Source organism: Hyla sarda, chromosome 5 (assembly GCF_029499605.1).
Source record: "Hyla sarda isolate aHylSar1 chromosome 5, aHylSar1.hap1, whole genome shotgun sequence".
Taxonomy (NCBI): Eukaryota; Metazoa; Chordata; class Amphibia; order Anura; family Hylidae; genus Hyla; species Hyla sarda.
The window spans coordinates 6,267,534-6,411,712 of NC_079193.1; the positions used below are offsets into that span (position 1 = coordinate 6,267,534).

At 47.2% G+C, this 144,179-nt stretch overlaps 3 protein-coding genes across 3 annotated transcripts in view; 1 reads left to right on the plus strand and 2 right to left on the minus strand.

Moving 5' to 3' along the window:
* Nucleotides 1-3,294: 3,294 nt before the first annotated feature.
* Nucleotides 3,295-76,423, minus strand: PTPN23 (protein tyrosine phosphatase non-receptor type 23). Its single transcript, XM_056518767.1, has 25 exons — nt 76,187-76,423; nt 64,704-64,778; nt 64,077-64,204; nt 55,117-55,193; nt 54,127-54,176; nt 51,832-51,963; nt 51,666-51,746; nt 51,443-51,574; nt 42,935-42,982; nt 41,880-41,936; nt 41,718-41,776; nt 38,743-38,822; nt 37,227-37,341; nt 32,018-32,083; nt 29,599-29,744; nt 28,971-29,279; nt 27,257-27,411; nt 26,981-27,132; nt 22,983-23,162; nt 19,007-21,710; nt 7,418-7,602; nt 7,071-7,175; nt 6,817-6,955; nt 6,613-6,726; nt 3,295-5,321 (listed from the first exon to the last, which is right to left on the minus strand). The coding sequence occupies exons 1-25, from the start codon at nt 76,268-76,270 to the stop codon at nt 4,773-4,775; spliced, it is 5,922 nt and encodes a 1,973-aa protein (XP_056374742.1). The 5' UTR covers nt 76,271-76,423; the 3' UTR covers nt 3,295-4,772.
* A 15,776-nt stretch (nt 76,424-92,199) lies between these two features.
* On the plus strand, nt 92,200-96,852 carry LOC130272829 (cyclin-dependent kinase 5 activator 1-like). Its single transcript, XM_056518768.1, has one exon. It carries the CDS (start codon nt 93,279-93,281, stop codon nt 94,161-94,163), a length of 885 nt encoding a protein of 294 aa, XP_056374743.1. The 5' UTR covers nt 92,200-93,278; the 3' UTR covers nt 94,164-96,852.
* Nucleotides 96,853-104,070: 7,218 nt separating this feature from the next.
* MYO1G (myosin IG) overlaps nt 104,071-144,179 on the minus strand; it is a gene marked incomplete in the record, with an annotated part of 144,313 nt that continues 104,204 nt past the window's right edge. Inside the window, 1 exon segment of the mRNA XM_056518769.1 lies at nt 104,071-105,049. Coding sequence (XP_056374744.1) covers nt 104,881-105,049 — 169 coding nt within the window.

The window sequence follows — 144,179 nt, forward strand, 5'->3', positions numbered from 1 at the left end:
TGTAATAGAGGAGACCCCCGGACCCCTCCCTCACCTGACTGTAATAGGGGAGACCCCCCCCGGACCCCTCCTCACCTCACTGTAAATAGAGGAGACCCCCCCCCCGGACCCCTCCTCACCTCACTGTAAATAGAGGAGACCCCCCCCCCGGACCCCTCCTCATCTGACTGTAATAGAGGAGACCCCCCCCCGGACCCCTCCTCACCTCACCTCATATATTATATAATGCAGAGATAACAGGCTTATGGTTCATGTGACATCACCAGGTCCCGTATATTACAGGGTATTGCGTCATGCAGCGTGGTTATGACGTCACACGGGCGGAGATAATGGCGGCGCGGAAAGTTACCTGTGAGCGAGAAGAGGGACCTGCGGATAATCCTCCGGTGGAACCGAATCCAGAGAGCGGGGAAGGAGCGCTGGTATCCGGCACCCACGACTCCGCGCCCGCCCTGCAACCCCCGACCCTTCCCCTCTCACCCGGCAACGCCCGCCCCGTCCGCCTGTCACGGACAAAACCGCTGAACCACAGCGGCGCCCGGCGGCCGGAGGGGGAAGTCAAGGCGGCTATAGGCACCTGCTAGGGAAATAACTAATCAACAGCGACACCTAGCGGCCAATGGGGGAACTGACCCGCACATCACAGGAATACAGTAACGATGCGCTCCATATAAACAGTACAGAGGGATATACGGCTCTACATACTGTATACACCATGTCTCCTCTAGTGACCCCTGGTGGTGAAGCGGTGCACTCCTGTAGTTATTGCTGGTCACCCTTCTTTAGTGACATCTAGTGGTGAAGCAGTGTATACCTGTATTTATTACTGGTCATCTTTCTCTAGCGACCCCTAGTGGTGAAGCAGTGTACACCTGTATTTATTACTTGTCATCTTTCTCTAGCGACCCCTAGTGGTGAAGCAGTATATACCTGTATTTATTACTGGTCACCTTTCTCTAGTGACCCCTAGTGGTGAAGCAGTGAACACCTGTATTTATTACTGGTCATCCCTCTCTAGCGACCCCTAGTGGTGAAGCAGTGTACACCTGTATTTATTACTTGTCATCTTTCTCTAGCGACCCCTAGTGGTGAAGCAGTGTACACCTGTATTTATTACTGGTCATCTATCTCTAGCGACCCCTAGTGGTGAAGCAGTGTATATCTACATTTATTGCTGTCATCCCTCTCTAGTGACATCTAGTGGTGAAGTTGGTGTATACCTGTATTTATTTCTGTCACCTATCTGCTCTAGTGACATCTAGTGGTGAATTTGGTGTATACCTGTAATTATTTCTGGTCATCTTTCTCTAGTGACCCCTAGTGGTGAAGCAGTGTACACCTATATTTATTACTGGTCATCTTTCTCTAGTGACCCCTAGTGGTGAAGCAGTGTCCCTCTCTACTGACATCTAGTGGTGAAGTTGGTGTATACCTGTAATTATTTCTGGTCATCTTTCTCTAGTGACCCCTAGTGGTGAAGCAGTGTACACTTGTATTTATTACTGGTCATCTTTCTCTAGTGACCCCTAGTGGTGAAGCAGTGTACACTTGTATTTATTACTGGTCATCTTTCTCTAGTGACCCCTAGTGGTGAAGCAGTGTATACCTGTAATTATTTCTGGTCATCTTTCTCTAGTGACCCCTAGTGGTGAAGCAGTGTACACCTGTATTTATTGCTGTTATCGCTCTCTAGTGACATCTAGTGGTGAAGCAGTGTACACCTGTATTTATTACTGGTCATCCCTCTCTAGTGACCCCTATGGTGAAGCAGTGTATACCTGTAATTATTTCTGGTCATCTTTCTCTAGTGACCCCTAGTGGTGAAGCAGTGAACACCTGTATTTATTACTGGTCATCCCTCTCTAGCGACCCCTAGTGGTGAAGCAGTGTACACCTGTATTTATTACTTGTCATCTTTCTCTAGCGACCCCTAGTGGTGAAGCAGTGTACACCTGTATTTATTACTGGTCATCTATCTCTAGCGACCCCTAGTGGTGAAGCAGTGTATATCTATATTTATTGCTGTCATCCCTCTCTAGTGACATCTAGTGGTGAAGTTGGTGTACACCTGTATTTATTTCTGTCACCTATCTGCTCTAGTGACATCTAGTGGTGAATTTGGTGTATACCTGTAATTATTTCTGGTCATCTTTCTCTAGTGACCCCTAGAGGTGAAGCAGTGTACACCTATATTTATTACTGGTCATCTTTCTCTAGTGACCTCTAGTGGTGAAGCAGGGTCCCTCTCTACTGACATCTAGTGGTGAAGTTGGTGTATACCTGTAATTCTTTCTGGTCATCTTTCTCTAGTGACCCCTAGTGGTGAAGCAGTGTACACCTGTATTTATTGCTGTTATCGCTCTCTAGTGACATCTAGTGGTGAAACAGTGTATACCTGTATTTATTACTGGTCATCCCTCTCTAGTGACCCCTATGGTGAAGCAGTGTATACTAGTGTTGCTCGCGAATATTCGCAATTCGAATATTATTCGCGAATATAGCATATTTGCGAATTCGCGAATTTCGCGAATATAGCGCTATATATTCGTAATTACGAATATTCGTTTGTTTTTTTTTTTTTTTTTCTTCACAGTACACATCACAGTGATCACCCCTCTCTGCTTCCAACTTCCGTGGTGTAAAGAAGGCTCTAATACTACTGTGTGAGACTGGCGTGCACAAATTCGCATATGCGAAAATTAGCATATGCTAATTTTCGCATATGCGAATTTTCACGTATGTTACTTTTGTATATGCAAATTTTAACATGTTAATTTTCGCATATGCGAAAATAAAACGAGAATGTAACGAATATGCGAATATTCGCGAATATATGACGAATATTCGTCCATATATTCGCGAATATTCGCGAATTCGAATATGGCCTATGCCGCTCAACACTAGTGTATACCTGTAATTATTTCTGGTCATCTTTCTCTAGTGACCCCTAGTGGTGAAGCAGTGTATACCTGTATTTATTACTGGTCATCTTTCTCTAGCGACCCCTAGTGGTGAAGCAGTGTACACCTATATTTATTACTGGTCATCTTTCTCTAGTGACCCCTAGTGGTGAAGCAGTATATACCTGTATTTATTACTGGTCATCTTTCTCTAGTGACCCCTAGTGGTGAAGCAGCATACACCTGTATTTATTGCAGGTCACAAGTCTCATCTAGCGATATCTAGTGGTAAAAATGGGCACTGCAGGCCTTTGAACATTTGCACTTTTCCACCGGATGTCTATAGCTGAAGTGAAGAAAAGTGAAGAAGGTCCCAACAGCAGACAACTTTTTTTTTCAGGATTTATTTCATAATTTAAAATAGGATTATTCATACTGTACACATCGGCCGATCATGACGGTTATAAAATACACATTGGAGATTACACGTTATAATATTCACAGAGTATAATGCGGCTGAACAGGTATAAAGTTATCGTTCGTTTTCACACCCAGGTTCAGTAAAGTCTGTTTCAGTCTTTTAAAAGCAGCGCGGCCCCTTTAAGTCCAGGCAGAGCGATCCCTCAGGACGAGAGAATACGAGGTGGTGACTACAGGCGAGGCCCAGAGATGTACAGAAAGCCAGAGGTCATGGGAATGTTGGTGCCTAAAATACAGGGGGAGGGGGGGCTGTGATATCTGCTGCTCCGAACATGCACAGCAAACACTAGGGGGGCGCCCGAGTGTTACCATTAAAGGGGTACCCCGCCCCTAGACATCTCTTTCCAAAGGATAGTGGATGTCTGATTGCAGGGGTCCCACCGCTGAGGACCCCCGTGATCTCCCTGCTGCTCCTCGCGTTCATTTAGAGCGTTGGGTGCAGCTCTGGAGGCTCGAGACATTACAGCAACACCCCCTCAATGCAAGTCTATGGGAGGGGGCGTGGCTACAGTCACGCCCCCTCCCTTTGACTTGCATTGAGGGGGTGTGGCCATGATGTCACAAGCGGGGCATGACGTCACAAGCCTCTGCCCCGCATCGCCAGTCATCAGACACTGAGTGAAGTTCGCTCCGTGCACCAGATGTCTGGGGTGCCGCAGCTGAGATCACAGGGGTCCCCAATAGTGGGACCCCCGCGATCAGACATCTTATGCCCTATCCTTTGGATAGGAGAAATGTTGTCTAGGGGCGGAGTACCCCTTTAAGCTCAATTGGTGCAGAGGGCGCATGCTGCACGAGACAACCGCAACCATACTACAATGTAATGGGATAAACCGAAGGCAGCGCAAGGTGAACAACAACTGTCAGGGCCCCCGGACACCTCAGCAAGCAATGGCCACAGACCTGATCCCTACAGATCCTTCCGGCCCATAAGCCTTTGCTTCCCCCCAAACATAGAACATCCACATGGGCAACTAATATGTGACTATACACAGACGATCTGGTCTATGCTGCTTGTACCATATCCTATACGTCACCCGCTCACGTCCTAGACGTCCCCTCGGAGCCGTCCACAGCAGACAGGACAGGTCAGCGACTAAAAGTTTGATTCCTCCCTGGAGAAGTCGTCCAGTTTACAATACGGGGTCCACAGCTTCTCCTATCAAGTGTTATTCCTGGAGCCGGACAAGAATCTGATCATGGTAAGAAGTCCCCGAGTTCTGCCGTCTCCGGTTAGTGTCACATTAAGGCTGTAGGGAGTGTTATACAGAGGTTAGTGGGGTGCGGGGTATCTACAGGGTCATGTGACTCCTCTTCTCACCCCCAGGATTGTGGCAGATCTTAGAAGACCCCTCACCAGTTACAGTAAAGTCCGATTTCCTGATCCCAGTCTTAGGTTTTGTTCAGAGTCCACAGCGGGTCCAGCATATTAAGGGGGTCGTCTCCGGATTTGCCGCCCCGTGCCAGGCCGCTCCCGTTCTGGGGCTGCAGGAAGCTCTGCTTGTTCATCTTCTGCTTCCCTCGTTGCGAACTGTCCAGGTTGAAGGTCTCGGGGGTCAGGGAGGCCAGGAGGTTGAGGGACGAAGACGATGGCGCGGAGGAGGGAGGCTCGGGGGCTGGCGCGGGGTCGTGGCTGTTGGTCGTTTCTGCAGGGGCTTCGCTGGTACCGTTGGTCGCGGTGGGGACCGGGGGGGTCTGCGGCTCCGAGATCAGCGCAGATGTCAGATCCTGCTGCGAGGAGCTTGGGGGGAACAAGGCCTGGACTGTGTCATGTGGTGCCTGCTCAATGGTGTCCGGCAGAGGAGGCGGCTGATAATGATTGGCACTCTCTGTGCCGCCGGCGCTGGGTTTAATGCTCAGCTTAGCGATGGTGGCCTGGATGGAGCTGATGGGCATGTCCCCCCCGAGGACCAGGTCCTGAGGATCCTGCAGATTGTAGATCTGAGAGAACATAAGAAAACAAGAATTATTCCATAACAGATATCAGCTGCAGCGTAAAGCAAAGAGAAGACTGATCTCTGATCGTTTCGGACTCCCTTAGACCAGTGTTTCCCAACGAGCGTGTCTCCAGCTGTTACAAAACTATAGCTTCAAGTATTTCGGACTCCCCTAGACCAGCATTTTCCCACCAGTGTGTCTCCAGCTGTTGCAAAACTATAACTCCCAGCATGCCCGGACAGCCAACGGCTGGGAGTTGTAATTTTGCAACAGCTGGAGACACACTGTTTGGGGAACACTGCCTTAGACAATGCAGCTGAGGTCACCAATTATAGCTGTGTATCAATGGAGCAGAGTTGCAGTGTAAAGCAGAGAAGACAGATTTCTAATCATTAAAAACTCCCTTAGATCAGTGTTTCCCAACCAGTGTGTCTCCAGCTGTTGCAAAACTACAACTCTGAGCATGCCCGGACAGCCAACGGCTGTCCGGGCATGCTGGGAGTTGTAGTTTTGCAACAGCTGGAGACACACTGTTGGAAACATGCTGGTCTAGGGGAGTCCAAAATACTTGGAGCTGTAGTTTTGTAACAGCTGGAGACACACTGGTTGGGAAACACTGCCTTAGACAATGCAGCTGAGGTCTAATCATTAAAAACTCCCTTAGACCAGTGTTTCCCAACCAGTGTGTCTCCAGCTGTTGCAAAACTATAACTCCCAGCATGCCCAGACAGCCAACGGCTAGGAGTTGTAATTTTGCAACAGCTGGAGACACACTGGTTGGGGAACACTGCCTTAGACAATGCAGCTGAGGTCACCAATTATAGCGGTGTATCAATGGAGCAGAGTTGCAGTGTAAAGCAGAGAAGACAGATTTCTGATCATTTCGGACTCCCTTAGACCAGTGTTTCCCAACCAGTGTGTCTCCAGCTGTTGCAAAACTACAGCTCCAAGCATTTCGGACTCCCCTAGACCAGCATTTTTCCACCAGTGTGTCTCCAGCTGTAGCAAAACTACAACTCCCAGCATTTCGGACTCCCCTAGACCAGTGTTTCCTAACCAGTGTGTCTCCAGCTGTTGCAAAACTACAACTCCCAGCATGCCCGGACAATCAACGTCTTGGGGTTGTAATTTTGCAACAGCTGGAGACACACTGGTTGGGGAACACTGCCTTAGACAATGCAGCCGAGCCGACGTAACTAATTATAGGTCGGTCTCAATGGAGCAGAGCTGCAGTGTAAAGTATGGGGGCAGCAGTCACTGATTACAGATGAAGTACATGAAGAGGAATCCTCACCTTTTGCGCGGCGCTGGGCTGGGGCTTGCTGGCGGAGGGGGTGTAGAAGCCGTGTCTCTGCAGAACCTGCTCCGCGTGCTTCAGAACCGCCTCGTAGCAGAACTTCAGATGTATCTAAGGCAAATAAGAGTCCAGGGTTAGAGAGAGAGAAAAAAAAAAGACGCAGCGACGGCTCCGAGTTCACAGACCGTCCGCGCCTCTTACCTTCTCGTGCAGCATGTGCTTCCTCTGCTGCCTCATCTTCTTCACCAGCTCCGCCAGCTCCGGGATCCCATTGCCGGCCTCCACTTCCTGCACGGCGGCGTACAGCAGGGAGAACGCTCCGCTCCGGCCCACACCGGAACTACGGCAGATCACACAAAGGGTTAAAAATCTACAAAGACCACTGAGGAAAAACCGCAGGACGAGAAGATGGGGGAGGACATTCAGTGGTGCGCGGCTGATCATAGTCTACTCACCTGCAGTGCACCACGATGGGCATGTGCAGAGGGCGCTGGTGCAGGTAGTGTTTGTGGACGTCCTGGATGAACCGCAGTAAGTTCCCCTTACTGTCAGGAAGACCCCTGTAATAAATCGGCCCTTATTAGTCACAGGTAAAGGCCCCACTCACAGCATTGCAAATAGTTTTGTGTACACAGGTCCTATGCAGAGATCTGTATCTCCATGACAACACATTCAATGGTGCGGTCATCCGTCTACATCTAAGTAGAATCTGCAGAAGGTGTCCTGGGAGTTGTAGTCCACCCACAGTTAGCGGAGCCTTTGGTTGCAGGGACTATATGTCCTATTTATCCCGAATACTCACAGCTCCGGCCAGGATGTGAACTGCAGGTGGATGATGGAGCGTTTCAAGCTTTGGTCCTTGTACTGCAGGGAGATGACGCGTTCCACGTGTGTGTCGGCCACCTTCAGGCTGGTCAGCGTCAGCGTGATGAGTCCGTGAAGAACCGGCTGCCCGCGCTCCGTAGGGAAGTAACGCACAACTTTTTGCTGCGAGAATAAAATGAAATGATCATGAGGATAATGGGGGACGATAACCAATCTGTACATATACTGCCCGGGGGCACATACATCTGTACATATACTGCCCGGGGGCACATACATCCGTACATATACTGCCCGGGGGCACATACATCCGTACATATACTGCCCGGGGGCACATACATCCGTACATATACTGCCCGGGGGCACATACATCCGTACATATACTGCCCGGGGGCACTTACATCTGTACATATACTGCCCGGGGGCACATACATCTGTACATCACATACTGCCCGGGGGCACATACATCCGTACATCACATACTGCCGGGGGGCACATACATCTGTACATCACATACTGCCCGGGGGCACTTACATCCGTACATCACATACTGCCGGGGGCACTTACATCTGTACATATACTGCCCGGGGGCACATACATCTGTACATATACTGCCCGGGGGCACATACATCTGTACATATACTGCCCGGGGGCACATACATCTGTACATATACTGCCCGGGGGCACATACATCTGTACATATACTGCCCGGGGGCACATACATCCGTACATATACTGCCCGGGGGCACATACATCTGTACATATACTGCCCGGGGGCACATACATCCGTACATATACTGCACGGGGGCACATACATCCGTACATATACTGCCCGGGGGCACATACATCTGTACATATACTGCCCGGGGGAACATACATCCGTACATCACATACTGCCCGGGGGCACATACATCCGTACATATACTGCCCGGGGGCACATACATCCGTACATCACATACTGCCCGGGGGCACATACATCTGTACATCACATACTGCCCGGGGGCACATACATCCGTACATCATATACTGCCCGGGGGCACATACATCCGTACATCACATACTGCCCGGGGGCACATACATCTGTACATCATATACTGCCCGGGGGCACATACATCTGTACATATACTGCCCGGGGGCACATACATCTGTACATATACTGCCCGGGGGCACTTACATCTGTACATATACTGCCCGGGGGCACATACATCTGTACATATACTGCCCGGGGGCACATACATCTGTACATATACTGCCCGGGGGCACTTACATCCGTACATATACTGCCCGGGGGCACTTACATCCATACATATACTGCCCGGGGGCACTTACATCCGTACATATACTGCCCGGGGGCACTTACATCCGTACATATACTGCCCGGGGGCACTTACATCCGTACATATACTGCCCGGGGGCACATCTGTACATATACTGCCCGGGGGCACATCTGTACATATACTGCCCGGGGGCACATACATCTGTACATCACATACTGCCCGGGGGCACATACATCCGTACATCACATACTGCCCGGGGGCACATACATCTGTACATATACTGCCCGGGGGCACATACATCTGTACATCATATACTGCCCGGGGGCACTTACATCTGTACATCATATACTGCCCGGGGGCACATTCATCTGTACATATACTGCCCGGGGGCACATACATCTGTACATATACTGCCCGGGGGCACTTACATCCGTACATATACTGCCCGGGGGCACTTACATCCATACATATACTGCCCGGGGGCACTTACATCCGTACATATACTGCCCGGGGGCACTTACATCCATACATATACTGCCCGGGGGCACTTACATCCGTACATATACTGCCCGGGGGCACTTACATCCGTACATATACTGCCCGGGGGCACTTACATCCGTACATATACTGCCCGGGGGCACATCTGTACATATACTGCCCGGGGGCACATACATCCGTACATCACATACTGCCCGGGGGCACATACATCCGTACATATACTGCCCAGGGGCACTTACATCCGTACATCATATACTGCCCGGGGGCACTTACATCTGTACATCACATACTGCCCGGGGGCACTTACATCTGTACATCATATACTGCCCGGGGGCACATACATCTGTACATATACTGCCCGGGGGCACATACATCTGTACATATACTGCCCGGGGGCACATACATCCGTACATATACTGCCCGGGGGCACTTACATCCGTACATATACTGCCCGGGGGCACTTACATCCGTACATATACTGCCCGGGGGCACTTACATCCGTACATATACTGCCCGGGGGCACTTACATCTGTACATATACTGCCCGGGGGCACTTACATCCGTACATATACTGCCCGGGGGCACTTACATCCGTACATATACTGCCCGGGGGCACTTACATCCGTACATATACTGCCCGGGGGCACATCTGTACATATACTGCCCGGGGGCACTTACATCCGTACATATACTGCCCGGGGGCACATACATCTGTACATATACTGCCCGGGGGCACTTACATCCGTACATATACTGCCCGGGGGCACTTACATCCGTACATATACTGCCCCGGGGGCACTTACATCCGTACATATACTGCCCGGGGGCACTTACATCCGTACATATACTGCCCGGGGGCACATACATCCGTACATATACTGCCCGGGGGCACATACATCTGTACATATACTGCCCGGGGGCACATACATCTGTACATATACTGCCCGGGGGCACATACATCCGTACATATACTGCCCGGGGGCACATACATCTGTACATATACTGCCCGGGGGCACATACATCCGTACATCACATACTGCCCGGGGGCACATACATCCGTACATCATATACTGCCCGGGGGCACATACATCCGTACATCACATACTGCCCGGGGGCACATACATCCGTATATCACATACTGCCCGGGGGCACATACATCTGTACATCACATACTGCCCGGGGGCACATACATCCGTATATCACATACTGCCCGGGGGCACATACATCTGTACATCACATACTGCCGGGGGCACATACATCTGTACATCACATACTGCCCGGGGGCACATACATCTGTACATCACATACTGCCCGGGGGCACATACATCTGTACATCACATACTGCCCGGGGGCACATACATCCGTACATCATATACTGCCCGGGGGCACATACATCTGTACATCACATACTGCCCGGGGGCACTTACATCTGTACATATACTGCCCGGAGGCACATACATCTGTACATATACTGCCCGGGGGCACATACATCTGTACATATACTGCCCGGGGGCACTTACATCTGTACATATACTGCCCGGGGGCACATACATCTGTACATATACTGCCCGGGGGCACATACATCTGTACATCACATACTGCCCGGGGGCACATACATCTGTACATATACTGCCGGGGGCACATACATCTGTACATCACATACTGCCCGGGGGCACATACATCCGTACATCACATACTGCCCGGGGGCACATACATCTGTACATATACTGCCCGGGGGCACTTACATCTGTACATATACTGCCCGGGGGCACATACATCTGTACATATACTGCCCGGGGGCACATACATCTGTACATCACATACTGCCCGGGGGCACATACATCTGTACATCATATACTGCCCGGGGGCACATACATCTGTACATATACTGCCCGGGGGCACATACATCTGTACATCACATACTGCCCGGGGGCACATACATCTGTACATCACATACTGCCCGGGGGCACATACATCTGTACATCACATACTGCCCGGGGGCACATACATCTGTACATCACATACTGCCCGGGGGGCACATACATCTGTACATATACTGCCCGGGGGCACATACATCTGTACATCACATACTGCCCGGGGGCACATACATCTGTACATAATATACTGCCCGGGGGCACTTACATCCGTATATCACATACTGCCCGGGGGCACATACATCCGTACATCACATACTGCCCGGGGGCACATACATCTGTACATCACATACTGCCCGGGGGCACATACATCTGTACATCACATACTGCCCGGGGGCACATACATCTGTACATAATATACTGCCCGGGGGCACTTACATCCGTACATCACATACTGCCCGGGGGCACATACATCCGTACATCACATACTGCCCGGGGGCACATACATCTGTACATATACTGCCCGGGGGCACATACATCCGTACATCACATACTGCCGGGGGCACATACATCTGTACATCATATACTGCCCGGGGGCACATACATCTGTACATCATATACTGCCCGGGGGCACATACATCCGTACATCACATACTGCCCGGGGGCACATACATCCGTACATCATATACTGCCCGGGGGCACATACATCCGTACATATACTGCCCGGGGGCACATACATCTGTACATCACATACTGCCCGGGGGCACATACATCCGTACATCACATACTGCCCGGGGGCACATACATCCGTACATATACTGCCCGGGGGCACATACATCTGTACATCATATACTGCCCGGGGGCACATACATCTGTACATATACTGCCCGGGGGCACATACATCTGTACATCACATACTGCCCGGGGGCACATACATCTGTACATCACATACTGCCCGGGGGCACATACATCTGTACATCACATACTGCCCGGGGGCACATACATCTGTACATCACATACTGCCCGGGGGGCACATACATCTGTACATATACTGCCCGGGGGCACATACATCTGTACATCACATACTGCCCGGGGGCACATACATCTGTACATCACATACTGCCCGGGGGCACATACATCTGTACATAATATACTGCCCGGGGGCACTTACATCCGTATATCACATACTGCCCGGGGGCACATACATCCGTACATCACATACTGCCCGGGGGCACATACATCTGTACATCACATACTGCCCGGGGGCACATACATCTGTACATCACATACTGCCCGGGGGCACATACATCCGTACATCACATACTGCCCGGGGGCACATACATCTGTACATATACTGCCCGGGGGCACATACATCCGTACATCACATACTGCCCGGGGGCACATACATCTGTACATATACTGCCCGGGGGCACATACATCTGTACATCATATACTGCCCGGGGGCACATACATCTGTACATCACATACTGCCCGGGGGCACATACATCTGTACATCATATACTGCCCGGGGGCACATACATCCGTACATCATATACTGCCCGGGGGCACATACATCCGTACATCACATACTGCACGGGGGCACATACATCTGTACATAATATACTGCCCGGGGGCACTTACATCCATACATCACATACTGCCCGGGGGCACATACATCCGTACATCACATACTGCCCGGGGGCACTTACATCCGTACATCACATACTGCCGGGGGCACATACATCTGTACATCACATACTGCCCGGGGGCACATACATCTGTACATATACTGCCCGGGGGCACATACATCCGTACATCACATACTGCCCGGGGGCACATACATCTGTACATCATATACTGCCCGGGGGCACATACATCCGTACATCATATACTGCCCGGGGGCACATACATCTGTACATATACTGCCCGGGGGCACATACATCCGTACATCACATACTGCCCGGGGGCACATACATCCGTATATCACATACTGCCCGGGGGCACATACATCTGTACATCACATACTGCCCGGGGGCACATACATCTGTACATCACATACTGCCGGGGGCACATACATCTGTACATCACATACTGCCCGGGGGCACATACATCTGTACATCACATACTGCCCGGGGGCACATACATCTGTACATATACTGCCCGGGGGCACATACATCCGTACATCACATACTGCCCGGGGGCACATACATCCGTACATCATATACTGCCCGGGGGCACATACATCTGTACATCACATACTGCCCGGGGGCACTTACATCTGTACATATACTGCCCGGGGGCACATACATCTGTACATATACTGCCCGGGGGCACATACATCTGTACATATACTGCCCGGGGGCACTTACATCTGTACATATACTGCCCGGGGGCACATACATCTGTACATATACTGCCCGGGGGCACATACATCTGTACATCACATACTGCCCGGGGGCACATACATCTGTACATCACATACTGCCCGGGGGCACATACATCCGTACATCACATACTGCCCGGGGGCACATACATCTGTACATATACTGCCCGGGGGCACATACATCTGTACATCACATACTGCCCGGGGGCACATACATCTGTACATCACATACTGCCGGGGGCACATACATCTGTACATCACATACTGCCCGGGGGCACATACATCTGTACATCACATACTGCCCGGGGGCACATACATCTGTACATATACTGCCCGGGGGCACATACATCCGTACATCACATACTGCCCGGGGGCACATACATCCGTACATCATATACTGCCCGGGGGCACATACATCTGTACATCACATACTGCCCGGGGGCACTTACATCTGTACATATACTGCCCGGGGGCACATACATCTGTACATATACTGCCCGGGGGCACATACATCTGTACATATACTGCCCGGGGGCACTTACATCTGTACATATACTGCCCGGGGGCACATACATCTGTACATATACTGCCCGGGGGCACATACATCTGTACATCACATACTGCCCGGGGGCACATACATCTGTACATCACATACTGCCCGGGGGCACATACATCCGTACATCACATACTGCCCGGGGGCACATACATCTGTACATATACTGCCCGGGGGCACATACATCTGTACATCACATACTGCCCGGGGGCACATACATCTGTACATCATATACTGCCCGGGGGCACATACATCTGTACATATACTGCCCGGGGGCACATACATCTGTACATCACATACTGCCCGGGGGCACATACATCTGTACATCACATACTGCCCGGGGGCACATACATCTGTACATCATATACTGCCCGGGGGGCACATACATCTGTACATATACTGCCCGGGGGCACATACATCTGTACATCACATACTGCCCGGGGGCACATACATCTGTACATCACATACTGCCCGGGGGCACATACATCTGTACATAATATACTGCCCGGGGGCACTTACATCTGTACATATACTGCCCGGGGGCACATACATCCGTACATCACATACTGCCCGGGGGCACATACATCTGTACATCACATACTGCCCGGGGGCACATACATCTGTACATCACATACTGCCCGGGGGCACATACATCTGTACATAATATACTGCCCGGGGGCACTTACATCCGTACATCACATACTGCCCGGGGGCACATACATCCGTACATCACATACTGCCCGGGGGCACTTACATCCGTACATCACATACTGCCGGGGGCACATACATCTGTACATCACATACTGCCCGGGGGCACATACATCTGTACATATACTGCCCGGGGGCACATACATCTGTACATCATATACTGCCCGGGGGCACATACATCCGTACATCATATACTGCCCGGGGGCACATACATCCGTACATCACATACTGCACGGGGGCACATACATCTGTACATAATATACTGCCCGGGGGCACTTACATCCATACATCACATACTGCCCGGGGGCACATACATCCGTACATCACATACTGCCCGGGGGCACTTACATCCGTACATCACATACTGCCGGGGGCACATACATCTGTACATCACATACTGCCCGGGGGCACATACATCTGTACATATACTGCCCGGGGGCACATACATCCGTACATCACATACTGCCCGGGGGCACATACATCCGTACATCATATACTGCCCGGGGGCACATACATCCGTACATCACATACTGCCCGGGGGCACATACATCCGTATATCACATACTGCCCGGGGGCACATACATCTGTACATCACATACTGCCCGGGGGCACATACATCCGTATATCACATACTGCCCGGGGGCACATACATCTGTACATCACATACTGCCGGGGGCACATACATCTGTACATCACATACTGCCCGGGGGCACATACATCTGTACATCACATACTGCCCGGGGGCACATACATCTGTACATATACTGCCCGGGGGCACATACATCCGTACATCACATACTGCCCGGGGGCACATACATCCGTACATCATATACTGCCCGGGGGCACATACATCTGTACATCACATACTGCCCGGGGGCACTTACATCTGTACATATACTGCCCGGGGGCACATACATCTGTACATATACTGCCCGGGGGCACATACATCTGTACATATACTGCCCGGGGGCACTTACATCTGTACATATACTGCCCGGGGGCACATACATCTGTACATATACTGCCCGGGGGCACATACATCTGTACATCACATACTGCCCGGGGGCACATACATCTGTACATCACATACTGCCCGGGGGCACATACATCCGTACATCACATACTGCCCGGGGGCACATACATCTGTACATATACTGCCCGGGGGCACATACATCTGTACATCACATACTGCCCGGGGGCACATACATCTGTACATCATATACTGCCCGGGGGCACATACATCTGTACATATACTGCCCGGGGGCACTTACATCTGTACATATACTGCCCGGGGGCACATACATCTGTACATATACTGCCCGGGGGCACATACATCTGTACATCACATACTGCCCGGGGGCACATACATCTGTACATCACATACTGCCCGGGGGCACATACATCCGTACATCACATACTGCCCGGGGGCACATACATCTGTACATATACTGCCCGGGGGCACATACATCTGTACATCACATACTGCCCGGGGGCACATACATCTGTACATCACATACTGCCCGGGGGCACATACATCTGTACATAATATACTGCCCGGGGGCACTTACATCTGTACATATACTGCCCGGGGGCACATACATCCGTACATCACATACTGCCCGGGGGCACATACATCTGTACATCACATACTGCCCGGGGGCACATACATCTGTACATCACATACTGCCCGGGGGCACATACATCTGTACATAATATACTGCCCGGGGGCACTTACATCCGTACATCACATACTGCCCGGGGGCACATACATCCGTACATCACATACTGCCCGGGGGCACTTACATCCGTACATCACATACTGCCCGGGGGCACATACATCCGTACATCACATACTGCCCGGGGGCACTTACATCCGTACATCACATACTGCCGGGGGCACATACATCTGTACATCACATACTGCCCGGGGGCACATACATCTGTACATATACTGCCCGGGGGCACATACATCTGTACATCACATACTGCCCGGGGGCACATACATCTGTACATCATATACTGCCCGGGGGCACATACATCTGTACATCATATACTGCCCGGGGGCACATACATCTGTACATCACATACTGCCGGGGGCACATACATCCGTACATCACATACTGCCCGGGGGCACATCTGTACATATACTGCCCGGGGGCACATACATCCGTACATCACATACTGCCCGGGGGCACATACATCTGTACATCATATACTGCCCGGGGGCACATACATCTGTACATCATATACTGCCCGGGGGCACATACATCCGTACATCACATACTGCCCGGGGGCACATACATCTGTACATCACATACTGCACGGGGGCACATACATCCGTACATCACATACTGCACGGGGGCACTTACATCCGTACATCACATACTGCCCGGGGGCACATACATCTGTACATCACATACTGCCGGGGGCACTTACATCCGTATATCACATACTGCCCGGGGGCACATACATCCGTACATCACATACTGCCCGGGGGCACATACATCTGTACATCACATACTGCCCGGGGGCACATACATCTGTACATCACATACTGCCCGGGGGCACATACATCTGTACATAATATACTGCCCGGGGGCACTTACATCCGTACATCACATACTGCCCGGGGGCACTTACATCCGTACATCACATACTGCCGGGGGCACATACATCTGTACATCACATACTGCCGGGGGCACATACATCTGTACATCACATACTGCCCGGGGGCACATACATCTGTACATCATATACTGCCCGGGGGCACATACATCTGTACATCACATACTGCCCGGGGGCACATACATCTGTACATCATATACTGCCCGGGGGCACATACATCTGTACATCATATACTGCCCGGGGGCACATACATCTGTACATCACATACTGCCGGGGGCACATACATCCGTACATCACATACTGCCCAGGGGCACATCTGTACATATACTGCCCGGGGGCACATACATCCGTACATCACATACTGCCCGGGGGCACATACATCTGTACATCATATACTGCCCGGGGGCACATACATCCGTACATCACATACTGCCCGGGGGCACATACATCCGTACATCACATACTGCACGGGGGCACATACATCCGTACATCACATACTGCACGGGGGCACTTACATCCGTACATCACATACTGCCCGGGGGCACATACATCTGTACATCACATACTGCCGGGGGCACTTACATCCGTATATCACATACTGCCCGGGGGCACATACATCCGTACATCACATACTGCCCGGGGGCACATACATCTGTACATCACATACTGCCCGGGGGCACATACATCTGTACATCACATACTGCCGGGGGCACATACATCTGTACATCACATACTGCCCGGGGGCACATACATCCGTACATATACTGCCCGGGGGCACATACATCTGTACATCACATACTGCCCGGGGGCACATACATCTGTACATCACATACTGCCCGGGGGCACATACATCTGTACATATACTGCCCGGGGGCACTTACATCCGTACATCACATACTGCCCGGGGGCACATACATCTGTACATATACTGCCCGGGGGCACTTACATCCGTACATCATATACTGCCCGGGGGCACTTACATCCGTATATCACATACTGCCCGGGGGCACATACATCTGTACATATACTGCCCGGGGGAACATACATCCGTACATCACATACTGCCCGGGGGCACATACATCTGTACATCATATACTGCCCGGGGGCACATACATCCGTACATCACATACTGCCCGGGGGCACATACATCTGTACATCACATACTGCCCGGGGGCACTTACATCTGTACATCACATACTGCCCGGGGGCACATACATCTGTACATCATATACTGCCCGGGGGCACATACATCTGTACATCATATACTGCCCGGGGGCACATACATCTGTACATCACATACTGCCCGGGGGCACTTACATCTGTACATCACATACTGCCCGGGGGCACATACATCTGTACATCACATACTGCCCGGGGGCACATACATCTGTACATCATATACTGCCCGGGGGCACATACATCTGTACATCACATACTGCCCGGGGGCACATACATCTGTACATCATATACTGCCCGGGGGCACATACATCTGTACATCATATACTGCCCGGGGGCACATACATCTGTACATCACATACTGCCCGGGGGCACATACATCTGTACATCACATACTGCACGGGGGCACTTACATCCGTACATCACATACCGCCCGGGGGCACATCACCCAGTTAACCCCATGCTCAGTACTCACCTTCTCAATCTCCGGTTCAGACACCAACATAACAATCAATGAGACTTTCTGCTCGTAAATCATCAGCCAGAAATCTGCGGCGGTGCCCACCAGCGGAGCCTGGGTTGCGATGATGGTCGGGCAGTATGGGGAGAGGTCCTCGATCTTACTGGCATTAATGTAATCGTCCTTCCCAGACTGTAAGACAATGCGGTTCTTGTCATAGGGCATGATGTCCTGGTGGCGATTCTTCATGGTATAACAGCGGGCTATGGCAATGGACAGGTTCCTGGCCTCCTTCTCTTGGGCGTCTTGGAAATCTTTCCACATGGAGTCCAGCTGGGTGGCTGCACCAGGCACCGGTTTGTCCAGAGCCGCCACCACCAGCCTGAAGCGTTCGAGCTCCGACAGCAGCCGCATGATGTGCTCCGGTTTCTCATACGGGTCGTTCTCGATCAGCTGGATGCCCTTTGGTTTGAGTCCATCTTTAGAATCCGCCTTGGTGGGTTGCAGGAGTCCCACTGAGGTCTTGGAGCCTCCATGTTGGCTCTCGGGACTAGAGGACAGGAGATCGTCTGTGGTGGAGCTCTGCCGGTGAAAGACTGGTTCAGTAGACGTTTGACTTAAAGGGGCCGATCCAGGCGTCAATGAAGGCGGTGGTCTGGGAGGCATCGGTGTGGAGGTAGATGCTGTGGAGGAAAGAACCGCTGAAGGCTGCACCACCAGAGATGGCTGCGGAGAAGGTGCCGGAGAGGGAATGGCTGCAGCTCCAGAAACAATGGCACCACCTGGAATCTGGCTGAGCGCTGGGCTGCCAGGAGGCTGTACATGGTGGGTGAGGCCCGGGGTCGGAGGTGCAACCATTGGCATCTGTGGTCCAGGAGGAACTGCATTTACTATAGTGTTGGATGGAGGAATGGGGTGTCTTGCAGGGGGGCCAAACGGCATGGGTGACACCACCTGGTGGGCAGACCCAGGAGCAGCAGAATGGGAGAGAATCTGAGATGGTTGACTAATGGGTAGGGGTACAGTATGAACCGGCTGTGGAGACGCTCTGCTGATGGCACCAGGAAAAGTCGGGTGAAGAGGTGGCTGAGCTTGGTTATCCTGATGAGCAAGTGGATACCGCTGCGTCATTATGTGGTGAGGGGGCTGCACAGCCTGATGTGGGGGCTGGACCCCAGGGTGCTGAGGCTGGACACCCTGATGTGGGGGCTGGACCCCAGGGTGCTGAGGCTGGACACCCTGATGTGGGGGCTGGACCCCAGGGTGCTGAGGCTGGATCCCTTGATGTGGGGGCTGGACCCCAGGGTGCTGAGGCTGGATCCCTTGATGTGGGGGTTGGATCCCCTGATGTGGGGGCTGGACCCCAGGGTGCTGATGCTGGACACCCTGATGTGGGGGCTGGACAGACAGGTGCTGAGGCTGGACCCCTTGATGTGGGGGTTGGCCCCCTGGGTGCTGAGGCTGCACCCCATATTGGTGATATTGCTGTTGAGGCAGCACAGGGTTCACAAGAGGCACATGAGCGGGCTGTCCCTGTGGGTACATTGGGGGTCTCATCTGGGGGTTGTACTGATGCTGCACAGGAGTTGCATATGGCGATTGTCCCGGAAGGGGCTGGGGCGGCATGCCCATTCTAGGCTGGGGCTGCCCAGGAATATGAAACATTTGGTTTTGCTGAGCGGGTGGTACATGTGTAGGTGTCTGAACATAATTCGGCATCCCACCTTGAGAATATGGGAAGGGTTGGCTCTGACCCATTGCTGGATGCACATGGGCTCCCATATATCCACCTTGAGGATGGTTGGACTGCAGGGCTGGAGTAGGCCCCTGAGCGGGCATCCTGGGTGCAGCATAGCTTGAGATGGGCCCTTGTATACTGTCCACTGTAGTGGTCGCTGGGCGAATACCCTGTGTGACTGGAGGCCGGTTGGTACTTGCCAGTGGGGCGTTTGGGTTCATAGGGCCGGATACGGCAGATGGTGCTGGTCCCATACCAAAGCCAACAGCGGTTCCCGGCTTATACTGACCAGCCAAGTGAGCTGCACCAGGGACAGACCCTGGCATGTGCTGAGGTGACGTTCTCTGTGCTGTCATGCCCGCACCCATGTAGCCTGGTGCCATCGGTGTAGACGTGTGATGTGGCTGAACAGGCGGTCCTCCTGCTGAATACACTCCTGAAGTCCGGGACTGAGAAGATGGCGGCACCTGGCACGTTCTGCTGGGCTGACTAACAGACGGATGCATCAGCTGCGGAGGGAGGGCAGTGCCAGAGCTGACAGGAGGAAGATTACCATAAGAATTGGGTGAGAAGATGTGACTGGGAGCAGCACCCGCAGCCATCCGTGGCATCTGTCCAGGCAGAGCATTGAATGGAGCCTGGGTGAAGGGCACAGATTGTGGGTCAGGCAGAGGGGCAGAAGCCTTTCTCCCAGCTCTGTAGGCATCTGTGCCAGGCATTCTGATCCCACCATATGCAGCTACTGGATCCACTGGGAATCCCCCCATGTTTTCTGCAGACAACTGGTCTAAATGTGCCAGGAGGGCGTCTGGGGGTAAACTCCTCAGCTCCTCTGGGAGATCGGACAGGAAGAGGGAGGAGAACTGCTGAATGTCGGTCAGATCAGCGGCAGGAAGGTTCTCCAGGTCCATGTCCGACACCTTCTTCTCCAGGGACGGCTTAGGCGCTGTTGGACGCGGAGGCGGCTTCTTCTTCATTTCCCTATTAAAAGAGGATACAGAAATATTTAAAGAAGCACTCTGGGAATGTTTTATTTCCTTACATAGGGCAGTATAGGTTACTAGATAAAGGTTCTTGTGTATGCCTTGTGATTACCTGTTTTAGCTGGCGTGGCAGGTATGAGTTGTCAGCCATGCAGATTCATATTCCTTCACTAAAATGATTTCCCTTTGCTGCCTACATTTTCCATGACTCCCCTGGCTTTGCAGAGAGAGGAAACTACGGTGGTGGTGGTGGGGGGGGGGGGGGGGGTGTTGGAGAATTGAAAGTGAAAGTAAAGTGATCTCTACTGTGGCAACAACTAGGAAGGCCAAACTGCAACTCCCAGCATGCCCAGACAGCCAAAGGCTGTCTGGGCATGCTGGGAGTTGTAGTTTTGCAACATCTGGAGGGTCACAGTTTGGAGACCACTGTTAGTGGTGCCCAAACGGGAGCCCTCCAGATGTTGCCAATCTACAACTCTCAGCATGCCTGGACTGCCCAGGCATGCTGGGAGTTGTAGTTCTGTAACATCTGTCCCTTCAGATTTAGCAATTTTCATGAATTTTTCGACTACTTTGAAGCCCTCTAATTTTTTCAAAAAGCATTTTATGATGCCAACATAAAGTAGTCATATTGTATTTGTGAATAAAAATTAAATGTATTAGGAATATCCATTTTCCTTACAAGTAGAGAGCTTCAAAGTTAGAAAAATGCAACATTTTCAAAATTTTCATGAAATTTGGGGATTTTTCACCAAAAAAGGATGCAAGTAAGGCCGAAAATTTACCACCAAAATAAAGTAGAATATGTCACGAAAAAACAATCTCAGAATCAGAATATTCGGTAAAAGCGTTTTCGAGTTATTAATTCGTAAAGAGACGGTGGTCAGAATTGCGAAAAAAAGGGCTCGGTCCTTAAGGTGAAAAAGGGCTGCGTCCTTAAGGGGTTAAACACTGATTTTCAGTGGGTCAGATTAGGGATCACATGACCCAGTTGCAGTAATGAAACACATGGAAACAGATGGCGCTATAGGACTAATGAAGGTGAATGTACAAACAAACCTGGAGGCTTATTCAAAGGAGATCTCATCAGTGTCACCTGCACAGTACAGTCAGTACAGACAGGTAAGTGCAGGTGACACTGATGGCTACCATACTTACCTGGTCCTGTTCCATGCTCCCGCTATCTTCCTCCGTATCTTGTCATTTAGATTTCCTTTAAGGGTATATATTCTATAATGTCACATAATAAAGCCCAGCCCTGTATCCTTACCGGTCCAGGACCTGCAGGCGGACGGCTTGGGAGGCCTCATATGCTGCCCGAGCTTTCTCCAGGAGTTTGCCCACTTTGCTTTCTAAGTCTGCATAGAAGTCCCTCCCCTCCTGGCACTTCTTCATTAGGTCCTCATAGGCCTCGTAGGAGGAGATCAGGGTCTGCACAGTGTGGTTCCACCTGAAAGAAAGATGAAAAAGTCAGCACTACATAGATATGGGAGGGAAGAGGCGTGCAGTGTAAAGTACGGAGTATATATTCAGGATACTTATAAGGCAGGATTTCCCAACCAGGGTGCCTACAGCTGTTGAAAAACAACAACTCCCAGCATACCCAGACAGCCGTTGGCTGTCCGGGCATGCTGGGAATTGTGGTTTTGCAACAGCTTGAGACAATCTGGTTGGGAAACACTGGTCTAAGGGAGTCTGAAATGCTGGGAGTTGTAGTTTTGCAACAGCTGGAGTCACGCTGGTTGGAAAATACCGGTCTAAGGGAGTCTAAAATGATCAGAAATCTGTCTTTTCTGCTTTACACTGCAACTCTGCTCCATTGATACACAGCTATAATTGGTGACCTCAGCTGCATTGTCTAAGGCAGTGTTCCCCAGCCGTTGGCTGTCCGGGCATGCTGGGAGTTGTAGTTTTGCAACAGCTGGAGACACACTGGTGGAAAAATGCTGGTCTAGCGGAGTCCGAAATACTTGGAGCTGTAGTTTTGTAACAGCTGGAGACACACTGTTTGGGAAACACTGGTCTAAGGGAGTCCGAAACGATCAGAAATCAGTCTTCTCTTTGCTTTACACTGCAGCTCTGTTCTAATAATACAGGGCAATTATTAGTGACTTCAGCTCAGCTGTGTTGTCTAAGGCAACACAAACAGTGTGTCTCCAGCTGTTGCAAAACTACAACCCCCAGCATGCCTGGACAGCCAATGATGGTGCGAGCATGCTGGGAGTTGTAGTTTTGCACTAACAGAGCTATAGTAAGTGACGTCAGCTCAACTGCATTGACTAAGGCAGTGGTTCTCATCCTGGGGTACAAGTACTTAGCAGTTCTCCAGGGGGTACTTGAGAAAAAATAAATAAAAAATCAGTAATGGCAGCCACAGCCACTGGTTAATGGTCTGAACCACTTTAAAAGAAATGGTCGTCTGACGTCACTGCACCGAAGAGCAGGAGGACAGCAAAGGGGAAGCGCGGGCACTGGGCGGCTGTGGGCAGGAACTACCACCAGCTTTGTGGCTCCACTGTCCCTGCAGACTGAGGACCTACTACTATGAGCCATAACAATAGGTCCCCAGACCAGAGGAGCAACAAAGCGCGACAGTATGGCAGCCTACAACTTTATATGGGGGCAGTCTGGGGGCCTACAGCTATATTTGGGGGCACAGAGGGGGCCTAACAACTTTAATGGGACGCTAAGTGGGTATTATTATCGTGTGTGACAATAAACATGGGGAGTTTGTAAATAGGGGGGTTTTGTACTGCAGAAAGGAGCCTAAAATGTTTGTTTGGCTGGTTCTGTGGAGACGTCTTGTATGGGAGAAATCTTAAAGGGGTTATCCAGGAAAAAACTTCTTTCAATATATCAACTGGCTCCAGAAAGTTAAACAGATTTGTAAATTACTTCTATTAAAAAAATCTTAATCCTTCCAATAATTATCAGCTGCTGAAGTTGAGTTGTTCTTTTCTGTCTGACAACAGTGCTCTCTGCTGACATCTCTGCTTGTCTCGGGAACTGCACAAAGTAGGAGAGGTTTGCCATGGGGATTTGCTTCTACTCTGGACAGTTCCCGAGACAGGTGTCATCAGAGAGCACTTAGACAGAAAAGAACAACTCAACTTCAGCAGTCATAAGTACTGAAAGGATTAAGATTTTATAATAGAAGTCATTTACAAATCTTTTTGACTTTCTGGAGCCAGATGATATATAAAAAAAAGTATTTTTTCCTGGATAACCCCTTTAATGGCGGTCTAGGCCAGATAGTGAAGAAAAGTAAACAACTCCAGTTAGAGAAGACGTCACCTGTAAATCGGGGGACTGGGGAGAGAGGAACAGGGGCCGGTTATAGAGGAAAGTAAAGCTGATGAATTATACATAAAATGTGTCTAATATGGGGGTACAATTTTTTGGGAATGGGCTGTCAAGGGTACTCAGGCAAAAAAGGTTGAGAACCACTGGTCTAAGGCAGTACTTCCCAAGAGGAGTGGATCCAGCAGATGCAAATCTACAACCGGGCATGCTGGGAGCTGTAGCTTTGCAACAGCTGGAGACACGCTGGTTAAGAATAACTGGTCTAAGGGAGACCAAAATGCTGGGAGTTTTAGTTTTGCAACAGCTGGAGACACACTGGTTGGGAAACACTGATCTAAGGGAGTCCGAAATTATCAGAAATCTGTCTTCGGGTGGGTTCACACCACGATTTTCCTATACAGTTTTTGGATAGGTTTGTTTTTTTATTTTATTTTTTTTTAACGTATGCAACCGTACAGCAAACCGCGGCCATAGACTTTCCATTCAAAACCATATGCACCATATTGTATACGGTTGTCTCCGTTTTTAACACCACACGGTTTTTAACTTTTTTTTTCTGGACAGAAAACCGTGGCCTACCACGGTTTTTGGTCCAGGTGAAAAACCGTATTGACCCGTATACGTTTTTTTTTTTTAACATGGGAGTCAATGGGAACTGTACAGAACTGTATGTGCGTACGGTTCCATCCGGTTTTCACCATACAGTTTTTGACTTTGCACAGTTTTTTTTTCTTGGAATTTCAATCAAACAAGTGAAACTTTATTCAAAATGGAGTAAAAAGTTCAAAACGTATACGTTTTTTTCTTAAAAAACAGATGCAACCGGACATCATTTTTCAAACCGTACACAGATAAAACTTTGTACACACGTTTTGATAAAGTTTAGTCAGGTTTTGAGGAATCCGTTTTTTTTTTAATCAAAAACCTGATAAACTGTATTGCAAAAACGTGGTGTGAACCCACCCTTCTCTGTGCTTTACACTGCAACTCTGCTCCATTGATACACCGCTATAATTGGTGACCTCAGCTGCATTGTCTAAGACAGTGTTTCCCAACCAGTGCGTCTCCAGCTTTTGCAAAACTACAACTCTCAGCATGCCCGAACATGCTGGGAGTTGTAGTTTTGCAACAGCTGGAGACACACTGTTTAGGAAACACTGGTCTAGGGGAGTCCGAAATGCTTGGAGTTGTAGTTTTGCAACAGCTGGAGACACACTGGTTTGGGGAGTCCGAAATGCTTGGAGTTGTAGTTTTGCAACAGCTGGAGACACACTGGTTGGGAAACACTGGTCTAAGGGAGTTTTTAATGCTTTACACTGCAACTCTGCTCCATTAATACACAGCTATAATTGGTGACCTGCATTGTCTAAGGCAGTGTTCCCCAACCAGTGTGTCTCCAGCTGTTGCAAAACTACAACTCCCAGCATGCCCGGACAGCCAACGGCTGTCCGGGCATGCTGGGAGTTGTAGTTTTGCAACAGCTGGAGACACACTGGTGGAAAAATACTGGTCTAGCGGAGTCCGAAATACTTGGAGCTGTAGTTTTGTAACAGCTGGAGACACACTGTTTGGGAAACACTGGTCTAAGGGAGTCCGAAACGATCAGTAATCAGTCTTCTCTTTGCTTTACACTGCAGCTCTGTTCTAATAATACAGGGCAATTATTAGTGACTTCAGCTCAGCTGTGTTGTCTAAGGCAGTGTTTCCCAAACAGTGTGTCTCCAGCTGTTGCAAAACTACAACCCCCAGCATGCCTGGACAGCCAATGATGGTGCGAGCATGCTGGGAGTTGTAGTTTTGCAATAACTGGGGACAAGCTGGGTGGGAAACGGCATTGTTACTGCCTGCTAAACTTTTCAGAATTCAACCCACCATTTTTTACAGTTTAAACAGAAGCAACAAAACTTTATTTATAAAAGCGGTTCAAACACCTTTAAAGAAGAGACAACATCAATAGGAACTTACTTTTGCTCAGACTCTGTAAGGACCTTCCTTATTGGTGCGTACTTGACGTTGGCTTCAGTCAGGGCCTTCAGGATGTTCTCCTGGGCAGACAGGTTCTGATCGATATAAACCTTCAGCTGATCGTATTTCTTCAGCTGCTCAGCAAAGAGTCTCTGGGGGGGAAACCAGGAAAATCATTCACAACAGACCCCAATGCACCGAAACGTCCTCTCCATTAGTTGTAATCAATTCTGCAATTGTATTTATGAACCAGGATCCTCAGGATGAACTCCTCACCTTCATCTCTGAGCGGTCGGTGGTGACCAGGGACGTAGTGATGTCATCCTTCTGGATAGTGTCCCGTAGCTGCTGCTCCAGGGAAAGACGCTGATCTCTCATCTCCTGCACCTTCCCCAGGATCCTCTTAAGGTTCTGCAGAACGGTTTTATCATCTGTAACAACACAATATATCAGCATGTAGACCAGAATTTACTGTAGATTTCACCAGCAGAATAGTGAGTACAGCTCTGGAGTATAACACAGGATATAACTCAGGATCAGTACAGGATAAGTAATGTAATGTATGTACACAGTGACCCCACCAGCAGAATAGTGAGTACAGCTCTGGAGTATAATACAGGATATAACTCAGGATCAGTACAGTATAAGTAATGTAATGTATGTACACAGTGACCTCACCAGCAGAATAGTGAGTACAGCTCTGGAGTATAATACAGGATATAACTCAGGATCAGTACAGGATCAGTAATGTAATATATGTACACAGTGACCTCACCAGCAGAATAGTGAGTACAGCTCTGGAGTATAATACAGGATATAACTCAGGATCAGTACAGTATAAGTAATGTAATGTATGTACACAGTGATCTCACCAGCAGAATAGTGAGTACAGCTCTGGAGTATAATACAGAATATAACTCAGGATCAGTACAGGATAAGTAATGTATGTACACAGTGACCTCACCAGCAGAATAGTGAGTACAGCTCTGGTGTATAATACAGGATATAACTCAGGATCAGTACAGGATAAGTAATGTAATGTATGTACACAGTGACCTCACCAGCAGAATAGTGAGTACAGCTCTGGGAGTATAATACAGGATATAACTCAGGATTAGTACAGGATAAGTAATGTAATGTATGTACACAGTGACCCCACCAGCAGAATAGTGAGTATAGCTCTGGAGTATAATACAGGATATAACTCAGGATCAGTACATGATAAGTAATGTAATGTATGTACACAGTGACCTCACCAGCAGAATAGTGAGTACAGCTCTGGAGTATAATACAGGATATAACTCAGGATCAGTACAGGATCAGTAATGTAATGTATGTACACAGTGACCTCACCAGCAGAATAGTGAGTACAGCTCTGGAGTATAATACAGGATATAACTCAGGATCAGTACAGGATAAGTAATGTAATGTAATGTACACAGTGATCTCACCAGCAGAATAGTGAGTACAGCTCTGGGGTATAATACAGGATATAACTCAGGATCAGTACAGGATCAGTAATGTAATGTATGTACACAGTGACCTCACCAGCAGAATAGTGAGTACAGCTCTGGACTATAATACAGGATATAACTCAGGATCAGTACAGGATAAGTAATGTAATGTATGTACACAGTGATCTCACCAGCAGAATAGTGAGTGCAGCTCTGGGGTATAATACAGGATATAACTCAGGATCAGTACAGGATCAGTAATGTAATGTATGTACACAGTGACCTCACCAGCAGAATAGTGAGTACAGCTCTGGAGTATAATACAGGATATAACTCAGGATCAGTACAGGATAAGTAATGTAATGTATGTTCACAGTGACCTCACCAGCAGAATAGTGAGTACAATTCTGGAGTATAATACAGGATATAACTCAGGATCAGTACAGGATAAGTAATGTAGAACAATCCTATATATAAACAATATATGGTGTCTTGTCTATAATTCTCCTAAGAATAAGAAGAAATGCTGCGCTCACCCTCGGTCAGAGTTGGCGCTGGTAGTGCTTGCTGTAGTTGGTCCAGAGAGCCGCTCAGGAGTCGCAGGTTGCTGATATGCAGGTTCATGGCTTTATGCAGCTCGGTGTTGGTGAAGCTCGCCTTCTCATGCACCTCCATGTACTTTGTCCACTCTTTGCTCACTTCAGCTATTGCAGATGAAGAAGTCGGAGGAAGGTTTGCTTTCCCTACCTCGTCCTGCAATTTCTTCTCCTCCTTTTCCTCTTCATCGAGAACGTCTTTTATGTCCTTCAGAGACGCCTCCACATCGGTGAACACTCCAGACAGTGCTGGAATGAGACAAGAGCATTAATTACATGTACAGATTTGTCCTGCGCTCCTGTATATCCCCATTATAGTACACTGCTGGTTGTAGGGAGGTGAATGTATTCTAATGCTTTCTGTTATCAGCCACTGCAAGTTCAGAAGATATCAACCAGTGGTCTTCAAACTATGGCCCTCCAGCTGTTGCAAAACTACAACTTCCAGCATGCCCGGACAGCCAACGGCTGTCCGGGCATGCCGGGAGTTGTAGTTTTGCAACAGCTGGAGGGCCATAGTTTGAAGACCACTGATATAAACCATAGTCCCCACGTAAATCCCGCTCACCCTGCATAGACTGGACCAGGCTCTTCACTGTATCCGGCCGCACACTCAGCGCAGCGCACTTCTCCATCAAGGACGGTGGGATGTGGTTGTACATGTCCAGGTTATCCACAGTCTCTGGATCGAGCTGCAGGGAGTCTGTGAACTGACTGGAACAAACAAATAAGCGTTCACTTTCTGACATCATCCATGAGGATCTATCATTGTGCTGTTCAAGGGGTATTCCAGCAAAAAACTTATATATATATATATATATATATATCTCAACTGGCTCCAGAAAGTTAAACAGATTTGTAAATTACTTCTATTAAAAAATCTTAATCCTTTCAGTACTTATGAGCTTCTGAAGTTAAGGTTGTTCTTTTCTGTTTAAGTGCTCTCTGATGACACCTGTCTCGGGAACCGGACAGTTTAGAAGCAAATCCCCATAGCAAACCTCTTCTAAACTGGGCGGTTCCCGAGACACGTGTCATCAGAGAGCACTTAGACAGAATAGAACAACCTTAAAGGGGTACTCCGGTGAAAACCTTTTTTCTTTTAAATCAACTGGTGGCAGAAAGTTAAACATATTTGTAAATGACTTCTATTAAAAAAAATCTTAATCCTTCCTGTACTTATTAGCTGCTGAATACTACAGAGGAAATTCTTTTCTTTTTGGAATGTTCTCTGATGACATCACGAGCACAGTTTTCTCTGTTGACGTTATTATAATAATAATAAGTCTTTATTTATTGTTGTCCTTAGTGGGATTTGAACCCAAGTCCCCAGCACTGCAAGGCAGCAGTGCTAACCACTGAGCCACCATGCTGCCCTTAGCATACATCTGCTATGCACGGTTGCTAAAATGGACAGAGATGTCTGCAGAGAGCACTGTGTTCGTGATGTCATCAGTGCTCCAAAAAGAAAGGAATTTCCTCTGTAGCATTCAGCAGCTAATAAGTACTGGAAGGATTAAGATTTTTAAATAGAAGAAATTTACAAATATGTTTAACTTTCTGCCACCAGTTGATTTAAAAGAAAAAAGGTTTTCACCGGAGTACCCCTTTAACTTCAGAAGCTCATAAGTACTGAAAGGATTAAGATTTTTTTATAGAAGTAATTTACAAATCTGTTTAACTTTCTGGAGCCAGTTGAGATATATTAAAAAAAAAAAAGTTTTTCCTGGATAACCCCTTTAAATACATTTACAATTCTCCAGGTTATTATTGGAAACCATCAGTAAGTCAAAAGCCTCTTCCTCTGAGCTCCTATAATACAGGTGGGGTGCTCCTTTATGACTTCTTATATGAATGTACTAGGGATGACCCCATACCATTTTTTAAAGACAGAGTACGAGGATTTTTATATTTTTAAGTACTCGCCGATACCAATTACCGATACTTTATTCTATGTCATGCGACAGGGTTTTTTTTTTTTTTTTTTTAAGATATGTGGCTCTGTGAGAGAGGAATAAAACAAACAAATAGGGAATAAATAGGGATAAAAAGGATAAGGTAAAACAACATAGTGATAATGTACATTAAGGTATGATAATGTGTGTGAATGATGAATGAATGGGGGGGGGGGGGTTAGGATATTGTTTATTAAATATGTTTCCTTTTGTTGGGTTGTTTAGTATTAAGTATATTTAAAAATAAAAGGGAAAGGGCTTTTTTATATTTAAAAAAAAGATTTTATTTTATTTAAAAGGGGGGGATTCAAAGTTTTATTATGGAAGGGGTTAATTCACATATATTATTTATTTTTTTACATTTTTCTCTCTCACTTTTTTAAGGGCATTATTAAATGCAATCTGTAGATTGCATACACTGATCAATGATATGCCATAGCATAGCATTGATCAGTGTTATCGGCGCTCCATTACTACTGCCTGCCATGGATGGCTGCCTTAGAGGAGCGGCAACTAGATGGCATGGAGCACGGTAAGTGACCTCCGGCCGTCCTCACAGCTGATCGGGACACCGCGATTTCACCGAAGGATCCCGATCAGCATCCATGAGTTAACCATCAGATAACTTCAGGACTTTTAGATGCCGCAATCAACTAATATTTGGCATTAGCCACAGGTCCCGTCTATGACGTGCGCTCAGCTGCTGGGTATGCTGCATAATTCGACATCTCCGTAATACCTGGACCCCCGCCAGCGAATATAAAATTAGGTATCGGGAACATTTGTCCAGTTTCAGTCTCGATACAGAAACCAGTAACGGGACATCCCTAGACTGTGCTCTTTTCTGGTGTAAAGGCAAGACCCTTCCCAGAATTCAAATCACCAAAGTAAGATTTGAACAGACAATGAAAAGGTTAATTCTGGAATAGTCAGCTGTGAAGAGGCAGAACTGTAAATGGCCAATATACAATATAACTGAGGATTAGTAATGTGTGTAGGATGGTGCTCAAACCGAAGGTAAACGCTACTCACTCAAGGACTTCGTTCTTTGCGTCTATTTTGGCCATTATTTCACGCAGGAGTTTTGCTTTTTCTTCACTGGAAATAAAAAAAAAATTATTAAGTCAGATAAAAGGCATTATAACGTGTTAAAGCAGCTTACACAACTATTCTAATCATTTCCTGATACTTATAAAGCACCTGTATATGCAGTAGCGCAGTACACACAGTGTATGCACATCAACCCCCCCCCCGCCCACAGGAGCTCATAATCTAATTCTCCCATCATACACGTCAGTAAATGTAGCCCGCTCGTGACATCAGGCCCCGCCCCTCAATACAAGTCTATGGGAGGGGGCGTGGCATAGACTTGCATTGAGGGGCGTGGCTGACCGCCGCAGTATGCACACAGCGTTCGGCACTCAATGTTCCAAATGGTGGCCAGTGGAGTACCCCTTTAAAGGGGTACTCCACTGGAAAACATTTTTTTGTAAATCAACTGGTGTCAGAAAGTTAAACAGATTTGTAAATCACTTCTATAAAAAAATCTTAAAGGGGTACTACCGTGCTGATAACTTATCCCCTATCTAAAGGATAGGGGATAAGTTGCCTGATTGCGCGGGGTCCCGCCGCTGGAGACCCCCGCGATCTTGCATGCAGCACCCCGCTCTCATCAGGCCCCGGAGCGAACATCCGCTCCGGGTCTGATGACCGGTGATCGTTACGTTACAGCTCCGCCCCCGTGTGACGTCACGCTCCGCCCCTCAATGCAAGTCTATGGCAGGAGCGAGACAGCTGTCTCGCCCCCTGCCATAGACTTGCATTGAGGGGGCGGAGCGTGACGTCACATGAGGGCGGAGCCGTGACGTCATGATACTCCGGCCCCATGATCGGCAGTCATCAAACCCGGAGCGATGTTCGCTCTGGGGCCTGATGAGAGCGGGGTGCTGTGTGCCAGCGGCGGGACCCCGCGCGATCAGGCAACTTATCCCCTAACCTTCAGATTCCGTTGTCAGCACGGTAGTACCCCTTTAATCCTTCCAGTACTTATCAGCTGCTGTATGATCCACAGGAAGTTCTTTTCTTTTGAATTTCTTTTCAGTCTGGCCACAGTGATCTCTGCTAACACCTCTTTCCATTTTAGGAACTGTCCAGAGTAGGAGCAAATCCTCATAGGAAACCAATCCTACTCTGGACAGTTCCTTACATTGACAGAGGTGTCAGCAGAGAGCACTGTGGTCAGACAGAAAGGATATTAAAAAACAAAAAAACTTCCTGTGGATAATACAGACGCTGATAAGTACTGGAAGGATAAACATTTTTTTAATAGAAGTAATTTACAAATCTGTTTAACTTTCTAGCACCAGTTGAATAAAATACAAAAAAAAAAAAAAAATACAGCTATCACGCCCCCTCCCGTAGGCTTGCATTGAGGGGCGGAGCGTGATGTCACACGCCGCCGGCCTTGTGGTCGTTCGTAATCAGATCCCCAGCGGTGGGACTCCCGCGATCAGGCATCTTATCCCGTATCCTTTGAATAGGGGATTAGATGTCTAAGCACCGGAGAACCCCTTTAAAGTGGTACTCTGCCCCTAGACATCTTATCCCCTTTCCAAAGTACCTCCGCCATCTCGGCTGCGGGACCGCACACATCCGATGCATGAAGCGAACTTCGCTCAGTGCCGGATGACTGGCGATGCGGGGCTGAGGCTTGTGATGTCACAGCCAAGCCCCGCTCGTAACGTACGGCCACGCCCCCTTGATGTAAGTCTATGGGAGGGGGCGAGAAGGCCATCACGCGCCCTCCTATAGACAAGCATTGAGGAGGCGTGGCCGTGACGTCACGAGCCTCCGGCGCTGCACCCAATGCTCTAAACAAACGCTGGGTGCAGCAGGGAGATATCCCCTTTGGATAGGGGATAACATGTCTAGGGGCGGAGTACCCCTTTATGTGTCAAGGAGGCTGGGCTAAGCAGATGAAGTATCACAGCACACTACTTAAAGGGGTACTCCGGTGGAAAACATTAGTTATTTTTTTTTTTTTTTAAACAACTGTTGCCAGAAAGTTAAACAGATTTGTAAATTACTTCTATTAAAAAAAATCTTTCTCCTTCCTGTACTTATTAGCTGCTGTATGCTACAGTGGAAATTATTTTATTTTTTTGTCTTGTCCACAGTGCTCGCTCATGACACCCGATGCCCGTATCAGGAACTGTCCAGAGCAGCATAGGTTTGCAATAAGGATTTCTCCTACTCAGGACAGTTCCTGACACGGACAGAGGTGTCAGCAGAGAGCACTGTGGAAAAGACAAAAAAGAAATTCAGAAAGAAAAGAATTTCCTCTGTAACATACAGCTGCTAAAAAGTACTAGAAGGGTAAATATTTTTTAATAGAAGTAATTTACAAATCTGTTTAACATTTCTGGCACCAGTTGATAAAAAAAAATAAAAAATGTTTTGCACCGCAGTATCCCTTTAAGCAGCTCGGCCCCGCCTCTTTGACACTACAGCCTGGAATAAAAACTTATTTTATAACATATTCAAAGGTCATCAGATTTATTAACCCCTTAAGGACTCAGGGTTTTTCCACTTTCGTTTTTTCCTCCTTACCTTTTAAAAATCATAACCCTTTCAATTTTCCACCTAAAAATCCATATTATGGCTTATTTTTTGCGTCGCCAATTCTACTTTGCTGAGACATTAGTCATTTTACCCAAAAATGCACGGCGAAACGGAAAAAAAAATCATTGTGCGTCAAAATCGAAGAAAAAAACGCCATTTTGTAACTTTTGGGGGCTTCCGTTTCTACGCAGTGCATATTTCGGTAAAAATTACACCTTATAATTATTCTGTAGGTCCATACGGTTAAAATGATCCCCTACTTATATAGGTTTCATTTTGTCGCACTTCTGGAAAAAATCATAACTACATGCAGGAAAATTTATACGTTTAAAAATGTCCTCTTTTGACCCCTATAACTTTTTTATTTTTCCACGTACAGGGCGGTATGAGGACCGTGATCTGAAGTTTTTATCGGTATGATTTTTGTTTTGATCAGACTTTTTGATCACTTTTTATTCATTTTTTAATGGTATAAAAAGTGACCAAAAATGCGCTTTTTTTGACTTTGGAATTTTTTGCACGTACGCCATTGACCGTGCGGGTTAATTAATTATATATTTTTATAGTTCGGAGATTTACGCACGCGGCGATACCACATATGTTTATTTTTTACTTTTTTTTTTACACTGTTATTTTTTTTTATGGGAAAAGGGGGGTGATTCAAACTTTTATTAGGGAAGGGGTTAAATGACCTTTATTAACACTTTTTTTTTGCAGTGTTATAGGTCCCATAGGGACCTATAACACTGCACACACTGATCTCTTATACTGATCATTATTATCCCATAGGGACCTATAACACTGCACACACTGATCATTGTTATCCCATAGGGACCTATAACACTGCACACACTGATCTCTTATACTGATCATTGTTATCCCATAGGGACCTATAACACTGCACACACTGATCTCCTATGCTGATCACTGGCGTGTATTAACGCGCCTGTGATCAGCGTTATCGGCGCTTGATTGCTCCTGCCTGAATCTCAGGCACGGAGCAGTCATTCGTCGATCGGACACCAAGGAGGCAGGTAAGGGCCCTCCCGGTGTCCTGTAAGCTGTTCGGGACGCCGCAATTTCACCGCGGTGGTCCCGAACAGCCCGATTGAGCAGCCGGGTCACTTTCACTTTAGAAGCGGCGGTCAGCTTTGACCGCCACTTCTAAAGGGTTAATACCGCACATTGCCGCGATCGGCGATGTGTGGTATTAGCCGCGGGTCCCGGCCATTGATGAGCGCCGGGACCGACGCGATATGATGCGGGATCGCGGCGCGATCCTGCTTCATATCGCGGGAGCCCGCGCAGGACGTAAATATACGTCCTGCGTCGTTAAGGGGTTAATGACAACTTTGAGGTTATTGCATCATTCTGTTTCAGCCAATGTCGGCCGCTGATAACCCATAGATGGGTTGACAGATTCCTGTTAACCCTTGGGTTAGGGGATAACTAGCTGATGTCTGGTGTCCTAGACTGGTGTCCCCATGTGCAAGATCGCAGAGGGCCCTAGTGATCAGAACCCCCGCTATCCGCTCGTGTGAAGGGGATAACTTTGACTAATAGAACAAACCCTTATGAAACAAAGCTGGAGCCAACAGCTTGTGATGTCATAGCCCCGCCCCCTCATGACGTCAAGTCCCACCCCCCTCAATGCAAGTCTATGGGAGGGGGGTGTGATAGCAGTCATGCCCCGCCCCTCAATGCAAGTCTATGGGAGAGGGCGTGACGCTGTCAAGCCCCTCCCATAGACTTTCATTGAGGGGGTGGGGCTATGACGTCACAAGCTCCCGACGTCGACTCCAGCGTTCGGAACAGTTTGTTCCAAACACTGAGCAGCAGAGTACCCCTTTAAGGTTCAGTTCAATGCCAGATATTACAGCAGAGGACAATTTCTTTGCTATTTGCTGGATCATAAAACCTGTGTCATATTAAAGGGGTACCCCAGGAAAGTAAACATGTAAAAAAAAAAAAAAGCTCCAAAGCCACCACACTACATGGATATGTTCCCTGTAAATGATCCTGCCTGATATACATGACTCCTGTGGCCCCTGTGGTCTTCTTTGGCTGCTTGATATTCTTTGCCATCCTTCCCTCCCCTTGCCTCCCCTCACAGATACTACATTTCCTAAGAATCATTGCAGCTCTTCATCTCCCTCTCTGAAAGCAGCCCCCACCCTCTCATTATGAGCATATGAGAGAGAGGTTCAATGGCTGCACCAACCTCCAAGTTCTCAGCACTAAAGGGCGAATGTTCAGTGCAGGAAAAACCACATGATCTGTCTTCTCTTAGGAGGGTGGGGGCTGCCTTCAGAGAGGGATTTTGAACAGAGACACAGAGGATGGAAGTATAACATATTTTCCCCACTCCCTGCATGTAAGTGACAACTGAAAGAGGGGAAACTGTTCTAGTCAGCGAATGAATGAGGAATTGTACCATGAGTAAAAAATCCTAGGATAATTTATGGTATATGCAAGTACTGCATTGTTTTTAAGGTCACATCAGTGTTTTTCCCAGTTTTAAAAAGGTCAATAAATTAGTTTTAAAAAATATATTCGCGGCAGCTTAATATTGAGTGAGAACCTGTCTTGAAGACTTCATGCTCCCCACCCCATCACTTACCTGTAGAGAGATGACGCCTCATGTGCAGCCATAGGTACCAGCTTAGAAAAAATATCAGGTCCGGTTACGGCAGGATCAGTGGGGTTGACTGGAAGAGCCTTCACCAGAGGAGCCCCTGAAATACACCAAACAAATTAATGAGAAGCCCCCAATACATCTGCAGCCTTTATAAGACAGAAATACATATATCAGTGTTTCCCATCCAGGGCGCCTCCCGCTGTTGCAAAACTAAAACTCCCAGCATGCCCGGACAGCCGAAGGCTGTCCGGGCATGCTGGGAGTTGTAGTTTTGCAACAGCTGGAGGCACCCTGGTTGGTAAACACTGGACTACAGAGTCATAACAGGCTCTACAGCTTAGAACAGACTGCAACATTGTAACAACTTGTGTTTATTAATTACTACTACTACTAGATTGTTACATTGTTGCAGTTTATTCTAAACATTAGGGTCTACGATGACTCTGCAGTCCAGTTTTTCTCAACCAGTGTGTCTCCAGCTGTTGAAAAGCTACAACTCCCAGCATGCCTGAAAAGCCAAAGACCAGCGTTTCCCAACCAGGGTGCCTCCAGCTGTTGCAAAACTACAACTCCCAGCATGCCCGGACAGCTGGAGACACACTGGTTGAGAAACACTGGACTGCAAAGTCATAGCAGACTCTACGGCCCAGGATAAACTGCAACATTGTAACAATTTATATTTTTTATTATTATTATTACTACTACTACAACTATTATAATGAATTATGATTTTTATTGCTAAATTGTTACAATGTTACACTTTATGCTAAACAGCAGGACCGTAGGATCTACTCTGATTCTGCAGTCCAGTTTGTCTCCAGCTGTACGGGCATGCTGGGAGTTGTAGCTTTGAAACAGCTGGAGGCACCCTGGTTGGGAAACCTAAAAGACTCTACAGCTTAGAACAAACTGCAACATTGTAACAACTTGTGTTTATTAATTATTATTACTGCTACTACTACTAGATTGTTGCAGTTTATTCTAAACATTAGGGTCTACGATGACTCTGCAGTCCAGTGTTTCCCAACCACTGTGTCTCCAGCTGTCTAGGCATGCTGGGAGTTGTAGTTTTGCTACAGCTGGAGGCACCCTGGTTGGGAAACACTGGTCTTTGGCTTTCCAGGCATGCTGGGAGTTGTACTTTTTCAACAGCTGGAGACACACTGGTTGAGAAACACTGGACTGCAAAGTCATAGCAGAATAAACTGCAACATTGTAACAATTTATATTCATTTTTATTATTATTGTTATTACTACAACTATTAAAATTTATTATTATGATAATTGTTACAATGTTACACTTTATGCTAAACAGTAGGACCGTAGGATCTGCTCTGATTCTGCAGTCCAGTTTGTCTCCAGCTGTACGGGCATGCTGGGAGTTGTAGCTTTGAAACAGCTGGAGGCACCCTGGTTGGGAAACCCTGACCTATATGAATGAGCTGTTCTGGATGTAAGCTTGTATATGCCATATCCTAAGGTTGGGGGTTGCTCTCACCTTTTACAGCTTGCAGGGTGTCCAGCGCAGGAACGGACTCGTGATATATGAAATCATTGTCCTTCTTAGCAGAATTAAACCTTTAGAACAAAACAGGATCAGGTAAAGGTGACTACACCAGAAAAGGCAGCACTGATGACAAGCAGAGGTTCGGAAAATACTGAGGAGATGCAGGGCCGGCGTAGCCTATAGGCAAAACAGGCAGCTGCATAGAGCGCACTCCTGACAGGGGCGCTGCTCTGCCCCCAGCAATAAAGTTATCCAGCATTAAAAGCACCCACCCATCCACCAGAACCCTGCCAGTACCCCGACTGATTACACAAGGAGGAGGTTTGTTACAGTGTGTCACCCCAGTAGTAAGGAGATTACATGAGGAGGTTAGTTACAGTGTGTAACCCCAGTAGTAAGGAGATTACATGAGGAGGGGTTTGTTACAGTGTGTCACCCCAGTACTAAGGAGATTACATGAGGAGGAGGTTTGTTACAGTGTGTCACCCCAGTACTAAGGAGATTACATGAGGAGGGGGTTTGCTACAGTGTGTCACCCCAGTAGTAAGGAGATTTCATGAAGAGGAGGTTTGTTACAGTGTGTCACCCCGGTAGTAAGGAGATTACATGAGGAGGAGGTTTGTTACAGTGTGTCACCACAGTAGTAAGGAGATGATATGAGGAGGAGGTTTGTTACAGTGTGTCACCCCAGTAGTAAGGAGATTACATGAGGAGGAGGTTTGTTACAGTGTGTCACCCCAGTAGTAAGGAGATGATATGAGGAGGAGGTTTGTTACAGTGTGTCAGCCCAGTAGTAAGGAGATTACATGAGGAGGAGGTTTGGTACAGTGTGTCACCCCAGTAGTAAGGAGATTACATGAGGAGGAGGTTTGTTACAGTGTGTCATCCCAGTAGTAAGGAGATTACATGAGGAGGAGGTTTGTTACAGTGTGTCACCCAAGTAAGTAGATTATATGAGGAGGATTGTTACAGTGTGTCACCCCAGTAGTAAGGAGATTACATGGGGAGGAGGTTTGTTACAGTGTGTCACCCCCCCCCCCCCCCCCCCAGTAGAAAGGAGATTACATGAGGAGGAGGTTTGTTACAGTGTGTCACCACAGTAGTAAGGAGATGATATGAGGAGGAGGTTTGTCACAGTGTGTCACCCCAGTAGAAAGGAGATTACATGGGGAGGAGGTTTGTTACAGTGTGTCACCCCAGTAGTAAGGAGATGATATGAGGAGGAGGTTTGTTACAGTGTGTAACCCCAGTAGTAAGGAGATTACATGAGGAGGAGGTTTGTTACAGTGTGTCACCCCAGTAGTAAGGAGATTACATGAGGAGGAGGTTTGTTACAGTGTCACCCCAGTAGTAAGGAGATTACATGAGGAGGAGGTTTGTTACAGTGTGTCACCCAAGTAAGTAGATTATATGAGGAGGATTGTTACAGTGTGTCACCCCAGTAGTAAGGAGATTACATGGGGAGGAGGTTTGTTACAGTGTGTCACCCCCCCCCCCCCCCCCCCCCGTAGAAAGGAGATTACATGGGGAGGAGGTTTGTTACAGTGTGTCACCCCAGTACTAAGGAGATTACATGAGGAGGAGGTTTGTTACAGTGTGTCACCCCAGTAGAAAGGAGATTACATGGGGAGGAGGTTTGTTACAGTGTGTCACCCCAGTAGTAAGGAGATGATATGAGGAGGAGGTTTGTTACAGTGTGTAACCCCAGTAGTAAGGAGATTACATGAGGAGGAGGTTTGTTACAGTGTGTCACCCCAGTAGTAAGGAGATTACATGAGGAGGAGGTTTGTTACAGTGTCACCCCAGTAGTAAGGAGATTACATGAGGAGGAGGTTTGTTACAGTGTGTCACCCAAGTAAGTAGATTATATGAGGAGGATTGTTACAGTGTGTCACCCCAGTAGTAAGGAGATTACATGGGGAGGAGGTTTGTTACAGTGTGTCACCCCCCCCCCCCCCCCCGTAGAAAGGAGATTACATGGGGAGGAGGTTTGTTACAGTGTGTCACCCCAGTACTAAGGAGATTACATGAGGAGGAGGTTTGTTACAGTGTGTCACCCCAGTAGAAAGGAGATTACATGGGGAGGAGGTTTGTTACAGTGTGTCACCCCAGTAGTAAGGAGATGATATGAGGAGGAGGTTTGTTACAGTGTGTAACCCCAGTAGTAAGGAGATTACATGAGGAGGAGGTTTGTTACAGTGTGTCACCCCAGTAGTAAGGAGATTACATGAGGAGGAGGTTTGTTACAGTGTCACCCCAGTAGTAAGGAGATTACATGAGGAGGAGGTTTGTTACAGTGTGTCACCCAAGTAAGTAGATTATATGAGGAGGATTGTTACAGTGTGTCACCCCAGTAGTAAGGAGATTACATGGGGAGGAGGTTTGTTACAGTGTGTCACCCCCCCCCCCCCCCCCCCCGTAGAAAGGAGATTACATGGGGAGGAGGTTTGTTACAGTGTGTCACCCCAGTACTAAGGAGATTACATGAGGAGGAGGTTTGTTACAGTGTGTCACCCCAGTAGAAAGGAGAGTACATGGGGAGGAGGTTTGTTACAGTGTGTCACCCCAGTACTAAGGAGATTACATGAGGAGGGGGTTTGTTACAGTGTGTCACCCCAGTAGTAAGGAAATTACATGAGGAGGAGGTTTGTTACAGTGTGTCACCCCAGTAGTAAGATGATTACATGAGGAGGGGGTTTGTTACAGTGTGTCACCCTAGTATTAAAGTGTTACACAAGGAGAGGGTTGTTACAGTGTGTCACCCCAGTATTAAGGTGGGGTGTGTCAAAGGGAGGAGCCAATGGGCGGGGACAAGGGGCAGTAAAATGAGCTTTTATCTAGGGTGGCAAAAATCCTTGCACCAGACCTGATGAGACCAATTGTACAACCGGAAAACTTTGTCACACAAATCTATACATCTGAATGTTATAAAGATACAGAATAACCAGGTTAAGTTCACCACTTACTTGCCACCAATGACATCCATAGTGAAGCGGAGGGCTTCCTGCACCGTGGACGGCTGACCCTGGAAGAGAACGGCGTCTTAATACCAGACATGTGAGAGGATAACATATACGAGACATAAAGAGGCCATAACAGAGGATATACAGGAGGGGTTTAGATCTTACCTTGGATTGTTTGATCGCCTCACTAAGTTTGTCTAATGCGCTCTGTAAATATGCAACCTGAAAAGATGGAAGAAATGCTGAGAGACCGACAGAGAGAAAAAAGATGGGGAGGGATGTCCGCTCCGAATCCTGCAGAACTAAGAACGCAGGTCTGGACTATGACATGACTTACACTAAGGCGGCATTCACACCACGTTTGTGCAATACAGTTCCCGTATCAGGTTTTTGATGAAAAACGGATTCCTCAAAACCGGACTAAACTGTATCAAAACGTGTGTAGAAATTTCAACCCTTATACAGTTAAAAACCGTATACGGTTTGAAAAATGATGTCCGGTTGCATCCGTTTTTTTAAGAAAAAACGTATACGTTTTGAACTTTTCACTCCAGTTTGAATAAAGTTTCACTTGTTTGACTGAAATTCCAAGAAAAAAAAAACTGTGCAAAGTAAAAAAAAACGTATGGTGAAAACCGGATGGAACCGTACGCACATATGGTTCTGTACGGTTCCCATTGACTCCCATGTTTAAAAAAAACGTATACGGTTTAATACAGTTTTTCACCCGGACCAAAAACTGTGGTAGACTACGGTTTTGGGTACGGGAAAAAAAACTGACAAAACCGTAGGCAATGCAAAACGGACACAACCGGATGCATCTTTTGGCGTACGGTTTTCAATGGAGAGTCAATGCATAAGGTTTTCAATACGGTTCCGTACGGTTTTCACATTGAAACGTATACGGGAATTGTATTGCAAAAAACGTGGTGTGAATGCAGCCTAAGACAATGTGTCACCACTATGTATGTCAGTGTTTCCCAACCAGGGTGCCTCCAGCTGTTGCAGAACTACAACTCCCAGCATGCTGGGGGGGTTGTAGTTTTGCAACAGCTGGAGGCACCCTGGTTGGGAAACACTGGTGTATGTAGATAATAACTATACATAAAACTAGTGTCATCAGGGGATGTGACCTTTAGAGGTGATTGTGTAATACATCATGCCAGGAATCGACTGCGCTGTTCACAACTACGATGATCTCCCCAGATTTGCGCACTTACCTGCTCGCCATATTTTTGCTGTTCTTCTGCCTGTTTCCCCATGTGCAGCTGTTAAGACACAAAAAGAATGTCACTGGAATATTCATTCACAAACTTCACTTATATTACTACTAGAAATCTAATGAATAGTGATGACTGGAGATGAGCGAACTTACAGTAAATTCAATTCGTCACGAACTTCTCGGCTCGGCGGTTGCTGACTTTTCCTGCATAAATGAGTTCAGCTTTCAGGTGCTCCGGTGGGCTGGAAAAGGTGGATACAGTCCTAAGAAAGAGTCTCCTAGGACTGTATCCACCTTTTCCAGCCCACCGGAGCACCAGAAAGCTGAACTCATTTATGCAGGAAAAGTCAGCAACCGCCGAGCCGAGAAGTTCGTGACGAATTGAATTTACTGTAAGTTCGCTCATCTCTATTGATGACTATTAGACACAAGGAGACACACTTCTCTGCAATCACAATCATGTAAAGGATATATTCCAGTGTTCTCAAACCAGGGTGCCTCCAGCTGTTGCAAAACTTCAACTCCCAGCATGCCCGGACAGCCGTTGGCTGTCCGGGCATGCTGGGAGTTGTAGTTTTGCAACAGCTGGAGGCACCCTGGTTGGAAGACACTGGGATATATCCATCTACAGACACAAAAAACAGTTTTCCCTTCCCTTGTGCCAAGGCTCCAAAAACAAAAAAATCTAACTTTAAAAGGGGTACTCTAGCCCTAAGACATCTTAACCCCTATCCAAAGGATAGGGGATAAGATGTCTGAGCACGGGGTTCCCGCCGTTGGGGACACCCGCAATCTTGCATTCACCTCTTTGAGCTGCACGCCGCGCTGCCAGCTCACAAACTTCCGGGTGCCGACCACGGGGCCAGAGTATCGTGACGTCACCCAGCAGTTTGTGAGCTGGCAGCGCGGCGTGCAGCTCAAAGAGGTGGGTGCCGAATGCAAGATTGTGGGGGTCCCCAGCGGCGGGATAGGCATCTTATCCTCTATCCTTTGGAGAGGGGATAAGACATCTTAGGGCCAGAGTACCCATTTAACCCCTTAAGGACAATGGACGTACTCCTACGCCCCCGTTTCCGAGTCCTTAAGGACCGAGGACGTAGGAGTACGTCCTGTCCTTTCCCAGCCCCCCGCCGCTAGCCGGAGGGGAGCCGGTGCCCGATGCCTGCTGAAATCGTTCAGCAGGCATCGCGGCATATCGCCCAGGGGGGTCATTATGCCCCCCCATGTCGGCGATGGCCGCAGATCGCTGGACAATTCAGTCCAGCGATCTGCGGCGATTCCGGGTCAATCGGGTCTCCAGTGACCTGGTGACCCGGAATTACTGGCTGATCGGGGCCGTCAGAGGTTTCCCGGCCAACCAATCAGGGCGCCTGCTGCGGGTGTCACTCCCGCACCCGCTCCGCCCCTCTTCCGGAGGACGTGAGCGGGTGCGGGACGTGCACCCCTGGTGCTGGGGACCCCGATCCCCGGCGTTAATGTTGGGATCGGGGCCCCAGGAGCGACGACGGCGGTGGCGGCGGGACTGACCTGTGCGGCGATCAGCAGCAGCAGGAGGTGAGTGACAGCCTCCTGCTGTTGCTTAGCAACAGCTCCCAGCATGCAAAAAGGGCATGCTGGGAGCTGTAGTTATGCAACAGGAGGAGGCAAACCACCACAACTCCCAGCATGCACTTATGGGCATGCTGGGACTTATGGTTTTGCAACAGCTGGAGGCACATTCTTTCTATGGAAAAGTGTACCTTCAGCTGTTGTGTAACTACAACTCCCAGCTTGCACAAACAGCTTAAGTGCATGCTGGGAGTTGTAGCGGTGCATCTGCTGGTTGCATAACTACAACTCTCAGCATGCCCGTTGGCTGTCGGTGACTGCTGAGAGTTGTAGTTTTGCAACAGCTGAAGGCACAATGAGTTAAGTAGTAAACCAGTGTGTCTCCAGCTGTTGCATAACTACAATCCCCAGCATCCCCAGCCAAAGTAGTATGCCTCCCGCTGTTGCATAACTACAACACCCAGCATGCCCTTCCGCTGTCCGTACATGCTGGGCGTTGTAACTTTTGCAACAGCTGAAGGCACACTGGTTGCAAAACACTGAGTTTGTTGCCAAACTCGGTGTTTCACAACCTGTGTGTCTCCAGCTGTTGCAAAACTACAACTCCCAGCATGCACTGATAGACCGTACATGCTGGGAGTTGTAGTTTTGCAACAGCTGGATGTCCCCCCCCCCCCCCCCCCCCAATCTGAACGTACAGGGTACACTCACATGGGCGGAGGATTACAGTAAGTATCCGGCTGCAAGTTTGAGCAGCAGCAAATTTTCTGCTGCAGCTCAAGCTGCCAGCGAGAAACTACTGTGAACCCCCGCCCGTGTGACTGTACCCTAAAAACACTACACTAACACACAATAAAATAAAAAGTAAAAAACACTACATATACACATTCCCCTACACAGCCCCCCTCCCCAATAAAAATGAAAAACGTCTGGTACGCCACTCTTTCCAAAACGAAGCCTCCAGCTGTTGCAAAACAACTACTCCCAGTATTACCAAACAGCCACTGACTGTCCAGGCATGCTGGGACTTTTACAACAGCTGGAGGCACCCTATTTGGGAATCACTGGCGTAGAATACCCCTATGTCCACCCCTATGCAATCCCTAATTTTGGCCTCAAATGCGCATGGCGCTCTCACTTTGGAGCCCTGTCGTATTTCAAGGCAACAGTTTAGGGTCACATATGGGGTATCGCCGTACTCGGGAGAAATTGTGTTACAAATTATGGGGGGGTATTTTCTGCTATTACCCTTTTTAAAAATCAAAAATTTTTGGGAAACCAACATTTTAGGTAAAATTTTTTTATTTTTTTTTACATATGCAAAAGTTGTGAATCACCTGTGGGGTATTAAGGTTCACATTACCCCTTGTTACGTTCCCCGAGGGGTCTAGTTTCCAAAATGGTATGCCATGTGTTTTGTTTTTTTTTGCTGTTCTGGCACCATAGGGGCTTCCTAAATGCGGCATGCCCCCAGAGCAAAATTTGCTTTCAAAAAGCCAAATGTGACTCCTTCTCTTCTGAGACCTGTAGTGCGCCAGCAGAGCACTTTTCACCCCCATATGGGGTGTTTTCTGAATCGGGAGAAATTGGGCTTCAAATTTTGGGGGGTATTTTCTGCTATTACCCTTTTTAAAAATGTAAAAATTTTGGGAAACCAAGCATTTTAGGTAAAAAATTTTTTTTTTTTTAACATATGCAAAAGTCGTGAAACACCTGTAGGGTATTAAGGTTCACATTACCCCTTGTTACGTTCCCCGAGGGGTCTGGTTTCCAAAATGGTATGCCATGTGTTTTTTTTTTTGCGGTTCTGGCACCATAGGGGCTTCCTAAATGCGGCATGCCCCCAGAGCAAAATTTGCTTTCAAAAAGCCAAATGTGACTCCTTCTCTTCTGAGACCTGTAGTGCGCCAGCAGAGCACTTTTCACCCCCATATGGGGTGTTTTCTGAATCGGGAGAAATTGGGCTTCAAATTTTGGGGGGTATTTTCTGCTATTACCCTTTTTAAAAATGTAACATTTTTGGGAAACCAAGCATTTTAGGCAAAACATTTATTTATTTTTTTTTACATATGCAAAAGTCGTGAATCACCTGTGGGGTATTAAGGTTCACTTTACCCCTTGTTACGTTCCCTGAGGGGTCTAGTTTCCAAGATGGTATGCCATGTGTTTTTTTTTTTTTGCTGTCCTGGCACCATAGGGGCTTCCTAAAGGTGACATGCCCCCCAAAAACCATTTGACGCTCCTTCCCTTCTGAGCCCTCTACTGCGCCCGCTGAACACTTTACATAGACATATGAGGTATGTGCTTACTCGAGAGAAATTGGGTTTCAAATACAAGTAAAAATTTTCTCCTTTTTACCCCTTGCAAAAATTCAAAAATTGGGTCTACAAGAACATGCGAGTGTAAAAAATGAAGATTGTGAATTTTCTCCTTCACTTTTCTGCTATTCCTGTAAAACACCTAAAGGGTTAATACACTTATTGAATGTCATTTTGAATACTTTGGGGGGTGTAGTTTTTATAATGGGGTCTTTTATGGGGTATTTCTAATATGAAGACCCTTCAAATCCACTTCAAACCTGAACTGGTCCAAATTGCTGCTGAACTTTGAAGCCCTCTGGTGTCTTCCAAAAGTAAAAACTCATAAATTTTATGATGCAAACATAAAGTAGACATATTGTATATGTGAACCCAAAAATGTTTTATTTTGAATATCCATTTTCCTTACAAGCAGAGAGCTTCAAAGTTAGAAAAATGCAAAATTTTCATTTTTTTCATCTAATTTTGGGATTTTTCACCAAGAAAGGATGCAAGTTACCATAAAATTTTACCACTACGTTAAAGTAGAATATGTCACAAAAAAACAATCTCGGAATCAGAATGATAACTAAAAGCATTCCAGAGTTATTAATGTTTAAAGTGACAGTGGTCAGAATTGCAAAAAACGCTCTGGTCCTTAAGGTATAAAATGGCCTGGTCCTTAAGGGGTTAAACTCTCCTTCCTACGATCCCCAGTTGTGCAGATATCAGTGTCCCAGTCCTCCGATGCTGCTCTGCTTCTTGGGCTTGGATCATCACACTGCGGTCAGCGTATCGCCAGCTGCAGCGATGTCCCGCCTTGGCCGGTGATAGGCTGAGCGCACTGTCATGTAAGAAGCCCAGGGCCCTCCCTTCTTCCTGCTGCTTTGGGCTTCTTAGATGACAGTGCGCTCAGCCTATCACCGGCCAAGGCGGGACATCGCTGCAGCTGGCGATACGCTGACCGCAGTGAAAGGATCCAAGCCCAAGAAGCAGAGCAGCACCGGAGGACCGGGACGCCGATATCTACGCAACAGGGGAACATAGGAAGGGGACTTAAAAGGAGATTTTTTTGTACTCACTGTAAAATCTCTCTTAAAGCCTTCATTGGGGGACACAGAGACCATGGTATATGCACATGCCACTAGGAGGCGCTGACATTAGGAAAAAAAAGTCGTCTCCTCCCTGGCAGGATATACCCGCCCACCCGCTCACAAAGCAGTAGGAGAAACCAACAAAAATAAATATTTCCGAAGGACTCTAGAAAGGAACCCAGGAGAAACACCCAAGAACCGAAAAAGGCTATCCGGACAAGAATGAAGAAATGGGTGGATGCTGTGTCCCCCCAATGAAGGCAATGAGAGAGAGATTTTATGGCGAGTACAAAAAAAAATAAAAAATCTCCTTTTCTCGGACAATTTTTATTGGGGGACACAGAGACCATGGGACATACCAAAGCAGTCCCTGGGGTGGGAAGAACGACACCAGAGGAAGGGAGTCAGTCCAGAGACTGAACCCCAGCCGGTCGTAAGATTCACGGACGAGACCCCCGGCTAAAAAGGTAACCAAGGCCTGGAACTGAGCGTCCGGCAGTTCCCACTGTCCATGGGAATGGACTAGGATGCCAAAGAAGGGACCGTCCTTAGAAGAGACTCTAAACCAACAGACCACAGAGAGAGACAAGAAGGGGCGATGCAGAGACCCGATGGGCCGAAACAACCTGGCAGGAGATAGGAAACCAACTCCATGAAGCACAGAACCAGACAGAGGGAGAACGACAAGAGAACCCCATACAGAGGACCAACCGAAACCAGAGAACCTTGCGAGAAAACGCAAGGGAGAGCCCAAGGTGAGTCAGTCAAGATGAAGACCAGAAACTTCTGGAAAAGAAAGAGATGGGAACAGTCTCCGGAGAGGCATGGTGAAGAAGATCCGAACCAAAAAGCTGTAGGCGCCAAAAACCACTGTCCCAGGGACACAGCACGAGCGGACTAAGAAAGGACGCAACACAGGCTGAACAGCAGGAAGAAACACAGCCATGCTGCAGCCGAAAAATAGCCCGACTGGAAAAACCCTGTAGACAAGCTTGCCGTCCAACCCTGGAGTAATGGACCCCGAAGGAGGAAAAGAAAAGTAAGGAGTAACCCGGAACGGCAACATGGAACTGGAGAATCTCGAGTCAGCGGGTAGTACCCGACCTGTAGAGGGAGCAAACCGAAAAACCGTGAAATGCTCCGGGAAACATACTGCTATGTCGGGACAAGAAGAGCGGTACAAAAAGACTGACCCCACTAAGGGATTGTGTAGAAGCCTGGGCAGGGGCACTACACGTGCCAGAGACCGCATTCATCACGAAGGCCCAAAGGACCAGGAGGACCGACCCAGAAAATAAGGTACACCACAGCAGTCTAGGAGAGAGCCCAAGACAAGGATTAATTGATCTTTGACCCAGCGGTCGGAGCAAATCAGAGCACTCCCAGCAACGTCTCGTCAGGATGGGAACGGAGGGAAAAGCAAAAGGGAACCCAGCTGGGACTCCCAGGCTCTGGTCACAAGAAGGTTACTCCAAAAGATCGGAGTGGCAGTGTAGCACCACCGACACTGACAAAGGGAAGGATGAGCACACCCTTCCCGGATATTGCGCCAAGGAAGGCTGGCGCTGAGCTATACACGATTGCATAAACCCTGCACTTGCCCACCAAGGTATCCCAGCATGTAGGGGGAAGTGCGAGATGGCTCCATCTTGGCAGAAGAAAGTGCTCAGTCAAATAGTCCCCCTAGTGGAGGGGAAAACAAGGGGAGGTGTAGACGAAACTCAGGCCCTGACCGTGCCAAGCGTCCTGATCCCAGTACCCCCTATGAAAAGGAAACTTCCCAAGAGCGCCATGTACCGTAGGAGCAAGGAAATGCCGCCCTACGGTAACGGATCAAAGCACTGGGTGGACGTAGCCCCCAGGGACCCTGCAAAAACACACCGAAGCACGGAGGAGCCATGTTGTGTCCCCAGAGGGATTTGAATCCTGGACACTGGAGCTGGAAGATACAAAGACATAACTACGAATGCAAGTAAGCAGCACATGTAGCAACCTACAGCTGTAGGAGGGGGGGGGGGGGGTGACAGGCTTCCGCTGAGCTGGAAGAGAAATGGCCCTGAACCAGGGAGTCGGAGGAGAAGAGAGCCTCTGACATCCCTGGTAGCATCAACAACTACTGCAGGGACCGAAGCCTGGAGGGTTCGCTGCGGGAGGAGGGGGGCGGAGCTACCTGCCACCATTATGGGTCCCGCAGGCCAGCAAGCGCCGGAGGAGATCAGACCAGATGAAGTAAAGAAAATCAGCAGCCGCAGTAAGTACAGGGAGCCGCTGCAAAAGCCAGCGGCTGCCCTGAGACAGAAATGGCTGCCGTAACTGTGAGTCCACTGGCGGGAGGGGGTCATATACTCACCCACAGGTTTCATATACTCACCCGCGGTCTTCTTATACTCACCCCAGACGACTTCAACCAGATTATGGCCACGCTGCATTATACCAGACTAAGATAGCGGGGCGAGCAGGGGCAGTGGGGGACCCGGACCCCGGGTACAAACTCCAGGCGCTAGCCGTTGGCAAGAAGGGGTTAACAGTACATACTCTATGTCTTTGCCCCTTTGTCGCAAACGGGGGAACAGGTAGCGCCATGCTCCTGAACCCCCACCTGAAAATGAGAAACAAAAGGGAGCAAAAAAACCCTAACTAAACAGCCCTTACCAGAAAATAATAAAAAAAGACCAGGTCTGGGGACACCCGAACATGTGTCGGCCTCCTACTGACACTAAAACTGATGACCTCACGTCCAGTGGGCGGGTCTATCCTGCCAGGGAGGAGCTGACTTTTTTTTTCCTAGTGTAAGCGCCTCCTAGTGTGACAAGAGCAAATACCCATCAGTATAGGGGTCCCCCAATGAAGAGCGACCCAGAAAGTTAGGTTTTTTTTAGTTTTTGAACCCGGGCACAAGGGAAAAGTGTTGCGCCGCAGTTCTCCTTTAACTTAATTGTGCAAAAGAGGTAATTGTGCTACATCCTGTATTATACCCCAGAGCTGCACTCACTATTCTGCTGGTGAGGTCACTGTGTACATACATTACATTACTTATCCTGTACTGATCCTGAGTTATATCCTGTATTATACCCCAGAGCTGTACTCACTATTCTGCTGGTGAGGTCACTGTGTACATACATTACATTACTTATCCTGTACTGATCCTGAGTTATATCCTATATTATACTCCAGAGCTGTACTCACTATTCTGCTGGTGAGGTCACTGTGTACATACATTACATTACTTATCCTGTACTGATCCTGAGTTATATCCTATAATATACTCCAGAGCTGTACTCACTATTCTGCTGGTGAGGTTACTGTGTACATACATTACATTACTTATCCTGTACTGATCCTGAGTTATATCCTGTATTATACTCCAGAGCTGTACTCACTATTCTGCTGGTGAGATCACTGTGTACATAGATTACATTACTTATCCTGTACTGATCCTGAGTTATATCCTGTATTATACTCCAGAGCTGCACTCACTATTCTGCTGGTATATGTTGTATTATACTATGGTGCTGCCCACAGGACGTGTTTTCTTTTGTACCCGCTGTGTTACCACAAATAACTCACATGGGCGATAGAGGCGAAGTAGTAAATCTTCATCTGCACCAGCTTCTTCCAGTCCTTTTGGATCTTCCCCAGTAGTGACGCGGTCTCGGTGTTCTCCAGGGCTCGGCAGGCTTCCTTGTAATAATCCACCACCTGGTGACAGACACAATGGAGATGATTGGTCACCGACCATCAGCGGCTGCAGGGCACAGAGTCCGGGCACAGAGGCCGGGCACAGCCTCACCTGGGCACTGATCCGCGCCACCAGGAAACTCTTCCTGTTATCCAGCATTGACTTCTCCAGCAGACACTCCTGGGCCTGACCCTGAAGGTAGAGAAGGGCACAGTGAGGTCCGATGAGCCCAGCTGAGTGCGCCCCCAGTGCCCACATAACATGGCGCCCCTCTCACCAGCATGAGGTTTATATTGAGGTTCAGGATCTGGTGACTCATATCCACACTGTACGAATGAGCAAAGTGATCGCGGAGATAGGAGAAGGCGCCGGCCGCACACTGGAAGTGAGTGCACGAGATCTTCATCCCCTATGAGAGACAAATCACTAATCACACTGAGCAGGAGGAGGGGGCGGGGCAAAGACCGAGCAGGAGGAGGGGGCGGGGCAAAGACCGAGCAGGAGGAGGGGGCGGGGCACAGACCGGGCAGGAGGAGGGGGCGGGGCACAGACCGGGCAGGAGGAGGGGGCGGGGCACAGACCGGGCAGGAGGAGGGGGCGGGGCACAGACCGGGCAGGAGGAGGGGGCGGGGCACAGACCGAGCAGGAGGAGGGGGCCGAGCCATAGACCGGGCAGGAGGAGGGGGCGGGGCACAGACCGGGCAGGAGGGTCACAGACCGGGCAGGAGGAGGGGGCCGGGGCACAGACCGGGCAGGAGGAGGGGGCCGGGGCACAGACCGGGCAGGAGGAGGGGGCCGGGGCACAGACCGGGCAGGAGGAGGGGGCCGGGGCACAGACCGGGCAGGAGGAGGGGGCCGGGGCACAGACCGAGCAGGAGGAGGGGGCCGGGGCACAGACCGAGCAGGAGGAGGGGAGGGGCACAGACCGAGCAGGAGGAGGGGGCCGGGGCACAGACCGAGCAGGAGGAGGGGGCCGGGGCACAGACCGAGCAGGAGGAGGGGGCCGGGGCACAGACCGAGCAGGAGGAGGGGGCCGGGGCACAGACCGAGCAGGAGGAGGGGGCCGGGGCACAGACCGAGCAGGAGGAGGGGGCCGGGGCACAGACCGAGCAGGAGGAGGGGGCCGGGGCACAGACCGAGCAGGAGGAGGGGGCCGGGGCACAGACCGAGCAGGAGGAGGGGGCCGGGGCACAGACCGAGCAGGAGGAGGGGGCCGGGGCACAGACCGAGCAGGAGGAGGGGAGGGGCAAAGACTGACAGGAGCAGCAGAAGGGAGGAGCAATTACTGACAGGAGGAGCAGGAGGGGAGGAGCAATGACTGACAGGAGCAGAGAAGCAATTTCTGACAGGAGGAGCAGAAGGGGAGGAGCAATTAATGACAGGAGGAGCAGGAGGGGAGGAGCAATTACTAACAGGATAAGCAGACAGGGAAAATGACTGACAGGAGGAGCAGAAGGGGAGGAGCAATGACTGACAGGAGGAGCAGAAGGGGCAGAGCAATGACTAATAGCAGGAACAGAGGAGGCGGAGCAATGAGTGACAGGAGGAACAGAGGGGCAGACAATTAGACAGGAGGTGGAAAAATTAGTGAACGGAGGAACAGAGGGAGCAGAGCAATGAGTGACAGGAGGAACAGAGGGGGCAGAGCAATGAGTGACAGGAGGAACAGAGGGGGCAGAGTAACGTGTGACAGGAGGAACAGAGGGGGCAGAGCAATGAGTGACAGGAGGAACAGAGGGGCAGAGCAATGAGTGACAGGAGGAACAGAGGGGGCAGAGCAATGAGTGACAGGAGGAACAGAGGGGGGCAGAGCAATGAGTGACAGGAGGAACAGAGGGGGCAGAGCAATGAGTGACAGGAGGAACAGAGGGGCAGAGCAATGAGTGACAGGAGGAACAGAGGGGGCAGAGCAATGAGTGACAGGAGGAACAGAGGGGGCAGAGCAATGAGTGACAGGAGGAACAGAGGGGGGGCAGAGCAATGAGTGACAGGAGGAACAGAGGGGGCAGAGTAACGTGTGACAGGAGGTGGAGCAATGAGTACTGGAGGGACAGGAGGAACAGAGGGAGCAGAGTAACGTGTGACAGGAGGAACAGAGGGAGCAGAGCAATGAGTGACAGGAGGAACAGAGGGGGCAGAGCAATGAGTGACAGGAGGAACAGAGGGGCAGAGCAATGAGTGACAGGAGGAACAGAGGGAGCAGAGTAACGTGTGACAGGAGGAACAGAGGGAGCAGAGCAATGAGTGACAGGAGGAACAGAGGGGGCAGAGCAATGAGTGACAGGAGGAACAGAGGGGCAGAGTAACGTGTGACAGGAGGAACAGAGGGGGCAGAGCAATGAGTGACAGGAGGAACAGAGGGGCAGAGTAACGTGTGACAGGAGGTGGAGCAATGAGTACTGGAGGGACAGGGGGCAAAGAAATAATGATAGAAGCAACAGAGGAGGTAAAGGGGATAACCACTGAAACAGGCACGACAGTGACAGGAGGAGCACAGAAAGGGAAGGGGGATCATTACTGACAGGAGGAACAATGCGGGGGGACTACAGTTCTTTATCTGCAGAGAACTCACCTCCTCAGAGACCCTCTTGTCCATCGCCCCCAGCATGGAGTGTAAAGCCCCTGCAAGAGACAATGTATACATGATAGGGCGGCCTCATATCCTAAAGAACAGCTATATACTCAGGGGTCATCCCGACCATCTCTAGACGGCCTGTGACATGGAGGGGGCACTGGTCACTATTCACTGCTGGTATAACAGAAATGGTTTGTGTAGGATAAGTGTCACCTGCTTAAAGGGATCGTCCACTTAAGAAAATATATCAGCAAGAGGGAGGCGACCTCTGGAGGACCTGGGGCATCCATCAAAGAGGTTTACCAGGACTAAAATAACATCGCTATACAGCACCACTCTTGTTTTCTGGTTGTGTGTGGTATTACAACTTAACTTCATTTACCTCAAAAGGTGATGGAATACTACAAGCAATCTTGCAGACACCAGAAAAAGGAGGGGACAGGAGGCACCCCCACCCTCCCCAAATCTCCCCCCATAACAAAGGTGTTCAATCATGTATCCAGCTAAAGAAGCGGAGATCCTATTAAAGGGGTTATCCAGGAAAAAACTTTTTTTTTTTTTTTTTATATATATATATATATATATATATCAACTGGCCCCAGTAAGTTAAACAGATTTGTAAATTTCTTCTATTAAAAAATCTTAATCCTTTCAGTACTTATGAGCTTCTGAAGTTTAGGTTGTTCTTTTCTGTCTAAGTAATCTCTGATGACACGTGTCTCGGAAACCGCCCAGTTTAGAAGAGGTTTGCTATGGGAATTTGCTTCTAAACTGGGCGGTTCCCGAGACAGGTGTCATCAGAGATTACTTAAACAGAAAAGAACAAACCTTAACTTCAGAAGCTCATAAGTACTGAAAGGATTAAGATTTTTTTAATAGAAGTAATTTACAAATCTGTTTAACTTTCTGGAGCCAGTTGATATATATATAAAAAAAATGTTTTCCTGGATAACCCCTTTAAATCCGCTAAGTCGCACCGTTACCTACCTAGATTGTACAGGACACAGGCCTGCTCGTACTTGATGTCCGCGTGCGTCACAGACTTCCCGGAGAAAATCTCTGTCCTGAGAAAGAAAACTAAAAGTAAGACTCTGTTCACACCTCCACCGTGTCATTACTTTAGGTCAGTGTTTCCCAACCAGGGTGCCTCCAGCTGTTGCAAAACTACAACTCCCAGCATGCCCGGACAGCCAACGGCTGTCCGGGCATGCTGGGAGTTGTAGTTTTGCAACACCTGGAGGCACCCTGGTTGGGAAACACTGCCTTAAGGTATATAAAAGGGATCTTTAACCCCTTAACGACCACGGACGTAAATGTACGTCCTGGTGCGGAGGTACTTAGCGCACCAGGACGTACATTTACGTCCTGTGTATGACCGCGAGCAGCAGAGCGGTGTTCGCGTCACACACGGCAGGATGTCGCGCGGATGTCCGCCATTAAACCCCCTCAGACGCCGTGATCAATACAGATCGCGGCAATGCGCATGTTAAAATAGATGATCAGATCACCAGCAGCGCTGCCGCAGGGATCCGATCATCTGTAATGGCGGCCGGAGGTCGTCTCCTGGGGTCTTCTGCTCTGGTCTGAGATCGAGCAGAGCAGAAGATGACCGATAACACTGATCAGTGCTATGTCCTATGCATAGCACTGAACAGTATAAGCAATCAAATGATTGCTACTGATAGTCCCCTATGGGGACATAAATAGTGTAAAAAAAATAAAATAAGTTGAAATATGTAAAAATAAAAATAGTGAAAAATCCCCTCCCCCAATAAAAACGAAAATTGTCCCTTTTTCCCCCATTTTACCCCCCAAAAAGCCTAAACAAATTATTTTTATAAAACATATTTGGAATCGCCGAACTATCAAAATATAATTTTAATGATCCCGTACGGTGAACATCATAAACGTCATTTATTTTTTTTTATTTTTTTTATTTTTTTTTTAAAGCCCAAAAATTTTCACATTTTATTCCAAAAAGAATTTATGAAAAGTGATCTAAAAGATTTATATACGCAAATGTGGTATCAATAAAAAGTACAGATGACGGCGCAAAAAAGGAGCCCTCATACCACTCCATGTACGGAAAAATGAAAAAGTTATAGGTGGTCAAAATAGGGCGATTTTAGATGACTGATTTTGTACAAAAAGATTTAGATTTTTTTAAGCGGTACAAAATAGAAAAGTATCTAACCATGGGTATCATTTTAATCGTATTGACCCACAGAATAAAGAACACGTCATTATTACTGTAAATTGTACAGTGCAGGGGTGTGGAAATTAAAAAAAAAAAACTACTTGTCCAAGGGACTAAAGCTGAACACAATCTACTTGTCCCTCAAGAAAATCCACTTGTCCTGGTTGATGAAATAATTTCAACCAAAATAGTCTGATCCCCCCCCCCCACTAGACCATCAGGGATGGATATAAGATCCTTTAGACACTGCTGACAGCGGTGATCTAATGGGTTAATAGGTGATCGCAGTATGTCAGGATATTAGTGGCCGGAGAGCTGTAGCTCCTCTTACACCCCAGATAAGCCCAGATAAGTCTACATGTAACTTTTTGATCACCTTATGAAAAATTTCTCATATGAAGTGACCAAAAATGAGCAATTCTGGACAATTATTTACATTTCCACCGTTCACCGTACGGTTTAATTAACATAATATTTTAATAGTCTGGACATTTCCACATGCAGCGATACAACTTATGTTTATTTTTGTACATTATTTTTATTTAAAGAAAATTGGAAACTTTTATTAGGAAAGGGGCTTATTCACATATATACGCACTTTTTACAATATTTTAATCACTATTTTTCAGTCTCAATAGGGACTTATGTGTTACGGGGGGGGGGGGGGTTCTGCTTCTCCAGTTTATATGGTGCATTTTGTGTCAGAAAATGCTGGAAGTTGCATTTAGTTACTAGATAACTACAACTCCCAGCATGCCCTGATACAGCCTATGGTTGTGTGGGTGTTGCAGCATGTTGCACTGTATAGTACAGTTAAGGTTATTGTGTAACATGCTGGGAGTTGTAGTTTTGGTTTGTGTCAGCTGCAGAGCCATAGTCTGTGTCAAGGAATACTGGGAATTACAGTTAGTAACTACAACACCCAGCATGCCCTGATACAGCCTATAGCTCTGCAGCTGACCCGAACCAAAACTACAACTCCCAGCATGTTGCACTTTATAGTTCTACAGTTTAGGTTATGGTCCAACATGCTGGGAGTTGTAGTTTTTGGTTTGGGTGTGTTTGTGTGCATCCGTGGGGCTCTTGGTCGTCAGGTGAGTATGAAGGGGGTGGGATTCTGGGGGTGCAATTCAGTGCGGGGGCATCTAAAAATAAATAAAATTAGATGGCACAACTGCCCTAATGCCCGACGTGACAGTCCGCTCCTATACAAAACATTCATGCATACACATATCATACATACACCAGCCACTGCCCCCCCCACATCATACATTACATACACACATACACTCACACCATACATATACACATATCATACATGCACCAGCCACTGCCCCCATAACATACATTACATACATACACTCACACCATACATATACACCATACATATGCACACATCATACATACACCCGCCGCTGCCCACCCCACATCATACATCACATACACACACACACACACTTAGACATTATACACACATCACACATAGACAGACATCATACACACATACACTCACACCATACATATCCACCAGTGTTTTCCAACCAGGGTGCCTCCAGCTGTTGCAAAACTACAACTCCCAGCATGCCCAGGGCATGCTGGGAGTTGTAGTTTTGCAACAGCTGGAGGCACCCTGGTTGGGAAACACTGATATACACCATACATATGCACACATCATACATACACCTGCCGCTGCCCCCCCATCATACATTACATACACTCACATACACTCACACCATACATATACAACCACCCTTCCTGCCGCCGCCTGTATTCTCTGCCTCCTCACCTGAGCCGCCATGAGTGGACATCAGAGCTGTAGTCCCGGCCGGTGTGAGGTGAGATTTCCGTCCTCCACCTCCCCCCCCCCCTGCTCTGTGTTTTCCTCCGTGCAAACAAGCAACCTCCCCGTGGTGGATTAGGTCCTGTCTAGACAGAGGGGAGGGGGGAGGGATAGAGCTGTGTGCGGGGGATGGAGCTGTGTGCGGGGGAGGAGCTGTGCACGGAGCTGTCTACATCCTCTCTCTCCCCCTGCTGTGTCTTCTGAGCTCCGTCCGTCCTCCGGGAGGAGAGATAAGGGGGGGCTCTGCAGTCAGCTGGAGGCCGCCCCCCCTCCATATACTCTGAGGCCGGTGTGAGGTACAGACTTCCATCGGCTCCTGCACCTCACACCGACATTAAAGAAAAATAAGGGGGAAGTCTGTCTGTCCGGCCCGATACAGGGCTAAATCTATAAACAATTCACCTGCCCGGCACCCAAAACTACTTGCCCTGGGCGTCGGGCTATAGGATTTCCACATCCCTACAGTGTGAAAACGAAACCCTCCAAAGTGTGCAAAATTGTGGTTTTCATTTAAATTTCCTCCCTAAAAGAATAATTCTTTGGGTTCGCCGTACATTTTATGGTAAAATGAGAGGTTTTATTACAAAGTACAATTGGTTACGCAATAAATAAGCCCTTATATGGGTCTGTAGATGGAAATATAAAAGTTATGGATTTTAGAAAGCGAGGAGAAAAAACGAAAACGCAAAAATAAAATTGGCCTGGTCCTTAAGGTGAAAATGGGCTTGGTCCTTAAGGGGTTAAAGGGGTTATCCAGGAAAAAACTTTTTTTTTTATATATCAAATGGCTCCAGAAAGTTAAACAGATTTGTAAATTACTTCTATAAAAAAATCTTAATCCTTTCAGTACTTAAGAGCTTCTGAAGTTGAGTTGTTCTTTTCTGTCTAAGTGCTCTCTGATGACACGTGTCTCGGGAACCGCCCAGATTAGAAGCAAATCCCCATAGCAAACCTCTTCTAAACTGGGCGGTTCCCGAAACAGGTGTCATCAGAGAGCACTTAAACAGAAAAGAACAACTCAACTTCAGAAGCTCATAAGTACTGAAAGGATTAAGATTTTTTAATAGAATTAATTTACAAATCTGTTTAACTTTCTGGAGCCAGTTGATTTATAAAAAAAAAAAAAGTTTTCCTGGATAACCTCTTTACCCCCTTAAAAACGCAGGACGTATATTTACGGCGCTCATCAACGGCCGGGACCCGCGGCTAATACCACACATCGCCGATCGCAGCAATGTGCGGTATTAACCCTTTAGAAGAGGCGGTCAAAGCTGACTGCCGCTTCTAAAGCGAAAGTGAAACTATACCGGCTAGTCAGTCGGGCTGTTCGGGACCGCCGCGGTGAAATTGCGGCATCCCGAACAGCCTACAGGACACCGGGAGGGACCTTACCTGCCTCCTCGGTGTCCGAACAACGAATGACTGCTCCGTGCCTGAGATCCAGGCAGGAGCAGTCAAGCGCTGATAACACTGATCACAGGCGTGTTAATACATGCCTGTGATCTGTGTAAAAGATCATTGTGTGCAGTGTTATAGGTCCCTATGGGATAACAATGATCAGTGTGTGTAGTGTTATAGGTCCCTATGGGATGACAATGATCAGTGTGTGTAGTGTTATAGGTCCCTATGGGATAACAATGATCAGTGTGTGCAATGTTATAGGTCCCTATGGGATAACAATGATCAGTGTGTGCAGTGTTATAGGTCCCTATTGGATAACTATGATCAGTGTGCGCAGTGTTATAGGTCCCTATGGGATAACAATGATCAGTGTGTGCAGTGTTATAGGTCCCTATGGGAACTATAACACTGCAAAAAAAAGTGTTAATAAAGGTCATTTAACCCCTTCCCTAATAAAAGTTTGAATCACCCCCCTTTTCCCATAAAAAAAATAAAAATAAACATATGTGGTATCGCCGTGTGCGTAAATGTCCAAACTATAAAAATATATCATTAATTAAACCGCACGGTCAATGGCGTACGCGCAAAAAAATTCCAAAGTCCAAAAAAGCTTATTTTTGGTCACTTTTTATACCATTAAAAAATGAATAAAAGGCGATCAAAAAGTCCGATCAAAACAAAAATCATACAGTTAAAAACTTCAGATCACGGTGCAAAGAATGAGTCCTCATACCGCCCCGTATGTGGAAAAATAAAAAAGTTATAGGGGTCAGAAGATGACATTTTTAAACGTATACATTTTCCTGCATGTAGTTATGATTTTTTCCAGAAGTGCGACAAAATCACCTATATAAGTAGGGGATCATTTTAATCGTATGGACCTACAGAATAATGAGAAGGTGTCATTTCTACCGAAATATGCACTGCGTAGAAACGGAAGCCCCCAAAAGTTACAAAATGGCGTTTTTTCTTTGATTTTGTCGCACAATGATTTTTTTTTTCGTTTCGCCGTGAATTTTTGGGTAAAATGACTAATGTCACTGCAAAGTAGAATTGGCGACGCAAAAAATAAGCCATAATATGGATTTTTAGGTGGAAAATTGAAAGGGTTATGATTTTTAAAAGGTAAGGAGGAAAAAACGAAAGTGCAAAAACGGAAAAAAAACCCGGTCCTTAAGGGGTTAATCACCAACAGCAGTGTCAACCCGGTCTTACCTAGAAGCTGTATCAGCCAGGGCAGAGCCCGAGCCCTGGAACAGTCACATGGTCATGATGGCGGACAGGACGCCGGGGGATGGATTACTCCACATCTTTAGATCTGTTCCCCCCCATCACAGTCTTATATAAACTAAACTCCATCATTGTATCTCTGGTTGCTGTCAGGAAATGAAGACTACTCCTGTACTGTGATACCTGCCGCGTATGATGCGGGCTCGGCTCCTGGGCACATGTCGTATTCCCTCACACGACTCGTGGCGTAAATGTACATCATGGGTCAGGAAGGGGCTCTCCCCGCAGCAGTATGCTGCCATTCACTGAGCGCAGGCCCCTCATCCTGACAATGGGCTGTTTGGCTGAATCCCATGAAGAGGAATACAGGACGGGTGAAGTCGCCCACGTTTAGAGCAGCGCGTGAGCGAGCAGTCATCCTGGCGATCAGGCGGCTTCGAACACACAGGCCTAACAAACATCTAGGGGCCAGGGGAAAATTCTAAGGCGCAATTGGAAAACCTGGCACCTGAGATTTGACAAGCTCTGTCTTACAGGGGTACTCCGCCCCTAGAAATCTTATCCCCTACCGAACGGCATGAGGGGGCGTGGCCATGATGTCACGAGCCTACGACACTGCACCCAACACTCTAAACCAGTGGTCTTCATCCTGACTTACTCCAGATGTTGCAAAACTACAACTCCCAGCATGCCCGGACAGCCAACGGCTGTCCGGGCATGCTTGGAGTTGTAGTTTTGCAACATCTGGAGGTCCGCAGGTTGAAGACCACTGCTCTAAACGAATGCAGGGTGCAGCAGGGAGATCGTGGGGGTCCCAGCAGTGGGACCCCTGAGATCTCCCTGCTGCACCCCAGCATTCGATTAGAGCGTTGGGTGCAGCATCTGCGGCTCCGGCTGTTACACCCCCTCCGATAGACTAAGGCTGGGTTCACATCACGTTTTTTCCATATACTGTTTTCAATCCGTTTTTCTACAGAAAACCGTATGGCAAAAAAACGGATGTAACAGTATGGAAAAAAGTAAACCGTAGAGATGAGCGAACTTAGAGTAAATTCGATTCGTCGTAAACTTCTCGGCTCGGCGGTTGCTGACTTTTCCTGCATAAATTAGTTCAGCTTTCCGGTGCTCCCGTGGGCTGGAAAAGGTGGATATAGTCCTAGGAGACTCTTCCTAGGACTGTATCCACCTTTTCCAGCCCACCGGAGCATCGGAAAGCTGAACTAATTCATGCAGGAAAAGTCAGCAACCGCCGAGCCGAGAAGTTCTTGACGAATCGAATTTACTGTAAGTTCGCTCATCTCTAGTAAACCGTTTGCGTTTTTAAACAGTATACTGTTTTTAAAAGTGCAAAATCATGGTCAACCACGGCTTTGACTCTGGTTTAAAAACCGCACTGCAACCGGATTATTTTTTTTATTTTTTATTTTTTTAACATGGACGTCAATGGGAAACGCACATGTATACGGTTCCATACGGGAAAAGATATACGTTTTTTACTTTGCACATGCGCATTTGCATCCTAAAGTCCCCACCCAAGACCCCTCCCATTAAAAATGGACAACATTTTCAAAAACGTATGTTTTTTTTTTCCTATAAAAACTGACAGAACTGTATGCACTTTTAAAAACAGTATACGGTTTACTTTTTCCCCATACGGTTCCATCCGTTTTTTTGCCATGCGGTTTTCTTTAGAAAAACAGATTGAAAACTGTATGGCAAAAACGTAGTGCGAACCCAGCCTTGAGGCTGGGCATGACCGTGAGGTTTCGAGGGGCGAAGTCGTGACGTCACAATACTCCCGCCCCGCATCGCCAGTCATCTGCCACAGATCGAAGTTTGCTCCGTGCACCGGATGAGGCTGGGTTCACACTACGTTTTTGCCATACTGTTTTCAATCTGTTTTTCTAAAGAAAACCGTATGGCAAAAAACCGGATGGAACAGTATGGAAAAAAGTAAACCGTATGCGTTTTTAAACAGTATACTGTTTTTAAAAGTGCATACAGTTCCGTAAGTTTTTATAGAAAAAAAACCCATACGTTTTTGAAAATTTTGTCCATTTTTAATGGGAGGGGTCTTGGGTGGGGACTTTGGGATTCAAATGCGCATGTGCAAAGTAAAAACATATACGGTTTTTCCGTATGGAACCGTATACATGTGCGTTTCCCATTGACGTCCATGTTAAAAAAAAGGTATGCGGTTGCAGTTGACCACGATTTTGTCTCCGGTTTAAAAACTGTACTGCAACCGCATACATTTTTTTTTTTAACATGGACGTCAATGAGAAACGCACATGTATACGGTTCCATACGGGAAAAATGTATAAGTTTTTACTTTGCACATGCGCATTTGAATCCAAAAGTCCCCACCCAAGACTCCACCCATTAAAAATGGACAAAATTTTCAAAAACGTATGGGTTTTTTTTCTATAAAAACTGACGGAACTGTATGCACTTTTAAAAACAGTATACTGTTTAAAAACGCATACGGTTTACTTTTTTCCATACTGTTCCATCCGTTTTTTTGCCATACGGTTTTCTTTAGAAAAACGGATTGAAAACAGTATGGCAAAAACGTAATTTGAACCCAGCCTTAGGGTGGGTTCACACTACGTTTTCTCCCATACGGGAGCGCATACGGCAGGGGAGAGCTAAAACCTCGCGCTCCCGTATGTCACCGTATGCGCTCCCGTATGTCATTCACTTCAATGAGCCGACCGGAGTGAAACATTCAGTCCGGTTGGCTCATTTTTGGGCCGTATACGCTTTTACAACCGGACCTAAAACCGTGGTTGACCACAGTTTTAGGTCCGGTTGTAAAAGCGCATACGGCGCAAAAATTAGCCGACCGGACCGAACGTTTCACTCCGGTCGGCTCATTGAAATGAATGACATACGGGAGCGCATACGGTGACATACGGGAGCGCAAGGTTTTAGCTCCCCCCTACCGTATGCCCTCCCGTATGGGGGAAAACGTAGTGTGAACCCAGCCTTACACTGAAGGGGCATGACCGTGAGGTTCCGAGGGGCGTAGTCGTGACGTCACAAGACTCCCGCCCCGCATCGCCAGTCATCTGCCACAGATCGAAGTTTGCTCCGTGCACCGGATGATAGGGGATAAGATGTCTAGGGGCGGAGTACCCCTTTAAGAGTCCATGAGAAAGTTGCAGAACTATTACAATGACCTCATAGCTGCACAATATGCAGGACCCCCCCCCCCCCCAATGTGGATCCCTCTGCACACAGTTATGTGGTCTGTTCTACCGCTGTCTCCTCACTCACCATGTGATCGGGACGGCAGCCTCTTGTTCTACGCCCATGGGGATGCGGCTCTGCAGGTAATGGAGTTGGCCAAAGTATTTGCGCAGGACGCTGCATCCTTCAAAGTCTCGGGGCACGTTCACCGCACTCTGAGGGGGTAAAGAACATACAGAATTATTTACCACATACAGGCTGCAAACTTAGGGCGCATTCACATCACGATTTTACCATCCTACTTCTTCTCACGATGTTTAAACTTTCAAATCGTACAACTCTGCGCGCCAAGTCGTATCCATTGACTCCCATTCATTAATGATAGACAGCAAATGCATCAGTTTTGATCCACATCCGACTTTGCACCATTTAAGATCGGAGGTAAAATCGTGGTGCGGGGGGCGGGGCATTATCGGCTTATCGGCAAGGTAATTGCCGATACCGATAATGCCCAAAATCGTGATTATCGGCCTATAATATCGGCAATACCGATAATCGGTCGATCCCTAATAAATAAATTTGCATATTAATACAGAGGAGTCAGGAGTACATAAAAACTGTGGGGTCGGAACATTTATCTACCGACTCCACAGCCCTGGTGGAGACACTTTACAGGGGTCTATATCCCAGCGGAGGCCCCCATAGACACCTCACCTGTCTCAGTTGCTCCAGTTTCTTTAGCTCCTCGTTGTAATTTTCAGGATTTTCCCCGTAATTCTTCAAAACAAACTGGAATAAAAAATAAAAAAAAGTCAGTCAGTCGTCCATCCTGCGATGCTCCCGCACTCCAAACCGGACTCCAACCCATTGATTGGGGAGAAGGACGGGTTTTGTCAAGAAGCTCCATTATTTCAAAACAAATCATATACGGTCATATACAGTGTCTCTGTTCATCTCATTAAAGGGGTACTCTGGAGGAAAACTTTTCTTTTTCTTTAAATCAACTGGTGCTAGAAAGAAACAGATTTGTAAATGACTTCTATTAAAAAAAATGTAATCCTTCCAGTACTTATTAGCTACTGAATACTACAGAGGAAATTATTTTCTTTTTGGAACACAGTGCTCTCTGCTGACATCACGAGCACAGTGCTCTCTGCTGACATCTCTGTCCATTTTAAGAACTGTCCAGAGTAGGAGAAAATCCCCATAGAAAACATATATGCTGCTCTGGACAGTTCCTAAAATGGACAGAGGTGTCAGCAGAGAGCACTGTGCTCGTGATGTCAGCAGAGAGCACTGTGTTCCAAAAAGAAAATAATTTTCTCTGTAGTATTCAGCAGCTAATAAGTACTGGAAGGATTAAGATTTTTAATAGAAGTCATTTACAAATCTGTTTAACTTTCTGGCACCAGTTGATTTAAAAAAGAAAAAAAGTTTTCCACCGGAGTACCCCTTTAAATAACTCTGCTTGCAACCAGTGAATGGAAACATTTTCCTACATCCACCTGTGCAGTCCGATCCTACAGATGACCGTCTGCTACAATTGTATCTGGAGAAAGACAGATCTGTTCTGAGGATGAGAAATATAACCATAGAGTAGTGTTTCCCAACCAGGGTGCCTCCGGCTGTTGCAAAACTACAACTCCCAGCATGCCCGGACAGCCTTTGGCTGTCCGGGCATGCTGGGAGTTGTAGTTTTGCAAAAGCCGGAGGCACACTGGTTGGGAAACACTGCCATAGGGAATTCCCATGAGGCCGGCCCTGCATACACACAAGAGTATTTCCATTCACTGACAGCAAGGAGAGATTTTGATCAGGGTGAGAAAGTGAAACACAGAAAGCTGCAGAACATTTCATCGCATTGACTTGTGAACCTGAATCAGCTGTACACGGGACAGGGCCAGATATATATATATATATATATATATATATATATATATGGGCCTCACAAGCAATGGGGCCTTTTTTTGGGTTGGGGTTACAGATTTTTAGAAGCCGCTTTCTGAAGAAACTTTGGCGCAGTCTGCATCGGTCCCAGGGAATGGCGAGTATGGCGCCCCTGCCCGACCAAACTAAAGAAAATGGCTAAAAACAAAAGTTGTCAGGAAGTCTGAAAGTTGTCAGAAAAAAAAAAGAAGAAACTGATAGGCCCTATAGGAAATATCCAGCTTTCCCAGACTCCAGAAGGGCAGATCTGCTCAGATACGTGACCCTCAGCAGGGAGGCGGCCGTTTTTATATTCTCCTGAAGCTGAATAGAATTGTCCCTGATGAAGCAGTCGACTCCGGGGCCTGTGAGGATCTTTGGCCCTTGGGATGATTACAGCACAGCGCCATATAGAAGTGTCAGCGATGACATCATGGCGGGCAAAGTGCCAGGTCTGCAGTTATTAATGCAATTACACAGCGGGGAGCGGCCGCCATATTCCTGTCATTACTATTCATTGTCCTAAATCTCCACAGCCTCAGCCTGTTCTAGAAGGATCCGCCATACTGACAGCGGACACCTCCACATACACCGTCCTCCCAGAAGACGCCCGGCCAATGCAACTTAAAGGAGTAGTCCAGTCCTGAAAAGCATATCCCCTATCCTATGGATAGGGGATAAGTATCAGATAGCGGGGGTCCGACTGCTGGGGGACCCCCCCCCCCTGCTCTGCCATAGAGTTGTATTGAGGGGGCGTGTCAGCCGTGCTTTGTTCGGTGGTGGACACGCCCCCTTCTCCGCGGGCTGCCGGGGCCCCGTATGGGAGATTGCGGGGGATCCAATGCGTTCGGACTCCCGCTATCTGAAACTTATCCGCTATCCTTAGTAGGGATCGACCGATAACGATTTTTTAGGGCTGATACCGATAATCTGTCACTTTTCAGGCCAATAACCGATAACTTATACCGATATTCCGGTATAAGTTATTGGCTATTTCAACCCGCCCCCCCCCCCCCCCAGCAGGGCAGAAGCCGTTGCAGATCAATGATTTAAAGCGGGCACTTTAAATCAATGAACTGCAGCGGCTTTTGCTGTGCCAGAGACCGCCGCCGCCACCCGCTTCTCTCCCCCTGCCTGTCCTGGGGTCCTGAGTCTAACCACCACAGTTGCCCCATCGCTCCCCCCCCCATCCTCTGCCCACATACCGCCGCAGCCCCATCGCCTCCCCCCATTCCCGGTGTTATAATTACCTGTTCCTGGGGGTCCGCGATCCTTCTGGCACCGTCGGCGTCCTGCGCTGTCACTATGCGCACTGATGGTGACGTCTCGTTAGGGACGTCACTCGTCATTGTGCAGCGCACAACAACAGCGCAGGAGCCAGAAGGACCGCGAACCCCCAGGAACAGGTAATTATAACATCAGGGATGGGGGGAGGCAATGGGGCAGCGGCGGCGGTATGTGGGCAGAGGATGGGGTGAGGCAATGGGGCAGCGGTATGTGGGCAGAGAACGGGGGGGGAGGCAATGGGGCAGAGGACGGGGGGAGGCAATGGGGCAGAGGATGGGGGGGAGGCAATGGGGCAGCGGTATGTGGGCAGAGGATGGGGGGGGGGGAAATGGGGGGGGCGGCGGTATGTGGGCAGAGGAAGGGGTGAGGCAATGGGGCAGCGGCGGCGGTATGTGGGCAGAGGACGGGGGGGAGGCAATGGGGCAGCGGTATGTGGGCAGAGGATAGGGGGAGGCAATGGGGCAGTGGCGGCGATGGTCGTCTCCGACGGGGGGCGGGGCATTATCGGCAAGGTAATTGCCGATACCGATAATGTTCAAAATCGCGATTATTAGACGATAATATGGGCCAAACCGATAATCGGTCGATCCCTAATCCTTAGGATAGGGGATAGGTTTTTCAGGACTGGACTACTCCTTTAATGTACTTGAAGGTGTACTCCCTCCGAATCTCCCCACTGTATGGAGCACGGGGTCAGCACCCGGTCTATGCCCTGTCTATAGTGGTGCCAGATATACCTGAATACAGCACCCTGGTATCTCTTCATAATTTAGACATGTTCCCATCACACTCATCCTCTTCGTCCATCTCCCACCCCATCTCTCTTCCCCCTGTTGCCTCAAACCTTCTTGAACAACACGTCTACCACGATGTGTCCTCCAACCTTTCACCCAACTCGCTCTTTGACCACCTGCAATCTGGTTTTCGACTCCAACACTCTACCAAAACCGCGCTAATGAACTGATGAATGGCAAAGCCTTAAAAGGAACTGTCAGCTTGCTCCCCCCGCACTAAGGCGGCATTCACACCACGTTTGTGCAATACAGTTCCTGTATCAGGTTTTTGATGAAAAACTGATTCCTCAAAACCGGACTAAACTGTATCAAAAAGTGTGTACAAATTTTAACCCATATACGTAAAAAAAACGAATACGGTTTGAAAAATGACGTCCGATTGCATCCGTTTTTTAAGAAAAAAACTTTATACGTTTTTAACTTTCCCCTCCATTTTTAATAAAGTTCACTTGTTTGATTGAAATTCCAAGAAAAAAAAAACTGCAAAGTCAAAAACCGTATATGGTGAAAACCGGATGGAACCGTACGCACATACAGTTCTGTACGGTTCCCATTGACTCCCATGTTAAAAAAAACGTATACGGTTTAATAAAGTTTTTCACCCGGACCAAGAAACGTGGTAGACTACGGTTTTGGGTACAGGTAAAAAAAACTGGCAAAACCGTATGAGATGCAAAATGGACTAAACCGGATGATGCATTTGACATACGGTTTACAATGTTAAGTCAATGCATACGGTTTTCTATACAGTTCCATACGGTTTTCTATACAGTTCCATACGGTTTTCTATACAGTTCCATACGGTTTTTAACTTTAAACCGTATACAGGACCTGTATAACAAAAACGTGGTGTGCGTGCGCCCTAATCAGTGGTACTGGCTGGTAGTGCGGGGGACGCTGATCAGTTTGATGCCTCCCGTGCTCGGATCTACCCGATCTTCGTTTTTCTGTATATGTGAATGAAGTGCTAACTGGCACAGGCGGGGTTACTGGCACTCTGATGTCACCGCTGCCGGCCACAGCACCGCCCAGCTCATTAATATTCCTCCCCTCCCTCCGCCTCTCCCTCTTCATTAATTATAGAGCGGGGAGAAGAGGGAAAGGCAAAGGGAGGGGAGGAATATTAATGAGCTGGGCGGTGCTGTGGCCGGCAGCGGTGACATCAGAGTGCCAGTAACCCTGCCTGTGCCAGTTAGCACTTCATTAGCATTTAGGGAAAAACGAAGATATTGGCCGCACGGCGGATCCGGGCACAGGAAGCATCACCTGATGCCGTATGAGGAACTGTCCAAAGCAGCATATGTTTGCTATGTGAATTTTTTTCCTGCTCTGGAAAGTTCCTGACATGGACAGAGGTGTCAGCAGAGAGCACTGTGGTCAGACAGAAAAGAAATCCAAAAAGAAAAGAATTTCCTCTAGTATACAGCAGCTAATAAGTACTGGAAGGATTAAGATTTTTTAATAGAAGTAATTTACAAATCTGTTTAACTTTCTGGCACCAGTTGATAAAAAAAAAAAAAATAATAAAAAAAGTTTTCCACCTTAGTACCTCTTTAAAAGGGTACTCCACTGGCCAGCATTCGGAACATTTAGTTCCGGACACTGTGTTCGCACTGCGGTGGTCGGCCATGCCCCCTCAATGCAAGTCTATGGGAGAGGGCGTAACCTGACATCACGAGGGGGCATGGCCGACCGCCGCAGCGCGAACACAGTGTCCGGAACTAAATGTTCCGAACGCTGGCCAGTGGAGTACCCCTTTAAATCTACCTCTCCGGCCCTGCTGTCACCTCCTCCTGTCTCTCGGCTCTATCTTCCTTCTCCTCCCGCTTTCGCAGTCAGTGGCCTCACTCTCTCCCCAGTCCCACAGGTCCCTCTGACCTCACCACCTTCTGGTCCATGTCCTCATCATCTCCCTCCTGGACTACTACATCTTCCTCTGTGGCCTCCATTAGAAGTGAGAGAAAACACAGGGAAAGACGTTTACTGCAAGATCCCCTCCAGTAGGGTCACCGGGTGCGACTTCTTCAGGGGTGACCTCCCCCCAACTCCAGAGGAAGTTGGATTTGTTCCCCCTGAAGATATTTTAGTTTTTTGAGCTTCTATGTGTTTCTCATCTGTGTTGTCCTGGATATTGTTCTTCTCTCTGACAACAAAATTATTTCTCCTGGGACATTGACTTCCTTTCTCTTCCAGTATACGGGGCGCTCACACATCATCCTAATACACAGCGCTCATACATCGTCCTCACACACAGCGCTCATACATCATCCTCACACACAGCGCTCATACATCATCCTCACACATCGTCCTAATACACAGCGCTCATACATCATCCTCACACATCGTCCTAATACACAGCGCTCATACATCATCCTCACACATCATCCTCACACACAGCGCTCATACATCATCCTCACACATCGTCCTAATACACAGCGCTCATACATCGTCCTCACACACAGCGCTCATACATCATCCTCACACATCTTCCTAATACACAGCGCTCATACATCATCCTCACACATCTTCCTAATACACAGCGCTCATACATCGTTCTTATACACAGCGCTCATACATCATCCTCACACATCGTCCTAATACACAGCGCTCATACATCATCCTCACACATCGTCCTAATACACAGCGCTCATACATCATCCTCACACATCGTCCTCACACACAGCGCTCATACATCGTCCTCACACACAGCGCTCATACATCATCCTCACACACAGCGCTCATACATCGTCCTCACACACAGCGCTCGCACATCGTCCTCACACACAGCGCTCACACATCGTCCTCACGCACAGCGCTCATACACATCGTCCTCACACACAGCGCTCATACACATCGTCCTCACACATAGCGCTCATACATCGTCCTCACACACAGCGCTCATACACATCGTCCTCACACATCGTCCTAATACACAGCACTCATACATCGTCCTCATACACAGCGCTCATACACATCGTCCTCACACACAGCGCTCATACACATCGTCCTCACACACAGCGCTCATACACATCGTCCTCACACATCTTCCTAATACACAGCACTCACACATCGTCCTCATACACAGCGCTCATACATCATCCTCACACACAGCGCTCACACATCGTCCTCATACACATCGTCCTCATACACATCGTCCTCATACACAGCGCTCATACATCATCCTCACACACAGCGCTCACACATCGTCCTCACACACAGCGCTCATACATCGTCCTCACACACAGCGCTCATACATCGTCCTCACACACAGCGCTCATACATCATCCTCACACACAGCGCTCACACATCGTCCTCACACACAGCGCTCATACACATCGTCCTCACACACAGCGCTCACACATCGTCCTCACACACAGCGCTCACACATCGTCCTCACACATCGTCCTCACACATCGTCCTCATACACAGCCCTCACACATCGTCCTCATACACAGCGCTCACACATCGTCCTCATACACAGCGCTCACACATCGTCCTCATACACAGCGCTCACACATCGTCCTCATACACAGCGCTCACACATCGTCCTCATACACAGCGCTCACACATCGTCCTCATACACAGCGCTCACACATCGTCCTCATACACAGCGCTCACACATCGTCCTCATACACAGCGCTCACACATCGTCCTCATACACAGCGCTCACACATCGTCCTCATACACAGCGCTCACACATCGTCCTCATACACAGCGCTCACACATCGTCCTCATACACAGCGCTCACACATCGTCCTCATACACAGCGCTCACACATCGTCCTCATACACAGCGCTCACACATCGTCCTCATACACAGCGCTCACACATCGTCCTCATACACAGCGCTCACACATCGTCCTCATACACAGCGCTCACACATCGTCCTCATACACAGCGCTCACACATCGTCCTCATACACAGCGCTCACACATCGTCCCCATACACATCGTCCTCACACACATCGTCCTCACACACATCGTCCTCACACACATCGTCCTCATACACAGCGCTCACACATCGTCCCCATACACATCGTCCTCACACACATCGTCCTCACACACATCGTCCTCACACACATCGTCCTCATACACAGCGCTCACACATCGTCCTCATACACAGCGCTCACACATCGTCCTCACACACAGTGCTGGGAGTTGTAGTTTCACATAATCAAAATTACAGTTTAGAGATTACGACTAGATCTAGAGACACCTTGATGAGCGCTGTCCCCAAATCCCTACCACCCCCAGCCCCCCACATTGCCCCTTCTATCTCCTGACCCCCAATCTCCTCTCTTCCCCCTATTACACTGGCCTCCTCTTCTCTGCCATATCTCCTCAGTGTCCCCCCGGCCTCCTCCTCTCCTCAGTGTCCCCCCGGCCTCCTCCTCTCCTCAGTGTCCCCCCGGCCTCCTCCTCTCCTCAGTGTCCCCCCGGCCTCCTCCTCTCCTCAGTGTCCCCCCGGCCTCCTCCTCTCCTCAGTGTCCCCCCGGCCTCCTCCTCTCCTCAGTGTCCCCCCGGCCTCCTCCTCTCCTCAGTGTCCCCCCGGCCTCCTCCTCTCCTCAGTGTCCCCCCGGCCTCCTCCTCTCCTCAGTGTCCCCCCGGCCTCCTCCTCTCCTCAGTGTCCCCCCGGCCTCCTCCTCTCCTCAGTGTCCCCCCGGCCTCCTCCTCTCCTCAGTGTCCCCCCGGCCTCCTCCTCTCCTCAGTGTCCCCCCGGCCTCCTCCTCTCCTCAGTGTCCCCCCGGCCTCCTCCTCTCCTCAGTGTCCCCCCGGCCTCCTCCTCTCCTCAGTGTCCCCCCGGCCTCCTCCTCTCCTCAGTGTCCCCCCGGCCTCCTCCTCTCCTCAGTGTCCCCCCGGCCTCCTCCTCTCCTCAGTGTCCCCCCGGCCTCCTCCTCTCCTCAGTGTCCCCCCGGCCTCCTCCTCTCCTCAGTGTCCCCCCGGCCTCCTCCTCTCCTCAGTGTCCCCCCGGCCTCCTCTCTCCTCAGTGTCCCCCCGGCCTCCTCTCTCCTCAGTGTCCCCCCGGCCTCCTCTCTCCTCAGTGTCCCCCCGGCCTCCTCTCTCCTCAGTGTCCCCCGGCCTCCTCTCCTCAGTGTCCCCCGGCCTCCTCTCCTCAGTGTCCCCCGGCCTCCTCTCTCCTGTCCCCCGGCCTCCTCTCTCCTGTCCCCCGGCCTCCTCTCTCCTGTCCCCCGGCCTCCTCTCTCCTGTCCCCCGGCCTCCTCTCTCCTGTCCCCCGGCCTCCTCTCTCCTGTCCCCCGGCCTCCTCTCTCCTCAGTGTCCCCCCGGCCTCCTCTCCTCAGTGTCCCCCGGCCTCCTCTCCTCAGTGTCCCCCGGCCTCCTCTCCTCAGTGTCCCCCGGCCTCCTCTCCTCAGTATCCCGGCCTCCTCTCTCCTGTCCTCCTCTCTCCTGTCCCCCGGCCTCCTCTCTCCTGTCCCCCGGCCTCCTCTCTCCTGTCCCCCGGCCTCCTCTCTCCTGTCCCCCGGCCTCCTCTCTCCTGTCCCCCGGCCTCCTCTCTCCTGTCCCCCGGCCTCCTCTCTCCTGTCCCCCGGCCTCCTCTCTCCTGTCCCCCGGCCTCCTCTCTCCTGTCCCCCGGCCTCCTCTGGCGCCTCCTCTCTCCTGTCCCCCGGCCTCCTCTCTCCTGTCCCCCGGCCTCCTCTCTCCTCAGTGTCCCCCCGGCCTCCTCTCCTCAGTGCCCCCCGGCCTCCTCTCTCCTGTCCCCCGGCCTCCTCTCCTCAGTGTCCCCCGGCCTCCTCTCCTCAGTGCCCCCCGGCCTCCTCTCCTCAGTGTCCCCCGGCCTCCTCTCCTCAGTGTCCCCCGGCCTCCTCTCTCCTGTCCTCCTCTCTCCTGTCCCCCGGCCTCCTCCTCTCCTGTCCCCCGGCCTCCTCCTCTCCTGTCCCCCGGCCTCCTCCTCTCCTGTCCCCCGGCCTCCTCCTCTCCTGTCCCCCGGCCTCCTCTGGCGCCTCCTCTCTCCTGTCCCCCGGCCTCCTCTGGCGCCTCCTCTCTCCTGTCCCCCGGCCTCCTCTCTCCTGTCCCCCGGCCTCCTCTCTCCTGTCCCCCGGCCTCCTCCTCTCCTGTCCCCCGGCCTCCTCCTCTCCTGTCCCCCGGCCTCCTCCTCTCCTGTCCCCCGGCCTCCTCCTCTCCTGTCCCCCGGCCTCCTCCTCTCCTGTCCCCCGGCCTCCTCCTCTCCTGTCCCCCGGCCTCCTCCTCTCCTGTCCCCCGGCCTCCTCCTCTCCTGTCCCCCGGTCTCCTCTCTCCTGTCCCCCGGTCTCCTCTCTCCTGTCCCCCGGCCTCCTCTCTCCTGTCCCCCGGCCTCCTCTCTCCTGTCCCCCGGCCTCCTCTCTCCTGTCCCCCGGCCTCCTCTCTCCTGTCCCCCGGCCTCCTCTCTCCTGTCCCCCGGCCTCCTCTCCTCAGTGCCCCCCGGCCTCCTCTCCTCAGTGTCCCCCGGCCTCCTCTCCTCAGTGTCCCCCGGCCTCCTCTCTCCTGTCCCCCGGCCTCCTCTCTCCTGTCCCCCGGCCTCCTCTCTCCTGTCCCCCGGCCTCCTCTCTCCTGTCCCCCGGCCTCCTCTCTCCTGTCCCCCGGCCTCCTCTGGCGCCTCCTCTCTCCTGTCCCCCGGCCTCCTCTCTCCTGTCCCCCGGCCTCCTCTCTCCTGTCCCCCGGCCTCCTCTCTCCTCAGTGTCCCCCCGGCCTCCTCTCTCCTCAGTGTCCCCCCGGCCTCCTCTCTCCTCAGTGTCCCCCCGGCCTCCTCTCTCCTCAGTGTCCCCCCGGCCTCCTCTCCTCAGTGTCCCCCGGCCTCCTCTCCTCAGTGTCCCCCGGCCTCCTCTCCTCAGTGTCCCCCGGCCTCCTCTCCTCAGTGTCCCCCGGCCTCCTCTCCTCAGTGCCCCCCGGCCTCCTCTCCTCAGTGCCCCCCGGCCTCCTCTCTCCTGTCCTCCTCTCTCCTGTCCCCCGGCCTCCTCCTCTCCTGTCCCCCGGCCTCCTCCTCTCCTGTCCCCCGGCCTCCTCCTCTCCTGTCCCCCGGCCTCCTCTCTCCTGTCCCCCGGCCTCCTCTGGCGCCTCCTCTCTCCTGTCCCCCGGCCTCCTCTCTCCTGTCCCCCGGCCTCCTCTCTCCTGTCCCCCGGCCTCCTCTCTCCTGTCCCCCGGCCTCCTCTCTCCTGTCCCCCGGCCTCCTCTCTCCTGTCCCCCGGCCTCCTCTCTCCTGTCCCCCGGCCTCCTCTCTCCTGTCCCCCGGCCTCCTCCTCTCCTGTCCCCCGGCCTCCTCCTCTCCTGTCCCCCGGCCTCCTCCTCTCCTGTCCCCCGGCCTCCTCCTCTCCTGTCCCCCGGCCTCCTCCTCTCCTGTCCCCCGGCCTCCTCCTCTCCTGTCCCCCGGCCTCCTCTCTCCTGTCCCCCGGCCTCCTCCTCTCCTGTCCCCCGGCCTCCTCCTCTCCTGTCCCCCGGCCTCCTCTCTCCTGTCCCCCGGCCTCCTCTCTCCTGTCCCCCGGCCTCCTCTCTCCTGTCCCCCGGCCTCCTCTCTCCTGTCCCCCGGCCTCCTCCTCTCCTGTCCCCCGGCCTCCTCCTCTCCTGTCCCCCGGCCTCCTCCTCTCCTGTCCCCCGGCCTCCTCCTCTCCTGTCCCCCGGCCTCCTCCTCTCCTGTCCCCCGGCCTCCTCTCTCCTGTCCCCCGGCCTCCTCTCTCCTGTCCCCCGGCCTCCTCTCTCCTGTCCCCCGGCCTCCTCTCTCCTGTCCCCCGGCCTCCTCTCTCCTGTCCCCCGGCCTCCTCTCTCCTGTCCCCCGGCCTCCTCCTCTCCTGTCCCCCGGCCTCCTCCTCTCCTGTCCCCCGGCCTCCTCTCTCCTGTCCCCCGGCCTCCTCTTTCCTGTCCCCCGGCCTCCTCCTCTCCTGTCCCCCGGCCTCCTCTCTCCTGTCCCCCGGCCTCCTCTCTCCTGTCCCCCGGCCTCCTCTCTCCTGTCCCCCGGCCTCCTCTCTCCTGTCCCCCGGCCTCCTCTCTCCTGTCCCCCGGCCTCCTCTCTCCTGTCCCCCGGCCTCCTCTCTCCTGTCCCCCGGCCTCCTCTCTCCTGTCCCCCGGCCTCCTCCTCTCCTGTCCCCCGGCCTCCTCCTCTCCTGTCCCCCGGCCTCCTCCTCTCCTGTCCCCCGGCCTCCTCCTCTCCTGTCCCCCGGCCTCCTCTCTCCTGTCCCCCGGCCTCCTCTGGCGCCTCCTCTCACCTGTTTTACAGCTTGGTTGAAGCCGAACTCCGCGGCCTCCTTGAGGTCCAGCCATATCATGGGCATCCGGGGCACGGCCTCCATGTTGCGGGCTCCGAGGGCCGGGAGCTGCGTCACCCGCACCGACACACAGAGCCGGAAACCCCGCGATCGCCTCCCTGTCACAGGACCCGCACAGCACGCCGGGAACTGGGTAACTCCGCCCACTTCGCCGTGACGTCATCGGGCCGCTCCCGGGCTGTCAGCTGCTAGTCACGTGTGCCGCACAGCCTGACGGGAAGTGTAGTCCTAGAGAGGCGATCCCTCAGGCACGATGATTGTATGGAGGACTGTAGAGAGGTGGCGCCCCCTGATGTTATATACAGTCACTGCTCCTCACTCTCGGGGGACCCTAAGGATTATGGTCTGTTCTCTCTTCAAAATATCTAGAAGAATCAGAACTATAAAACTACATGTATAGCGCAGCTGGCGGAGGCGGCATTCACATCACGTTTCTGCACGTTTCTCGTATTACAAACCATATGTATAGACATGTCATTGAAAACCGTTTGCCAAACATAGCATCCGGTTGTGTACGTTTTGCACCATTTACGGTTTTATCCGTTTTTTTCCGTGCACAAAACTGTAGTCTACAACAGTTTTATGTCTGGGTGAAAGACCGGATACAACCCGTATACGTTTTTTTTTATTTTTAAATTGTGGTCAATGGGAACATTACAGAACCGTATGTGCCGTAGGTTCCATCCGGTTTGCACAATACGGTTTTGCAGTTTGCACATGCGCAGTGCACGCCGAAAGTTCTTCCCACAAATAGAACAAGAAGAACTTTATTTAATTAAGGACAAACAAAACTGTATCCATTTTTTTTTTCTTTCAAAAAAACATATTAAACAGTATACATATACCGGACATCCGTTTTCAAACCGTACAGAGGTATATACGGTTGTATACGGTTTTGTCCAGTTTTAAGACATACTTATTTTTTACAAAAAACCTGATACAGGATGTGAATGCAGCCTTAGATACATCACCTCTGTCCGTGTATCTAAGCCGTGTATGGTGAGATCTGACACTGAATGGTTTTTTGGATGGGGCAGGAAAGTAAAATATCTACAATATACCCTACACTGAGCTCTGCGGGAGCGGGTAACAATATATTTGGGGGCCCCCCTGCGAGACCTACTGAGGTGGCCCTTAAGCTCCTCCCCACAATGTATGCCACACCCACACCAATATACCGCACACATACCATATTGCTCCATATGGCATATGACACCAGTCAGTGCATACACTTCAGTAATACAGGTACAGAGTACAGAACATGTAATACCTCCCTGTACTGTAGGGGGCGCTACCAGACACCAGTCAGTGCATACACTTCAGTAATACAGGTAAAGAGTACAGAACATGTAATACCTCCCTGTACTGTAGGGGGCGCTACCAGACACCAGTCAGTGCATACACTTCAGTAATACAGGTAAAGAGTACAGAACATGTAATACCTCCCTGTACTGTAGGGGGCACTACCAGACACCAGTCAGTGCATACACTTCAGTAATACAGGTAAAAGAGTACAGAACATGTAATACCTCCCTGTACTTTGGGGGCACTACCAGACACCAGTCAGTGCATGCACTTCAGTAATACAGGTACAGAGTACAGAACATGTAATTCCTCCCTGTACTGTAGAGGGCGCTACCAGACACCAGTCAGTGCATACACTTCAGTAATACAGGTAAAGAGTACAGAACATGTAATACCTCCCTGTACTGTAGGGGGGCGCTACCAGACACCAGTCAGTGCATACACTTCAATAATACAGGTAAAGAGTACAGAACATGTAATACCTCCCTGTACTGTAGGGGGGCGCTACCAGACACCAGTCAGTGCATACACTTCAGTAATACAGGTAAAGAGTACAGAACATGTAATACCTCCCTGTACTGTAGGGGGTGCTACCAAACACCAGTCACTGCATACACTTCAGTAATACAGGTAAAGAGTACAGAACATGTAATACCTCCCTGTACTTTGGGGGCACTACCAGACACAAGTAAGTGCATACACTACAGTAATACAGGTAAAGAGTAGTACAGAACATGTAATACCCCCCTGTACTGTAGAGGGCGCTACCAGACACCAGTCAGTGCATACACTTAAGTAATACAGGTAAAGAGTACAGAACATGTAATACCTCCCTGTACTGTAGAGGGCGCTACCAGACACCAGTCAGTGCATACACTTAAGTAATACAGGTAAAGAGTACAGAACATGTAATACCTCCCTGTACTTTGGGGGCACTACCAGACACCAGTCAGTGCATACACTTCAGTAATACAGGTAAAGAGTACAGAACATGTAATACCTCCCTGTACTGTAGGGGGCACTACCAGACACCAGTCAGTGCATACACTTCAGTAATACAGGTAAAGAGTACAGAACATGTAATACCTCCCTGTACTGTAGGGGGCGCTACCAGACACCAGTCAGTGCATACGCTTCAGTAATACAGGTAAAGAGTACAGAACATGTAATACCTCCCTGTACTGTAGGGGGCGCTACCACACACCAGTCAGTGCATACACTTCAGTAATACAGGTAATGAGTACAGAACATGTAATACCTCCCTGTACTGTAGGGGGCGCTACCAGACACAAGTAAGTGCATACACTACAGTAATACAGGTAAAGAGTAGTACAGAACATGTAATACCTCCCTGTACTCTAGGGGGCGCTACCAGACACCAGTCAGTGCATACACTTCAGTAATACAGGTAAAGAGTACAGAAAATGTAATACCTCCCTGTACTGTAGGGGGCGCTACCAGACACCAGTCAGTGCATACGCTTCAGTAATACAGGTAAAGAGTACAGAACATGTAATACCTCCCTGTACTGTAGGGGGCGCTACCAGGTAAAGAGTAGGAAAGGACATGTAATACCTCCCTGTACTGTAGGGGGCACTACCAGACACCAGTCAGTGCATACACTTCAGTAATACTGGTAAAGAGTACAGAACATGTAATACCTCCCTGTACTGTAGGGGGCGCTACCAGACACCAGTCAGTGCATACACTTCAGTAATACAGGTAGAGAGTACAGAACATGTAATACCTCCCTGTACTGTAGGGGGGCGCTACCAGACACCAGTCAGTGCATACACTTCAGTAATACAGGTAAAGAGTACAGAACATGTAATACCTCCCTGTACTGTAGGGGGCACTACCAGACACCAGTCAGTGCATGCACTTCAGTAATACAGGTAAAGAGTACAGAACATGTAATACCTCCCTGTACTGTAGGGGGCACTACCAGACACCACTCAGTGCATACACTTCAGTAATATAGGTAAAGAGTACAGAACATGTAATACCTCCCTGTACTGTAGAGGGCGCTACCAGACACCAGTCAGTGCATACACTTCAGTAATACAGGTAAAGAGTACAGAACATGTAATACCTCCCTGTACTGTAGAGGGCGCTACCAGACACCAGTCAGCGCATACACTTCAGTAATACAGGTAAAGAGTACAGAACATGTAATACCTCCCTGTACTGTAGGGGGGCGCTACCAGACACAAGTTAGTGCATACACTACAGTAATAAAGGTAAAGAGTAGTACAGAACATGTAATACCTCCCTGTACTGTAGGGGGCGCTACCAGACACCAGTCAGTGCATACACTTCAGTAATACAGGTAAAGAGTACATAACATGTAATACCTCCCTGTACTGTAGGGGGCGCTACCAGACACCAGTCAGTGCATACACTTCAGTAATACACGTAAAGAGTACAGAACATGCAATACCTCCCTGTACTGTAGGGGACGCTACCAGACACCAGTCAGTGCATATACATCAGTAATACAGGTAAAGAGTACAAAACATGTAATACCTCCCTGTACTGTAGGGGGCGCTACCAGACACCAGTCAGTGCATACACTTCAGTAATACAGGTAAAGAGTACAAAACATGTAATACCTCCCTGTACTGTAGGGGGCGCTACCAGACACCAGTCAGTGCATACACTTCAGTAATACAGGTAAAGAGTACAGAACATGTAATACCTCCCTGTACTGTAGGGGGCACTACCAGACACCAGTCAGTGCATACACTTCAGTAATACAGGTACAGAGTACAGAACATGTAATACCTCCCTGTACTGTAGGGGGCGCTACCAGACACCAGTCAGTGCATGCACTTCAGTAATACAGGTAAAGAGTACAGAATATGTAATACCTCCCTGTACTGTAGGGGGCGCTACCAGACACCAGTCAGTGCATACACTTCAGTAATACAGGTAAAGAGTACAGAACATGTAATACCTCCCTGTACTGTAGGGGGCGCTACCAGACACCAGTCAGTGCATACACTTCAGTAATACAGGTAAAGAGTACAGAACATGTAATACCTCCCTGTACTGTAGGGGGCGCTACCAGACACCAGTCAGTGCATACACTTCAGTAATACAGGTATAGAGTAGTACAGAACATGTAATACCTCCCTGTACTGTAGGGGGCGCTACCAGACACCAGTCAGTGCATACACTTCAGTAATACAGGTAAAGAGTACAGAACATGTAATACCTCCCTGTACTGTAGGGGGCGCTACCAGACACCAGTCAGTGCATGCACTTCAGTAATACAGGTAAAGAGTACAGAACATGTAATACCTCCCTGTACTGTAGGGGGCGCTACCAGACACCAGTCAGTGCATACACTTCAGTAATACAGGTAAAGAGTACAGAACATGTAATACCTCCCTGTACTGTAGGGGGCGCTACCAGACACCAGTCAGTGCATACACTTCAGTAATACAGGTAAAGAGTACAGAACATGTAATACCTCCCTGTACTGTAGGGGGCGCTACCAGACACCAGTCAGTGCATACACTTCAGTAATACAGGTAAAGAGTACAGAACATGTAATACCTCCCTGTACTGTAGGGGGCGCTACCACACACCAGTCAGTGCACGCACTTCAGTAATACAGGTATAGAGTAGTACAGAACATGTAATACCTCCCTGTACTGTAGGGGGCGCTACCAGACACCAGTCAGTGCATACACTTCAGTAATACAGGTGATTTACCAGTAAAATGCTCATTTTCATTGGTCAGTTCCTCCAGTTGTGACACATCTCACAGATCTGGACTGTCTGTACATTGTATGTTGAGTCTGGTTTCAATTTGCAATGGTCCAGAAAAAAGCATTGTATGTTGAAACTATTCTATGTTACACCCCCTCCCATAGGCTTGCATTGAGGGGGTGTGGTCATGATGTCACGAGAGGTGTGGCCGATCCCCGCAGCACAAAAACAGCGTTCGGAACACTTACTTCTGAACGCTAGCCAGCAATCTGGTTGGTTGCTATGGGCAACTGCTCCAATTTTCTGCTACCCAGATTTTGATAAATCTCCCCCATAAACTTTAATTTTAAGCAAATATGCTGCTAAACTCTCAATAAATATGCGGGTTCTGCACTCCATGGGTTTGTTGCAAAGTGCCCAGAATATGGAGTGTAAGGAGTTAAATGGTGATGCTATTAACTCCGCAGCCTGTACGGTAAACAGCGGTGTACAGTGCACTGCTGTTCACTATATAGGAGCCCTGACAGGAGTCCCTGCTGTTCACTATATAGGAGCCCTGACAGGAGTCCTTGCTGTTCACTATGTAGGAGCCCTGACAGGAGTCCCTGCTGTTCACTATATAGGAGCCCTGACAGGAGTCCCTGCTGTTCACTATATAGGAGCCCTGAGAGGAGTCCCTGCTGTTCACTATATAGGAGCCCTGACAGGAGTCCCTGCTGTTCACTATATAGGAGCCCTGACAGGAGTCCCTGCTGTTCACTATATAGGAGCCCTGACAGGAGTCCCTGCTGTTCACTATATAGGAGCCCTGACAGGAGTCCCTGCTGTTCACTATATAGGAGCCCTGACAGGAGTCCCTGCTGTTCACTATATAGGAGCCCCCATCATTTTATTGGGAGACCAGGGAAAATCGCGTCCCGGAGTATGTGCGCCCTAGGCAAAAGCTAATTTTGCCGCCCCCTTGAATTCAACCTTTTTGCACACCCCACCTTACTACTGGGGTGACACACTGTAACAAATCTCCTCCTCATGTAATCTCCTTACTACTGGGGTGACACACTGTAACAAATCTCCTCCTCATGTAATCTCCTTACTACTGGGGTGACACACTGTAACAAACCTCCTCCTCATGTAATCTCCTTACTACTGGGGTGACACACTGTAACAAACCTCCTCCTCATGTAATCGCCTTACTACTGGGGTGACACACTGTAACAAACCCTCTCATCATGTAATCTCCTTACTACTGGGGTGACACACTGTAACAAACATCCTCCTCATGTAATCTCCTTACTACTGGGATGACACACTGTAACAAACCTCCTCCTCATGTAATCTCCTTACTACTGGGGTGACACACTGTAACAAACCCCCTCCTCATGTAATCTCCTTACTACTGGGATGACACACTGTAACAAACCTCCTCCTCATGTAATCTCCTTACTACTGGGGTGACACACTGTAACAAACGTCCTCCTCATGTAATCTCATTACTACTGGGGTTACACACTGTAACAAACCCCCTCCTCATGTAATCACCTTACTACTGGGATGACACACTGTAACAAACCCCCTCCTCATGTAATCTCATTACTACTGGGGTGACACACTGTAACAAACTCTCTCCTCATGTAATCTCCTTACTACTGGGGTGACACACTGTAACAAACCTCCTCCTCATGTAATCTCCTTACTACTGGGGTGACACACTGTAACAAACCTCCTCCTCATGTAATCGCCTTACTACTGGGGTGACACACTGTAACAAACCCTCTCATCATGTAATCTCCTTACTACTGGGGTGACACACTGTAACAAACATCCTCCTCATGTAATCTCCTTACTACTGGGATGACACACTGTAACAAACCTCCTCCTCATGTAATCTCCTTACTACTGGGGTGACACACTGTAACAAACCCCCTCCTCATGTAATCTCCTTACTACTGGGATGACACACTGTAACAAACCTCCTCCTCATGTAATCTCCTTACTACTGGGGTGACACACTGTAACAAACGTCCTCCTCATGTAATCTCATTACTACTGGGGTTACACACTGTAACAAACCCCCTCCTCATGTAATCACCTTACTACTGGGATGACACACTGTAACAAACCCCCTCCTCATGTAATCTCATTACTACTGGGGTGACACACTGTAACAAACTCTCTCCTCATGTAATCTCCTTACTACTGGGGTGACACACTGTAACAATCCTCCTCCTAATGTAATCTCCTTACTACTGGGGTGACACACTGTAACAATCCTCCTCCTCATGTAATCTCCTTACTATTGGGGTGACACACTGTAACAGACCCCCACCTCATGTAATCTCCTCACTACTGGGGTGACACACTGTAACAAACCTCCTCCTCATGTAATCTCCTTACTACTGGGGTGACACACTGTAATAAACCTCCTCCTCATGTAATCACCTTACTACTGTGGTGACACACTGTAACAAACCTCCTCCTCATGTAATCTCCTTACTACTGGGGTGACACACTGTAACAAACCTCCTCTTCATGAAATCTCCTTACTACTGGGGTGACACACTGTAACAAACCTCCTCTTCATGAAATCTCCTTACTACTGGGGTGACACACTGTAACAAACGTCCTCATGTAATCTCCTTACTACTGGGGTGACACACTGTAACAAACTTCCTCCTCATGTAATCTCATTACTACTGGGGTGACACACTGTAACAAACCTCCTCCTCATGTAATCTCCTTACTCCTGGGGTGACACACTGTAACAAGCCATCTCCTCATGTAATCTCCTTACTACTGGGGTGACACACTGTAACAAACTTCCTCCTCATGTAATCTCATTACTACTGGGGTGACACACTATAACAAACCTCCTCCTCATGTAATCTCCTTACTCCTGGGGTGACACACTATAACAAACCTCCTCCTCATGTAATCACCTTACTACTGGGGTAACACACTGTAACAAACCCCCTCCTCATGTAATCACCTTACTACTGGGGTGACACACTGTAACAAACATCCTCCTCATGTAATCTCATTACTACTGGGGTGACACACTGTAACAAACTTCCTCCTCATGTAATCTCATTACTACTGGGGTGACACACTGTAACAAACCCCCTCCTCATGTAATCACCTTACTACTGGGAAGACACACTGTAACAAACCCCCTCCTCATGTAATCTCCTTACTACTGGGGTGACACACTGTAACAAACTCTCTCCTCATGTAATCTCATTACTACTGGGGTGACACACTGTAACAAACCCCCTCCTCATGTAATCACCTTACTACTGGGGTGACACACTGTAACAAACCTCCACCTCATGTAATCTCCTTACTACTGGGGTGACACACTGTAACAAACTTCCTCCTCATGTAATCTCCTTACTACTGGGGTGACACACTGTAACAAACCTCCTCCTCATGTAATCGCCTTACTACTGGGGTGACACACTGTAACAAACATCCTCCTCATGTAGTCTCCTTACTACTGGGGTGACACACTGTAACAAACCCCCTCCTCATGTAATCTCCTTACTACTGGGATGACACACTGTAACAAACCTCCTCCTCATGTAATCTCCTTACTACTGGGGTGACACACTGTAACAAACGTCCTCATGTAATCTCCTTACTACTGGGGTGACACACTGTAACAAACCTCCTCCTCATGTAATCTATTTACTACTAGGGTGACACACTGTAACAAACCTCCTCCTCATGTAATCGCCTTAGTCCTGGGGTGACACACTATAACAAACCTCCTCCTCATGTAATCTCCTTACTACTGGGGTGACACACTGTAACAAACCTCCTCCTCATGTAATCTCCTTACTCCTGGGGTGACACACTGTAACAAACCTCCTCCTCATGTAATCTCCTTACTCCTGGGGTGACACACTATAACAAACCTCCTCCTCATGTAATCACCTTACTACTGGGGTGACACACTGTAACAAACCCCCTCCTCATGTAATCACCTTACTACTGGGTTGACACACTGTAAGAAACCTCCTCCTCATGTAATCTCATTACTACTGGGGTGACACACTGTAACAAACTTCCTCCTCATGTAATCTCATTACTACTGGGGTTACACACTGTAACAAACCCCCTCCTCATGTAATCACCTTACTACTGGGATGACACACTGTAACAAACCCCCTCCTCATGTAATCTCCTTACAACTGGGGTGACACACTGTAACAAACCCTCTTAAAATTACTGTTGGGAAAAGGCGCCTTCCAATAAGAGACCTGGAGCAGTTTGTAAAGGAAGAGTGGTCCAACATTCCGACTGAGAGGTGTAAGAAGCTTATTGATGGTTATAGGAAGAGTGGTCCAACATTCCGGCTGAGAGGTGTAAGAAGCTTATTGATGGTTATAGGAAGAGTGGTCCAACATTCCGGCTGAGAGGTGTAAGAAGCTTATTGATGGTTATAGGAAGAGTGGTCCAACACTCCGGCTGAGAGGTGTAAGAAGCTTATTGATGGTTATAGGAAGACACTGATTTCAGTTATTTTTGGCAAAGGGTGTGCAGCCAAATATTAAGTTAAGGGTGCCAATAATTTTGTCCGGCCCATTTTTGGAGTTTGGTGACATAATGTCCAATTTGCTTTTTTTCCTCCTTTTTTTGGTTTAGTTCCAATACACACAAAGGGAATAAACATGTGTATAGCAACATCTGTGTTACTGCAATATATATATATACAGAGGAGAGGAGATCTATATATATATATATATATATATATATATATATATATACACACACAAAGGGAATAAACCTGTGTTACTGCAATCCTTTCCTGTGAGAAATACTTCATTATATAGAAACATTTCAGGGGGGACAACATTTACGGCCATGACTGTGTACATGCAGGGACACTTACTTTTTAAACAAAAAATCCCTCATTCAGTCCCCATCTTCAATCACCAGCTTCTTTCATCATCTGCTCACAGGCAGCAGCGCACTCCTGCCCCTCCCCCTTCTTCTCACAGGCAGCAGTGTACTCCCGCCCCTCCCCCCTTCTTCTCACAGGCAGCAGCGCACTCCCGCCCCTCCCCCTTCTTCTCACAGGCAGCAGTGCACTCCCGCCCCTCCCCCTTCTTCTCACAGGCAGCAGTGTACTCCCGCCCCTCCCCCCTTCTTCTCACAGGCAGCGGTGCACTCCCGCCCCTCCCCCTTCTTCTCACAGGCAGCAGTGCACTCCCGCCCCTCCCCCTTCTTCTCATAGGCAGCAGTGCACTCCCGCCCCTCCCCCTTCTTCTCACAGGCAGCAGTGTACTCCCGCCCCTCCCCCTTCTTCTCACAGGCAGCAGTGCACTCCCGCCCCTCCCCCTTCTTCTCACAGGCAGCAGTGTACTCCCACCCCTCCCCCTTCTTCTCACAGGCAGCAGTGTACTCCCACCCCTCCCCCTTCTTCTCACAGGCAGCAGTGTACTCCTGCCCCTCCCCCTTCTTCTCACAGGCAGCAGTGTACAGAGGAGACTGTGAAGTAAACAGAGAGTGAGGAAGGTGATCACATCAGCTTTAGATCTGCAGACCTGTCAATCATGAAGTGGGTCCATGATGTAGGTGATGACGAGTGGACACAGCTGGTAAGTATCCCAGAGGCAGGGAGGAAGTTTTTTGACTGGCTATTGGTTATTGCTTTACCACATATGAAAAGTTTTTATATCTGACAGAGTCCATTTAAGAGTGTTCAGAACCTGTAGTGAACATCAAGGAACCCAATAAGAACAAACAGAGACCCTCAAGAGTCTTTAGAAATTGCAGTGAACTTTGGGAAACACCACAAGAACCAACAGTGACCCTTGAGAGTCTTCAGAACCGGAACTGAACTTTGAGGAAACCCATAAGAACCAACAGGGAGCCATAAGAATGTTCAAAACCTGCAGTGAACTTTGGGGAACCCTATAAGAACCAACAGTGAACTTTGAGGACCATCAGAACCAGCAATGATCCATAAGGAACCCCAGAACAGGCAATGAACTTTCAGAAACCTTATCAGAACCAATAGTGACCATTGAGTCTTCAGAACCTGCAGTGAACTTCAAGGAACCGCATAAGAACCAACAGAGACCCTCAAGAGTCTTATGAAACTGCAGTGAAATTTGGGAAACACCTCAAGGACCAACAGCAAATCTTGAGAGTCTTAAGAACCTGAACTAAACTTTGAGGAAACCCATAAGAACCAACAGTGACCTTTGGGCGTCTTCAGAACCTGTAGTGAACTTCGAGGAGCCCCATAAGAACCAACAGTGACCCTTGAGAGTCTTCAGAACCTGCAGTGAACTTTGGGGAAACCAACAGTGAACCTTGAGGAACCTTTTCAAAACCAGCAATTCACCTTGAGGAGCCCGAACAGAGGAAGCGTGTAGACCCTGTATTCACTTTGGCTGCTGTTTTCTCGGTCCCATTATTAGTCCTGGTTGGTTGGATTTGGGTCGCTGGTCCAGTCCTGACTGCACCCGCAGGGTCCAACCTCCCTGATTCTCATTCACAGCACCTATATACAGCTGCTAAGGGACTATAACTCCCAGCATGCAGCATTCACCCACACCCTTGATGCTGTGGAATTACACTCTGCAGTGTGTACCTATAAGGCACTACAAGTCCCAGAATGCCCTTATCTGGCTGTTGTTCAGTATTGAGCCTGCGGAACTAAAACCCCATCAGTCTCCCCATTTCCGAGGTCTTTCTTTGCTTGCTGTCAGTGAATAGGAACATTCTTATATCTGTACAGACCTAATATTTCTCACAGCTGAGGGTTTGTTACAATGACCCTGGACACCAGACACTACATGTTCCCTGCATTGATTCATTCTGTCTACATAGATCAATGTTTCCCAACCAGGGTGCCTCCAGCTGTTGCAAAACTACAACTCTCAGCATGCTGTCCGGGCATGCTGGGAGTTGTAGTTTTGCAACAGCTGGAGGCACCCTGGTTGGGAAACACTGACATAGATCAATTGTAGAAAACTGCAACTGGTGTAGAACCTCACAATGTGAACAGTGTATGTTTCCATTCAATGACAGCAAGCAGATATCTGGTAAATAACGAAGACAATAACACAAAGTATATAGCAAGGTGCAGAACTTTTATTACAGGGATTAAAGAAGCACTCCAACTGTTGTTTCTTTTTTCACCCATATCATTTTATTCCCGCACAACTGCATCCAGGGGTTTCATTACTGTAACTGGGTCATGTGATGACCAGCCTGACCCACAGAAAATCACAGTGTTTCATGTGTCAGAGGAAGTGGTCAGTTCTGGGTCAGCTGATTTCCTGTGAACTACGGGATGACATCATCACCTATGAGATCGCTACAGCTCTATCTGTATACTGCTGCTATCTCTATGGGATCAGGATATATAGTAGATATACACCTCCCCTCCAGCTCTATCTGTATACTGCTGCTATCTCTATGGGATCAGGATATATAGTAGATATACACCTCCCCTCCAGCTCTATCTGTATACTACTGCTATCTCTATGGGATCAGGATATATAGTAGATATACACCTCCCCTCCAGCTCTATCTGTATACTGCTGCTATCTCTATGGGATTAGATATATAGTAGGTATACACCTCCCCTCCAGCTCTATCTGTATACTGCTGCTGCTATCTCTATGGGATCAGGATATATTGTAGTTATACACCTCCCCTCCAGCTCTATCTGTATACTGCTGCTATCTCTAGGGGATCAGGATATATAGTAGATATACACCTCCCCTCCAGCTCTATCTGTATACTGCTGCTATCTCTATGGGATTAGATATATAGTAGTTATACACCTCTCCTCCAGCTCTATCTGTATACTGCTGCTATCTCTATGGGATCAGGGTATATAGTAGTTATACACCTCCCCTCCAGCTCTATCTGTATACTGCTGCTATCTCTATGGGATTAGATATATGGTAGTTATACACCTCCCTTCCAGCTCTATCTGTATACTGCTGCTATATCTATGGGATCAGGATATATAGTAGTTATACACCTCCCTCCAGCTCTATCTGTATACTGCTGCTATCTCTATGGGATTAGGATATATAGTAGTTATACACCTCTCCTCCAGCTCTATCTGTATACTGCTGCTATCTCTATGGGATCAGGGTATATAGTAGTTATACACCTCCCCTCCAGCTCTATCTGTATACTGCTGCTATCTCTATGGGATTAGATATATGGTAGTTATACACCTCCCTTCCAGCTCTATCTGTATACTGCTGCTATATCTATGGGATCAGGATATATAGTAGTTATACACCTCCCCTCCAGCTCTATCTGTATACTGCTGCTATCTCTATGGGATTGGGATATATAGTAGTTATACACCTCTCCTCCAGCTCTATCTGTATACTGCTGCTGATATCTCTATGGGATCAGAATATATAGTAGTTATACACCTCCCCTCCAGCTCTATCTGTATACTGCTGCTATCTCTATGGGATCAGGATACATTGTAGTTATACACCTCTCCTCCAGCTCTATCTGTATACTGCTGCTGCTATCTCTATAGGATCAGGATATATAGTAGTTATACATCTCCCCTCCAGCTCTATCTGTATACTGCTGCTATCTCTATGGGATCAGGATACATTGTAGTTATACACATCTCCTCCAGCTCTATCTGTATACTGCTGCTGCTATCTCTATGGGATCAGGATATATAGTAGATATACACCTCCAGCTCTATCTGTACACTGCTGCTATCTCTATAGGATCAGGATATATAGTAGTTATACACCTCCCCTCCAGCTCTATCTGTATACTGCTGCTCTCTCTATGGGATCAAGATATATAGTAGTTATACACCTCCCCTCCAGCTCTATCTGTATACTGCTGCTCTCTCTATGGGATCAGGATACATTGTAGTTACACACCTCCCCTCCAGCTCTATCTGTATACTGCTACTATCTCTATGGGATCGGGATATATAGTAGTTATACACATCCCCTCCAGCTCTATCTGTATACTGCTGCTATCTCTATGGGATCAGGATACATTATAGTTATACCCCTCCCCTGTGTTCACACATTGCATTTTTCTGGTGTTTTTCTGCCATGATTTTCCTTATATAATGGCAAAAATGGTGTCATTTACCACAACTGTACTAATCACAGTAAAAACGCAGGAGGGAAAACGTGTCAAAAATGCAGTAAAATTCAACATGTGAACACGGCCTAAAGACTTGGAAGATTTAAAAAACACCTTATTGTGATTATAGGTCAAAACACTTTCTTCTCATGGCAAACACAGTTTAAATAAGAAAGTGCATCAAAACTGCACATAGTGTGAACTGACCCCAACCCACTTATGAGTCTAATCTGTTCACCTGGGTGACCTCCAGCACCAGCAGCCTAATTAGATGACCAGGTGCAGTGATCAGGCCCCACTCCCTCTCTGCAAAGGATTCATGGAAAATGTAGGCAGCATTAGGAAATCATTTTAGTAATGGAATTGCAGTCAGTATGGCTGAAAACCCCCCATGCCTGCCACGTCAGCTAAAATAGGTAAGCACAAGGCAAACACAAGAACCTCTATATTATTCTCTAATACAGTGTTTCTTAACCAGCGTGCCTCCAGCTGTGGTGAAACTACAACCCCCAGCATGCCCGGACAGCCGGAGGCTGTCCGGGCATGCTGGGAGTTGTAGTTTCGCCACAGCTGGAGGCACCCTGGTTGGGAAACACTGCTCTAATAATTGCCTGTGCTGCACTATATAAGCAAATAATAATAATTCCCGGAGTGCTTCTTTAAACTATCAAAAGCTGGAATGTGGCCCTTTAAAGGGGTATTCCATTGGAAAAATAAATGTTTTAAATCAACTGGTGCCAGAAAGTTAAACAGATTTGTAAATGACTTCTATTTAAAAAATATTAATGCTTCCAGTACTTATCAGCTGCTGTATGCTCCACAGGAAGTTCTCTACTTTTTGAACTTCCTTTCTGTCTGACCTCAGTGCTCTCTGCTGACACCTCTGTCCGTGTTAGGAACTGTCCAGAGCAGGAGAGGTTTTGCTATGGGGATTTGATCCTACTCGGGACAGTTCCTGACATGGAAAGAGGTGTCAGCAGAGAGCATTGTGGTCAGACTGGAAAGAACTACACAACTTCATGTGGAGCATACAGCAGCTGATTAGTACTGGAAGGATTAAAGGGGTACTCTGGTGAAAAACTTTTTTTTTTTTTTTTTTAAATCAACTGGTGCCAGAAAGTTAAACAGATTTGTAAATTACTTCTATTAAAAAATCTTAATTCTTCCTGTACTTATTAGCTGCTGAATACTACAGTGGAAATTCTTTTCCATTTGAAACACAGAGCTCTCTGCTGACATCATGAGCACAGTGCTCTCTGCTGACATCTATGTCTTTTTTAGGAACTGTCCAGAGTAAAAGGAAATCCCCCATAGCAAACATATGCTGTTCTGGACAGTTCCTAAAACGGACAGAGATGTCAGCAGAGAGCACTGTGGTCATGATGTCAGCAGAGAGCTCTGTGTTTCAAATGGAAAATAATTTCCACTGTAGTATTCAGCAGCTAATAAGTGCAGGAAGGATTAAGATTTTTTAATAGAAGTAATTTGCAAATCTGTTTAACTTTCTGGCACCAGTTGATTTAAAAAATATATTTATAAAAAAAAAGTATTTCACTGGAGTACCCCTTTAAGATTTTATATTGTAAATAATTTACAAATCTTTTTAACTTTCTGAAGCCAGATGATTTAAAAAAAAAAAAATAATAATAATCCACAGGAGTTCCCCTTTAAATGCTTCTCTGTTATTTTGCAGCATCCACAAGGGGGGCTGGGTATTGTCATGTCAGATGTTATGTCCCGGGGGCCACATGTCATGGGCGATCTGTGTGTGTGAGTGAATGCACATAACAATGGAGCCAACACTGGCACAAAGAGGCGCTGCAGATCCGCATGTGTGCACCAGGTGGCGGTGTAAGCTCTGCTACACCATATGTATTTGCAGCCAGTGATGGGGGGGGGCAGAGAACAAATCATAATGCTGGAGCTTCATTCCCCCTGGAAGAGCAGAGCTGGTTGGATCAGGCGCACAGAGATGTGAGCTGGGGAGCAGGATCAGCCTCTCCTCTCAGTATCTCCTGCCCCTCATCAGATGCTGAACACTGCCAGCCCCCTCACCAATGCGGCACGACTGGGGGGCTCTCCACCTCCGCCATACACTGACAGCACAGGGGCAAGAGGGCATCAACATCTCACCCTGCACCAGAAGAAGCAGCCGTGTCCGGGGTCCATCCTCCCATCTGACAAAGCCGCTGATTTAACCCTTTGTGCAGGAGAAATCCACAATCTCCGCACTCCCTGCAGGGACTAAGACTCCTCAGACGCCTTTGTCTACCAATGGATGACTGACTATAAATGCTGCCTTAGCATCGACTATCACTCCCATCATTATCCTCGCCAGTCAACAATCATTCCTGCAATCCGGATAAACACCCAAAACAAGGACGGATCAATAAAAGGTGTTACTGACAGCAATCGGGAGCCAATCTCCAGCCTCGTCCTCCATATCCCTGGTAACCTCTGCCTCCCTCCTATCTGCAGTGAACATCTCCCAGAAAAAAAAAAAAAGACCACTGAGCCAGACGGAGGGGGGCAGCATCTGAATGCAGGATTCATCCTCCAAGACCCTTCCTCCTCCTCAACCCCTGAAAATGAACATCTTCATTCATTGAATCATTTGCTTTGAGGAGACTTCTGGGGGCCAAGACAAAAACTGACTGCAGAGCCCAGAGAAATCTTGCACCCCCATATTTAGAGGCAGCAGCCCCCCTCCATTACTGCACGTTGTTAAGGGGGCAACGCTGCCTGTGTCCTGCAATGCAGGCAACAAAGACCAGTCAGTCTCATTCCTCAGCTTGATGCCAGTCACCAGCCTCTAGCAAATTGGAAATCCTTGGGCTCGCCGTGCTCCTGGGAGGCTACTTGGCCTTGTCACGCCCTCGTCTTGCTTGTGAAGATCTCTGCCAGAATGGGCACCGTCTTGTCCCTGTCACCAGGCTCTCGGAAGGCCAGCCTGTACGATGACGGCTCGGGGTCCCTGGCACATTATACAAGCGTCAGCAAGAGCAGTGGACAGAAGCCTGAAAAGACGCTGAAACGACACTCCATGTTCATCCCGGCTCTCACCTGGAAGAGGCTGGTGGCCTCTACCAAGAAGAAGACATCCAGAAAGGGGACTGCCAACAGCAACTACCAGAAAGACGTCGCCCATTTAAACCATGAGAATGTGAAAAAATCTCTATCCTGTGCCAATCTCTCCAGCTATGACAGTCAACCCCTGGCACCTCTTAACTCCAAGCAGATCTCGTCCATCAAGAAGGTCTCCAGCACCACAGGTGGTGGCGGTTCTCCAAAGAGAGTCATAGTCCAAGCCTCTACCGGTGAACTCCTGAAATGCCTTGGAGAATTCCTCTGCAGGAGATGCTACCGACTGAAACATCTGTCCCCCACAGACCCTATTCTATGGCTACGTAGTGTGGACCGCTCCTTGCTCCTCCAAGGATGGCAAGACCAGGCCTTCGTCACCCCGGCCAATGTGGTTTTTGTCTACTTGCTCTGCAGGGACGTCATTGACGGGGACTCTGTAGCCACTGAGCATGACTTGCAAGCCACTCTCTTGACCTGCCTATATCTATCCTATTCCTACATGGGCAATGAGATCTCCTACCCTCTCAAGCCTTTCTTGGTGGAAGCGGGCAAAGATGCCTTCTGGGACAGATGTCTTTGTATCATTGACGCTATGAGTGCCAAGATGTTGAGAATTAACGCTGACCCGCACTATTTCACCCAGGTGTTTGCTGACCTCAAAAATGAGGGAAATCGTGATGAATTCTCCAGAGTACTTGACCGGTGACTGTCCTCCAAAGAGTAGGCCAAGCTTCATCACAGGTCGAGACTGATCTTTACCATCTCTGGCCGACATCAACGATCCAGTAGCCAAAAAATAAATGAAGAAATCTTAAAAGGACAAAATGGGACCACATTCAACCTTTTGTGCATTGTCTACGTTGAAAGGTGGTGGAAAATTTGAGGCAGCGTGACCACTGACCAACGTGCATCTTTCTTTTTAGGCCAACAAGTGCCTCGCTCACACCACCTCTTGTCCCTTTCCTTACAAGGACTGACACGTTTCTTTCCCTCACACGCACATATGGGAAGCGACTGCTCACACTCATCCCAAAGCAATCACCAGACTCTTGCCTCTTGTACAATCTAGGAAAAAAATTAAGATAAATGGGGACGCTCGATGGATTCTACCTTTCTCTCTTCACCACCATTGCAGCCTGGGTGTATATTTGCAGTGGGCCTGGCCTCTCATGGCTGTTGGGTCCAGGTTCTGGAGATAGGTAATGGTGGACATCCTCTTCCCAATCACGAATGTGACACTTGTAATGGGTCTGACGTTGCTTTACTTCTGCTGGCCTAATTTGCAGGTCATGTGGAGACCACCTTGTGCCACCCTCAAATCTGCTTCAAAAACTTAATTGTCAGAATCAAATACTATTGTTCTGCAGTTTATCTGATGGGTTTAGCTTATGTGACCTTGTAGTTGTGGCCTTGTCCCAGTCACTATGTCATTGATTTATTTTGGAGGGGGTTAAATTATTTAGTAGCAATTTAACAAAACTGTGCCAGATGACTATCAGTTATAGTAGAAGATCCCCGGGATGGGCCTGATGTGATTGTAGCTGTGAATGCTTGTAGTTGTTATGGGGGTGGGGGGGTGGGGGGGGTTCAGGTCTCGTAACATCAGGGTGACCCTTTATTTCAGGTCATCCCTGCCGGGCCTCAGTTGACTTATTTCGGGATTATTTCTGGCCACTTAACATTGACACACTGATCTGGTTTTAGATTAATGAGAATTGAATTGACGCGTTTCACATCCATGACGTCTCCTTCCTGCAGGGTTTTCTTTTGCTGCATTCCACTGACCCGAGCCGACTAACGAAAATTGGGGTCTGCAGAGTGGGGGGCTAGTCATGGATCCCACTGTTTACATGGGGTTCTGCATACATGTAACATGGATTATTTAAAAGAACATGTTGCGATTTCTTTGATACATTTTTGCACATGATGAGGGGTGATTTATTTTTATTTTTACGGTGTTATATTTATAGACCACGCTTAGTATTTCTCTACATGTGATCTGATGTTGGGGTGGGGTCTCCCCAGTATTGCCGCTGTTGTGTTCAATGCAGCTTGCACATTAGATACGATAACATAACCTTTACAGCACATCGGATCTTATGCAATTTGTCTTATTCCGTAGGTTAAGGGGGGGCCCCGCCTGTTGCTCTTTGTAGGTGAATTCAGTATTTAGTCTGACGGCTTGATGCATGGGGCACCGTGTACCTCATGCCTCTATTATATCACCATTAAATTAATGGGTTGGATTCACACTAAGGGCCATTGATTTATTTCCTTTCGCCCTTCCCGTCGCCTATGTGCATTGTGGATTTGGCTGCATGGCTGCGGTTCCTGCACATGTGTGTGGATGTGTCAGTATTGTGGCCCCTGTGCACTGAGATAGGATGGAGCTGGGTGCTAATTGTGCCCCCCGGCTATTTTCCGCTGTGGAGGGGTGACCTACATCTCCGCGTGTCTGCAGAGTGAGCAGCCGGGGAAGAAAAAGACCAAAAACAACATTTCCAGTATCGCTCCATAGCAGGGGACGGCAGGATGAGGCTCTGCAGTGCATGCTGGGTATTATCAGGGCTTCTATACAGATCCTGATTTAATTATTGTCTACCAGCGGCCATATTGGTCCAGTTGATCCCCCTTATTGGGTCAGTTAGATGATATTGTACCAATGAGTATTATTACGATTTATTTTTCGGGTGAATGGTGGCGGCCATGCTGCTTCCTCCATGACTACTTTCATATTGATGAGGTACGAGGCGCAGAGCACCTTACGCCTCGCGACTCTCTGCTGTATCTATTCTACTGTAACCTACAGGACAGTAGTGCCAACGCCTGATGCAACCTCCAGCAGACACTGGGTATTTATTGCTATTTCTTAAACTGGCATCTGGGGTTGTTAGGGGTTAACGCACCCGTATGCATCATGGTTCTGTGCGTGTATTGGTGGCTGTATGGGAGAATTCTTTGTTGGGACTACAAATCCCAGCAAGATTGAGTGTGGGGAGAAGTAGGGGGTGATTAGCTGTGCTACCCAGTAAGATTCTATGGATGAAAGTGCTCCAGATGTTGGGGGGACTATAACTCCCAGCATCTCAAACACCACAGGGCAAAGCTTTTCGGGGGGGGGGGGGGCGGTATGATTGATTATCTACGGCAGCTTTGGCGCCAATGATTGACAGATTCATACTATTAAATTGCGAGTGACAGTCGCACGTCATGGTGCGTGTGAGTCACCGGCAGAGTGGGCAGAGGGAGCCCACCTACCTATAGGGGTGATACATACATGAGTGTTATATAACAGGTGATGTGGGCCGATCGGTATATAGCGGGATCATTTACTGCCCGCCGCATGCGCAGATTTCAAGTTGTAATAGGCCATAGATCAGCGTTTTCCAACAAGGGGGCCTCCAGCTGTTTCAAAACAACAACTTCCAGCATGCCCAGACAGCCAAAGGCTGTCTGGGCATGCTGGGAGTTGTTGTTTTGCAACAGCTGGAGGCCCCCTTGTTGGAAAACGCTGATCTATGGCCTAATACAACTAGATTATTACAGATTAAAATAAGTGGCCTTCAATAGTGGGCAAATGAGTATGTGAAGAGATGAGTAGGGGTGGCTGACACCTATGGCAGCCGCTTATCACCTGTAAGACTGGGTATATCCCCCCTGTTATATAATTGGCCGGATCCTAACCCCACTGCTGCCCTGCACTCCCCAGTATAACCAGTATTACACATCTCTGTAGTATCCATGGCAACCTCGCTCCATCCAGACAGTTTTTCAGAAGGTTGCCTAGCAACCGTACTTCATAAAAGCAGTTTTTACCCCAGGTTGCCTAGCAACCTCCCTCCATTACAGGTAGTTTTTCAGAAGGTTGCCTAGCAACCATACTTCACTCAAGTTGTTTTTACCACAGGTTGCTTAGCAACCTCCCTCTATTACAGGCAGTTTTTCAGAAGGTTGCCTAGCAACCGTACTTCATACAAGCAGTTTTTACCACAGGTTGCCTAGCAACCTCCCTCTATTACAGGCAGTTTCACAGCAGGTTGCCTAGCAACTAGACTTCATACGAGCGGTGGTGCAGCAGGTTGCCTAGCGACCTCTATTCCTACTGACAATTTTACAGCAGGTTTCCTAGCAACCTCTCCTCCTACAGGCAGTTTTATAGCAAGTTCCCTAGCAACCATTTATCTCCCCATCTAAGTAACCACTCCACCGCCCCTGAATGCTGCATAGTTTTCTTTTTAGGCCCCACAAACCTCTTAAGGGGGTACTAATTCTCCTTATGGAGACCCAGTAGGTGTAAAGAGTCTTACAGGTAATGCCCCCTGGGAAAAGAATATGCAAATTAGCTTCATTTGACTGTCTATCTAGTGCCACCTATAGGTAGCAAGAAGGGGAAACTCAAACTTTAATAAAATTATTAAAAAAAAAATAATAATATATATAAGATACGATATATAGCGATCGGTAAAGGCGGCGACACACGGGAGACACATATACATATATAAATATATATATATATATATATATATATATCAAGAAGGGAAAACTCAAACTTTAATTAAATTATAAAAAAAAATAATAATATATGTAAATGTCTCCCGTGTGTGGCCGCCTTTACCGATCGCTATATATCGTATCTTATCCCAGAGACTCCGGACCGGAAATATATACTCTGAGGGTACGTGTCCTGATGGTAGACGGAGTCTTCTTCTATGTCTCCCAGTGTAACCAGTAACACATCCCCTGTGTCACCTGTATCCAACCTTGGGGGGGGGGGGGGGGGGGGGGGTTAATAAGACTGATATAAAGGATGAGGGGTCCAGATTTATCGCCAATATTTAAAGGGATTTTTCAGTATTAGAAAACACATGGCCGCTTTCACTCAGAAACAGCACCACACTTGTCCATGGCTGTGTCGAGTATTGCAGCTCAGCTTCACCGAAATGAACGTGATGACTGAGCTGCAATTCCACACTCAACCTGTGAACGCGTGGGGCACTGTTCTTAGGGGTTTCTTTTTTTTAAATAATTTTTTCTGGACCATTGATAATCCACAAATCCGAACTGCCTCAGCCATTGGCAAAGATACCCGGGGTTGTATTGTTTATCTGAATATGCGGATACAGAAAATGTGGTGCAAAAATATTAAAAAAATTCTAGTGATAATGACCCGAAAACCTGACAACTTTTGTAAAAAAAAATAAAAATTTCAGAATAAAAGTTCCACCTGTGTGGATGAAGCAATGATGTGTTAAAAAGGGGTTATCCAGGAATAGAACAACGGAGCTCATTTATTTTATCAACAGCGCCACCCCTGTCCTCAGTTTGTATGTGGTATTACAACCCGTCTCCATTCATTTCAATAGAACCGAGCTGCAATACCACACCCAACCCGGAGACAGGAGTGGCGCTGTTTTTATAATCCTGGATAACCCCAAAAATGACGGTAACGTGTAAAATCTCAGAATCAGAGCTCAGCGGATTGTTCTACGCGATTTGCCGCAAACCAATGGAAGATGATGGGAGTCCCGCCCCCCCCCCCGTGGCATCTTGGTCAATGGTTTGTCCCCAATTAAGTCGCTCAGTCTGCTGCTCTCTACCGGTGACTATAATAGAAATTCTTCAATGTGAATTGGTACGCGCCGGCACTTATTACGGGGGGACGCACTGGATTACGCCTTTTTGGCGCTGTACTGTATATATATTAGAGGCAGTGACGATATCTTTCATGTCTCTCGGCGTGTATGTGCTGCATGAATTCTGTGTTTGCAGATTATTATTTCCCCCCCCCCCATCTCCGTGTTTTGTAAATTATTTAATTTATAAAGGCAACGACAAAAAAAATAGAAAAAAAAATGATTCCCAAAAATATATATATTTGTGTTTATACGCACGGCGCTCTTTTTTGTTTGTTTGTACGGACTCTTTTCTATATTGCTGACACTGGAAACTTTTGTTTTCTTCTTCTTGACTTGAGGAGCGGGAACTCAACCCGAGGAATTACAAAATAAAATAAAAACACGAACAAAAAGTCTCCGTACGCCGCCGCCCCTCGGATGGTGCGCTGGTCATACGTGATGGGACAAGGACCTCGGGCTCCACCAAAAGCTTCACCTCAGGAAGTACAATGGACGCAAAACAATATGGCCGCCTGTGTCGCCAGCGTGTGACGTGTACATGTTGATGTCAGGATGGAGCTGCAAGGGACGAAAAGCGATTGGGACATTTTTTTTTTTTTAAGTTGGGGGATGGGGAAGGGGGCGGGGAGAGGGAAGGGTTAAAGCGGATATCTGTAGGTCTGTCTGTCTTGTCTGTGCAGGACGTGTGGGTGGTGGATTGAGGCTGGGTATAGCGGGAAAGGAGGGCACCGCAGGGGGCGCGCCCACCCTCTTACTGATGGGATAGTTGGCACTTTTCAATAAAACAAAATGTTGAAAAATGGATTCCCTTGTTTTGGCAAAATTTAATTATTTTTTTTATTATTATAAAAAAAAAAATAATAATAATAATTAATTATATCATATAAAATTGTCCTCATCCTTGACCCTTCCTCCAACTAATGTGGCTCAAGCTGTTGCAAAACTACAACTCCCAGCATGCCCGGACAGCCAAAGGCTGTCCGGGCATGCTGGGAGTTGTAGTTTTGCAACTGGTTAGGATGAGCGAATTTACAGTAATGCATGCTGGGAGTTGTAGTTTTGCAACTGGTTAGAGATGAGCTAATTTACAGTAAATTCGATTCGTCACAAACTTCTCGGCTCGGCAGTTGATGACTTTTCCTGCATAAATTAGTTCAGCTTTCAGGTGCTCCCGTGGGATGGAAAAGGTGGATACAGTCCTGGGAGACTCTATTCTAGGACTGTATCCACCTTTTCCAGCCCACCGGAGCACCTGAAAGCTGAACTAATTTACGCAGGATAAGTCATCAACTGCCGAGCCGAAAAGTTCGTGACGAATCGAATTTACTGTAAATTCGCTCATCTCTACCAGTTCTATCCAATTACTTCCAGTACTCATAAATCTGCTGGTTTCCTGGTTGCAATGCATTATGGGAGCTCAGATAACCTGGAGGCACCCTGCTAGAAAGAATTGTTAAAGGGGTACTCCGGCGCTTAGACATCTTATCCCCTATCCAAAGGATAGGGGATAATATGCCTGATCGCGGGGGTCCCGCCGCTGGGGACCCCCGTGATCTTGCCCGCAGCACCCCATTAGAATCAGTCCCCGGAGCGTGTTCGCTCCGGGTCTGATTACTGTCGATCACGGCCCCTTAATGCCAGCCTATGGTAGGGGGCATGACAGCTCCCATAGGCTTGCATTGAGGGGGCGGAGTGTGATGTCACACGGGGGCGGAGCCGTGACGTCACAATGCTCCGCCCCTGTGATCGACAGTAATCAGACCCGGAGCGAGCGCGCACCGGGGACTGATTCTAACGGGGAGGGGCATGCAAGATCAAGGGGGTCCCCCGCGATCAGGCATCTTATCCCCTATCTTTTGTATAGGGGATAAGATGTCTAAGCGCCGGAGTACCCCTTTAAAGGGGTACTCCGGAGAAGAAGAAAAAAAAAGTTTTTAGATCGACTGGTGCCAGAAAGTTAAACGGATTTGTAAATTACTTCTATTAAAAAATATTTCTCCTTCTAGTACTTATTAGCAGCTGTACGCTACAGAGGAAATTCTTTTCTTTTTGAATTTCTTTTTTTTGTCTTATCCACAGTGCTCTATGCTGACACCTGATGCCCGTATCAGGAACTGTCCAGAGCAGGAGAAAATCCCCATAGAAAACCTATGCTGCTCTGGACAGTTCCTGACACGGACAGAGGTGTCAGCAGAGAGCACTGTGGACAAGACAAAAAAGAAATTCAAAAAGAAAAGAACTTCCTCTGTAGCTAACAGCTGCTAATAAATAAATAAATAGAAGTCATTTACAAATGTGTTAAATTTTCTGGCACCAGTTTATAAAAAAAAAAAGTTTTCCTCCGGAGTACCCCTTTAATCCTTCCAGTACTTATCAGCTGCTGAATGCTCCACAGGAAGTTGTGTAGTTCTTTCCAATCAGACACAGTACTCTCTGCTGACACCTCTGTCCATGTCAATGTCTTTACAAATAAACAGCCCCAATAAAAGAAATCTGACACATTTTCCAGTAAATGATGAATCAACACCCCCTGAGATAGAAACAAACTGTCCAGAGCTGATCATTTGTTACAATGTGTCAATCTAAACTAAATGCAGCAGCACAATTCCAGGCTGATAGTTCTTACCTGCTCTGATACACTGTAGCAAATGAAATCCTTAAAGGGGTACTCCCGGGGAAAAAAATTTTTTTATTTTATTTTTTTTTAAATCAACTGGTGCCAGAAAGTTAAACAGATTTGTAAATTACTTCTGTTAAAAATATTAATCCTTCCAGTACTGTTTAGGGGCTCTATACTACAGAGGAAATTATTTTCTTTTTAGATTTTTCTTCTGTCACGACCACAGTGCTCTCTGCTGACATCTCTGTCCATTTTAGGAGCTGTCCAGCGCAGCATATGTTTTCTATGGGAATTTTCTCCTGCTCTGGACAGCTCCTAAAATGGACAGCAGAGGTCAGCAGAGAGCACTGTGGTCGTGACATCAGAGAAATTTAAAAAGAAAATAATTTCCTCTGTAGTATACAGCCCCTAAACAGTACTGGAAGGATTAATATTTTTAACAGAAGTAATTTACAAATCTGTTTAACTTTCTGGCACCAGTTGATTTAAAAAAAAAAAAGTTTTCCACCGGAGTACCCCTTTAAACATCTAGAAAAGAACAACTCTAGTCACATGATGTAATTGATTTCATATTACATCTTTATATATATATAATTGTAGAGGTAAAACATACAAATCTGTCTGCCTGAGGCCGCCTCTAGGGGGAGCACAGGAGTTCATGGCAGACTGCGTCATTATTCATAACAGTTAGAATTGTAGCTGTCACTGCAGGGATCAGAGCTCCATCACTATAAAGATATAGGCCCAAAAGTGGAGGGATATGCTCATAGCAACCAATCACAGCAGATATGAAAACTGATCACCAAGCGCTGATCGTTTATTACGGTGTATATTAATAAGAGCCTAGGACAGGAGGAATATTTGTTCTGTGGATATGCATAGCTCACAGAGCATTGTCTAGACTGGATACAATTATCACTTCTCAGCTGAGAGCAGGACTAGCTATGTACAATGTATCAGTCTGGAGTCCAGGATGTTTAGCTCACAGAGCATTGTCTAGACTGGATACAATTGTATCACTTCTCAGCTGAGAGCAGGACTAGCTATGTACAATGTATCAGTCTGGGGTCCAGGAGATTTAGCTCACAGAGCATTGTCTAGACTGGATGCAATTGTATCACTTCTCAGCTGAGGGCAGGACTAGCTATGTACAATGTATCAGTCTGGGGTCCAGGAGGTTTAGCTCACAGAGCATTGTCTAGACTGGATACAATTGTATCACTTCTCAGCTGAGAGCAGGACTAACTATGTACAATGTATCAGTCTGGAGTCCAGGATGTTTAGCTCACAGAGTATTGTCTAGACTGGATACAATTGTATCACTTCTCAGCTGAGAGCAGGACTAGCTATGTACAATGTATCAGTCTGGAGTCCAGGAGGTTTAGCTCACAGAGCATTGTCTAGACTGGATACAATTGTATCACTTCTCAGCTGAGAGCAGGACTAGCTATGTACAATGTATCAGTCTGGAGTCCAGGATGTTTAGCTCACAGAGCATTGTCTTTAACTGGATACAATCAGATTAATGTACATTGGTATAAACAAAAAACCTCTCATACTAAAAATCACATAGCACACTTTGTGCAGAGACTGAATAAGCAGGGAATGCTGGGAGCTTTAGGTTGCTGAATTGTGAGTGCAGCTTTGGAGTCTTAAAGGGGTTCTCCACCATAAGGTGATTGTAGTACTTACCTTACAGGCAGTATTGGATATGGTTAGGAAGGATCTGTGCTTGTCTTGGGGTATGGTTGTGAGATAACCATAACATCGTGGCTATTTTTTTGTGAACTGGCTATTTCCTGTCGGAGTTACTTTCTTCAACTACAAATCCCATGGTTCCTTGTTTGCAAGTGTGAGGTCACTTTCCTCCCTCCCACACACCAGCCACCCCACCCATTGAAACACAAATGAGCTGCATGCCATTCAAAAGACCAGTGTTTTCTAACCAGGGTGCCTCCAGCTGTTGCACAAATACAATTTGTTTCAGAATGATCTCCCTCCCACCCATTGAAGCACAGACACGCTCCCTCTGATCACCTGAATAATGATGAAATGTCTTGGCTGCACTGCAAACTGGGAAAACCTGAGACCTGAGTAATTTTGTTTGCTGTTAAAAATAAATAAACATTTTTTTTCAGAACGCTTGGAGCCGGCGGCGGGGGACGTGACGTAACGGCAACGCTCCTCTTGACGTCACAACACCCCCCCTCAATGCAAGTCTATGGGAGGGGGCGTGGCGACAGCCACGCCCCCTCCCGTAGACTTGCATTGAGGGGGCGTGGTGTGACATCATGAGGGGCGTGACCATGACATCACAACCTCCGTCGCCCACAGAGATCCGTCGCTGCACAGAGATCGCGGAGGGTCCACTGCGATCAGACATCTTATCCCCTATCCTTTGGATAGGGGATAAGATGTCAAGGGACGGAGTACCCCTTTAATTTGTGTAAGTGCAGAAGGTTATGGGGTAAATTCCCTCTTACATGGGCAAATGAGTCTTCCTAGGAACGATAATCGTCCCGTGTAAAATGGTCAGCGATCGCTCCATAAACAAGTAAACACGCTTTTTGTGCGGCCATTTACGTTATCATTGTTGGGCGCAAAACGCCCGATAAACAGTGACGAATATAATGAGCCGCATGATTTATTGAGCCCATACACAGCATTGAGAAGGGGGGAAGAGAAGACTTGTATCCGGTTGGACGACCAATTATTTTCCTCCTCCAAAAGTCAATGGATGCCACCATATGGCCCCGAAGTTATAAAAGGAAACGCAGCTCTGAGCAGACAGGACACGAGACTCCGCACATAGGGGGAGATTTATCAAAACCTGGGAAAAGGAAAAGTTGCTGAGTTGCCCATAGCAACCAATCAGATCGCTGCTTTCATTTTTAACAAGGCCTCTGTAAAATGAAAGCAGCGATCTGATTGGTTGCTATGGGCAACTGGGCAACTTTTTCTCTGCTCAGGTTTTGATAAATCTCCCCCATAGTGTCCAGAAGAAAAGTTGCCTAGTCGCCCATAGCAACCAATCGCATCGCTTCTTTCATTTTTGAAAAGGCCTCTGAGAAATGAAAGCAGCGATCTGATTGGTTGCTATGGGCAACTCAGCAACTTTTCCACTGGACGGGTTTTGATAAATCTCCCCCTATATTCCCAGCAGTTCCTCAGTTGTGGGTTCGGACCCCCGGCCAGTACAGCACCAGACCATTGCGGCCCTTGCGGAAGTCGGGCATTGCTATGTCAGTTCTCGTCTCCACGGAGATCGGGCGCCATCTGCCTCGGACGTTCATCTGGACGCTAGCGGCGACTTTCACGGAGAACTTCTGGTGGGTTCTGTGAAGAGAAGAGAGACACAGGAGGTTACTACACAAGTGGACCTTATACTCCAGTCACATCCCAAGCTGCATGTAGAATCCAGACACAAGCCCAGAAGCCTGGCAGAGCCTGCACCAGCCTCCGCACTACTGCATTGTGGGAGAGGACAAAATCTGTGGAGAAGTAAAGATTTTAGGTCCTCAGGCCCGAGAGGTGAACCAGCTGAACTGTGAATGCAGCTCTGGATGTGACTGAGGTATAAGAGTCTATGCACACTACGAAATCTCTGCCTGGATTGAATAGGTGCTGGGACCACGGGGACATTGCCGGTCCCTATAGTTGCTAATACATTCCTTCTGCCGCTGAAGTTTGGTAGTGTACGCTGTGCAGCGGAATCCAATTTATAGCAATGGGACTCCGTAAAATACGTAGTGTGCACGGAGCCTTAAGCAGACTTTACGCTTGCAGAATTCCCCCTCAAATTAAAGGAGTAGTCCAGTGGTGACTCAGTGGTGAGCAACTTATCCCCTATCCTAAGGATAGGGGATAAGTTGCAGATCGCGGGGGGTCCGACCGCTGGGGCCCCCTGCGATCTCCTGTACGGAGCCCCGACAGCCCGTGGGAAGGGGGCGTGTCGACCTCCGCACGAGGCGGCGGCCGACACGCCCCCTCAATACAACTCTATGGCAGAGCCGAAGCGCTGCCTTCGGCAATCTCCGGCTCTGCCATAGAGATGTATTGAGGGGGCGTGTCGGCCGCCGCCTCGTGCGGGGGTCGACACCCGCTATCTCAGCGGAGAGTCGGGGCCCCGTACAGAGAGATCGCAGGGGGCCCCAGCGGTCGGACCCCCGCGATCTCAAACTTATCCCCTATCCTTAGGATAGGGGATACGTTTTTAACCACTGGACTACCCCTTTAAGGCCCAGCGATAGACTTCTATGGGATTCCGCACTCCCATTAACACTTCTGAATTTCCGCAGAATTTTTTTAAATCCTTTTTTTGTGATAAAATGGGAAAAATGGTCCGTTTACATTTTTATTGGGAGAGGGGCTTCTTCACATTTTTTATTTATTTAATGTTTTACACTTTTTATGTCCCTATAGGGGACTATTTATAGCAATCATTAGATTGCATATACTGAACATAGGCATAGCACTGATCAGTATTATCGGCGATCTCCTTCTCTGGTCTGATCGCTTGTCAGACCAGAAGCGAAGACCCCGGGATGACGGCCGGAGCAGGTAAGGGGACTTCCGGCCCCCATGTTGGATGATCAGATCCCCACGGCAGCACCACAGGCAATCCGAACAACATCCATTCAAACGACCGCATTGCCGCAGATGCTGTGATCTGTATTGATCACGGCATCTGAGGGGTTAATGGCGGACATCAGCACAATTGCTTGTGTCCGCCATGATGGCAGCCGAGACTTGCTGTGCATGATGTGAGCAGCGGTCCAGTGCTCGTGTCATGTACAGGATGTTAAATACCCGGGCATCAGGACGTACATTTAGTCCTATGTTGTTAAGGGGTTAAAAAGGTCACAAGTGTAAGCCAGGTCAGACCTGGTACAAACTTGCCTTTGACTGCATTTAAAAAAAGTAAAAAGCAACTGCAACTTTTTGCAAAGTTCTGCTCCCCTGCTGGCAACTACCACCTGCCCATTAGCTGTTGCAAGACTACAACACCCAGCATGCCCTTTGGCTGTGCATGCTGGTAGTTGTATTATACAACAGCAGGAGGTGAGTGCTGTGTACCTCCAGCTGTTGTATAATACAACTCCCAGCATGCACTGACAGCCAAAGGGCATGCTGGGAGTTGTACTTATGCAACAGCTGTAGGAACAAATACAACTCCCAGCATGCTCTTTGGCAGTCTGGGCATGCTGAGAGTTGTGAGAGTTGTAGTTATGCAATAGCTGGAGGCACATTTTTTCTATGAAAAAGTGTGCCTCTAGCTGTTGCATAGCTACAACTCCCAGCATGCAAAGACAGACAAAGGTCATGCTGGGAGTTGTAGTTGTGCCTCCAGCTGTTGCATAACTACAACTCCCAGCATGCCCTTCGGCTGTCAGTGCATGCTGGGAGTTTTAGTTTTGCAACTGGACGCACTGGTTGCAAAACACTGGGTTAGGGTTTGTTAGCTAACTCAGTGTTTCGCAACAAGTGTGCCTCCAGCTGTTGCAAAACTACAACTCCCAGCATGCACTGACAGACCGTGCATGCTGGGAATTGTAGTTTTGCAACAGCTGGAGGTACACTGCTGCGGAAACACTGCGTTATGTTGGGAAGACCCTACAACTATTCAGAAGAAGAATCTGCCAGAATCTAAGTACGATTCGTATAAGAGCTGACACATCTTTAGCGAGACAACATGGAGGTGATTGGTCGAGTCTCAGATTTCTTGGGTTAGCAAAAGTACAACTTGGCCCAAGATGTGGAAATCTAGATAAGAAGCTTCTACGTGAAGAAGCGAAATGGATCCACAGACTAAAATCCATGTCCCCCTTAGGTTTAAATGAGCGATTTACATTCAGTGCCTTCATTTAGAAGAACCTGCCTTGGAGCAGACACCTGCTGTTCACCAAAGTGGCGACCCATGACCCTGATGTCATAGGGCACACTCCCCCCCCCCCCCCCCCTGCTGACCCTCTGGGTATTACCAGCAGATGCTGGGGGTGTGCAGTTGTACTTAATGTGTTTGGCCATTTCACAGGCCGGTCCTATCATATCGTAATTTTTGGGTTGTGAGTGGAGGTGCCCTTTAAATGATGCACAATGCCTGCTGATTACAATGAATGATGAGCTGCATTAACCCTTTCCAAGTTCTGCTCTGTCTCACAAGGGCCCATTGTTATACAGGGAGATCATGACATAGAGGATGGGATGTGACAGATCGCTGCGGCCCTGAGATCTGACTTCACATCCTGGGCCCCCCGGGTGACCTGGACACATGGTACGGATACTGATCTATGGGCCACTCCGCTTCTGATGGGAGGCACAAGAGACAAAGGTCTGTGTGCCCGGAGGGCTGCGTGCCACCGACTGCTAATCGACTCTAATTAATGTCATCAGAGAATCTCCTATTTATAACAGCGCTGACTAATCTGCCGCTCACATACCAGGAGCGGGGCCACAGGGCCCCTACTGCAAAACCAACTCCAGGGATAACACACAGATTCTGGACAACACGGAAAACCTACAAATCAGTGCAATGTTATACTTTATGTTCCATTTCTACATCATTTTCAAGATCTGTGCATTCTGTCAGTGAATTAGCTGAGAAGTGATACAATTGAATCCAGTCTAGACAATGCTCTGTGAGCTAAACATCCTGGACTCCAGACTGATACATTGTACATAGCTCGTCCTGCTCTCAGCTGAGAAGTGATACAATTGTATCCAGTCTAGACAATGCTCTGTGAGCTAAACATCCTGGACCCCAGACTGATACATTGTACATAGCTAGTCCTGCTCTTAGCTGAGAAGTGATACAATTGTATCCAGTCTAGACAACGCTCTGTGAGCTAAACATCCTGGACCCCAGACTGATACATTGTACATAGCTCGTCCTGCTCTCAGCTGAGAAGTGATACAATTGTATCCAGTCTAGACAATGCTCTGTGAGCTAAACATCCTGGACCCCAGACTGATACATTGTACATAACTAGTCCTGCTCTCAGCTGAGAAGTGATACAATTGTATCCAGTCTAGACAACGCTCTGTGAGCTAAACATCCTGGACCCCAGACTGATACATTGTACATAGCTAGTCCTGCTCTCAGCTGAGAAGTGATACAATTGTATCCAGTCTAGACAATGCTCTGTGAGCTAAACATCCTGGACCCCAGACTGATACATTGTACATAGCTCGTCCTGCTCTCAGCTGAGAAGTCATACAATTGTATCCAGTCTAGACAATGCTCTGTGAGCTAAACATCCTGGACTCCAGACTGATACATTGTACATAGCTCGTCCTGCTCTCAGCTGAGAAGTGATACAATTGTATCCAGTCTAGACAATGCTCTGTGAGCTAAACATCCTGGACTCCAGACTGATACATTGTACATAGCTAGTCCTGCCCTCAGCTGAGAAGTGATACAATTGTATCCAGTCTAGACAATGCTCTGTGAGCTAAACATCCTGGACTCCAGACTGATACATTGTACATAGCTAGTCCTGCTCTCAGCTGAGAAGTGATACAATTGTATCCAGTCTAGACAATGCTCTGTGAGCTAAACCTCCTGGACCCCAGACTGATACATTGTACATAGCTAGTCCTGCTCTCAGCTGAAAAGTGATACAATTGTATCCAGTCTAGACAATGCTCTGTGAGCTAAACATCCTGGACTCCAGACTGATACATTGTACATAGCTAGTACAAGTAGTAGAAGTGATACAATTGTGTTCCATTCACTGACTGTTGGCAGAGATCTTAAAAACGAAATATAAACACAACATAAGGGAGTTTAGAGAAGACAGTTTTACACACTGGTACTCAATGGCTCCAGGGCAGCTGTCCCTTGTGTAAATACCAGTGTATCTACTGCTGTATGGCTACCTTGCTGCGGTGTGATCTCCCCTTCCCTTTAGCTTTTCAGTAGCAGCTCAGTCATTAGTGTAACCCCTTCCTTGCTGTACTTCTGCTGTTTTTTCTCTTTCTGTTGACAGATCACCTAGCAAACCCAGTGCATCAGTAACCCCTTCTCACTCCACATCAGTGGTCTGAAACTGTGGCCCTCCCAGCATGCCCAGACAGCCAACGGCAAAATCTGGAAGGCCACAGTTTGAGACCACTGCTTCACATGATATGTATAGTACTATAGTGTGTAAATCAGCACAGTGCAGCTTGTTCAGTCTAGAGCACTTTCTCCAGCACCATGTCATGGCATAGCAGAGAGAAGTATGTGGTGTGATTGGCCAGAAAAGTAAGGGGAAGCAAGTCCCGTGTGTGTGCTGCACGCAAACAGACCTGCCAATTTCTGCCCACAGTACAATGTTGCCAAATGTTTAATTTTACAGCAATTTATGGTCAGCAACCTGCAGCTCTTCAGTTGTCCTGGGACTGCAACTCCCAGCATGCTCACAAAATTGAATGCTGACAATATGCTGGGAGTTGTGGTTTTACCAATGCTGGTTGGCTGCAGACAGTTTACCACTAATCTGTGTTATAATAATACAAATAATATACATAAAGATGATGTTTCCTGTTTTTTGCAGACACACAGACAACTTTGTCACCTGAAGGGTTAATGATAGAAGACAAAATAAAGAAGCTATGAGATGAGCGGAGGGTGGCACATTATCACCATCTGCCCGTCACTCCCCGGGCTCCGCCACTTCTCCTGTGAAATATTTATAGTGCACCGACAGATCTGGGGCGAAGTGCCCTGGATACTGCTAATATTAACTCTGCTTGAAAATCAGGGCACCATGTGTGGAGGATGGGGCGAGGGCGACGTCTCCATAACACCCCGACCTCGAGGACAACATGTGATCAACCCCCAGAAATAATGGAGGCAAAAAGCCACAACGTGATCATCACATCGGCCACAAAAATCCAGATATTCTAACCAGATCTGATTACCTATGGTGGAGATTACTCCTGTGCACAGTACTGCCCCCTACAGAGTAATGTAAGAATAAGGGAGATCTGATAATAGCACAATTTTAACTGTAACTACAATTATACCTCAAGAAAAAAAACTACTATAATACAGTACTGAAATATAACTACTATAATACTGCCTCCTATATACAAGAATATAACTACTATAATACTGCTCCTATATACAAGAATATAACTACTATAATACTGCTCCTATATACAAGAATATAACTACTATAATACTGCATCCTATATACAAGAATATAACTACTATAATACTGCTCCTATATACAAGAATATAACTACTATAATACTGCTCCTATATACAAGAATATAACTACTATAATACTGCTCCTATATACAAGAATATAACTACTATAATACTGCACCTATATACAAGAATATTACTACTATAATACTGCTCCTATATACAAGAATATAACTACTATAATACTGCTCCTATATACAAGAATATAACTACTATAATACTGCTCCTATATACAAGAATATAACTACTATAATACTGCTCCTATATACAAGAATATAACTACTATAATACTGCTCCTATATACAAGAATATAACTACTATAATACTGCTCCTATATACAAGAATATAACTACTATAATACTGCCCCCTATATACAAGAATATATCTACTATAATACTGCTCCTATATACAAGAATATAACTACTATAATACTGCTCCTATATACAAGAATATAACTACTATAATACTGCTCCTATATACAAGAATATAACTACTATAATACTGCTCCTATATACAAGAATATAACTACTATAATACTGCTCCTATATACAAGAATATAACTACTATAATACTGTCTCCTATATACAAGAATATAACTATTATAATACTGCTCCTATATACAAGAATATAACTACTATAATACTGCCTCCTATATACAAGAATATAACTACTATAATACTGTCTCCTATATACAAGAATATAATTACTATAATAGTATCTCCTATATACAAGAATATAACTACTATAATACTGCTCCTATATACAAGAATATAACTACTATAATACTGCTCCTATATACAAGAATATAACTACTATAATACTGCTCCTATATACAAGAATATAACTACTATAATACTGCTCCTATATACAAGAATATAACTACTATAATACTGCCTCCTATATACAAGAATATAACTACTATAATACTGTCTCCTATATACAAGAATATAACTACTATAATACTGCCTCCTATATACAAGAATATAACTACTATAATACTGTCTCCTATATACAAGAATATAACTACTATAATACTGTCTCCTATATACAAGAATATAACTACTATAATACTGTCTCCTATATACAAGAATATAACTACTATAATACTGTCTCCTATATACAAGAACATAACTACTATAATACTGCTCCTATATACAAGAATATAACTACTATAATACTGTCTCCTATATACAAGAATATAACTACTATAATACTGTCTCCTATATACAAGAATATAACTACTATAATACTGCCTCCTATATACAAGAATATAACTACTATAATACTGCTCCTATATACAGGAATATAACTACTATAATACTGCTCCTATATACAAGAATATAACTACTATAATACTGCTCCTATATACAGGAATATAACTACTATAATACTGCTCCTATATACAAGAATATAACTACTATAATACTGCCCCCTATATACAAGAATATAACTACTATAATACTGCTCCTATATACAAGTGTTACGCCTAGCGCTCCGGGTCCCCGCTCCTCCCCGGAGCGCTCTCGGCGTCTCTCTCCCCGCAGCGCCCCGGTCGCTCCCGCTGACCGGGAGCGCTGCACTGTCATGGCCGTCGGGGATGCGATTCGCACAGCGGGACGCGCCCGCTCGCGAATCGCATCCCAGGTCACTTACCCGTCCCGGTCCCCTGCTGTCATGTGCTGGCGCGCGCGGCTCCGCTCTCTAGGGCGCGCGCGCGCCAGCTCTCTGAGACTTAAAGGGCCAGTGCACCAATGATTGGTGCCTTGCCCAATTAGCTTAATTGGCTCCCACCTGCTCCCAGACTATATCTGATCACTGCCCCTGCACTCCCTTGCCGGATCTTGTTGCCTTGTGCCAGTGAAAGCGTTTAGTGTGTCCAAAGCCTATGTTACCTGAACTTCTGCTATCCATCCTGACTACGAACCTTGCCGCCTGCCCCCGACCTTCTGCTACGTCTGACCTTGCCTCTGCCTAGTCCTTCTGTCCCACGCCTTCTCAGCAGTCAGCGAGGTTGAGCCGTTGCTAGTGGATACGACCTGGTTGCTACTGCCGCAGCAAGACCATCCCGCTTTGCGGCGGGCTCTGGTGAAAACCAGTAGCCTCTTAGAACCGGTCCACTAGCACGGTCCACGCCAATCCCTCGCTGACACAGCGGATCCACAACCCGTAAGCCGAATCGTGACAGTAGATCCGGCCATGGATCCCGCTGAGGTGCCGCTGCCAAGTCTCGCTGACCTTCCCACGGTGGTCGCTCAGCAATCGCAGCAGATTGCCCAACAAGGACAGCAGCTGTCGCAGTTGACCGCCATGTTACAGCAACTTCTGCCTCTGCTACAGCAGCAACCATCTCCTCCGCCAGCTCCTGCACCTCCTCCGCAGCGAGTGGCCGCTCCTAGCCTCCGCTTGTCCCTACCGGACAAATTTGATGGGGACTCTGCCGTGGATTTTTGTCTCAGTGTTCCCTGCATATGGAGATGTTGTCAGACTTGTTTCCTACAGAACGGTCTAAGGTGGCGTTCGTAGTAAGCCTTCTTTCAGGAAAGGCCTTGTCTTGGACCACACCGCTCTGGGACCGCAATGATCCTGCCACAGCCACAGTCCAGTCCTTCTTCGCTGAAGTCCGGAGTGTCTTCGAGGAGCCAGCCCGAGCTTCTTCTGCCGAGACTGCCCTGTTGAACCTGGTCCAGGGTAATTCTTCAGTGGGCGAGTACGCCATCCAATTTCGTACTCTTGCTTCCGAGTTATCATGGAATAACGAGGCTCTCTGCGCGACCTTTAAAAAAGGCCTATCCAGTCGCATCAAGGATGTGCTGGCCGCACGAGAGATTCCTGCCAACCTGCAAGAACTCATCCATTTGGCTACCGGCATTGACATGCGTTTTTCTGAGCGACACCAAGAGCTCCGCCAGGAAAAAGACTTAGATCTCTGGGCACCTCTCCCACAGCATCCTTTGCAGTCTACGCCTGGGCCTCCCGCCGAGGAGGCCATGCAAGTGGATCGGTCTCGCCTGACCCAGGAAGAGAGGAATCGCCGTAGGGAAGAAAATCTCTGTCTGTACTGTGCCAGTACCGAGCATTTCTTGGTGGATTGCCCTATCCGTCCTCCACGTCTGGGAAACACACGCACGCACCCAGCTCACGTGGGTGTGGCGTCTCTTGGTTCCAAGTCTGCTTCTCCACGTCTCACGGTACCCGTGCGGATTTCTCCTTCAGCCAACTCCTCCCTCTCAGCCGTGGCCTGCTTGGACTCTGGTGCCTCCGGGAATTTTATTTTGGAGTCTTTTGTGAATAAATTCCGCATCCCGGTGACCCGTCTCGTCAAGCCGCTCTACATTTCCGCGGTCAATGGAGTCAGACTGGATTGCACTGTGCGTTACCGCACAGAACCCCTCCTGATGTGTATCGGACCCCATCGCGAAGTGATTGAGCTCTTCGTCCTACCCAACTGTACCTCTGAGGTCCTCCTCGGTCTGCCATGGCTCCGGCTTCATTCCCCCACCCTTGATTGGACCACCGGGGAGATCAAGAACTGGGACTCTGCCTGCCATAGGAAGTGCCTCTCCCCCCCTCCCAGTCCCGTCAGGCAAGCCTCAGTGCCTCCTCATGGCCCCCGTCCTGGTGTCACACTGCCCCGTGCCAGGCTTCGCCCTCTGCCCTCCCTCCCCATTCCCACTCCTGCTGTACTGCCTGCCGTTGAGGAAACCCTCCATTCTTTCCCGGTGTCCTCATCCCAGGGGAGGCAGTTACCGGACAAAGAAAAGGGGAGACCTAAGGGGGGGGGTACTGTTACGCCTAGCGCTCCGGGTCCCCGCTCCTCCCCGGAGCGCTCTCGGCGTCTCTCTCCCCGCAGCGCCCCGGTCGCTCCCGCTGACCAGGAGCGCTGCACTGTCATGGCCGTCGGGGATGCGATTCGCACAGCGGGACGCGCCCGCTCGCGAATCGCATCCCAGGTCACTTACCCGTCCCGGTCCCCTGCTGTCATGTGCTGGCGCGCGCGGCTCCGCTCCCTAGGGCGCGCGCGCGCCAGCTCTCTGAGACTTAAAGGGCCAGTGCACCAATGATTGGTGCCTGGCCCAATTAGCTTAATTGGCTCCCACCTGCTCCCAGACTATATCTGATCACTGCCCCTGCACTCCCCTGCCGGATCTTGTTGCCTTGTGCCAGTGAAAGCGTTTAGTGTGTCCAAAGCCTGTGTTACCTGAACTTCTGCTATCCATCCTGACTACGAACCTTGCCGCCTGCCCCCGACCTTCTGCTACGTCTGACCTTGCCTCTGCCTAGTCCTTCTGTCCCACGCCTTCTCAGCAGTCAGAGAGGTTGAGCCGTTGCTAGTGGATACGACCTGGTTGCTACTGCCGCAGCAAGACCATCCCGCTTTGCGGCGGGCTCTGGTGAAAACCAGTAGCCTCTTAGAACCGGTCCACTAGCACGGTCCACGCCAATCCCTCGCTGACACAGCGGATCCACAACCCGTAAGCCGAATCGTGACAACAAGAATATAACTACTATAATACTGCCTCCTATATACAAGAATATAACTACTATAATACTGTCTCCTATATACAAGAATATAACTACTATAATACTGCTCCTATATACAAGAATATAACTACCGTACTATAATACCGCTCCGATATACAAGAATATAACTACTATAATACTGCCTCCTATATACAAGAATATAACTACTATAATACTGCTCCTATATACAAGAATATAACTACTATAATACTGCTCCTATATACAAGAATATAACTACTATAATACTGCTCCTATATACAAGAATATAACTACTATAATACTGCTCCTATATACAAGAATATAACTACTATAATACTGTCTCCTATATACAAGAATATAACTATTATAATACTGCTCCTATATACAAGAATATAACTACTATACTACTGCCTCCTATATACAAGAATATAACTACTATAATAATGTCTCCTATATACAAGAATATAATTACTATAATACTATCTCCTATATACAAGAATATAACTACTATAATACTGCTCCTATATACAAGAATATAACTACTATAATACTGCTCCTATATACAAGAATATAACTACTATAATACTGCTCCTATATACAAGAATATAACTACTATAATACTGCTCCTATATACAAGAATATAACTACTATAATACTGCTCCTATATACAAGAATATAACTACTATAATACTGCTCTTATATACAAGAATATAACTACTATAATACTGCTCCTATATACAAGAATATAACTACTATAATACTGCTCCTATATACAAGAATATAACTACTATAATACTGCTCCTATATACAAGAATATACCTACTATAATACTGCTCCTATATACAAGAATATAACTACTATAATACTGCTCCCTATATACAAGAATATAACTACTATAATACTGCTCCTATATACAAGAATATAACTACTATAATACTGCCTCCTAGCTGAGAGGTTGTGTGTGTGTAGCTCTCCTGATGTCTGGAGAAAGCCCAGGGAGGGGCCACCCTGGGTGGGGAAGCTCCCCAAGCAAGGCCCAGGCTTCTCGGCCTATTCTGGGAATTAGTCCCCAGACACCACAATCCATGGATGAAAATCCTAAAGTTTCTCTGGATGTGAGAAATGTTCAGAATGTTGTCAGTTCTGGTGCAGTAAGAAGCACAGATGAGAAGAAAGCTGTGGAACTAAAGAAGGAATCATCAAGTAAGGTAATGGCTGCAGGTACAATCCACCCCTCCTGCAGTCAGACAGAGGAGAACATCCCTGGAGAAGCAGACCATGCAGGAGAATCTGCAGCAGCCTGTCCTGATACGTTCTGACCGCACACGATACGGGAGCGGGAGCAGCGCAAAAGTTACAAGCACGCCAGATGAGACCAGAGGGAGTACACCAGGAAGGCTTCAGGGGGCCACAAGTGCGGTCACTGAGAAGAACCAGGGGCCCAGTCCCCAGTCTGGAGATTGTGACCCCGCAGCAGTGATCACAGCACCGAGACAGATCCCACCTCAGAAGCAGAGTCCTGTGAGTACCCCACCAGCACGGCCCCCCAATACTCAGCGGGCGCCTGAACTGTGTTTGGCCGAGCAGATCCCAGCTCTGGTAAAGAGACTTGAGACTTTAAAAAAGACAAAGTTACAGCTGCAGAAACAGATAGACTGTATATACAAGCTAAAGGCAGCAAACCCCAATAACCATGCTGTACATGACAAGAAGCTGAGCTCCCTCGCTGTGCAGCTCGCTGACACTGTGCAGGACATGGAGGACGTATTGGACCAGATGGGACCAGTCGCTGAGACCTTCAGGAATCAGCAAAGATTTGAGGGATATAAGGAGAGACCAGCAACAAAGTCATCTACATCTACTGCTGCACCCAAGTCTACAACCTGTCCAGATGACATCCAGCAGTCCTGTACAAGACAAGATGACATCCAGCAGTCCTGTGCAAGACAAGAGGACATCCAGCAGTCCTGTGCAAGACAAGAGGACATCCAGCAGTCCTGTGCAAGACCACTCCTCAGACCAGCCAGCTTCCCTTTTGAAAAAGGGGATTTGTACAAGCAAGGGGGAACAAGCGTCCAGCAACATCAGAGACCTGCAGAGACTCCTCCAGAGGTACCACAAGTCCCAGCAGTCAGCACGGTGAAGCAGGACTATGGACACATACCTGAAGGTAACTCTGTAACAGTAGTGCAGTCACCACAAGCCCCTGGGGGCAGTAGAGAGCAGCAGGACTGTGAACTCTTACCTGAAGGGAGCAGTGCAGCAGAGAGTTCACAGGACATGGCTCTGCAGGGCTTGCTGGGCTCTGTAGTGCAGGATCATGCTGCCAGTGACTTCACTGATATGACTGTATGTGATATTACTGATAATGTGTCTGCAGAGGGGGGCGCTTCACAGTCTGTGTGGGATCTGGGGTCAGGTCCACCATTGTTTCAGCCTTCAGAGGCTTGTGACCCCCAGAGTATAGAGGTTAATGGTGGGGAGGGGGCTGTACAGTCTGATGCACAACACTTCCCCCCTTTAGTCACACAAGTGTCAGACCCCCCTAGTACGGCTGGTCAGCAGCCACCACAGCGCCCCCAAGTACAGCAGGAGGGTAGAAGTAGTGGCGCCTCCTCTGGTAATGCCTGGAGTCGTGGGTCACCATTCATGTCTAATGTAAATTACACGGGTCAGGCTTTCAAGAGGAGGAACGTGGTCAGGTTCAGACATAGAGGGGCCAAGGAGGAGCTGCCTGACAGGAGGTTTGTGGTCCGTGAACTTCTGTGCCACCAAATGGGCTTCCTGCCATCTAACATCCTGGCAGTGATAAACCTTCCTGACAGGCAGGGCTATGACGTCAGCTTCAAACTCATGTCTGACCTGGACCGCTTCTGGGCCCATGTCACCCGGGTGAGAGATGCTGATGGCTGGAATAAGTTCAGCTTTGTCCCCATCTCCAGACCAGACACAGCGAATGTCACCATTATATTCTGGAACGAGTCTGTCCCCCCCCCAGGATATTGTTGTGTGGTTAAAAAAACACTGTGACCTAATGTCAGACCTGACTAAGACCAGGGATGAGGACGGCATATGGACGGGCGGGTGGAAGGTTTTGGTGAAGTTACGGCAGATTAATAACATTACCCAACATCTGCCCAATTCATTTTTCATTGGTCGGGAAAAAGGGGTTTGTTTCTATGCAGGTCAGCCCAGAAAATGTTTCAAGTGTGGGAAGACCGGTCATATCGTGAGTGTCTGCACCCTGGTGAAGTGTAATTTATGTGGGGAGATCGGCCATGTCAGCGCCACCTGCCAGAACATCCGCTGCAACCTCTGTGGTAAGACCGGTCACTCCCACAGGGACTGTCCTGACGCCTGGCATAACATCTGTAAGGACTTCCCTGATGAGGACCTGCTGGAGGGGGCAGAGGACCTGGAGGGGGAGACATTGGTGTCAGGGTCAGCAGTGACACAACCCGAGCCTCAGCATAACACTAGGGGTGACAATATGGGTGACACTGTAGGTGACACTAGGGGTGACAATATGGGTGACAATATTGGTGACACAGTGCCCGACCAGTCCCAGCCAGGAGCCACTGAGGGGAACAGGGAGGTCACTGAGCAGGTTGTGGCCATGTCTTCTTCTGCCCCAGCATCAATAAATCCGCAGAAGAGACGGAAAAAAGACAAAACCAGCCGTAAGCCTGAGGAGGGATGGACCACTGTCCAAAAACCTTCCAAAAAGAAAGTAGACCCCGGGTCAGGTGTAATGACCATCACAAATAGGTACAGTGTGTTGTCAGAGTCAGACGCTGAGGAAGAGATGGAGAGGGAGCTAAAGAGAGTGATAGAGGAATTTAATGAAGACCAAGAGGGTGATCCCCCCACAAAAAGGAGACCCCCACGGGATAAACGTCTGTCCGAATCGGACATGGAAACAGGTGGTCAGCAGGAGGGCTCGGACTCAGATCTGTGATGATGGGGGTGACATCTCTGCTTCTTCTGCTTTCTTTTGTTATGATGGCCGACTTTACCCTTAAAGTGTTCTCCAGTAATGTGAACAGTGTCAGAGTGAGGAGGACCAGACACGTCGTATATGACCATCTAAAGTCTATTGATGCTGACATCTTCTTCTTACAGGAGACACGTTTAAATACTCAAGGACTGTTACGTGAAGCAGAGCGTGAATGGCGGTCTGGTCCATCCTTTTGGTCACTGGCTGTGGAACCAAGTGCCGGGGTCTCTATCCTCTTTACCACCAATGATGTAACTGTACATAGGCTGACAGAGGTATTGATGGGAAGGTGCCTAATGCTAGAAGTTACTATTCGGGGTAGAAGGCTCCGACTCATTAATATCTATGGTTCACAGACAGTGACTGAAAGGGTTAACCTTTATAATGAAGTGAAGCCATATCTCTTCACGTCTGTCCCCGTCATCTTGGCCGGAGATTTTAATGCCTCCAGAACAACTAGTGACAGAACATCTAATAGACCTCTAACACGAGACTCCAAGGTCTTAAACCAAATCATTCTACAGGCCGGGTTGTCAGATGTGTTTGTGCAGGGTGGTCGGAAGGCAAAGTTTACCTATTTTTGTGGTGGAAGAAGCAGTAGGATAGATTTGGCTCTGGTTAGTCCTACAGAGACGATTGGTGAGAAAGATGAGAAGATCGTCCCTTATTCTGACCATCTGGCCTTATATTTCTGTTTGGGTGTCACACAGGGTCCTGAGACAGGTAGAGGGTTGTGGAGACTGAATTCCAGCCTATTAGAGGATCCTTCTGTGCAGAGACAGGTTCACTCTCTTATACAGGGTCAACTAGAGAGGGTGGACTTCTATGATGATATGGCCGCCTGGTGGGAGGATGTCAAGGATGAGATCAGAACCCTCTTAAAGAGACTGTCAGTTATAAAGGGGAGGAGTAAGTATGGCCAGTATCTCAAGCTGCGGAAAGAATTGGAGTCACTATATTCGGCGGGTGGGGACCAACAAAGGATAGACCGGCTGAAATCTGAGATAAGGCAGTATCAGTACAGCAGGTATACCTCCCTGGTTCTTGAACGGGATTATGGGTCCTTAGGGTCTCCTGATCCCTTTGAGAATTGCCGGGAGCGGGTGGCAAATAAATCTGTCACCGGTCTCACTGACTCCCAGGGTGTTTTGCAGGAATCTCGGGAGGGTATCCTGGGGGTGGTGAGATCGTACTATGCTGACTTGTTTCAGAGGAAGGTTTTGGATAGAGACAAGATGACCCAATTCTTGGAGACAACTCCGCTCCCTGATACTAATGATTTGGACTTTTCTCCTTTGACAGCAGAATTGACGGTGGCAGAGGTCAAAGAGGCCATTGATAAGTTACATCTGAAGAAGGCACCAGGTCCAGATGGGATAACAGCAGAATTCTATAAGACATTCAGAGACCTCTTGGCTCCAATCCTCGTGGATGTTTACACAAATTGTCTAGAAAGTCACCTGATGCCTCCATCCATGAGAGTGTCCTCGCTGATTCTGCTGTCTAAAGGTAAAGAGCCGAGTGACATCAAGAACTGGAGGCCGATTGCCCTCTTGAATGTCGACAGGAAGATTCTGGCAAAAATCCTGTTTTCTAGGTTAGTTTGTCTGTCCCCGGCACTGTTGGCAGGCTGTCAGTATGGCACAGTAAAAGGGCGGAACATCTCTGGGGCAGTGATCTCCATAAGGGAGATGTTTGAGAGATGTAAAGCCCTGAGGTGTGGGAGATATGTTGTGAGTCTTAACCAGGCTAAAGCCTTTGACAGAGTAGATCATGAGTATCTATGGGCCACTTTGTCAAAGTACGGTATTCCGGGACAATTCATCGATTGGCTGAAGACTTTGTATTGTGAGGCCGAGAGCTTTCCTCTGATCAATGGTTGGCAGGGTGACACCTTCAGGGTTGAGGCGGGGGTGAGACAAGGTTGCCCACTGAGTCCGCTGCTGTATGTATTTGCCTTAGACCCGTTTCTGAGGTCACTGCAGGAGTGTGGTTTTCAGGGGGTGCCGGTCCCCCACTGCCTGCCCCTGAGTGTTGTTGCCTACGCGGATGATGTGACCGTAGTGATATCTGAGCCTCGTGAGGTGGAGATGTTGTCTGCGGCCATCAGAAGTTACTCGGAGGCCTCAGGGTCTCTGGTCAACCTTGAGAAGAGTCAAGCTCTCTGGGTATCAGATACTGATCCAGACTTTGATCTGCCCCAATTTGTGAGAGCCTCCTCCTATATTAAAATCCTAGGGGTCAAATTCGGGAGGGACGATAACGCCAAACTAAATTGGGAAGAGAAGTTGGAAGCCGGAAATGCAAAGGTTCAGCGCTGGAAGAACTGGAGGCTGACCTATAGAGAAAGGGTTAAAATGTTGAAGACTTACCTGGTCCCCGTCTTCTTGTATGTCTCTGTTGTTTTTCCTTTGCCAGAATCTTTCTCCGCTCGGCTCTTTAGCCTGTTCTTCCAAATGTTCTGGGGGAACAGGTTGAATCTGATAAAAAGAGGGGTCACCTACCTACAGAGGAGAGAGGGTGGGTTGGATATGCTGAATCCAAGGGTGTTCTTTGACTCCATGTTTCTAAAAGTTAATTTTGGTTGCATGGACTCAAACAACAGCTCCCTGTGGGCGAATAGTATCAGGGACTGGATATTGCCTTTTGCAGAGTCTTGGGTGCGAGGCGGCAGTCTCAAGAGGGGGAGATGGACGCGTGACTACCTCCCCCCGTACCTGGAATACGGGCTCAGATGTCTGAAGAGATGGCGCATTGAGAAGTCCTATATAGAGAGTAAGCCAAGGAAGGATCTATACGTAAGGGTTTGTAGGGCTTTCTTCTGCTCTCCGCTTGCCTTGAGGGATTGTGTGACCAGCACTTTACAGGAAAGTCTAAAGTTCCTCAATGGGAAACGACTCCCCGCAAAATTCTTTGACATAGCTTGGCTGTCGCTCCATGGGAGGCTCTTTGTCAGGGGTAACCTGAAATATCTAAGTGTCTCAGATAGGAACTGTCCTCTGGGTTGTCAGCAGGAGGAGACTATGGAGCATTTCATATCTGACTGCAGGGGCGGGAGGAGGATATGGGAAGAAGTGTCCAGTAAGCTAAACATCCCATTACTGCAGAACCTGACGTATCCTGACATCATATATGCTGTACCATCCAGTAACAGGACTGTAGACAGGGGGACTATGTACATTATAATTACTATCACTAAATATTACCATTGGCACATGAGAACTAGAGTGTCCATACACAACGAGCCATTCCACCACATCACAGCAGTAAGACAGATCATGTCCGAGCTCCAGTGGGTAAAGTCATTAGAGATACGGAGGAACCAAAATAATGGGAAATTATGGAGGAATGTCTCTTTGGTTTAACACGGATGATGTCATGTTATTTTATTAAATTTTTTTGTGTTTTTCCTTTTCCAGCAAATGTGGACTTTCTAAGTTTAATATTACTCTGTACATACTCTAGTTGAGTAGTCATTGTGTGTACAATGCTTGTTATTTTTGTTTTGCATTGTAAGAATTTATGTTAATTGTAATTTTGTTTGTTTTCACAATAAAAATTGCCTCCTATATACAAGAATATAACTACTATAATACTGTCTCCTATATACAAGAATATAACTACTATAATACTGCTCCTATATACAAGAATATAACTACTATAATACCGCTCCTATATACAAGAATATAACTACTATAATACTGCCTCCTATATACAAGAATATAACTACTATAATACTGCTCCTATATACAAGAATATAACTACTATAATACTGCTCCTATATACAAGAATATAACTACTATAATACTGCTCCTATATACAAGAATATAACTACTATAATACTGCTCATATATACAAGAATATAACTACTATAATACTGCTCCTATATACAAGAATATAACTACTATAATACTGCTCCTATATACAAGAATATAACTACTATAATACTGCTCCCTATATACAAGAATATAACTACTATAATACTGCTCCCTATATACAAGAATATAACTACTATAATACTGCTCCTATATACAAGAATATAACTACTATAATACTGCTCCTATATACAAGAATATAACTACTATAATACTGCTCCTATATACAAGAATATAAATACTATAATACTGCTCCTATATACAAGAATATAACTACTATAATACTGCCTCCTATATACAAGAATATAACTACTATAATACTGCTCCTATATACAAGAATATAACTACTATAATACTGCTCCTATATACAAGAATATAACTACTATAATACTGCCTCCTATATACAAGAATATAACTACTATAATACTGCTCCTGTATACAAGAATATAACTACTATAATACTGCTCCTATATACAAGAATATAACTACTATAATACTGCCCCTATATACAAGAATATAACTACTATAATACTGTCTCCTATATACAAGAATATAACTACTATAATACTGCTCCCTATATACAAGAATATATCTACTATAATACTGCTCCTATATACAAGAATATAACTACTATAATACTGCTCCTATATACAAGAATATAACTACTATAATACTGCTCCTATATACAAGAATATAACTACTATAATACTGCCTCCTATATACAAGAATATAACTACTATAATACTGCTCCTATATACAAGAATATAACTACTATAATACAGCTCCTATATACAAGAATATAACTACTATAATACTGCCTCCTATATACAAGAATATAACTACTATAATACTGCCCCTATATACAAGAATATAACTACTATAATACTGTCTCCTATATACAAGAATATATCTACTATAATACTGCTCCTATATACAAGAATATAACTACTATAATACTGCTCCTATATACAAGAATATAACTACTATAATACTGCTCCTATATACAAGAATATAACTACTAGAATACTGCCTCCTATATACAAGAATATAACTATTATAATACTATCTCCTATATACAAGAATATAACTACTATAATACTGCTCCTATATACAAGAATATAACTACTATAATACTGCTCCTGTGTACAAGAATATAACTACTATAATACTGCTCCTATATACAAGAATATAACTACTATAATACTGCTCCTACATACAAGAATATAACTACTATAATACTGCTCCTATATACAAGAATATAACTACTATAATACTGCCTCCTATATACAAGAATATAACTACTATAATACTGCTCCTATATACAAGAATATAACTACTATAATACCGATATTGACGTTCTCCCTGTTGATAATACTGGGGGATGCACAGTGATGACCCCGATATTCTCCCGTATGGTTATATATCTATGTAATGAGTCCCCCCCCCCCCCCCCCCCCCAGTACATTAAGCAGGTGACAGGCGCCATAACTCATGATTTGTGGGGGAGGGGACATCGCGGTGCTCGGGGTGGGGGTGTGAATGGCGCCTGTGATCTCTTGTTTCCATGGTGATAAGAGAGGTAGCAGCTTCTCGGCTTCTCTCCCACCTGAGATCTTATATTTGTTCCTTTTTCAGGCTGTATTATGGGGGGTCTCCTCCTCGTCTGGTTGGGGGTATGATATAAAACAGTGTTTCCCAACCTGGGTGTCTCCAGCTGTTGCAAAACTACAACTCCCAGCATGCCCGGGCAGAGTGTTTGTGGTCTCCGCGCCTCCTCAGCACGTGTCGCCGTGTTGCTGGGAAGGTTTGTGAGGATTTCTGGAAATAAATGATGAATAAAGTGTCAGAATCTCCTCCTCCTCCACATCTAGGCTCAGCCATTAACCAGCGTTCCTGCCGTCGCCTAGCAACCAAGAGCCCGGCTGCCAGGCATCTGGAAAGTGGGACAACAAGGCCCAGAAGATGGAGTCACCGTCCGCTCCGACCCCGGCGTAACCTCCACCACCAATACCCCGACGCAGGGTAGTGACCCGGGCACAGCTCATAACAGGGGACTACAACCCTCATCATTTACTGCTGCTGTATCTGAGCCTATTATGTCTGATGCTCTATGATGAGCTGCTGTATCTAATCTTATGTGTGATACTGTATGCAGAGTCCCTGTATCTAATTCTATTATGTGATACTGTCTGCTGAAATGTGTATCTAATCCTATCATGTTTGATACTGTCTGCTGAGATGTGTATCTAATCCTATCATGTGTGATACTGTCTGCTGAACTGTGTATCTAATCCTGTCATGTTTGATACTGTCTGCTGAACTGTGTATCTAATCCTGTCATGTGTGATACTGGCAGCCGAGCTTTGTATCTAATCCTTTCGTGTGATACTGTCTTCTGAGCTGTGTATCTAATCCTATCATGTGTAATCCTGTCTGCTAAACTGTGGGTATCTAATCCTGTCTGCTGAGCTGTGTGTATCTAATCCTGTCAAGTGTGATACTGGCCGCCGAGTTTTGTATCTAATCCTTTCGTGTGATACTGTCTTCTGAGCTGTGTGTATCTAATCCTGTCATGTGTAATCCTGTCTGCTAAACTGTGTGTATCTAATCCTGTCATGTGTGATACTGGCAGCCGAGCTTTGTATCTAATCCTTTCGTGTGATACTGTCTTCTGAGCTGTGTGTATCTAATCCTGTCATGTGTGATACGGCCTCAGAGAGTCCCCCATGGTGTGTTTATATAATGTACAGTCATCATGGCCGCCTCTTCTCTCCAGTTCCGGTGTCATCTATAAATCATTTGGCGCAGGTTTCCGTGTGGATTGGCGCTGCAGATCCTGCGATCCTGCTGATCTCTCTGCTATAAATCTCTTCTCTCTCCGCAGTATGAATCCTCTATAATTAATATTTACAATTCGCCCCCGTGGTGTAACCCCCCCCTCCCTCCCCCGCTGCGACAATGGCGCACAGAGTCTTATTTACACCATAGCTGCCACTAAATCACTGAACAGCAACTACATGTGTGGTATGGGGTGTGATGAGGGCAGATGGAATTACCCTAGGGGCAGATGGCATTAACCCCTTGTATTCGTGATGCCAGGGCGTGATTTATCCTCGCCGTCACGCCCCCTCCCATAGACTCGCATTGAGAGGGAGGGGTGTGACATCATGAGGGGCGGGGCTATGATGCCATAAACTCCCGTCGTCGGCTCCAGCGTTCGGAACAGTTTGTTCCAAACGCTGAGCAGCGGAGTACCTCTTTAAAGGGGTACTCCGCCCCTAGACATCTTATCCCCTATCCAGGGGATAAGATGTCAGATCGCCGCGGTCCCGCTGCTGGGGAGCCCTGGGATCCCCGCTGCGGCACCGCGCTCTCATTACAGCACAGAGCGAGTTTGCTCTGTGCGTAATGACGGGCAATACAGGGGACGGAGCATCGTTACATCATGGCTCCGCCCCTTGTGACGTCACGGCCTGCCCCTTTCAATACAAGTCTATGGGAGTGGGCGCGGCGGTCGTAACGCCCCCTCCCATAGACTTGCATTAAGGGGACGGGCCGTGATGTCATGAGGGGCAGAGCCATGATGTCACGCTGCTCCGTCCCCTGTATCGCCCGTCATTACGCACAGAGCAAACTCGCTCTGTGCTGTAATGATAGCGGGGTGCCGCAGCGGGGATCCCAGGGATAGGGGATTCTTTGGATAGGGGATAAGATGTCTAGGGGCAGAGTACCCCTTTAAGGGCATGCTGGGACTTGTAGTAGGACTAGACAATTTAATGCGGGCCATGCTGACTTGACAGTTGCTGACAGGGACTGACTTTACTGAGGACTGACAAAGCTATGACAGGGACTGACTTGACTGAGGACTGACAAAGCTATGACAGGGACTGACTTGACTTGACTGAGGACTGACAAAGCTATGACAGGGACTGACTTGACTGAGGACTGACAAAGCTATGACAGGGACTGACTTGACTTGACTGAGGACTGACAAAGCTATGACAGGGACTGACTTGACTGAGGACTGACAAAGCTATGACAGGGACTGACTTGACTGAGGACTGACAAAGCTATGACAGGGACTGACTTGACTTGACTGAGGACTGACAAAGCTATGACAGGGACTGACATGACTGAGGACTGACTAAGCTATGACAGGGACTGACATGACTGAGGACTGACTAAGCTATGACAGGGACTGACTTGACTGAGGACTGACAAAGCTATGACAGGGACTGACTTGACTGAGGACTGACAAAGCTATGACAGGGACTGACTTGACTGAGGACTGACAAAGCTATGACAGGGACTGACTTGACTTGACTGAGGACTGTTAAAGCTATGACTGTGGCTGCAGACTGGATTGAGGCTCTTATGACTCTGGACTCTCTAGGGCTCGACGTGACCTCAGCAAAGACTTGTAAGGAAAGAGAGAGAAGCTCCACCCAGGGGTTATATGGGGGAGACCAGCAGGGAGCCCATAGGTCACTCTTGGGTCATCTGGTCACTGACACCTCCTGGGTAACAATCACATGACAAATCACATGACAACCTTCTTAAAGTTATAACACACATTTTATAATACAACAATTGGTGAAACTTAAGTACGGGGGGGGGGGGGGGGGGACAAGTGCAAGGGAGGCCCAGGGGACACTGCAGGAGGCTGCCTGACAGGACAGCAAGGGTACAGCGTAACACCTCCCGTACTGGGTCACCACACACGCGACTGCCACAAATTCTTCCAGGTGGTTATCGCAGGTTCTGGTGTTATATTGTTTAATCACCCTACAATCCACCATATTGTAAAACTACAACTCCCAGCAAGATGGCATGATGGGAGTTGTAGTTTTGCAACACTTGGAGGCTCCCTGGTTGGGAAACACTGGTTTATGATCTTCCCATTTATAAGCCACATTTATATACACCTTCCTGCCTCTAGGGGCGCTGTATATAATTATTTTCAGCAGGGAATTCCTCTATGTCTCTTTCCGTAGGGCGGTGTTCTCCTACAACCTGTGGCTCTTCAGATGCTGCAAAACTACAACACCCATCATGCCCTGATATCCAAATGGCCCTTTAATGGTAGCAAAACTACAACACCCATCATGCCCTGATATCCAAATGGCCCTTTAATGGTAGCAAAACTACAACTCCCATCATGCCCTGATATGAAATGCCCCTTCACTGGTTGCAACACCTCAACCCCCACCTTGCCCTGATATCCGAATGGCCCTCTGATGCATGCAAAACTACAACTCCTATCATAACGAAATCCAAATGGCCCTCCAATGGTTGCTAAACTACAACTCCCTTCATACCCTGACATCCAAAGGGCCCTATAATGGTAGCATAACTACAACTCGCATCATACTATTTATTTTATTTATTGTTTATTTATTTATTAACTGTTTAATTACTGTTTATTTTATTTAATGTTTAATTATTTATAGAATATTTATGTACAATTTATTCACTGCTTATTTATTTATTTTATTTAATGTTTATGTATTAATTTAACTGCTTATTTACTACCGTATTTATTTTATATAATGTTTATTTATTCATTCACTGGTTATTTATTTATTTTATTTAATGTTTATGTATATATATATTTATTATTTAATGTTTATTTACTGTTTATTTACTATTTATTTTATTTATTGTTTATTTATTAATTAACTATTTATTTACTATTTTTATTTAATGTTTATTTACTGTTTGTTTACTATTTATTTTATTTAATGTTTATTTATTTATAGAATATTTATGTACTATTTATTCACTGCTTATTTCTTTATTTTATTTATTTAATTTATGTATTTATTTAACTGCTTATTTACTATTTATTTTATTTAATGTTTATTTATTGAATGTTTATGTACTATTTATTCACTGGTTATTTTATTTTATTTAATGTTAATGTGTATATATATATATATATATATATATATATATTTATTATTTAATGTATATTTACTGTTTATTTACTATTTATTTTATTTATTGTTTATTTATTAATTAACTATTTATTTACTATTTTTATTTAATGTTTATTTACTGTTTGTTTACTATTTATTTTATTTAATATTTATTTATTTATAGAATATTTATGTACTATTTATTCACTGCTTATTTCTTTATTTTATTTATTTAATGTTTATGTATTTATTTAACTGCTTATTTACTATTTATTTTATTTAATGTTTATTTATTGAATGTTTATGTACTATTTATTCACTGGTTATTTTATTTTATTTAATGTTAATGTGTATATATATATATATATATATATATATTTATTATTTAATGTTTATTTACTGTTTATTTACTATTTATTTTATTTATTGTTTATTTATTAATTAACTATTTATTTACTATTTTTATTTAATGTTTATTTACTGTTTGTTTACTATTTATTTTATTTAATGTTTATTTATTTATAGAATATTTATGTATTTATAGAATGTTTATTTATTTACTGTTTATTTACTATTTATTTTATTTATTGTTTATTTATTAATTAACTGTTTATTTACTGTTTATTTACTATTTATTTTATTTAATGTTTATTTATAGAATATTTATGTACTACCGTATTTATTCACTGCTTATTTATTTTATTTATTTAATGTTTATGTATTTATTTATTTAACTGCTTATTTACTATTTATTTTATATGTTTATTTATTGACTGTTTATGTACTATTTATTCACTGGTTATTTATTTAATGTTTACGTATATATATATTTATTTATTATTTAATGTTTATTTACTATTTATTTTATTTATTGTTTATTTATTAATTAACAGTTTATTTACCATTTATTTTATTTACTGTTTATTTACTATTTATTTTATTGAATGTTTATTTATTTATAGAATATTTACGTACTATTTATTCACTGCTTATTTATTTATTTATTTTATTTAACTGCTTATTTACTATTTATTTTATTTAATGTTTATTTATTGAATGTTTCTGTACTATTTATTCACTGCTTTTTTATTTATTTTATTTAATGCTTATGTATTTATTTATTTAACTGCTTATTTACTATTTATTTTCTTTAACATTTATTTATTGAATGTTTATGTACTATTTATTCACTGGTTATTAATTTTATTTTATGTATTTATTTATTAACTGTTTATTGACTATTTATTTTATTTAATGTTTATTTAACTGTTTATTTATTATTTATTTCATTTAGTGTTTACTTATTTATTAATTAACTGTTTATTTACAATTTTTTATTTAATGTTTATTTATTTATTTATTTATTTATTGACTGTTTATTTACTGCTTATTTATTTATTTACTTTATGTATTGTTTATTTATTAACAATATTTTTTTTTACTTTTTGTTACTATTCTTTTCTTTGTTTGCTGAACTTGTCCAGGATTTTCCCCACCTGTGGCCCCTTAGTGACCACACCGCAGAGGAGCCCAGTCCAGTATGCAAGTGCCCCCCTGGTCATGTGACGAGCAGTAGCCAATAGGAACCTGTTGATCAATTTATAGCGCGGTGTGTGACGTCCTGTCTCATCTGCTGCGTATGGTAAATGATCTGCTGTCAGTGCAGACGCTGCCGTCCCCCTGAGGGGTTCCCTGGGCTCCTCGCTAATGATTCTAAATCCAGCAAAAAGCGCCAATTATTAGCAACGCTCAGGGCCCCTCTGAGACCTCCCTACACTGAGGCGGAAAAGTAAACAGTCCTGGGGTCCTATCAAACCAAAAATCTACACCCCCCCGGAGCTGCCACCCGCAGAGCGAAAGGCGAAAAAAATAGAATATTCTTCGTAAAAAATAAAATGTAGCTTCCCACCGTTTTTATAGGGTTCACAATAACAGGGAAGCACTCCGCTGCTGCACCATATGGGGGTCCAGGTATTATGGAAAAACACTGCCCTAAAGGTTACACCGCTGACCGTTGGACATCCCAATGTTGCAAAACTACAACTCCCAGCATGCCCGGACAGCCGCTGTCTGTCCGGGCATGCTGGGAGTTGTAGTTTTGCAATAGCTGGAGGGCCACAGTTTAGAGACCACTGACCTATAGGTTATATCATTGACCATTGGACATCCCAATTTTGAAAAACTACAACTCTGGTTGTCTTTCTGAGCATGCTGGGAGTTATAGTACAGTGATCTATAGGATCTGAATGTGTTTGGATGCTCTGGATCAGCTGTGATCACAGGGGAGCTGGTCCTGCTCTGTGTAGAGGAGCTGTCCCTGGTGCTGACCCTCATCTGTCTGTTTTATATAGGGAAGCAATGAGGGCTTCAACCTGCGGCTCTCCAGCTGCTACAAAACTACAACTCCCAGCATACCCAGACAGTTGTTACCTGCATAGGTGGAGAACACTGCTATGGGGGTGCAGGAGCAGCATCTGCTACATAAAAAGACACAGAGCCCAAGACCTAAGGCAGCGTTTCTCAACAAGGGTGACTCCAGCTGTTGCAAAACCTGAACTCCCAGCATGCCCCGACATACTGATATCCCCCAAGAATCCTAATATCTGCTCCCCCCCAAAAAAAAAAATCCTAATATCTGCTCCCCCCCCCCAAAAAAAATCCTAATATATGCTCCCCCCCCCAACTTCTTTATAACCGATTCCCCCCCACCCCCCTCAACATCATTACATCCTCTCCCCCAACATCCTTAGATCTTGTATCCCTCTATGGCCCTATATGTTGGTGCTCTACAGTATTCTTATGTGGGCACTGTATGGTGCAGTATTGTGTTCCCTCTATGGCCCTATATGTTGGTGCTCTACAGTATTCTTATGTGGGCACTGTATGGCGCAGTATTGTGTTCCCTCTATGGCCCTATATGTTGGTTCTCTATAGTACTCTTATGTGGGCACTGTATGGTGCAGTATTGTGTTCCCTCTATGGCCCTATATGTTGGTTCTCTATAGTACTCTTATGTGGGCACTGTATGGCGCAGTATTGTGTTCCCTGTATGGCCCTATATATTGGTTCTCTATAGTAATCTTATGTGGGCACTGTATGGCGCAGTATTGTGTTCCCTGTATGGCCCTATATGTTGGTGCTCTATAGTATTCTTATGTGGGCACTGTATGGCGCAGTATTGTGTTCCCTGTATGGCCCTATATATTGGTTCTCTATAGTAATCTTATGTGGGCACTGTATGGCGCAGTATTGTGTTCCCTGTATGGCCCTATATGTTGGTTCTCTATAGTATTCTTATGTGGGCACTGTATGGCGCAGTATTGTGTTCCCTCTATGGCCCTATATGTTGGTTCTCTATAGTATTCTTATGTGGGCACTGTATGGCGCAGTATTGTGTTCCCTGTATGGCCCTATATATTGGTTCTCTACAGTAATCTTATGTGGGCACTGTATGGCGCAGTATTGTGTTCCCTCTTTGGCCCTATATGTTGGTTCTCTATAGTAATCTTATGTGGGCACTGTATGGCGCAGTATTGTGTTCCCTGTATGGCCCTATATGTTGGCGTTCTATAGTAATCTTATGTGGGCACTGTATGGTGCAGTATTGTGTTCCCTGTATGGCCCTATATGTTGGTTCTCTATAGTATTCTTATGTGGGCACTGTATGGCGCAGTATTGTGTTCCCTGTATGGCCCTATATGTTGGTTCTCTATAGTAATCTTATGTGGGCACTGTATGGCACAGTATTGTGTTCCCTGTATGGCCCTATATATTGGTTCTCTACAGTAATCTTATGTGGGCACTGTATGGCGCAGTATTGTGTTCCCTCTATGGCCCTATATGTTGGCTCTCTATAGTATTCTTATGTGGGCACTGTTTAGCGCAGTATTGTGTTCCCTCTATGGCCCTATATGTTGGTTCTCTATAGTATTCTTATGTGGGCACTGTATGGTGCAGTATTGTGTTCCCTCTATGGCCCTATATGTTGGTTCTCTATAGTATTCTTATGTGGGCACTGTTTAGCGCAGTATTGTGTTCCCTCTATGGCCCTATATGTTGGCTCTTTATAGTATTCTTATGTGGGCACTGTATGGCGCAGTATTGTGTTCCCTCTATGGCCCTATATGTTGGCTCTCTATAGTATTCTTATGTGGGCACTGTATGGCGCAGTATTGTGTTCCCTCTATGGCCCTATATGTTGGCTCTTTATAGTATTCTTATGTGGGCACTGTATGGTGCAGTATTGTGTTCCCTGTATGGCCCTATATATTGGTTCTCTACAGTAGTCTTATGTGGGCACTGTATGGTGCAGTATTGTGTTCCCTGTATGGCCCTATATTTTGGTTCTCTACAGCAGTCTTATGTGGGCACTATATGGCGCAGTATTGTGTTCCCTGTATGGCCCTATATGTTGGTGCTCTACAGTAGTCTTATGTGGGCACTGTATGGCGCAGTATTGTCTTCCCTGTATGGCCCTATATGTTGGTTCTCTACAGTAATCTTATGTGGGCACTGTATGGTGCAGTATTGTGTTCCCTGTATGGCCCTATATGTTGGCGTTCTATAGTATTCTTATGTGGGCACTGTATGGCGCAGTATTGTGTTCCCTCTATGGCCCTATATGTTGGCTCTCTATAGTATTCTTATGTGGGCACTGTATGGCGCAGTATTGTGTTCCCTGTATGGCCCTATATATTGGTTCTCTACAGTAATCTTATGTGGGCACTGTATGGCGCAGTATTGTGTTCCCTCTATGGCCCTATATGTTGGTTCTCTATAGTAATCTTATGTGGGCACTGTATGGCGCAGTATTGTGTTCCCTCTATGGCCCTATATGTTGGTTCTCTATAGTAATCTTATGTGGGCACTGTATGGCGCAGTATTGTGTTCCCTCTATGGTCCTATATGTTGGCTCTCTATAGTATTCTTATGTGGGCACTGTATGGCGCAGTATTGTGTTCCCTGTATGGCCCTATATGTTGGTTCTCTATAGTAATCTTATGTGGGCACTGTATGGCGCAGTATTGTGTTCCCTCTATGGCCCTATATGTTGGCGTTCTATAGTACTCTTATGTGGGCACTGTATGGCGCAGTATTGTGTTCCCTGTATGGCCCTATATGTCGGCGTTCTATAGTACTCTTATGTGGGCACTGTATGGCGCAGTATTGTGTTCCCTCTATGGCCCTATATGTTGGCGTTCTATAGTATTCTTATGTGGGCACTGTATGGCGCAGTATTGTGTTCCCTCTATGGCCCTATATGTTGGTTCTCTATAGTATTCTTATGTGGGCACTGTATGGCGCAGTATTGTGTTCCCTCTATGGCCCTATATGTTGGTTCTCTATAGTATTCTTATGTGGGCACTGTATGGCGCAGTATTGTGTTCCCTGTATGGCCCTATATGTTGGTGTTCTATAGTACTCTTATGTGGGCACTGTATGGTGCAGTATTGTGTTCCCTCTATGGCCCTATATGTTGGCGTTCTATAGTATTCTTATGTGGGCACTGTATGGTGCAGTATTGTGTTCCCTGTATGGCCCTATATGTCGGCGTTCTATAGTACTCTTATGTGGGCACTGTATGGCGCAGTATTGTGTTCCCTCTATAGCCCTATATGTTGGCGTTCTATAGTATTCTTATGTGGGCACTGTATGGCGCAGTATTGTGTTCCCTGTGCAAGAATTTACCTTCAGGATGAAGGCAGAAGATTTCCATAAACCAACAGCAATCAGAGATTTTGAAATTGATGAAGAATTATATGTAAGAATGTGGGGGAGGAATCCCAATACCTGTGTATAATGGGAGGAGAGGGACGATCGGGAGCGGGTGTGATGGGGGCGGTACTGATGGGGGGCGGGCTGTGGGGCCGTACTTATGAAGGCAGGCTGGGGTCGGTGCTGATGTGGGCGCTACTGATTCGGGGCGGTACTGATGGGGGCGGTATGGTAGGCGGTACTGATGGGGGGCGGTACTTATGGAGATGGGATGGGGCGGTACTGATGGGGGGCGGTACTTTTGGGTGGGCGAGCTGGTAGGCGGTACTGATGGGGGGGCGGTACTGATGGGGGGGTGGTACTGATTGGGGGGCGGTACTGATAATGGGCGGTACTGATGGGGGTGGTACTGATGGGGGAGCGGTACTGATGGGGGGGCAGTACTGATGAGGGGCGGTACTGATGGGGGGGCAGTACTGATGGGGGGCAGTACTGATGGGGGGCAGTACTGATGGGAGCAGAACTGATGGGGGGCGGTACTGATAATGGGCGCAACTGATGGGGGGCGGTACTGATGGGGGGGGCGGTACTGATGGGGGGCGGTACTGATGGGAGTGGAACTGATATGGGGCGGTACAGATATGGGGGGTTGTACTGATGGGGGGCGGTACTGATGAGGGGCGGTACTGATGGGGGGTGGGCTTGTGGGCTTCATACTCCAGATTATGGGGGGCTGTTGAGTAATGAGACAGTTGGTGAATAAAGGAGACACCGCACAATGTGCTTCCTGTCAGTGTGGGGATGACTGGGAGCAGATGTCCAGGGCAGGCGGGGTCCCAGCCACAATGCCACAGTATGAGGTGGGGGAAGGGGACAACTGCACTGCCCTGTATATAGGCACCAGGTGGCAGCACACTCAAAGTAACAATCTATTGTTCTCTGCTGTCAGCCATGTCTGGTGCTTGGAATCAGCAGCTGAACCATCATGAGATCAGGGTGAGTGTCCCTTTAATTCTCCCCCTCCCCGCAGTTCCGCAGCTTCTTGTCCCTGTCACATCTTTATTGACAAGGTCTGGGCGAACGTCCCGGAGCAGATGGTGACAATGTGACCCTTGTGCCCCACACGGTCCGTCTGACCTCCATGATGGAGCAGATCCAGGAAGAACAATGGAGAACAGGAATGATTGGGGTTACAATCTCCGGATGTCATTATAACGTACTACAACAATGAGAACACTGAGGGAATACAGGACAGGAGAAGTGGTACTGTACAGTATATATATATATGTATATATATACAGAGTAAGAGCAGATACTGAAGATTACATCCAGTATACAGGACCGGAGAAGTGGTACTGTGCAGTGCATATATATATATATATATACAGAATAAGAGCAGATACTGAGGACTATTTTACATAGGAATGGTATCAGTATACACTATGTGAGATACATTATTCAAAAAAATTAAGTGAACACAGCGATAACACATTGTAGATCTGAATGAATGAACTAATCGTACGAAATACTTTCGTCTTTACATAGTTGAATGCGCTGACAACAAAATCCCACAAAATTATCAATGGAAATCATCAACCCATGGAGGTCTGGATTTGGAGTCACCCTCAAAATCACAGTGGAAAACCCCACTACAGGCTGATCCAACTTTATGTAATGTCCTTAATACAAGTCCCAATGAGGCTCAGTAGTGTGTGTGGCCTCCACGTGCCCGTATGACCTCCCTACAACGCCTGGGCATGATCCTGATGAGGTGGAGGATGGTCTCCTGAGGGATGTCCTCCCAGACCTGGACTAAAGCATCCGCCAACTCCTGGACAGTCTGAGGTGGATGGAGCGAGACGTCCCAGATGTGCTCAATCGGATTCAGGGGAACGGGCGGCCAGTCCATAGCATCAATGCCTTCCTCTTGCAGGAACTGCTGACACACTCCAGCCACATGAGGTCTAGCATTGTCTTGTATTAGGAGGAACCCAGGGCCAACCGCACCAGCATATGGTCTCACAAGGGGTCTGAGGATCTCCTCTCGGTACCTAATGGCAGTCAGGCTACCTCTGGCAAGCACATGGAGGGCTGTGCGGCCCCCCCAAAGAAATGCCACCCCACACCATTACTGACCCACCGTCAAACCAGTCATGCTGGAGGATGTTGCAGGCAGCAGAACGTTCTCCACAGCGTCTCCAGACTGTCATATGTGCTCAGTGTGAACCTGCTTTCATCTGTGAAGAGCACAGGGCGCCAGTGGCGAATTTGCCAATCTTGGTGATCTCTGGCAAATGCCAAACGTCCTGCACGGTGTTAGGCTGTAAGCACAACCCCCACCTGTGGACGTCTTGCCCTCATACCCCCTTCATGGAGTCTGTTTCTGACTGTTTGAGAGGACACATGTACATTTGTGGCCTGCTGGAGGTCATTTTGCAGGGCTCTGGCAGTGCTCCTCCTACTTCTCCTTGCACAAAGGTGGAGGTAGCGGTCCTACTGCTGGGTTGTTGCCTCCTACGGCCTCCTCCACGTCTCCTGATGTACTGGTCTGTCTCCTGGTAGCGCCTCCATGCTCTGGACACTACGCTGACAGACACAGCAAACCTTCTTGCCACAGCTCGCATTGATGTGCCATCCTGGATGAGCTGCACTACCTGAGCCACTTGTGTGGGTTGTAGACTCCGTCTCATGCTACCACTAGAGTGAAAGCACCGCCAGCATTCAAAAGTGACCAAAACATCAGCCAGGAAGCATAGGAACTGAGAAGTGGTCTGTGGTCACCACCTACAGAACCACTCCTTTATTGGGGGTGTCTTGCTAATTGCCTATAATTTCCACGTGTTGTCTGTTCCATGTGAAATTGATTGTCAATCAGTGTTCTTCCTGAGTGGACAGTGGGATCTCACACAAGTGTCAGTGACTTGGAGTTACATTGTGTTGAGCAGTGTATATTGTCATATGATGTCACTAGGCTGGTATATACCCTATTTCATGTATTATGGGCAGACACTTGGCATGTGCCCGGCCCCTGGGTATCTTTGGGGTCACCTTACAGGGGATGATGCCGGATTAGCCGCTGCCGTCACTCTGATTGTATTAAGGGATTGGGCACCTGAGTTATCCGGCGATCAGTGCTCTGCAGGGATGGGGCCCTGACTCCAGATGGCAGCAGACGGGGGCCACTCCCTCACATTGGGGGGTAATTGGCTTCTCTTTGTGTCTGTGGTGACAGATGGCGGCAGGATAATGCTGCGTGCCGATACACCGCCATTGTCTGAAATCTTCACGCCTGCCGCACTCACAGCCAGTTAATGGAGTTATCCCAGGATTAGAAAAACACAGCCCCGTCCTCAGGTTGTGTGTGGTATTGCAGGGAGACAAATTATAATACCACACATGACCTGAGGACAGAGGTGGCGCTGTTCTTTGAAGAAATAAAGCACTAGAGGTGTATAAAGTTATGTAAGGATGTTATAGGTAGGTATATATACAATCATGTGTATATAGAATACGTATTCCTCAAGGCTGGATTATAAAATATACTATAATGAAGTCCAGCCTGGAGGAATACGTATTCTATATACACGTGATTGTATATATACCTACCTATATTATTGTTTAGGATGTACGGAATACACAACCTCCACGTTAGTACTCGCCTGGCACCCATAAGTCATTATTTTTCTATGTAAGGATGTGTTCTCTGCACGTGAGGCGTCTCCATGGTGATCACATCCAGTGTCACCTATATATATATATATATATAGTCAGTGTATATACAGAGAGTGTGAGAGGGGAAGGAAGATGTAGCAGAGCTCAGACTGTGACGGTCCAACTGAGACAAGTCAGGAAAGATATAGGAACCAACATGATCACTGTGGTGTTACATAGGACTGCAGGTCACATCTACTACATTATCTGTACTCAGAGTTATCACTGTTATCTGTGGTGTTACATAGGACTGCAGGTCACATCTACTACATTATCTGTACTCAGAGAGTTATCACTGTTATCTGTGGTGTTACATAGGACTGCAGGTCCCATCTATACATTATCTGTACTCAGAGAGTTATCACTGTTATCTGTGGTGTTACATAGGACTGCAGGTCACATCTACTACATTATCTGTACTCAGAGAGTTATCACTGTTATCTGTGGTGTTACATAGGACTGCAGGTCATATCTATACATTATCTGTACTCAGAGAGTTATCACTGTTATCTGTGGTGTTACATAGGACTGCAGGTCACATCTATACATTATCTGTACTCAGAGAGTTATCACTGTGTTATCTGTGGTGTTACATAGGACTGCAGGTCACATCTACTACATTATCTGTACTCAGAGAGTTATCACTGTGTTATCTGTGGTGTTACATAGGACTGCAGGTCACATCTATACATTATCTGTACTCAGAGAGTTATCACTGTGTTATCTGTGGTGTTACATAGGACTGCAGGTCACATCTATACATTATCTGTACTCAGAGAGTTATCACTGTTATCTGTGGTGTTACATAGGACTGCAGGTCACATCTATACATTATCTGTACTCAGAGAGTTATCACTGTGTTATGTGTGGTGTTACATAGGACTGCAGGTCACATCTATACATTATCTGTACTCAGAGAGTTATCACTGTTATCTGTGGTGTTACATAGGACTGCAGGTCACATCTATACATTATCTGTACTCAGAGAGTTATCACTGTGTTATCTGTGGTGTTACATAGGACTGCAGGTCACATCTATACATTATCTGTACTCAGAGAGTTATCACTGTATTATATGAGATTTACACAGGACTGCAGGTCACATCTATACATTATCTGTACTCAGAGAGTTATCACTGTTATCTGTGGTGTTACATAGGACTGCAGGACACATCTATACATTATCTGTACTCAGAGAGTTATCACTGTGTTATCTGTGGTGTTACATAGGACTGCAGATCACATCTACTACATTATCTGTACTCAGAGTTATCACTGTTATCTGTGGTGTTACATAGGACTGCAGGTCACATCTATACATTATCTGTACTCAGAGTTATCACTGTTATCTGTGGTGTTACATAGGACTGCAGGTCACATCTATACATTATCTGTACTCAGAGAGTTATCACTGTGTTATCTGTGGTGTTACATAGGACTGCAGGTCACATCTACTACATTATCTGTACTCAGAGAGTTATCACTGTTATCTGTGGTGTTACATAGGACTGCAGGTCCCATCTATACATTATCTGTACTCAGATAGTTATCACTGTTATCTGTGGTGTTACATAGGACTGCAGGTCACATCTATACATTATCTGTACTCAGAGAGTTATCACTGTGTTATCTGTGGTGTTACATAGGACTGCAGGTCACATCTATACATTATCTGTACTCAGAGAGTTATCACTGTTATCTGTGGTGTTACATAGGACTGCAGGTTACATCTATACATTATCTGTACTCAGAGATATATCACTGTGTTATCTGTGGTGTTACATAGGACTGCAGGTCACATCTATACATTATCTGTACTCAGAAAGTTATCACTGTGTTATCTGTGGTGTTACATAGGACTGCAGGTCCCATCTATACATTATCTGTACTCAAAGAGTTATCACTGTTATCTGAGTACAGATAATGTATAGATGTGACCTGCAGTCCTATGTAACACCACAGATAACAGTGATAACTCTCTGAGTACAGATTATGTATAGATGTGACCTGCAGTCCTATGTAACACCACAGATAACAGTGATAACTCTCTGAGTACAGATAATGTAGTAGATGTGACCTGCAGTCCTATGTAACACCACAGATAACAGTGATAACTCTCTGAGTACAGATAATGTATAGATGTGACCTGCAGTCCTATGTAACACCACAGATAACAGTGATAACTCTCTGAGTACAGATAATGTATAGATGTGACCTGCAGTCCTATGTAACACTACAGATAACACAGTGATAACTCTCTGAGTACAGATAATGTATAGATGTGACCTGCAGTCCTATGTAACACCACAGATAACAGTGATAACTCTCTGAGTACAGATAATGTATAGAGGTGACCTGCAGTCCTATGTAACACCACAGATAACAGTGATAACTCTCTGAGTACAGATAATGTATAGATGTGACCTGCAGTCCTATGTAACACCACATATAACACAGTGATAACTCTCTGAGTACAGATAATGTATAGATGTGACCTGCAGTCCTATGTAACACCACAGATAACAGTGATAACTCTCTGAGTACAGATAATGTATAGATGTGACCTGCAGTCCTATGTAACACCACAGATAACACAGTGATAACTCTCTGAGTACAGATAATGTATAGATGTGACCTGCAGTCCTATGTAACACCACAGATAACAGTGATAACTCTCTGAGTACAGATAATGTATAGATGTGACCTGCAGTCCTATGTAACACTACAGATAACATAGTGATAACTCTCTGAGTACAGATAATGTATAGATGTGACCTGCAGTCCTATGTAACACCACAGATAACAGTGATAACTCTCTGAGTACAGATAATGTATAGATGTCACCTGCAGTCCTATGTAACACCACAGATAACAGTGATAACTCTCTGAGTACAGATAATGTATAGATGTGACCTGCAGTCCTATGTAACACCACAGATAACACAGTGATAACTCTCTGAGTACAGATAATGTATAGATGTGACCTGCAGTCCTATGTAACACCACAGATAACACAGTGATAACTCTCTGAGTACAGATAATGTATAGATGTGACCTGCAGTCCTATGTAACACCACAGATAACAGTGATAACTCTCTGAGTACAGATAATGTATAGATGTGACCTGCAGTCCTATGTAACACCACAGATAACACAGTGATAACTCTCTGAGTACAGATAATGTATAGATGTGACCTGCAGTCCTATGTAACACCACAGATAACACAGTGATAACTCTCTGAGTACAGATAATGTATAGATGTGACCTGCAGTCCTATGTAACACCACAGATAACAGTGATAACTCTCTGAGTACAGATAATGTATAGATGTGACCTGCAGTCCTATGTAACACCACAGATAACACAGTGATAACTCTCTGAGTACAGATAATGTATAGATGTGACCTGCAGTCCTATGTAACACCACAGATAACACAGTGATAACTCTCTGAGTACAGATAATGTATAGATGTGACCCGCAGTCCTATGTAACACCACAGATAACACAGTGATAACTCTCTGAGTACAGATAATGTAGTAGATGTGACCTGCAGTCCTATGTAACACCACAGATAACAGTGATGACTCTCTGAGTACAGATAATGTAGTAGATGTGACCTGCAGTCCTATGTAACACCACAGATAACACATTGATAACTCTCTGAGTACAGATAATGTATAGATGTGACCTGCAGTCCTATGTAACACCACAGATAACAGTGATAACTCTCTGAGTACAGATAATGTATAGATGTGACCTGCAGTCCTATGTAACACCACAGATAACACAGTGATAACTCTCTGAGTACAGATAATGTATAGATGTGACCTGCAGTCCTATGTAACACCACAGATACACAGTGATAACTCTCTGAGTACAGATAATGTATAGATGTGACCTGCAGTCCTATGTAACACCACAGATAACACAGTGATAACTCTCTGAGTACAGATAATGTATAGATGTGACCTGCAGTCCTATGTAACATCACAGATAACAGTGATAACTCTCTGAGTACAGATACTGTATAGATGTGACCTGCAGTCCTATGTAACACCACAGATAACACAGTGATAACTCTCTGAGTACAGATAATGTATAGAGGTGACCTGCAGTCCTATGTAACACCACAGATAACAGTGATAACTCTCTGAGTACAGATAATGTAGTAGATGTGACCTGCAGTCCTATGTAACACCACAGATAACACAGGGATAACTCTCTGAGTACAGATAATGTATAGATGTGACCTGCAGTCCTATGTAACACCACAGATAACACAGTGATAACTCTCTGAGTACAGATAATGTATAGATGTGACCTGCAGTCCTATGTAACACCACAGATAACAGTGATAACTCTCTGAGTACAGATAATGTATAGATGTGACCTGCAGTCCTATGTAACACCACAGATAACACAGTGATAACTCTCTGAGTACAGATAATGTATAGATGTGACCTGCAGTCCTATGTAACACCACAGATAACAGTGATAACTCTCTGAGTACAGATAATGTATAGATGTGACCTGCAGTCCTATGTAACACCACAGATTACACAGTGATAACTCTCTGAGTACAGATAATGTATAGAGGTGACCTGCAGTCCTATGTAACACCACAGATAACAGTGATAACTCTCTGAGTACAGATAATGTATAGATGTGACCTGCAGTCCTATGTAACACCACAGATAACACATTGATAACTCTCTGAGTACAGATAATGTATAGATGTGACCTGCAGACCTATGTAACACCACAGATAACACAGTGATAACTCTGAGTACAGATAATGTATAGATGTGACCCGCAGTCCTATGTAACACCACAGATAACACAGTGATAACTCTCTGAGTACAGATAATGTATAGATGTGACCTGCAGTCCTATGTAACACCACAGATAACACAGTGATAACTCTGAGTACAGATAATGTATAGATGTGACCCGCAGTCCTATGTAACACCACAGATAACACAGTGATAACTCTCTGAGTACAGATAATGTAGTAGATGTGACCTGCAGTCCTATGTAACACCACAGATAACAGTGATAACTCTCTGAGTACAGATAATGTAGTAGATGTGACCTGCAGTCCTATGTAACACCACAGATAACAGTGATAACTCTCTGAGTACAGATAATGTATAGATGTGACCTGCAGTCCTATGTAACACCACAGATAACAGTGATGACTCTCTGAGTACAGATAATGTAGTAGATGTGACCTGCAGTCCTATGTAACACCACAGATAACACATTGATAACTCTCTGAGTACAGATAATGTATAGATGTGACCTGCAGTCCTATGTAACACCACAGATAACAGTGATAACTCTCTGAGTACAGATAATGTATAGATGTGACCTGCAGTCCTATGTAACACCACAGATAACACAGTGATAACTCTCTGAGTACAGATAATGTATAGATGTGACCTGCAGTCCTATGTAACACCACAGATAACAGTGATAACTCTCTGAGTACAGATAATGTATAGATGTGACCTGCAGTCCTATGTAACACCACAGATTACACAGTGATAACTCTC

What these genes read in the sequence shown, in the direction of transcription:
- PTPN23 (XM_056518767.1), bottom strand. Translation starts at nt 76,270, where the DNA reads ATGGAGGCCGTGCCCCGGATGCCCATGATATGGCTGGACCTCAAGGAG. An exon ending in TCAACCAAGCTGTAAAACAG is followed by an intron (nt 64,779 to 76,186) that starts GTGAGAGGAGGC and finishes TTTTTATTCCAG; the next exon opens with TTTGTTTTGAAGAATTACGG. An exon ending in CTGTGTCCTGTACAATCTAG is followed by an intron (nt 54,177 to 55,116) that starts GTAGGTAACGGT and finishes TGTCTCTTGCAG; the next exon opens with GGGCTTTACACTCCATGCTG.
- LOC130272829 (XM_056518768.1), top strand. Translation starts at nt 93,279, where the DNA reads ATGGGCACCGTCTTGTCCCTGTCACCAGGCTCTCGGAAGGCCAGCCTG.